At 43.8% G+C, this 144,179-nt stretch overlaps 2 protein-coding genes across 6 annotated transcripts; both read left to right on the top strand.

The window, feature by feature from the left end:
- Positions 1 to 54,249: 54,249 nt before the first annotated feature.
- SEPTIN6 (septin 6) lies at positions 54,250 to 120,848 on the top strand. 5 transcript variants are annotated; one of them, XM_057495262.1, is made up of 11 exons: positions 54,251 to 54,688; positions 68,215 to 68,329; positions 79,293 to 79,488; positions 90,279 to 90,465; positions 92,955 to 93,116; positions 99,386 to 99,482; positions 102,368 to 102,536; positions 108,540 to 108,672; positions 110,846 to 111,036; positions 113,151 to 113,195; positions 116,574 to 117,793. In XM_057495262.1, exons 1-10 carry the CDS (start codon positions 54,659 to 54,661, stop codon positions 113,152 to 113,154), a joined length of 1,284 nt encoding a protein of 427 aa, XP_057351245.1. In that variant the 5' UTR covers positions 54,251 to 54,658; the 3' UTR covers positions 113,155 to 113,195; positions 116,574 to 117,793. The 5 variants fall into 5 exon arrangements, with proteins under 5 accessions (XP_036773167.1, XP_057351242.1, XP_057351246.1 ...); XM_036917272.2 differs by lacking the exons at positions 113,151 to 113,195; positions 116,574 to 117,793 and adding an exon at positions 117,800 to 119,669 and having other exon boundaries at positions 54,250 to 54,688; XM_057495259.1 differs by lacking the exon at positions 113,151 to 113,195 and having other exon boundaries at positions 54,250 to 54,688.
- Positions 120,849 to 127,604: 6,756 nt separating this feature from the next.
- On the top strand, positions 127,605 to 141,170 carry NKRF (NFKB repressing factor). Its single transcript, XM_036917267.2, has 3 exons — positions 127,605 to 127,874; positions 136,624 to 136,754; positions 137,714 to 141,170. The coding sequence occupies exons 1-3, from the start codon at positions 127,609 to 127,611 to the stop codon at positions 139,669 to 139,671; spliced, it is 2,355 nt and encodes a 784-aa protein (XP_036773162.2). The 5' UTR covers positions 127,605 to 127,608; the 3' UTR covers positions 139,672 to 141,170.
- Positions 141,171 to 144,179: the final 3,009 nt, after the last annotated feature.

Genomic DNA, 144,179 nt, shown 5'->3' with positions numbered 1-144,179 from the left:
TTTCCACAAGAGTTCAAGAACTCACCCACTCTCTTTGGAGTGGCATTGGCTGCAGACCTTGCCAGCTTTCTGAGAGATGCCACATGCTGCGCCCTCCTGCGGTACGTAGATCACCTCCTTTTTGTCAGTGACACCCAGGAAAATTGTGCAAAAGGCACAAAGGCCCTCCTGCAACTCCTGTCAGACTCAGGATACCGAGCCTCATAAAAAAACGCACAAATCTGCCAACAGCAAGTCCGGTACTCAGGCTTCCTCCTCACCCAAGGAGAAAGGGCACTAAGGCCAGAGAAGAAAAAGGTCGTTAACTCCTTGCCCCAGTCCAGGATGAGGGGGGGCATGTGAGAATTCCTAGGGGCCGCCGGGTTCTGCAAAATTCTGGATTCCCGGATTCTCAGCAATGGCAAGGCCCCTCTGCCACCTCCTGGGGGGGCCAGACTGAAAGCCCCTGTCTGGACAAAAGAGGCAAGAGCCACCTTTCTGGAAATAAAAACTGCTTCAGAACAGGCACCAGCCCTAGGCCTGCCAGATATGAAAAGGCCCTTCAATCTCTTCGCTACCTAATAAAGGTAGCAATTCTGCATTGCAAAGAACATGAAAAGGAAAACAACCCTATAGCACAGGGGAATCGGATGGCAGATGAAGCTGCCAAAGCAGCAGCCAGTAAGGAGGCAGGGAGAGCTCCTTCCCTCACTATGGCCCTAACACCCCCGGTAGAGGCCCCTCCACCCAGGTACACTGAAAAGGAGAAAGATTGGGCCATAACTGAAGGAGCCACTTTAACTGAAAACTGATGGTGGATGTTGCCAGACAGACATATCTTTGTCCCAACTGCAATGGGGAGGCAACTAGTCAGCCGGTACCACGAGCTCACCCACCTGGGAAAAACTGCACTGGAGGCGCTCCTCAAAAAGCAATACTACATCAGCCAGTTCCCAGCACTATGCCGAGCAGTGAGTAGACAGTGTGTAACTTGTGCCAGAAATAATGCTTGATCTGCATCCTGACTCCCACTTGGTGTCCAAAGAACGGGAGTTGCACCATTTGAAGACCTTGAGATAGACTTCACAGATGTCCAACCAAGCAGGGGACTCAGATACCTCCGAATAACAGTGTGTACGTACTCTGGCTGGGTCGAAGACTTCCCAACCAGAACAGAACGGAGCCGGGAGGTAGCCAAAGTTCTCCTGAGAGAAATTGTGCCCTGGTTTGGCCTACTGTCTACAATCCACAGTGACAATGGGCTTGCCTTTGTAACAGATGTAGTGCAAGTGTTAACTAAATCCCTCAATATTACCTGGAAACTTCACACTGCGTACAGCCCACAGAGTTCAGGGAAAGCAGAGTGAATGAATCCACCATCAAAAGAACCCTAGCTAAGTTTTGCCAAGAAACTGGCCTCCCGTGGCCAGATTTATTGCCCCTGGCTCTCCTGCATGCGCTGCACACCTGGAACTCAAGGATTTTTTTCCTTTTTGAATTAGTATATATACACCCTTCCCCATGTCTAGGAAGCCTCTCAGGGAACCTACACCAAATAGGAGATAAGGGAGCAAGAGACAGCTCCAAGCCCTGGGAGCCACCCTAAATAAACTACAACAATACACCATAGAGCTCCAATCTCTCTAGGAACCCCAGTACATTCCTTCCAGGCTGGGGACTCAGTCTGAGTTAAAGATTGGAAAAAAGACCCCCTCAAACCCCAGTAGACTGGCCCCCACATTGTTGTTCTAACCACTCCTACTGCCCTCAAGGTTGCAGGTGTCACTCCAGGGGTCATTCCAGAGTGAAAAGGGCCTGTCATCCTGACAAGGAAGCACATCAGTGGGAGGCCCAACCAGACCTCCAGATCCTGTCCGCCTCCGCATCCGACGATTGCCCTCTGACTAATAGACACCTGCGTGCTGTGGATCCTGGCTCTCATCGGAGTGGTGTCTTCTATTCTGGGCATTGGACTCTGTGCTGTTGCACCCCTGGACTGGACTATTCCTCAAAAAAAAGTTGCCCTTTCTATTGTCTATTGGGTAATCGGTAAGCTGTTTTACTGTGCTTACCTGTCTCTCCTAGCTGTATTCAGGTCTCAGCCTGCACTTCCAAAGTACCTCTGTAATGTTTAATTGCACAAAAGTTATTAAGTGCACAGTGGGCCTAAAGGGAGCTACCTCCTTTCCCCCGGTGAGATTTCCTAGGCGGAACAGGCTGCCCCTTTACTGATCCCCGCTCTAGTCGGGCTCAGTGGAGCCGGATCAGCTGCAGTAGGCACAGCGGCTCTAATAAAAGTAGACTTAGGGCTCGTTGCCCCAACAGAGGAAGCTGATCAAGATTTAGAGCAGCTTGAAACCACCATGATTCAGCTGCAAGATCAGATTGATTCCCTAGCTGAAGTGGTGTTGCAAAATTGTAGAGGACTGGACCTCCTGTTCATGTCACAGGGAGGCTTATGTATAACCCTTAAAGAAGATTGTTTTTATGCAAATAAGTCTGGCATAGTTAGCAGCTATCTAGCCAAAGTAAAAGAAACATCCAGCATAGGAATAAAATGTTAGAAAATAAAAAGTCTTAGTTCCAGGGATGGTTTGAATAGAATCCATGGCGAACAACTCTTCTAACTGGCCTTGCTGGGCCAGCAATTCTGCTGTTCCTTAAACTATTAGTGGAACCCTGTATATTTAACCGGCTCATTAACTTTATCAAAGAACGCATTTCCTCCATACAGCTCATGGACCCTGTCATAAGCCAGGGAGATGATGCTCCCTAAAACAAAGTGTTTGAAGGGGCATCAGAGGGGGGAATAATAGAGAAGATTTACAAGGCTAGCGGGTGACTCCACTCTGTCTCGCCCCCTGCCCCTCAACACAAACACTACAAGGACAGTAATTTACCAGGTGGCTCCCCTCCACCTTGCCCCCCTCCTCAATACAAACAACAAAAACACTCCCTTGATTTCCTGCTCTGCTGAGCACTGGTTCCCTAGGTTCACTCCCGAAACTCCCTCCCCCTTGCCTGCTCTCTTGCTGTGCATGTAGGAATGTTACAGATAAGGAAGCAGAAAGGTATAAATTGTTCCCTTTTCCTTTGTTTGGGGCTCAGACTTTTTGGGAGATTACTCCCCTCTGAGCCCGCCGGTGTGAAATAAAGCCTCAACACTCCAAGACCTCTGAGTGCCGCTTGGTTTTTCCGTCGGTGATCCAGTCCAGGCTTTTTTCAGTATTTTCCGTAACACTCAGGGTGCCTGGGAGTCCCCCACTGGGGAAGTTCTCCTGTTTTCTGGACTGACTTCAACACCTCTCCCCTTAACCAAACTTTCTAGTAACAGATGCTAACCTCTCAGCCACAATGACCTTAATTTCCAAACTCCAGAGTTAGGACCCTCTATCTGACAAGTATAACCATGTCTTTTTTAGAGAAAGTAAGACTGGATTTCTAGAATCTATTTGCTAAAAAAAGAAACAACAGGCCCCAAATGGAGTCACTTGTGCTAAGCCCCACATCAGCAAATCAAGACTTAATAGCTAACCTAATTGCAGTTGTAGCTTCTCCCAGGAATGTAACCTTTAACTGATCAACTGGGAATGATTTGGTCAGAGCTAGTGAAGTAATCTGCCTGATATACTCTTTCTGTTCCCCTAAGGAAAGTGAAGTTGCCTGAAACAATCCACTCTGCTAGAAATTTCCTTCTCCCACCCTCTTCTGCTATAAAAGCCTTTCATTTTGTGCAGCTCTGGAGCTTTTTTCTCTTTGCTCAATGGGATGCTACTCTGATTCATTAACTATTGAATAAGCCAATTAGATCTTTAAATTTACTCAGTTGAACTTTCTTTTTAAACATTCATATGCACAACGTATGACTGCGTAGGTTTCTGTTAGAGAGAAAGAGACCAACAATCAGGGTTTATGGATCTATTATCTATTTACTACAGAACATTTACAAAATATTGGTAAGTGCAAAGGAAACTCCACCCACAGCCCTACATCCTAGATGCTAAACATTGTTAATATTTTGCCATAATTTCCTCTTGTATGTATGTAGGTATCAATACATGTACATTTGTATACATGAAAGATAATATATACCTGTGAGTGCATATGTAAAATACATGAATGAAATCATGCTGGTCTTCCATTTCATACCAATGGCATCTTCACATTGTAGCAGGTGCCTGCCCACTGTCTTAATTCTATGAGAAGCAGACCAGCTGCCTCAGCCAAGTCCCCTGGAAGACAGTTGGGTGTCTACAGCAGACACCCTGTGATTCCTGGCTCTGTCTTGGCCCCCCATGCCTCCCCCATCTGTAAACAGGAGTTCTAGAAGTGCTAAGGTGGCTGTTGGCCCAGGCCAGCCATGGGTGAGTAGAAGCACCGGTGGGCAGAGCCAGGAGCTGGGGCAGCCCTCCACCTATGCCCCAGCTCCTTCCTGTGAGGTCCAGGAGCAGATGGAGGACCAGTACCAGCTTTCCTGGGAGCTGAGGGCAGGGATGGAGGGAGAAGACACTTCCTCAGGGATGGAAACTGGGAGCCCTGCATGGAGAAATCCAGCAGTGGGGGCTCTGCAGCCTGAACTGACGATTAGAATGCTCCCTTCCTGCTGAGTTGGCTGTTGTATTGCTTTTATCCCGGGGGAAGAGGCCTGGTGCACCACCCTTGTTGGTGTAAAAGACACTCGTTTCGTCTTCTCTGTATTTAAAAAAAAGGCAAAAAAAAAAACCAGTAACAAAAGTCAAGTCACTAATCAGTTTTCCTTGCCTCTCTCAAGGCAACACCATTCCTAGAGCGAAATTATTGTAACAGAAAAGACAGTTAACTTTTTTTAATAAAACAGAACCTGGAGGTAAGAACTTGATGAGTCACAAGGGGGCAGCAACGTGTTCCTATCTTTAAGGAAGCGAGGAAGCCTTTCATCACTAGCAGTAAGAAGAATAGCTGTAAGCCATACAGCAATAAAGGATCAGCTAGCTAGTGAATTTACAAATGACTGGCTAGTCCCCACTCCAGCATCAATATTTTAAAAAGAAATAGGAGCTTAAATCTCATCACAGCCACTTAGTCTATGCCGCTCTTGAGCCAGTGGCAATCTATTTGACCCTCAGTTTCCTCATCCATACCCTAGGGATAACTACTTCATAATATTACACCTTCCTTACATGATTGTCTTGATAATTAAATGGGATAATTAAGGTAATAGGCAAAATGCTCAGCATAGAGTAAGTGTTCATAAGTTAAATATTATTATTCTTACATAAAGAACCAAGGGAACTGTTAATGAATATCTATTATGTGCCTAGTACTGTGAATCCTTAAAGCAATCAAGTGAGGAATGATGAGAAGTGAAATGAGAGTTTGAATGACAGATGGGAGATGAAAGACATGGCCAAGGCCAAACAGCTACCAACAAGAATAAAACTAACGCATAGCAAAGAGTAACTGTGCACCAGGCACTCTGTTCTTAGTACTTTTCAGGAATTATCTCACTTGTTGCAGCAATCCTATGCAGTGAGTACTCTTATTTGACAGAAAGGGAAACTGAAGTGCAGCCAGTAACTGTCCCACAGTCATACCTGGGAGTCTAAGTGTGAGACTGAGGTTAGAGCTGAGGCAGTCTAGCTCCTGAGCCGGAGCTCCAACCTTCATGTCAGCTGGCAGAGACAGGATTTAAACTGAGGTCAAGGCCAAGCTCTTCCCACTGTCTTATGATGCTTCCAAGCTAGCTGGCACCAAAGGCTGCCCAAGATTATCATGAAAAAAAAAAAACAATCCCTGCCTTGACCACACACACACATCTCCAGCTGCTGCCATGTCTCCTTTGTTTCTGTCATAACCACACTTCTTAGGTTGGCCATACTCACTTCTTCCATTTCTTCCCCTCTCACTTCTGCCTCCACCCATGCCAGTCTGGCTCCTGCCACCACCACTCCTCAAAAACAGCAATCATCGAGGTCACTAATGGCCTCCATGCCACTGAGCCCACAGACAATTTCTCAGCCCTATTCTGAAAATTCTGAATTTTCAGATGTTGACATTGCCAACATCCTGGGCTTGTGCAATACTGCCCTCCCTTGAGTTTCCTCTCACTCTCTGGTTGCTTCTTCTCTGTCTCCTTTGCCAGCTCAGTATTCTCTCCCTGGTCATGGAATGTCCCTGCACCTCAAGCCTTGGTCCTGAGTGCCTTTTCTTGCCTCTGTACTCTTTCCTTCTGACTCTTCTTTCTATATTGTTCCCAGCTTCAATACCATCTATGTACCAATGACTCCCAATTTATATGGCGACCCCAAGCACACCTCTGAACTCCAGACCATGTATCTCGCTGTCTCCTGGACATCTCACCCTGAATGTTTCACAGACCTCTCCAACTCAACATGATCACTCCCCTGCAGACCTCTGGCCCTCTCCTCTTCCAGTGTTCCATATCTTCACCCCCTCTGCTTAACCTGCCACCAAGTTCTGTTGCTATGGATCTTCTTTGGGTCTCCAAACTTCGTCTACTTCCCTCCATAAGGTTGTCTGACTGTTTCCCTTACTTCCACAAAGGTTTCCCTGCTTCCACTTACCCTGTCTAAAATGCTTCAGTGGTTTCCTCCAAAGATAAAGGTCACAATTCCTAACATGGCCTCTGAAGCCCAGTGTGGTCTAGCTCTGCTTCCTTTCCAGCCTTGTCACCTCTCAGGTCCCCCTTGCTCTCAGGACTCTAGTTTCAATGGCATGCTTTCAGTTCCTCCTGGATGCCCGGCTGCCTCTCACCACAGGGTCTTTACACCTATTGCTCCCTCTTCTTGAAACAAGTCTCCCTTCTACTCTACCTAGTTAATACGTCTTCATCCCTTTGATCTCATCTCAATGATCATTGCCTCAGAAAAGACCTGAGCATTCCTCCTGTTATGTCTTCTCAGCTAATTCTCCTTCCTAGACCTGATTATGGTTGTAATTGTACATGTCTGTATGTGATTCTGAATTGTTGACCTCTCCTAGACTGTGTCCTAAATCATGAAGTGTATAAATATGTAAAAACTAATTCACCTAAACACTTAAGATGTGTGTACTTTATTATAATGCCACAGGGATGTGTCTTGGAATTCAATCCTTCCCTCAACTGTGTCCCCGTTTCCTAGCACAGTGCTGAGTACAGAGCAGCTTCTCGGCAAATATTTGTGGAATGAAAGAATGAAAATGAATCTTTTTCTCTCTTCAGAACCTCTACCATTGCATCTACCACCTAGGATCCAGTGACGTATCCTGGCTACTTTGAGCTGTACCTATCAGGAAGAGAACCAAGTTGATAAATGGAGTCATGTAGAGGTCAGGGACTAAATACCAGTTAAATATGTTACCTCTCCCAGGGGTTTTCGCACAAGAGAAATGGAGGTAGTCACACTTTCCCCACACTGGGAGTTGGGAGGTATGTTGGAGATGGGGGACTCTTTTAGCTATCGCTCAAATCATACCCCAACTCCCAGTGTACCTTAATTAGAGGGAAGGCCAGAAGAGCGAGACTCATATGGACAGTGAGTGGCTGGAGGTCAGAGTAAATCCCCATGTCCTCTCAGAGATTTGACTTGCTTCATGTTCATAGTTCAGTTTGTTTGCTGAATGTTTATTGAGCACACACTGTGTACCAGACACTGTGCTGGCTCTGGGGATACAGTGATGACTGGACTGACATGGGCCCTGCCCTCTAGCAGAAGGGACAGACAAGCAGGAAGTCACAGGGCAACATGATAGCACCCTGAGAGGCATAAGTATTGGGTGCCCTGGGAGCCAAGGGGAGGGACCCCTGACAAAGCCTGGGGTGGAGGGGAGGTACACTTGGGCCCAATCTTCGAGAATGCATAGGGCTTGACCAGGTAATTGGCAGTAGGGGAATGTGAAGGAAGGCCTTGCAAAACAGCAAGAACCATGTGAGCAAAGGCACAGACGTGTGAAACTGCATGGTGTGTGGGGGAGCTGAGGGGAGCTCTGCTTTGCCTGGCAAGGTTGGCATTGCTGGGAGGAGGCACCAGAGGGCTGGGGCACAGACCTGTCACACGGGAGCTGGGACATAATGGCAAGGCATTGAGGAGGTAAGGTTAGTGCAGGCTTTTCACATAGCAGTGGCACATTGTGGTTTGATTTGCTTCCTCGGCCACTGTGTTGAAGACAGACTGGAGCTGGCTGTGCAATGTAATGCACCTCAATCAGCCACTGGGGGTCGGTTAAATGAGAGGGTAGCCCTTCTGGGGGAGCAGTCACATATCTGGGAGGTTTTTGCCTTGACTATAAACCACTGTCCCATACCCTGGCAATAAGGCCTATATTGATTAGTGTCAGATTTACCTAGAAACTTACAGTGTGTGGTGGAGATGAGCTCAAAGCAGCAAGGAAGACTCAGGCCTCGCTCGCCCACCAGGAGCACCCCTATGCATCCGGCACAGGGCTGCCCCTCCCCTTCCTGGCCTGAAGTGCCCACAAGGAGGCAAGGGCAATTATCTGTTTTAAATTTAAAATTTTAATTTTGGAAATGATTTGAAGCTGACAGAAAAGCTGCAAGGTTTGTACATAGAACCCCCATGTAACTCCAGTTTAAAAAGTCACTGGTTCTCAGGGGGCACCTCCAGTCCTTTCTGAGCATGTCAGGCTGCCTTCCTCTCAGCCACCATGGATCTTGAGCAGTCAAGGTAACACGCTAGAAGAGGCGGACAGGAGCCAGTCTCATCGTGCATCTGAAAGGCACCATAAAGATGGCAGGACTCAAGTGCGGTCCGAGGTCAGGAAGTACTGCCTGGGGCCGAAGTTGCCAAATATCCAATCACACAACTTAGAGCCAGCCCAGTTCTGTCTCTCCTGATGCCCCGAGACTCATCCTTGGGATTTCATGGCTACACTCAGCCCTGTGGGGAATGAGACAGAGTCACGTCACAGAGAGACCCAGGGGTCAGAGAGGTGTCCTAGGCTCTTTAGAGGCCTCCTAGCCTGTCTGCTGAAGTGGATGCCCCCCAGCCCCAGGACAGAGAAGGGAAGCAGTCCTCCTTGGCGGCCGCCTGGGGGAGTTAATGTAGTGTTTCAGAAACACTTTTGAATATGATCCACACTGAGAAATGCATTTTTCATCATGATCCAGTACACACATACTCACATGCCCAGATGCATGATGTTATTGCAAAAGTTTCAAAATAATACTTTTATTACCTATGATGCACTCAATATTTCCTATTCTATTCTCTTTTATTTTATTAAGAAGAAAATGCTTGATTTCAAAAGGCTCCAGTGGTTTTCAACTTACAGTCGGAAACATGCTGAATTAGGACTCTTAAGGTGCCATAAGAGAAACTCACCAGTACTGGTAAAAGAATACACATTCATCTATGGTGCCAGGGAGATCAGCAACGTGGTCACCTTTGTGAGAGATTGACTGGGAGGGTCGGGAGGTAGGCTTCTGCCCTAAATCATGAAGTGTATAAATATGTAAAAACTCATTCACCTATACACTTAAGATGTGTGTACTTTATTATAATGCCACAGGGATGTGTCTTGGAATTCAAGGACAAGAATGTATCTGGGCCTCAGGATGGGACTACGGCCAGGGCAGCATCTAGTATGAGCACTAGGGGTGTAGGACTGTGAATCCAGGCAGATGTGAAACTTTGCTCTCCTACTTAATAGCTGGGGGACTTTAGACAAGCAATGTAACCTTTCACTTTTCTCATCTTTACAATGGGGTTAATGTATGTTAAGATGATGTAATGAGCTAATGGATATAAAGCAGTGGCCCAGCACCTTGCACATCATCTGTATTTAGTAAATGGGAATTGCATAGACTGTATTTTCCTCTTCTATTTCTCTCTGTGCATCTGCTTCAATATTCCCTCTGCAGACTGACTTTCTCTGCTTTTTTGGGCCACAGAGTGAAAATAGCACTCCTCAGCTCACTGACGTCACATGGTACAGTTCCAACCACACCTGGAGACTATATGTTTCTCAATTCCAAATCCAAATTTCTGAGAGAAAAAGCCAGATTGTTTCACCTTGGGTGACCCTACCCCAATCAGCTATGGTGAGAAGGGTGGGCAGGAGGGCAAGGTAGAGCTCTGCAATCTAAATATAGTTGCCTGGGGACTGGTATGGGCTGAATTATGTCCCTTCCAAAAAAAATATATCGAAGTCCTAACCCCCCAGTACCTCAGAACGTGACTTTCTTTACAGATAAGGCCTTTGCAGAGGTAGTCAAGTTGAAATGAAATCAAGAGAGTGGGCCCTAATCCAAAATGACTGGTGTTCTCATAAAAAGGGGAACTTGTCCCTTAGATAGACACGTACAGAAGGAAGATGATGTGAAAACACACAGGGAGAAGAGCATGTGGAGACGGAGGATTGGAGTGGTGCATCTACAAGGTAAGAATCACCACAGATAGCCGGCAAGCCACCAGAAGCTAGGAAGTGGCAAGGAAGGAGTCCCCTACAGGTGGCAGAGGGAGCATAGCCCTGACGCCACTTTGATTTTGGACTTTTCATCTCCAGAACTGTAAGACAATCAATTTCTGTTGTTTGAAGTCACTAGTTTGTGGTACTTTGTTACAGGAGCCCTAGGGAACCAAGGCAGGGCCCACCCATCCTGTGGACAGACAGGAGTGGTTCCCAGAGAAAGGAAGGGATGGCTCCAGCAGAGGCAGACACCAAAAAGTGCCATTTTATATCTCCTGCAGTCACTCTTCTTGCAGAACTTGCCCCTAGGGCTTGGTGACAAAGCATCCCCAGCAAGTAGTCCTCAAGCAGACTCAGTAGAATGCTGCTGCTCCCAGAATTCCATGGCCACTTGAAATCTACTGCCAAGTGTTTATTCAGCACATACAGTTTCTCACTTCTGCCTTAGGCTTGCGGGTTGCAGACAAAGGAGTGCGGGTGCACGTCGCACACCGAGTTGAGAGCCAGGAATTAGAAGTGAAACACCAAAATTTTAAATACAAACTTGCTTCAAATAGGGCCTATTTTTACATAAGGTTGGCCCTGTCTTCTTGGTCTCTAGTACCCAAGTATACCCTTATCAAATGATCATCAATAAACATTTAATGTGTGACAGTTATTTACAAGACACTGTGTTAAGCACAGTGGAGACTTGGTCTGTTACTGAGGGACATAAAAGAAGACCTGAATATTTGGAGAATCACTCCATGTTCAGGAATGGGAAGGCTCCATATCATGAAGTTGTCAGTTGAGGCATATAGAATTCATACTTGCTAGATAATAGAAAAAAATACATATGTTGGTCTTTGTACCCTGGTTCCTGGCGCAGAGCTACTGAGACCTTCTAATTTCTTTAGTGATAAGAGCATTAGATGCACCTTTTGTTCTAATATTTGGTCTCTAACCCTAGTTCCTGACACAGGGCTCCTGAAACCTTTGTAATTACCTGGGTGATAGGAAGGTCTTTTGTTCTATCTTGGCAACTCTGGGTGGGCTCCTGGGTGAGGGCTGGTCACCAGAAAGACAAAGCTATAATTAGAAGCTAGGAATTTTTAGCTCCCCCTTCCTCTACCCAATTCTCTTGAGAAGGGAGAGGGGCTGAAAATGGAATTAATGATCAATTGTGCCTGCATGATGAAGCATCCACAAAACAAAACTATGGGGTTCAGGGAGTTTCTGGGTTGGTGAGCATGTGCTGACTGGGGAAAGTGGTGTGCCTGGAGAGGACATGGAAGCTCCCTGCCCTTTTCTCATACCTTGTCTTATGTATCTCTCCCATCTGGCTGTTCCTCAGTTATATCCTTTTATAATAAACTTGTCATCTAGTAAGTAAAATGTTTCTCTGAGTTCTGAGAGCCACTCTAGCAAATGAATGGAACCAGAGGAGAGAGTCATGGGTACCTCCAATCTGTAGGCAAATCAGACAGAAGCTGTGGATACCCTGGAGATCTGCTTGTAATTGTCATTGAAAGTGGGGAGGGAGCAGTCTTGTGGGTCTGAGCCCTTAATCTCTGGAATCCAACACTCTCTCCAGATAGATAGTATTAGAATTGAGTTAAATTGTAAGACACCTAGCTGGTGTTGAAAAGAATTGTTTGGTGTGAGGAAAAACTTCTACCCATTTGGTGACCAGAAGCAAAGTGTTTTGTGTGAATAGTAACAGTCAACTTGTTGCCAGGGAGCTGTGTCTGGGGACATCTCTCCCTGCACATTAGGTGAAATCCAACCTGGACACAGGATGGTTCTTGGCTCTGATGGAGAAAAAATTCTAGACCAGGAGTGTAGGTAAGGGAGGAATTCATTAACATGAGAGTAGTAGTGAAAGGCAGCAGCCATGCAAGCAGCAGAGAGCCAGGAAGAACATAGGGAGGAAAGAAAAGCTCACTGAACTCCTGCTCAGCATAGGGAAGATCCCTTGCCAGCTCCTGAAGCCAGGGTCACCTGGTATCCAGTGCCCGGTTGAATCTGCATGGTGTGGGAAATAAGCCCCTAGCACCCCAGGATTTGAGGGAGCCACAGAGCACTGGATGGAATGAGATTATGTTCTGAGAACTTCCCAAAGCAAAGAAAGGAGATTTTCAGGCAGGCTACTACAGAGCATGATTGTACAGCTGCAGTCCTCTCCAGGTCACCCAGGTGACAGGAACTTGCAATACCAAATCAGAGATCCTAGTAGTCCTTCCCGACTTGTCTGAAGTAGGACAGAGAGAGTGAAGACTTGTGCTTAAGTCTAGAAAATTGAATGCAACAGTGAAATCTTACCACTTGGAAAGGGGTCTCTTATTAACATTCCAAGAGGCTTGTTAAATGCAGAGTCAAAACTCAGTAAGTTGAGCATTGAGAAGGCTTTATTTAAGACAAAGTACACACTTGAAGAAAGGGGAGTGTGGGCAACCTCAGACAGGAGGCGTCCTTACAGGCTTAGGATTCTCTCTCTTTTTTTAATTTTTATTTTGGTATCATTAATCTACAATTACATGAGGAACATTATGTTTACCAGACTCTGCCCATCACTAAGTCCCCCCACAAACCCCATTACGGTCTCTGTCCATCAGTGTAGTAAGATGCTGTAGAATCACCACTTGTCTTCTCTGTGTTGCACAGCCATCCCCGTGCCCCCTCCTCATTATACATGCTAATCATACTGCCCCCTTTCTTTTTATTTTATTTTATTTTATTTTGGTATCATTAATCTACAATTACATGAGGAACATTATGTTTACTAGGCTTCCCCCTTCACCAAGTCCCCCGACAAACGCCATTACAGTCACTGTCCATCAGCATAGTAAGATGCTGTAGAATCACCACTTGTCTTCTCTGTATTGCACAGCCCTCTCCGTGCCTTCCCCCAAATTATACATGCTAATTGTAATGCCCCCTTCCCCTCCACCTTATCTGTCCCTTCCCACCCATCCCTTTGGTAACTGTTAGTCCATTCTTGGGTTCTATGATTCTGCTGCTGTTTTGTTCCTTCAGTTTTTGCTTTGTTCTTATACTCCACATATGAGTGAAATCATTTGGTACTTGTCTTTTTCCGCCTGGCTTATTTCATTGAGCATAATACCCTCTAGCTCCATCCATGTTGTTGCAAATGGTAGGATTTGTTTCCTTCTTATGGCTGAATAATATTCCATTGTGTATATGTACCACCTCTTCTTTATCCATTCATCTACTGATGGACATTTAGGTTGCTTCCATTTCTTGACTATTGTAAATAGTGCAGCGATAAACATAGGGGTGCATATGTCTTTTTCAAACTGGGCTGCTGCATTCTTAGGGTAAATTCCTAGAAGTGGAATTCCTGGGTCAAATGGTATTTCCATTTTGAGCTTTTTGAGGAACTTCCATACTGCTTTCCACAATGGTGGAACGAATTTACATTCCCACCAGCAGTGTAGGAGGGTTCTCCTTTCTCCACAACCTCGCCAACATTTGTTGTTGTTTGTCTTTTGGATAGTGGCGATCCTTACTGGTGTGAGATGATATCTCATTGTGGTTTTAATTTGCATTTCTCTGATGATTAGAGATGTGGAGCATCTTTTCATGTGTCTGTTGGCCATCTGAATTTCTTCTTTAGAGAACTGTCTGTTCAGCTCCTCTGCCCATTTTTTAATTGGATTATTTGCTTTTTGTTTGTTGAGGTGCGTGAGCTCTTTATATATTTTGGATGTTAACCCTTTATTGGATCTGTCATTTATGAATATATTCTCCCATACTGTAGGATGCCTTTTTGTTCTATTGATGGTGTCCTTTGCTGTACAGAAGCTTTTCGGCTTGATATAGTCCCACTTGTTCATTTTTGCTTTTGTTTCCCTTGCCCAGGGAGATATGTTCATGTAGAAGTCACTCATGTTTATGTCCAAGAGATTTTTGCCTATGTTTTTTTCTAAGAGTTTTATGGTTTCATGGCTTACATTCAGGTCTTTGATCCATTTCAAATTTACTTTTGTGTTTGGGGTTAGACAATGATCCAGTTTCATTCTCTTACACGTAGCTGTGCAGTTTTGCCAACACCAGCTATTGAAGAGGATGTCATTTCCCCTTTGTATGTCCATGGCTCCTTTATCGTATATTAATTGACCATATATGTTTGGGTTAATATCTGGAGTCTCTATTCTGTTCCACTGGTCTGTGGGTCTGTTCTGGTGCCAGTACCAAATTGTTTTGATTACTGCGGCTTTGTAGTAGAGCTTGAAGTTGGGAAGCGAGATCCCCCCACTTTATTTTTCCTTCTCAGGATTGCTTTGCCAATTTGGAGTCTTTTGTGGTTCCATATGAATTTTAGAACTATTTGTTCCAGTTTGTTGAAGAATGCTGTTGGTATTTTGATAGGGATTGCATTGAATCTGTAGTTTGCTTTAGGCAGGATGGCCATTTTGACAATATTGATTCTTCCTAGCCAAGAGCATGGGATGAGTTTCCATTTGTTAGTGTCCTCTTCAATTTCTCTTAAGAGTGTCTTGTAGTTTTCAGGGTACAGGTCTTTCACTTCCTTGGTTAGGTTTATTCCTAGGTATTTTATTCTTTTTGATGCAATTGTGAATGGAATTGTTTTCCTGATTTCTCTTTCTGCTAGTTCATTGTTAGTGTATAGGAAAGCAACAGATTTCTGTGTATTAATTTTATATCCTGCAACTTTGCTGAATTCAGATATTTGTTCTAGTAGTTTTGGAGTGGAGTCTTTAGGGTTTTTATGTACAATATCATGTCATTTGCAAATAGTGACAGTTTGACTTCTTGTTTACCAATCTGGATTCCTTGTATTTCGTTGTTTTGTCTGATTGCCATGGCTAGGACCTCCAGAACTATGTTGAATAACAGTGGGGAGAGTGGGCATCCCTGTCTTGTTCCCGATCTTAGTTGAAAAGCTTTCAGCTTCTCGCTGTTAAGTATGATGTTGGCTGTGGGTTTGTCATATATGGCCTTTATTATGTTGAGGTACTTGCCCTCTATACCCATTTTGTTGAAAGTTTGTATCATGAAGGGATGTTGAATTTTGTTGAAAGCTTTTTCAGTGTCTATGGAGATGATCATGGGATTTTGTCCTTCTTTTTGTTGATGTGGTGGATGATGTTGATGGATTTTCCAATGTTGTACCATCCTTGCATCCCTGAGATGAATCCCACTTGGTCATGGTGTATGATCCTCTTGATGTATTTTTGAATTTGGTTTGCTAATATTTTGTTGAGTATTTTTCCGTCTATGTTCATCAGGGATATTGGTCTGTAATTTTCTTTTTTGGTGGGGTCTTTGCCTGGTTTTGGTATTAGAGTGATGCTAGCTTCACAGAATGAGTTTGGAAGTATTCCCTCCTCTTCTGTTTTTTGGAAAACTTTAAGGAGAATGTGTATCATGTCTTCTCTGTATGTCTGATAAAATTCAGCGGTAAATCCATCTAGCCTAAGGGTTTTGTTCTTGGGTAGTTTTTTGATTACCAATTCAATTTCGTTGCTGGTAATTGGTCTGTTTAGATTTTTCTGTTTCTTCCTTAGTCAGTCTTGGAAGATTGTATTTTTCTAGGAAGTTTCCATTTCCTCTAGGTTTTCCAGCTCGTTAGCATATAGATTCTCATAGTATTCTCTAATGATTCTTTGTATTTCTGTGGGGTCCGTCGTGATTTTTCCTTTCTCATTTCTGATTCTGTTGATGTGTGTAGATTCTCTTTTTCTCTTAATAAGTCTGACTAGGGGCTTATATATTTTGTATATTTTCTCAAAGAACCAGCTCTTGGTTTCATTTATTTTTTCTATTGTTTTATTCTTCTCAATTTTATGTATTTCTTGTCTGATCTTTATTATGTCCCTCCTTCTGCTGACTTTGGGCCTCATTTGTTCTTCTTTTTCCAATTTAAATAATTGTGATTTTAGACTATTCATTTGGTATTGCTCCTCCTTCTTTAAATAGGCCTGGATTGCTATAGACTTTCTTCTTAGAACTGCCTTCACTGCGGCCCACAGTAGTTGGGGCTTCGTGTTGTTGTTGTCATTTGTTTCTATATATTGCTTGACCTCTATTTTAATTTGGTCATTGATCCATTGATTATTTAGGAGCATGTTGTTAAGCCTCCATGTGTTCGTGAGTCTTTTTGTTTTCTTTGTACAATTTATTTCTAGTTTTATACCTTTGTGGTCTAAGAAGTTGATTGGTAGAATTTCAATCTGTTTGAATTTACTGAGGCTCTTTTTGTGGCCTAGTATGTGGTCTATTCTGGAAAATGTTCCATGTGCACTTGAGAAGAATGTGTATCCTGCTGCTTTTGGGTGTAGAGTTCTGTAGATGTCTATTAGGTCCATCTGTTCTAGTGTGTTGTTCAGTGCCTCTGTGTCCTTGCTTATTTTCTGTCTGGTAGATCTGTCCTTTGGAGTGAGTGGTGTGTTGAAGTCTCCTAAAATGAATGCATTGCATTCTATTTCCTCCTTTCATTCTGTTAGTATTTCTTTCACATACGTTGGTGCTCCTGTATTGGGTGCATATATATTTATAATGGTTATATCCTCTTGTTGGACTGACCCCTTTATTATTATGTAATGTCCTTCTTTGTCTCTTGTGACTTTCTTTGTTTTGAAGTCTATTTTGTCTGATAGTAGTACTGCAAGTCCTGCTTTTTTCTCCCTATTGTTTGCATGAAATATCTTTTTCCATCTCTTCCCTTTTAGTCTGTGTATGTCTTTGGGTTTGAGGTGAGTCTCTTGTAAGCAGCATATAGATGGGTCTTGCTTTTTTATCCATTCTATTACTCTGTGTCTTTTGATTTGTGCGTTAAGTCCATTTACATTTAGGGTGATTATTGAAAGATATGTACTTATTGCCATTGCAGGCTTTAGATTCGTGGTTACCAAAGGTTCAAGGGTAGCTTTTTTTACTATCTGTCTAACTTAGCTCACTTATTAAGCTATTATAAATGCAGTCTGATGATTTTTTATTTCTCTCCCTTCTTATTCCTCCTCCTCTCTTCTTTATATGTTTGGTGTTTTAATCTGTACTCTTTTGTGTTTCCTTGGACTGCTTTTGTGAGTAGTTGATTTTATTTTTTGCCTTTTAGTTAGTATTTGGTCTGCTTTCTTTGCTGTGATTCTATTTTCTCTGGTGACATCTATTTAGCCTTAGGAGTGCCTCCATCCTGAGCAGTCCCTCTAAAATACCCTATAGAAGTGGTTTGTGGGGGGCAAATTCTCTCCAAATTTGCTTGTCTGGGAATTGTTTAATCCCTCCTTCATATTTAGATGGTAATCGTGCTGGATACAGTATTCTTGGTTCAAGGCCCTTCTGTTTCACTGCATTAAATATATCATGCCATTCTCTTCTGGCCTGTAGGGTTTCTGTTGAGAAGTCTGATGATAGCCTGATGGGTTTTCCTTTGTAGGTGACCTTTTTTCTTTCTCTGGCTGCCTTTAATACACTGTCTTTGTCCGTGATCTCTGCTATTTTAATTATGTGTCTTGGTGTTGTCTTCCTGGTGTGTTGGGAGTTCTGTGGGCTTCCATGGTCTGAGAGACTGTTGCCTCCCCCAGTTTGGGGAAGTTTTCAGCAATTATTTCTTCAAAGACACTTTCTATCCCTTTTTCTCTCTCTTCTTCTGGTGCCCCTTTAATGTGAATACTGTTCCGTTTAAATTGGTCATACAGTTCTCTTAATATTCTTTCATTCCTGGAAATCCTTTTATCTCTCTCTGTGTCAGCTTCTCTGTGTTCCTGTTCTCTGATTTCTATTCCATTAACGTCCTCTTGCACCTCACCCAGTCTACTCTTAAGTCTTTCCAGAAATTGTTTTATTTCTGTTTTCTCCCTCCTAACTTGATCCTTTAGCTCTTGCATATTTCTCTGAAGGTCCATCGGCATGGTTATGACCTTTATTTTGAATTCTTTTTCAGGAAGATTAGTTCTATCTATCTCCCCAGGCTCCCTGTCAGGAGTTGTCTGGGTAATTCTGGACTGTACCAAATTATTCTGCCTTTTCATAGTGATAGAGGTAGTCGTAGGCAGTTGGCACGTGTGTCAGCTGGGAGAACAACATCCCTTCTTGCGCCTTGCCCTTCTCCGTTGCCTGTGCTGTTTACCCGCACACAGGCAGCAGCTTCCATTTTTATTTCCTGAGCCGCTGTGGGTGGAGCAGACTTCGGGCAGAGCAGAGCCCTGTGGGGAGAGGCAGGCATGCCGTGTGTACTGTCCTGCGAGTACGGCGACCCTTGGCGCCCTGTCCCGGCTTCCTCTGTTTATGCTGGGCTGTTGTATGCCAGCGGGGACTCTGAATCTGGTCCTGGTGACTGCGGAGGAGGCTCTGCGAGGTTGCTGTGGGCTTGGCCGCTCTTTGGCTGCTCCCTTGCTGGGGCAGTGCCGCTCTGGAGGGGGAATGGATGGGAGCCTGTTTATCGCCATGAGGGGCTTCAGAGCTGCACTGTCGCACAGGGGATTAGGGCGCCTGGAATTCCCTGGGATTCCCAGTTGCTGGGCTGAGTGTGCTGGGACACTTCCGTCCAGTTGTGAAACCCCTGTCCCTTTAGGACTTTCAAAGAGCACTCGCTTTTCTTTTGTCCCAGGGGTGCTGGCTGCTGCGGCGACCCGCTCACAGATTTTACTGTTCCGTTTCCCTGATATCCAGCACACCGTGTACTGTGTGCGCTCCTGGTGCAGGTGACTAAGGCTCAGTATTTAGCAGTCCTGGGCTCCCACTCCCTCCCTGCTCCAACTCCTCTCCTTCCATTGGTGGGATGGGGTGCAGAAAGTGCTCAGGTCCTGCTGGGCCGCAGCTTGTATCTTACCCCCTTCGTGAAGTGCTGAGTTCTCACAGATGTAGATGTAACCTGGCTGTTGTACTGTATATTCTGGTCTCTCTTTTAGGATTAGTTATATTTGTTGTATTTTCAAAAATATAGATGGTTTTGGGAGGAGATTTCCAATGCCCTACTCACACCATCATCTTGGCTCCTCCCCCTGAACTCTCCCTTTTTAAGGCTTTCAAGAATGGATCAAAGGGCAGGGGTGGGGAGTGGTCAGAAGCTTGACATGTGGTCTCCTGATGTCTATCTCTGGTGAGAGATGTTATGTCACCATCCATAGTCTGTCCTCTAGATATTCTGTAACATAAACTTAACACAAGAATTTCTTGATCCTGTTCTTCTCCAAGATAGTGGTTACCCTCAAGCAGTGGGGACATATCATTTAGGACTACTTGCCTTATCTTAAGATAGGGTAGGTTATTTGCTGATTACCATACAATATGTTAGGAATCTTACCTACTAACTCCATTTGTTAAAATGTAATCTTAACCCCAAATTGGAGTACTTCCTCTTCTTATTATACTGTTTATATCTTGGCATTTTTCAGCATAGGCAGGAAAAGTTAATCATGATGCTTGTCCCATGTTCCTACCCTATCACAGGAAAAAGACAGGAGGGAAGTAGGCTTTTCCCTACATAGGTGGAAGATAGAGTATTTCCCATACAGTTAATGTGTGACAATTGCTTGTTGGTGTGAGAACACCCACCCCTGCCAACACTGGAATTTGGGTGCAAAACCAATTTGAGTTGCTGTCAGAGAGGAGGAATTTTCTAGAATAGCCCTGGCTCACACAAACATGTGATTTGGGAAGAGAAAGAATGAAAGGGCAGGGCATGAGGAACCTTGATTCCTGGGTTGGCCACATGTTCAGCCATGGGAATGAGCAGCACTGTGCTCTGATTAGTTACTAAAGGTGAACAATACCAATGGAGTTTAGAGATGGATTCAACTCCCAGGCAGCCATTCACTGGATGAGTAAGGAAATGCAAACTGTAAGAAAAATACTGAGGACATAATCCCTTTGTTATTTTTTTTGTTTGGGGGACCCATTATGCTCAGAGACTGAGTTTGTCTTTGCCAGCAATTTACTGAACCCAGGTTCACTGTGGGAAGTTCACAAGCCAATAGCACTCAGGATAATGTATCTTAATAAGCCAATAAAGAAACAATACACTCCCAATCAGTGATAGATTAATCACATTATTGTTCCAGGCAATGGCAGATGAAAGGAATAAAGTCCAAATTTAGTTGAAATGTACCTTTTAAGAGTTGTTATTTGGGGGTTTAGCCAATGGAGAGCTGACATCCTGCTGCCAGCGCAAAAGTAAAAGTTCTCTGTTGCTAGAGACCATTGCTAGGGAATGGCGGCACCACTGCTGACAGGCAAGAGGGTCTTCTTTGTAGGGTGAAAACAGGACTTTTACCACCGCTTTCACTGCAGTGGGACTTCACTGCCCCAAGCTCTTCAGAGAGCTGGTTTAGATCAGCAAAGTGTGGCCTTTCCCAGACCAAACACGGCATAGACCTCACAAACTCTCAATATTTAGAGTCAAAATGCTCCCTTGCTATAGTTGCTTCTTTATGTGTTTTTATTGATAAGCCCCCAGCGGGGCCCTTCAGCAGCTGAGCTACTGAGGTCCTGTGGGTGAGAGCAGAGGAGAGGATGACATCCTGACACAACTTACTTCATTCTTAAAGACTCAGAGACAAAAAAAACAACTTCTTTTGTCTTTGTCATGCACAAGTGGATTCAAACTTCACTTAACTAAGAAACAAGTGAATTTGAAACCATATGAAACCAATGCACAACATTACTGTATCTGTAATAGCTAAAATGAAAGTAAAAGGAAGTGCTGGATCAGTTCTTGATGCTAAACCAAGCCTGGATTGAGGTCAGTCTGAGCTTTGGCCACCAGCCTCAAAAGGGGCTAATAAGGGGAAAATTATGCAGGGCAACAGAAAGTACCTCTAAGGCTTCAGGTGATTGAGAACACAGTCAGTGTGGGAGAAGGGCAAAACCAAGAAACTGTTGAAACCAGGGAGTATGGTATTGTAAGTCTGGGGAGAGGAAATCCCTGGGCAAAATACCTCTAAAAACTGAAATCAGTCAAAGGGAAAAATAAAATTTAAAACCCATTTATTGCTTACAAACTGCAGCCCAGTGCCATCTCTCCCCTGCTCCTGAAGAAGCAAGCAAAGCAAGCCAGCCCCTCCCTTTAAACTCTCAGGTTCAGACTCGCCCTAGGTTGCCCAGGTAATTACCCATTGACATGGAGATGAACTTCTCTCCACCCATGAGGATATGCAAATGCACTAAAGCCAGGCGAGATACTCTGGAAATGTTACAGTTTTACCCACAGGTATGAAGGAATCATTTCATTGGGTGGTGAAGGGGAGCAGAATTCACCACCCCAAAACATGTCACTTTGGAATGAGGATTATTTTGAGCTAAAGGCAGTAAAACCCAGCAGATTCCTAAAAGTTCTTTACCTCCCCCTCAACTGCCTAAATTTGCATATTGGAAAGGGGCCTGCGCTAGGAAGAGAGCTATTACCAGATACCTTTTTACTTAAGAATCTTATCTGCCTAACAGGGCAACCTTTGCTTTCTAAATGTCTCCTCTGTGCCCCTGTGAATAGCCTTCTTCCCCTTTGTACTTCCAGACCCCAACCCCTTTTCTTAGCTTAAGATGTTATACAAGCCTCAGTTACCTGGCTACCCTTTGAGCCTTCCTGTCTTTGAGGAGCTCCATTGTGATTTTGTTTGCTTGTCTTCTGTTGATCTCTTACATCAATTTAATTATGACACCAGTCAAAGAATCATAGAAGGGGAAACATTTCTGTTCCTACAGTGGATTGGTATCATCAGCTTCTTGAAGAACGTTTACTAAAATGGATTATGACAGTGACTAATTTAGGAGGAGTGTCTTTGTGAATGCTGCAGAGTAGAAGAGCATGTCTTGATTGATGCAGGACCCACAGCTCACTGTGGAACAATCACAGACAGCTATATGTGATCCAGGTACACAGGAGGTTTTCCTGAGGGAACAGCCAGCCTGGTGCACTGAATAAAGCCACTGTAAGGTCTGTTTAACCTGAGAAGGGGGACTGTCTGTTCCCCCCTATAAATGTCAAGTGGAACACCCCAGATGAAGCAGCTGATATGCTTTGATTTCAAGTCATGTGGGACTGGCTTTATGACGACTGGGACATTCACCGGCTGAACATGCCCATCACTCAAGTCATGGTAAATGCTGTGATTAACTGGTCCCCTTGGACATGGGCATGCCATAGAATCTTATTGCTGTAAAGCTGAAAAACAGTTCTGGAAGCCTTATCAAATTTGCTGTCTTAGTTTCCCTCATGGGTCTTACAGATGCTAACAAAAACATTAGATTAGTTATCAAGAGATTACAATGAGAAACCAAACCTGCAATCGCTTAGGGGAGTGTTAGGCAAATTAATTAAATGCAAGATTGACAAAAGGGCTCAACTCCTGGCTGGGGACCCAAACTTTTGCACTAGAGTGTGTGAAAGGGTCAGGGTTGGAAAAGCAAAGTTCATAGACTGCTATGAACTGGATACTGGAGCTTCATGAACTGTGGGCCCAAAACCCTTTGGTGAAGCCCTGACTCCGGCTGCAATTAGACTGAGGGAATTTTAAAATGTTATAGTTGATAGGATTGTGAAAGTCAGAATGGTTAAGCAGGTATTATGTAAAGAAGTTGTGTCTTCTTTTCCTGATTGTTTATGGTGAAGGGGAACAGAATTCACCACCCCCAAATATGTCTCTTTGGCATAAAGATTATCTTGAGTTGTTAAACTGCAGACACTGGAGAAGCTCTCAAAACCCAATAGAAGTAACCTTTTGTAATGGACACTTACATTTATAAGGGAAATCTCAATTTGTAAGGATGTCTCCCTGTCTCCAAAGAAGAGAAGGCTAACTCTAAATCTATAAGACTCTTATCAATGGAGAAAGCAGAGAGTTAAATCAGTTAAACAACCATACCCTTGTTGACTGCACCCTTGTTTACTGTGCTTTTCCTGATAACCTCCCATAACTGGCTCCCTTCCCACCCCAGCATCTTTTGTCTTTAGCTGGAGATGGTATCTGAGGTGGTGGCTAGGGCCATTTCTGGGAGTTACCCAATTTTCCTAGGTATCTCCCATCTTCCATGGTATACATGATTAAACTTCTGTTTGTTTTTCTGTTAATCTGTCTTTTATTACAGGGGGTGTCTCAGCCAAGAACCTAGAAGGGTAGAGGGAAAATTATTTTTTCTCTTTGACATGTGAATGGGTATTATGTCTGGCTAGGGAACATTTCCCCTATCTAGTTTTGGAAAACCAGAACCTGTTGATGTCCTAATGGAGTCTACAGTTACACAGAATGTAAGGGTTGATGGAGTTAAGGTGAAAGTTTGTAGGAGAAATGGTGTGTTTGAGTAGGCTATATGTGAAGTGGTTGGGTCTTTATCTGATTGAATTTGGGGGATGGACATTATATCTGACTGGGGAATGTTTCCCCTACCTAGTACTGTAAAACAGATGCCATGTAAATTAGCCCTTCAATCAATATTAATTGGACATGCTAAATGGGAATCAATACAACTGCCTGAACCCATGCAGTGTGGAATAGAAGCTGGAGTATTGGTAAGGTCAGATTCTCTGTGCAATAGCCCTTAGTGGAGCAGAGACTGGGGCTTATGGCAAGAGTCTGTGAGCACTGCCGAGCAACAACTCCTGGGCCTTTGGACTAGAGAATTTCTATTTGAGAGGCATCCACTATCTTGCATTTAGACATTAATTAAAGCTACCTGATAACTGAAGGATAGCCTGAAAACTGAAATACCCACAATGTCTTGGATGATGTTGGAGAAAAGCTCTGATGGGGATGGCAGTGCCCAGGAGAGTTCTGTAATAAAATGGAAATGGTTTATACAGGATTATGCTTTGTGGGGAAGGCATGGAGGAGACAGTCATTAGCAAGGAGCTTTATTTCCCCTAGGACTGACTTTGGAACTGCTGGATTCTATTGTTACTTAGACAGGGCCCTATAAACAGCTCACAACTAACCAACAAAGAGCAGATTGATTTGTTGATAGCAGTTCCAAGGTGAATGGATAACATCTTGTTTGGATGGTCACCACTCTGATTGAAGAGGGTAAAAATAAATCAGCTCAGTGTGCTGAATTGCATGCTGTTTTCCTAGCAGCAATGGAAGAATTGAATAGTGGAAAAAGCCCCTGTGTTTGGGTTTTTACTGGCTCTTGGGCAGCAGTCAATGGCCTCGTCATATGGTCTGGTAGGAGGACAGTGAAGACCTGGCACAGCCCTATGGAAATTTGAGGGGTGAATTAAAGTAGGACATGTCAATGTCCATCAGAAGAACCTCCTTTCAGTTTCAGAATGTGACTGGGTCCCTGTGTGCTCACTTGAAGTGGCCATGTAGGCCCATGAGCTGAGTAGACATGGGGGAGCTGCAGCAATGCAGAGATGGGCTGAATCTACACATATTCCGCTTGCACCCTCTGAGGCACAAAATGCCAATAAAAACTGTTCTGTCTGCCAACAAAAGAGACAGAGATTGCAGATGGCCATGTGGCAGATTTCCTGACAGGAAGTCCCTGAACATAGCTGGCAAGTCAGACTAATACTGGTAGCCTTGGGGGGCTACAAATGGGTCTTGGCAGGTATAGACAGGCTCTCTAGACTGGGCTTTGCATAGCCACTGGTAGATGCAAATGCTCGGAGTGCTATCAAAGAACTGGAATAGCAGATATTGTACCAATTTGGATGACTTACCACCATTTCTTCAGACTAAAGAACTCATTTTGCAGCCCATAATATTCAACAATGGTCAGAGAGAGATCCTCCTCAATAATAGTTTGATAGAGAATTAGAATGGGCAATTAAAACAGTGGTTGTCTAAAATGGGGAGATAAAAGCATGGAGGGCTGGTTTACACACCTTCACGTGTGTGCTCACACACAACATGAACATGAGAGGCCTAAAGAGTGGCCTCACTGGATAGATTTCTCTGTTCTCTGGTGGACCTGCGGACGAAGGATTGGGGAAGGAGCTGGCAGGTATGCTGATATGCTGGACTGTAATTCTTGCCAAGGGAGAACACTGGTATGATGATTACACAATGTGTGGGTGAGGGGTGCTGACCACCCCCTACACAGTCAAAAATCCATGTGTAACTTTTGACTCCCCAAAAACTTTCAGAGTAGCCTAGTGTTGACCAGAAGCCTTACTGATAACACAAACCATTGAATAACACATATTTTGTATATGTATTATAAACTGTATTCTCACAATAAATCAAGCTAGAGAAAAGAAAATGTTGTTTCAAATTGTCACAAATCTTCAAAACTTTTCCCAATATATTTGTTGGGAAAAAATCCACAGATAAGTAGACTGGTGCAGTTCAAACCCATGTTGTTCAAGGGTCAACTGTACTTGTTTTTCTTCCTCCCCACATCACCTCAACTTTTTCTTTTCTTACTTGATGCAGTGGTCATAGGACTAGGGCTGAAACTACAAGTGCTGGAAGCAGGGGTGATTTCTAAACAAGAAACTAGGAATGGGTTAGGTTAAGTTTTTAACCCTCATATCAGACAGAATTCCCAAGGGCCTGATGGGCAGGATGTGTGTTTATCCCATTTGGCAAAACTGGGATTATCAGCAAATGCTGCTATATTGCCTGGTGCTAAGGATAGCCCACTAGTTCTGCCTCTCTGTAACCTTACTCTGCGTGAACAGGGGTGAACTGAGGCGGAGGGACTTGCTAGACTAGTACTGCTGCCTGCAATCCTAATGTCCCTTCCAAAGGTGGAAAAGTTTGGGTATGAACTAGAGAGAAGGAAAAATAGTAGCTGAGGGCAAAAGAGTGAAAAGTGGGTTATACAAAAAGGGAAATCCACTATTATATTAACACCTCAAAAGAAGCTAAGAGCAAGAGATGACATTGTCTCTTAGCACAAACTATACCAGATATGCCTGAAATGGTGAAGCCATATGTTTGCCAAGACCACTCCTGCTTTTGGCATCTGACAAGACCAAATGGAAGCCTGCAAACCTGAGTGGCCATGCCCTGGGAGACATTTTCATTACAATATGATGACGGATTGAGTAGTGATGAATGACTGCATGAGCTTCTAGTAATATGCCAGTATTTTTTGACCTATGAATCATTCTGCTGTAAGGGGTCTGTGGCCAGAGACCAGGGGTGGGCTGTGAGATAATAGAAAATATATATATTACTCTCTGCACCCTGGTTCTTGGTACAGAGCTCCTGAAACCCTTATAATTTCTTAAGTGCTAAGAGCTCTAAATTCATCTTCTGTTTTAATATTTGGTCTTTCACTGTGGTTCCTGACACAGGGCTCCTGAAACCTTTGCAATTACCTGGGTGATTGGAAGGTCTTTTGTTCTAAGACGGCAACTCTGGGTGGGCTCCTGGATGGCTCCTGGATGAGGGCTGGTCACCAGAAAGACCAAGCCATCATTAGAAGATAGGAATTTTCAGCTCCCCCCCTCCTCCCTTCACCCAATTCTCTTGAGCAGGGAGAGGGGCTGAAAATGGAATTAATGATCAATTGTGCCTATGTGATGAAGTGTCCATAAAAGCACAAAAGTATGAGGTTTGGAGAGCTTCCAGCTTGGTGAACAGGTGGAGACTGGGGAGAGTGGTGTGCCTGGAAAGGGCATAGAAGCTCTGTATAACTTTCCACATAACTTGCCCCAGGCATCTCTTCCATCTGGATGCTCATCTATATCCTTAACATATCCTTTAATAAACTGGCAAACATAAGTATTTCTCTTAGTTCTGTGAGTTGCTCCAGCAAATGAATGGAACCTGAGGAGGGGGAACCTGTGATTTATAGCCAATGGGTCAGAAGCACAGGTAAGAACCTGGGCTTGCCACTGGTCTCTGAAGTAGAGGACAGTCTTGTGGAACTGAACCCTTAACCTGTGAGATACCACATTTCCAGATAGTGTCAGCATTGAGTCGAATTCTCAGTCATTCTGCTGGTGTCCGAGAATGGCCTGCTGGTGTGGGGAAGCCCCCTCCCACACACATTGGAATTGTGCCCGTAACCAACATAATGGTTAGTGAGGGTTATTAAAAAAACCCTCTGGTATGTGGTACCAGACTATAAATACTGTGTTGCAGAGTTTTTTTTCATTTAACAATATATCTTCAAGTTCACTCCATGTCAGTGCACATGCAGATATACACATAGAGAAAGTACTTCAGAAAGATGTGGGTCAAATAGTGATTACCTCTAGGGGAGAGAGAGATTTAAGAGATGGCTGATGAAAGGGAACTTTCATTTTGTTTTGTCTTTTACAAGAATGGATTCATGTATTATTTGTGCAATTAATAATACATTTATATTTGAAGATGAACTCTAAAAGACTGATTTATTCAGCATTCCCCTTCTGACATCCAGACATCTTTTGCTTCTGCTTTCCTTGAATTCATTTTTTTACTCGGTTATTACTGAGCGCCTATTACACTACATGGCATGGCGTTAGACACTGAGGGTATTATGAGAAATTAAAATATGATTTTTTTTGTTGTTTGCAGCTTTAAATCTGTGTAGGAGAATTACAGGGCAATCCCTCCCTCAAAGTAAGAAAATTAACATACAATAGATAAGATCAGACATTTAAAAAAAGACTTCAGGGGCGAAATATTTCTCAGGCCCAAAGGAGGAAGAATAAGAAATTGACTGCAACTTAACGGAGAGTTATAAGCCAAAGAAAGGATGTGTCTGTCAGGACAGCAGTTAACATTAGACACAGAGAAATAGGAATTAGAAAGAAAGAGTTGGCAGGGCCCACCCAGTAGTGCTATCAAGTCTGAAGTCCTCATTCAGCTTATTGAAATGTCTGGGCCACTTGTCATGTGGAATTCTGAATCCCATGCCCTTCCCCTACTCCAGGAGTGGGTCAGGGAGAGGCAGGGCCTCTACTGAAGAAAAGCTTAGCAGGACCAGTCAAGGAGTAAGCCTCAGCTGAAATCCACTAGGGACAGGCTGCAAATCAAGTCTCAGTTTGCAGGGGCAAATGCTAAAACAGGGTCGGACACCAGACCTCAAATGGATGCAAGGCTGGTTTGGAGCTGAGAGTTTACTGTCAGCTGGAGACAGGATCAGGCGAGGCCAAGGTTAAGTCATATACAAGCAGGGAGGGTCCAGCGGCAATGGATCAAAAAATCTTGGGGTGGGTTCTTGGGGCACTAGGTGTATCAGGCTATTTTAAAGGCAGTTTATTCAGGCCAGGTAGTTTATCACTGCAGGGGAGATGAATGTATCAGGCTATCATTGCTTGCTGTCTTTGGACATTAAAGCCATCCAACTAAGCCCTTTGCACTGGCTCTATGGTCCTTAAGCAACCTTCTAATTCAAATGTGGCTCCCTCATAGATCTGCCTGTGGGGAGATAATTGGCTGGCTAGCCAGCATGAATAGTCTTTCTCTCCTGGCCTCTATTTCTCACTGTAATGGTTTTTCAAAATGAAATATATTTTGTGATGTTCTCTTATTACAAAAGTAATAGATACTAATTATAGAAAATATAGACAAGCACAAAGAGAGCATAAAGGTCACCCATAACCCCACAGCCCAGAACAACTACCATTAATACCTCCATGATTATTAGTTTGGATCCTTTTATATTTACCTACAATACACATGCATATGGTCATATATGTATATTTGCCTTTGGTATTCCATTTTTCTTCTTTTTTTGATTTGGAACTTCAGTTATGCAAGTGATACATGGGTACATTTCCATAAAAGATTTTATCACAATTTAGAACTCTATAGGGTAAATTGTGAAAGACCCTAGAAGCAACTCAGCAAATAGCTTTTCATTTTTCCTTGTAGTTCTTTTACTACAAATTTAGATGTCTATATATACACTATTAAATAGAAAACCTAGGATCCTGCCATTACACTTTTTAGTAACTGCTTATTTTTATTATAAATTCTATCATGAACATCTTACCATGTCAATAAATACAATTTACATGATCATTTTTAAAGACTGCCCAGTAATCGACTGTATGAATATACTGATTTATTTCACTAATATCCTGTTTTTGCACATTTAGGTTGTTTTCAATCTTCTCCAATAAATACAGTGCTCCAATAAACATCTTCCTGTGTATACCATTGTGCACATGAGTGATCATTTTCTCGGAATAAATTTTCATGGGCAGAATTGAGTGGTCCCACGGTGTGAACATTTGAAGGTCCAATTACTCTCCACAAAGGACATAGCAATCTACACACCCAGCATGGGGTATGAGAATGCCCATTTTCCTCAACCCTTGCCCACACTGGGTATTTTCAATCTTTTTAAACTTTCCCAGTCTGTGGGTACAATAGGGTAGATCATTGTTTCTTTAATTAGTATTTAGAATTATTCCTGAGGTTTATTCATTTATTTAACAAATACAATTCAGGACCAACTGTATGCGAAATACTTATTAGATGCCAGAGATACAATGGTGAACAAAAATGGTCACAGATGTTAATCTTATGGAGCTAACAACCTAATGAAAGAGACAGATATTAATCAAATAATTTCATAAATGAAAATAAAACTGCAACTGTGATAAGAATCATGAAGGAGAAGTATAAAGAGCTCTGAAAGCATAAAATAGGGGACTTGGGTCATTAGGGAAGGCTTTCCTAAGGAGGTGATGATTAAGCTGGCAACTGAAGGTAGAGTTGGAGTCACCAGGTGAGGTAGGGAAGGAAGCATACCATAGATGGAACAGCATATGAAAAGTCCCTGTGATAAGAGGAAGCATGGTGAGGCACCTGAAAGCAGTCCAGTGGACTTGGAGCACAAAGAATAAGGGACAGGTCAGAGAGATAGGCAGCGACCAGGACATTCATGCTGGTTAAGTGGGCTAAGGATTTTGGTCTTTATCTTAAGTGCAAAAGTAAATCATTGAAGAGTTTAAAGCAGGAGGATGATGTGATCAGATTTGCAGTATTAAAACATCGCTGTGGCTACAATGTAGAGAACAGGTTGGCAGAGAACATGAGTGGATGCAGGTAGACCATCCAAGAGGGCAGTAGCTGAGAAGAGTGATGATGCTGGTGATTTAGAGCAGTGTAGTAGCTTTCTAGATGGAGAGCAGTGCATGGATGCAAAAACTGGTAATACCAGAACAGACACCATGGAACCAAGAATCAAGCCAAAAACAAACCATCAGCAAATCCCAGCCCATCTCCATCCAGAATCTCTCTTGAATCTATTCCTTAAGCCCTGTTTCAGCTCAGGCCTCATTCTATCCCCCCTGGACCATGCACCAGTCACTTCTGTGGCCTACAGTGTCTCACTGCCTCCAGTTTCTTCTCTGTACCTGTTGCCACAGAGATTTTTCTTAGTAACTTTATTGAGATATAATTCACGTACTATGCAATTCACCTTCTTTAAGAGGTACAATTCAATAGCTTTTAGTATTTCATAGATAATGTGCAACCATCACCACTATCCAGTTTTAGAACATTTGCATTACCTCAAAAAGAAACCACATAGCTATTAGCAGTCACTCCCCATTCCCTTCCACCCTTCCCAGCTCTAGGCAGATATTAATCTACTCTCTGTATCCATACATTTGCCTATCTGGACACCTCATAAAGTTAGAATCACACACTTAGCATTATATTTTCAAGGTTCATCCATGTTGTAGCATGAATCAAAATTTCATTCATTTTTATTGCAGAATAATATTCCATTGTAAGGATATGGCACATTTTATTTCTCTGTTCATCCACTGATGGACATTTGGGTGGTTTCCACTTTTGGCTATTATGGTTAATGCTGCTATGAGCATTCATGTACAAGTTTTTGAGCAGACATACGTTTTCTTTTCTGTTGGGTATCTATCCAGGAAAGGAATTGCTTGGTCATATGGTAACTCTATGCTTAACATTTGAGGAACTGACTGCTTTTCAAAACAGGTGTACATTTATACATTATCACCAGCTATGGATGAGAATTTCAATTGTCTACTTTCCTGCCAACCTTTGTTATTACATGTCTTTTTGATTATAGCAGTCCTAGTAGGTGTGAAGAAGGGGTATCCTGTGGTTTGATTTGCATTTCTCTGAAGGTTAATGATGTTGAGTACCTTTTCATAAACTTAATTCAACTTGTCAATCTTCTTTGGAGAAATGTCTGTTCAAATACTTTGCCCATTTTTTCACTTATTAATTTTTTATTGAGCTCTACTGACATATAACATTATATTAGTTTCAGGTGTACAACATAATGATTTGATATTTGTATATATTGTGAAACAATCTCCACAATGAGTCTAGTTAATATCTATCACCATACATAGTTACAAATTTTTTCCCATTTTTAAATTGAGTTTTTTTCTTTTTGAGTTGTAAGAGTTTTTTATGTATTTTAGTCACAAGTCTCTTATCAGGTATATGATTTACAATATTTTCTCCCACCCTTTGGAATGTCTTTTCACTTCTTGTTGGTGTCCTTTAAGGTGGAAAAGTTTTTAATTTTGATGAATTCAATTTATCTATTTTTTCTTTTCTTGCTTGTGCTTTTGATATCACACCTAAGACTCCATAGCCTAACACATGGTCACAAAGATTTATGTTTTCTTCCAAGAGTTTCATAGTTTTAGCTCTTTTGTTTAGGTCTTTGACTCATTTTCAGTTACCTTTTATATATAGTATATAATAAGAGTCCAACTTTACTCTCTTGCATGTAACACACAGTTTTCCCAGCATCATTTATTATTTTCCCCCCTGTTTTATTTGCTTGTTTTTAGCTTGATTCTTGGGTTCATAGTATCTGTCCTGATATTACCAGAGTTTGTATCCATGGATTACTCTCCATCTACAAAACTACCACACTGCTCCAAATCACCGTTATCACAGGTGGAATGTTTCGTTGAGATGTAATTGAGATACAGCACTGTATTAGTTTAAGGTGTATAGCATAATGGTTTGATTTACATATATTGTGAAATGATTACTGCAATAAGTTTAGTTAGCATCCATCATCTCATGTAGATACAATACAAAGAAAAAGCAAAAAAAGAAAAAATGTTTTTCCTTATAGTGAAAACTCTTAAGATTTACTCTCTTAATAACTTCCATATATTACACAGCAGTGTTTAGTATAGTTATCATGTTGTACATTTTATCTATAGCCCTTAATTATTTTATAACTGGAAGTTTGTATACCTTTTGACCACCTTCCTCCGATTCTTCCTCCCTTACCTTCCACCTCTAGTAAGCACAAATCTGATCTCTTTTTCTATGAGTTTGGCTTTTTTTTAGATTCCACTATAAGTGAGATCATACAGTATTTGTCTTCTCTATCTGACTCATTTCACTCAGAATAATGCCCTTAAGTTTCATCCTTGTTGTCAGAAACGATAGGCTTTCCTTGTTTGTTTACCGTCATCATTTGTTGAAAAACCTACTTTTTCTTCATTGAATTGTCTTGACACACTTGCTGAAAATAAGTTGACTGTAAATGAAAGGGTTTATTTCTGGACTCTCAGATCTATTCCATTGATCTATATATCTATCCTTATAACAGGATCACATTTATTCATTACTGTAGATTTGTAGTAAGTTTTGAAATGAGGAAGTATGAGTCCACCAACTTTGTTTTTCTTTATCAAGACTATTCTGGTTATTCTGAGTCCTTTGAATTGCCATATGAATTTTAGGGTCAGCTTTTCAATTTCTGCCAAAAAAAAAAAAGTCAGCTAAAATTTTGGTAGGGATTTTGTTGCATCTGTAGATTCGTTTGGGGAGTATTGCCATCTTAATGCTATTGTCTTCCAGTCCATGAACATGGGTTGTCTTTACATTTGTTTAGATCTTCTTTAATTCCTTTCAGCAATATTTTATAGTTTTCAGTGGATAAATCTTGAATATCTTTTGTTAACTTTATTTCTAATTATTGTATTCTTTTTGATGCTATTGTAAATGGAACTGTCTTTTTAGTTTCATTTTTGAATGTTCAGTGCAAGTGTATAGGAACACAACTGATTTTTGTGTGTTCTTTTTATATCTTGCAACCTTGCTGAACTATTTATTAGTTCTAATAGTTTCTAGTGGATTCCTTAGGATATTCTATATGAGATCATGTCATCTGAAAATAGATGTAGTTTTACTTTTTCCTTCTAATCTATGTGTCTTTCATTTCATTTTCTTGCTTAATTATCCTGCTAGAATTTTCAGTACAATGTTGAATAGAAGAGGTGAAAGTGCACGTCCTTCTCTTGTTATTGATCTTATGGGTAAAGCATGCAATCTTTCACTATTAAGAATAATGTTAGCTGTGCATTTTTTTTTATATCTTTTATCAAGTTGAGGAAGTTCCCTTCTATTCCTAGTTCATCAAGTGCTTTTACCAAAAAGGAGCACTGAATTTTGCCCATGCTTTTTCTGTATCTACTGAAATGATCTTTTTAAAAAGTTCTATTGATACAGTATATTACATTATTAATTTTCAGATGTTAAACCAACCTTGTATCCCTAGGATAAATTCCACTTTGTCATGGAGTATAATTCTTCTTAAATATTGCTACATTCATTTTGCTAGCATTTTGTTGAGGATTTTTACATCTATATTCATAAGAGATATCAATTTTCTTTTCTTGTAATATCTTTGTCTGGTTTTGGTACCAAATACTACTTTATTAATATGGTGTATTACATTAATGGATTTTCATATGTTGAACCATCTTTGCAGTCTAGAAATAAATCTCACTTGATCATGGTACATAATCCTTTTAATATTCTGCTGAATTCAATTTGCTAAAATACAATGAAGATTTTTGCATTAGTATTCATAAGGAATATTTCACTGTAGTTTTCTTTTCTTGTAGTGCCTTTGGCTTTGGTATCAGGGTAATGCTGGCCTCATGGAATGTGTTTGGAAGTGTTTCCTCGTCTTCTGTTTGAAAAGCAATGGTGTAAATGCCTCTTTACATTTTTGGTAGAATCCACCAGTGATGCCATCTGGTTCTGGACATTTCTTTGAAGAAAACTGATAAAACTCTTTGTTACATTCAGATTCTCTATTTCTTCTTGAGTCAATTCCTATAGTTTGTGCCTTTCTAGGAATTTTTTACATTTCATCTAAGTTATCTAATTTGTTGACATTCACTTGTTCATAGTATTTCTCACAATCCTTTTTAATTTCTGTAAAGCTGGTAGTAATGTCCCCTCTTTGGCTCCTGGTTTAGTAATTTGCATGCTTTCTCTTTTTTTCTTAGTCAGTCTAGCTAAATCTTTGTTGATCTTTTTGAAGAACCAACTTTTGGTTTCATTGATTTTCTCTACGGTTCTTCCACTGTTTATTTCATTCATTTACACTGTAATCTTTATTAGTCTTTCCTTTGATGGCTTTGGGTTTAATCTGCTCTTTTCATAGTTTCTTAAGGTGAAAGCTTAGGTTATTGATTTGAAATCTTTCTTCTCTTTTAATGTAGCTGTTAACAGCTAGGTTTTTCCATTTAAGCATTGCTTTGGCATATCCCATAAATTTTATATGCTGTGCCGTCATTTTCATTCATCTCAAAGCATTGTCTAATTTCTCTTGTGATTTCTTCTTTGACTCATGGTTATATATGACAGTGCTGTTTAATTTCTATGTATTTGTGAGTTTCCCAATTTTTTTCTGTTATTTATTTATTTATTCCTCTGTTATTTATTATTTTTATTTTGGTATCATTAATCTACAATTACATGAGGAACATTATGTTTACTAGACACCCCCATCACCAAGAGCCCCCCACAAACCCCATTATAGTCACTGTCCAAAAGCATAGTAAGATGCTGTAGAATCCCTACTTGTCATCTCTGTGTTGCACAGCCCTCCCAGTGCCCCCCCCACATTATACATGCTAATCATAAGGCCCCCTTTCTTTTTTCCCCCAACTTATCCCTCCTTTCCCACCCATCCTCCCCAGTCCCTTTCTCTTTGGTAACTGTTAGTCTATTCTTGGGTTCTGTGAGTCTGCTGCTGTTTTGCTCCTGCAGTGTTTTCTTTGTTCTTACACTCCAAAGACAAGTGAAATCATTTGATACTTGTCTTTCTCCACCTGCCTTATTTCACTGCCTTATTATTCATCCAGGTGGTTGCAAATGGTAGGATTTGTTTCCTTCTTATGGCTGAATAATATTCCATTGTGTATATGTACCACCTCTTCTTTATCCATTCATCTACTGATGGACACTTAGGTTGCTTCCATTTCTTGGCTATTGTAAATAGTGCTGTGATAAACATAGGGGTGCATCTGTCTTTTTCAAACTGGGCTGCTGCATTCTTAAGGTAAATTCCTAGAAGTGGAATTCCTGGTTCAAATGGTATTTCTATTTTGAGCTTTTGGAGGAACCTCCATATTGCTTTCCACAATGGTTGAACTAATTTGCATTCCCACCAGCAGTGTAGGAGGGTTCCCCTGTCTCCGCATCCTCGCCAACATTTGTTGTTGTTTGTCTTTTGGATGATGGCAATCCTAACTGGTGTGAGGTGATATCTCATTGTGGTTTTAATTTGCATTTCTCTGATGACTAGCGATGTGGAGCATCTTTTCGTGTGTCTGTTGGCCATCTGAATTTCTTCTTTAGAGAACTGTCTGTTCAGCTCCTCTGCCCATTTTTTAATTGAATTATTTGCTTTCTGTTTGTTGAGGTATGTGAGCTCTTTATATATTTTGGATGTCAACCCTTTATCGGATCTGTCATTTATGAATATATTCTCCCATACTGTAGGATGCCTTTTTGTTCTATTGATGGTGTCCTTTGCTGTACAGAAGCTTTTCAGCTTGGTATAGTTCCACTTGTTCATTTTTGCTTTTGTTTCCCTTGCCCAGGGAGATATGTTCATGTAGAAGTCACTCATGTTTATGTCCAAGAGATTTTTGTCTATGTTTTTTTCTAAGAGTTTTATGGTTTCATGGCTTACATTCAGGTCTTTGATCCACTTCAAATTTACTTTTGTGTTTGGGGTTAGACAATGATCCAGTTTCATTCTCTTACATGTAGCTGTGCAGTTTTGCCAACACCAGCTATTGAAGAGGATGTCATTTCCCCTTTGTATGTCCATGGCTCCTTTATCGTATATTAATTGACCATATATGTTTGGGTTAATATCTGGAGTCTCTATTCTGTTCCACTGGTCTGTGGGTCTGTTCTGGTGCCAGTACCAAATTGTTTTGATTACTGCGGCTTTGTAGTAGAGCTTGAAGTTGGGAAGCGAGATCCCCCCACTTTATTTTTCCTTCTCAGGATTGCTTTGCCAATTTGGAGTCTTTTGTGGTTCCATATGAATTTTAGAACTATTTGTTCCAGTTTGTTGAAGAATGCTGTTGGTATTTTGATAGGGATTGCATTGAATCTGTAGTTTGCTTTAGGCAGGATGGCCATTTTGACAATATTGATTCTTCCTAGCCAAGAGCATGGGATGAGTTTCCATTTGTTAGTGTCCTCTTCAATTTCTCTTAAGAGTGTCTTGTAGTTTTCAGGGTACAGGTCTTTCACTTCCTTGGTTAGGTTTATTCCTAGGTATTTTATTCTTTTTGATGCAATTGTGAATGGAATTGTTTTCCTGATTTCTCTTTCTGCTAGTTCATTGTTAGTGTATAGGAAAGCAACAGATTTCTGTGTATTAATTTTATATCCTGCAACTTTGCTGAATTCAGATATTTGTTCTAGTAGTTTTGGAGTGGAGTCTTTAGGGTTTTTATGTACAATATCATGTCATTTGCAAATAGTGACAGTTTGACTTCTTGTTTACCAATCTGGATTCCTTGTATTTCGTTGTTTTGTCTGATTGCCATGGCTTGGACCTCCAGAACTATGTTGAATAACAGTGGGGAGAGTGGGCATCCCTGTCTTGTTCCCGATCTTAGGTGAAAAGCTTTCAGCTTCTCGCTGTTAAGTATGATGTTGGCTGTGGGTTTATCATATATGGCCTTTATTATGTTGAGGTACTTGCCCTCCATACCCATTTTGTTGAGAGTTTTTATCATGAATGGATGTTGAATTTTGTCGAATGCTTTTTCAGCATCTATGGAGATGATCATGTGGTTTTTGTCTTTCTTTTTGTTGATGTGGTGGATGATGTTGATGGATTTTTGAATGTTGTACCATCCTTGCATCCCTGAGTTGAATTCCACTTGGTCATGGTGTATGATCCTCTTGATGTATTTTTGAATTCAGTTTGCTAATACTTTGTTGAGTATTTTTGCATCTGTGTTCATCAAGGATATTGGTCTGTAATTTTCTTTTTTGGTGGGGTCTTTCCCTAGTTTTGATATTAGAGTGATGCTGACTTCATGGAATGAATTTGGAAATATTCTCTCCTCTTCTATTTTTTTTGAAAACTTTAAGGAGAATGGGTATTATGTCTTCTCTGTATGTCTGAGAAAATTCAGCTGTAAATCCTTCTGGCCCCAGGGTTTTGTTCTTGGGTAGTTTTTTGATTACTGATTCAATTTTGTGGCTGGTAATTGGTCTGTTGTCTGTTTAGATTTTCTGTTTCTTCCTTGGTTAGTCTTGGAAGGTAGTATTTTTCTAGGAAGTTGTCCATTTCTTCTAGGTTTTCCAGCTTATTAGCATATAGATTCTCATAGTACTCTCTAATAAATTCTTTGTATTTCTGTGGGGTCCATCTTGATTTTTCCTTTCTCATTTCTGATTCTGTTGATGTGTGTAGATTCTCTTTTTCTCTTAATAAGTCTGACTAGGGGCTTATATATTTTGTTTATTTTCTCAAAGAACCAGCTCTTGGTTTCATTGATTTTTTAAAATTGTTTTATTCTTCTCAATTTTGTTTATTTCTTCTCTGATTTTTATTATGTCCCTCCTTCTGATGACTTTGGGCCTCATTTGTTTTTCTTTTTCCAATTTCAATAATTGTGACTTTAGCCTATTCAGTTGGGATTGTTCTTTCTTCTTTAAATAGGTCTGGATTGCTATATACTTTCCTCTTAGAACTGCCTTCGCTGCTTCCCACAGTAGTTGGGGCTTTGTACTGTTGTTGTCATTTGTTTCCATATATTGCTTGATCTCTATTTTAATTTGGTCATTGATCTATTGGTTATTTAGGAGCATGTTGTTAAGCCTCCATGTGTTTGTGAGCTTTTTTGTTTTCTTTGTACAATTTCTTTTGAGAAGTTGGTTGGTAGAATTTCAATCTTTTCGAATTTACTGAGGCTCTTTTTGTGGCCTAGTATGTGGTCTATTCTGGAAAATGTTCCATGTGCACTTGAGAAGAATGTGTATCCTGCTGCTTTTGGGTGTAGAGTTCTGTAGATGTCTATTAGGTCCATCTGTTCTAGTGTGTTGTTCAGTGCCTCTGTGTCCTTGCTTATTTTCTGTCTGGTAGATCTGTCCTTTGGAGTGAGTGGTGTGTTGAAGTCTCCTAAAATGAATGCATTGCATTCTATTTCCTCCTTTCATTCTGTTAGTATTTCTTTCACATACGTTGGTGCTCCTGTATTGGGTGCATATATATTTATAATGGTTATATCCTCTTGTTGGACTGACCCCTTTATTATTATGTAATGTCCTTCTTTGTCTCTTGTGACTTTCTTTGTTTTGAAGTCTATTTTGTCTGATAGTAGTACTGCAAGTCCTGCTTTTTTCTCCCTATTGTTTGCATGAAATATCTTTTTCCATCTCTTCCCTTTTAGTCTGTGTATGTCTTTGGGTTTGAGGTGAGTCTCTTGTAAGCAGCATATAGATGGGTCTTGCTTTTTTATCCATTCTATTACTCTGTGTCTTTTGATTTGTGCGTTAAGTCCATTTACATTTAGGGTGATTATTGAAAGATATGTACTTATTGCCATTGCAGGCTTTAGATTCGTGGTTACCAAAGGTTCAAGGGTAGCTTCTTTACTATCTGTCTAACTTAGCTCACTTATTAAGCTATTATAAATGCAGTCTGATGATTTTTTATTTCTCTCCCTTCTTATTCTTCCTCCTCTATTCTTTATATGTTTGGTGTTTTAATCTGTACTCTTTTGTGTTTCCTTGGACTGCTTTTGTGAGTAGTTAATTTTATGTTTTGCCTTTTGTTAGTATATGGTTGGTCTGCTTTCTTTGCTGTGATTCTATTTTCTCTGGTGACATCTATTTAGCCTTAGGAGTGCTTCCATCCAGAGCAGTCCCTCTAAAATACCCTGTAGAGGTGGTTTGTGGGGGGCAAATTCCCTCAACTTTTGCTTGTCTGGGAATTGTTTAATCCCTCCTTCATATTTAAATGATAATCGTGCTGGATACAGTATTCTTGGTTGAAGGCCCCTCTGTTTCACTGCATTAAATATATCATGTTATTCTCTTCTGGCCTCTAAGGTTTCTGTTGAGAAGTCTGATGATAGCCTGATGGGTTTTCCTTTGTAGGTGATCTTTTTTCTCTCTGTGGCTGCATTTAATACTCTGTCCTTGTCCTTGATCTTTGCCATTTTAATTATTATGTGTCTTGGTGTTGTCCTCCTTGGGTCGCTTTTTTTGGGAGATCTGTGGGCTTCCATGGACTGAGAGACTATTTCCTCCCCCAGTTTGGGGAAGTTTTCAGCAATTATTTCTTCAAAGACACTTTCTATCCCTTTTACTCTCTCTTCTTCCTCTGGTACTCCTATAATGCAAATATTGTTCTGTTTGGATTGGTCACACAGTTCTCTAAATATTCTTTCATTCCTAGAGATCCTTTTATCTATCTCTGTGTCAGCTTCTCTGTGTTCCTGTTCCCTGATTTCTGTTCCATTAATGGCCTCTTGCACCTCATCCAGTCTGCTCTTAAGTCCTTCCAGAGATTGTTTTATTTCTGTATTCTCCCTCCCAACTTGATCCTTTAGCTCTTGCATATTTCTCTGCAGGTCCATCAGCATGGTTATGCCCTTTATTTTGAACTCTTTTTCAGGAAGATTGGTTAAATCTATCTCCCCCAGACCTCTCTCAGGGTTTGTCTGGGTGATTCGGGACTGGACCAAATTCTTCTGCCTTTTTATGGTGGTAGAGGTAGTCATAGGCAGGTAGCGCCTGTGTTAGCTGGGAGAACAAAGTCTCTTCCTGCTTGCTGGTTGCCTTGCCTTCTCCACTGCCTGTGCCCAGTCTCCGCACACTGGGAGGAGGCTCTGGGTTAATTTCCTGAGCCGCGGCGGGTGGGGCCGCCTACAGTACTGAGGGGAGAGGCAGGCACGTTGGGTGTGCTCTCCTGTGAGAACAGCGCCCCTTCGCACCTCTGCCTGCTCCGCGCAGCTGCTCGCCGGCGGTGGCCACAGGTTTGGCCCAGGCAGCTGCGTGCTGAGAAGAGGCGCTGGGCAGCTGCTTTGGGCGCAGCTGCTCCAGGCTGCTCTGCTGGGCCTATGCAGTAGGAGGAATAAACTGCAGGCTGTTTATCACCGTGAGGGGCTTCAGAGCTGTGTTGCCACCCAAGGGGTTAGGGTGCCTGAGTTCCCCGGGATTCCCAGCTGCTGGGCTATGTGTGCCGGGATGATTCCATCCAGCTGTGAGGCCCCTGTCCCTTTAAGACTTTCAAAAAGCACTCGCTTGTCTTTTCTCCTGGGGGAGCTGGCTGCGGGGACCCTCTCATATGTTTTATTTTTCCGTTTCCCTAATATCCAGCACACCATGCAATGTGTGTCTGCGCTCCTGCTGCGGATGACTAGGGCTGGGTATTTAGCAGTCCTGGGCTCCCACTCTCTCCCAGCTCTGACTCCTTTCCTCCTGCTGGTGGGCTGGGGTGGGGGGTGCTCTCAGGTCCCCCCAGGCCACGGCTTGTATCTTACCCCCTTCATGACGTGCTGAGTTCTTGCAGGTGTAGATGTAGCCTGGCTATTGTTCTGTATCCTCTGGTCTCTCTGTTAGGCGTAGTTTTATTTGTTGTATTTTCAAATATATATATGGTTTTGGGAGGAGATTTCCACTGCCCTACTCACCCCGCAATCTTCCCCTCATCCCCTGCCTGAGGTTTTTAGCAAAACTAACTAATCTGGTTTACTTAATAACTAATACAGCCCTTACTATATGCCCATACAAACGTAAGCATATTTAATCCTCACAACATTTTCATAACATAGGTATTCTTATTATCATTATCTGAATTTTATAGGGGCAGAAGGAAGTGAGTCACAAAGAGGTTCAGCATTTTGCCTAAGATCACAGCTAGGAAGAGGCGTGCTGAAATTTAAACCTAAGGTGTATGGCTCCAAAGTCCATGCTTTTTTATGCCAACCCACATGAATTAGGAGTTTCCAACCAGCTCAATGTAAGGACTTTAGAAAGTTCTAAGCATGGAAAAGTTCACTTACTATACATGGGGCATCTGCTTTGAAAGGCAAACAAGAATAAAACAATGTATTCAAGTCAAGAAAAATTTGGTGGGCCCAGCTGTCATTGCCTCATGCCTCATGCCATGAATTTTGCAGGTCCAGTTCATCACATATGTGATAGAGAAAGCAATGAATATCATAAAATTTCTCTGTGCTCATGCCTTTAATCATGACCTGTTTATGAGCTATTTAGAAGAGATTGATTCCAAGTATGGGGATTTACTGAACTGATATCTCCAATCAAGGACTTTTCACAATAAGAGTCCCCTAATCCAGTTTGTTAGACCTGCAATGATTCACAAGATTATATTTCCTTATGGATATGATAAGACATTTGAATACATTGAACTTGAAATTGTAGGGGATGAACAAAAGCTCTGCTGGTTTGTTCAAAGATATGCAGGCTCCAACTGGACATGTGGATTGGGCAGATGGCAACTGGAAACCACTAATTTTTCATTGCCAAGCTGTCTTGAGTTCCATGCATTCATAGATTTTGAAGAATGCTGCACTATATTTGGTGGAAAATAAGCCACAATTATGTGAGGAACCCCTTCCATGGATGCAAGGGAGTGGGTGCAGAGGAGAGTTTAGACTACAGGATCCTGACTAGAGAAGGGAGTCTCTTACCTTAGGCTAGATATGCAGAGCCAGGAATTTGTAGGCCAAAAGACCAGAGCAATAACAGCAGGGGCAGAACCAACTTCCAGGCCTCTGGCACCATGCAGGTGCCAGGCATGGGTGATTGTTTTGCATTTCATGTAGCAGCCTTGCAGAGTGCAGAGGGCCCAGCTGTGTTGAAAGCATGGTAATGGGATGGTCAGAAGAGGTTGACAGGTTTTGTTCTCTTCTAATGTAACAGTTTTTTTGAGCTATAATTCACAAACCACAATTCATCTGGTTCATAGGTTTTGATGAATACAGACAGTCCTTTATTTTCATAAACAAACAAAATATAATTTAAAAGACATTCTTATGACTGCCTTGAGAGTACAGATATTAGGCTGTCATTTGTTTGTTTATACTCTGCCTACAACTAAATTATCAAACCCACTACTTGTGTGTCAATATTCAGCTCAGTGAACTGCATCCACCAAGAGTTTTGCAGGTAAACATTATCCCAACCTCTCAGCTTGGATAGCCAAGTTCTAGACAAAGTTAAGGTCTTCCTAATGCAGCTGAAAGTGTTATTTTTCTTAAAACTGTGCAAACTGAAGCCCCCATCAGGAGTCTGTCTCTTGAGTCAGCATGAGACAGGCCCAGACTGAACAGTTCCTGCTGTTCCTGTTCATTTTGTCAAATATCAGTGTTCTACTCCTATTACTGAATCAATCAAAATTGACCAATGACCAACAATAGGCCTATACAGGTACACTTTTGAATTAATACAGTTGATTAATCTTTTTATGGATGCTTTTATATTACTGTCCCTACAATCCATATTGTTGAATAGCCAACAAGACATATTCCACTATTACTATCAATTTATTACATATCTGCATCTTTTGTTATGTGACCTACTTACAATGGAAACAATGTGGATGCCCCACTTTAAACTTTCTTAAAATTTCAGTTCTTTTGTCTAGGTTTGTGATCAGAACCACATGGCAGGTCATTTAAACCATATTCTCTGATAAGGGTTTAGAGAGCTTATATTTTATCTCTTGTTTATTGAGGGCTAATCCATTTATTTTGGAAACCAATTGAGGAGGTGGTTGGTAGATATTCTGTTATGAAAGTTGAGAAGCTTGATCTCTGGTCTCAACTAAGTGGAAGGTCATGGCATTAATCACTAACTTGTCATTGTCATAGAAAAGCCTCAGTATGACTCCAGCTCCACAAAGCTGATGTAGGCCCCCTTCCAGGAGTAAGGGTGGGTCATACCATGTGAAAGCAAGATTTGGTAAAGGGCATTTGTCTTTTCTGACAAGATCCCACCTGCACTTGAGATATTGTTATTTTGGTCTTGCTTGCTTCAGCAGTCTCCGCAAAGTCCCTGTACCCCATGTCTCTTCAGGGAGAACTGAAGGTTCTTAATTCTGGAACCTACCTTCCCACCTCCCATGTACTCATCCATGCTCACTTTGTTTTTAACTCCAGCCCTAGCTAATGGACTCACACCACTGGAATCTACCCCCAGCTTTTGTTGATCATCTGGCATTTCTCAACCCATTTCTGGTTACTAGTGTTTTATTCTTAGATCTCACCATGATAAGAAGATAATTTATTTTGTCTTGTTCACCCAACCAACTCCTACTGCCATGGAGGCCTCAATTTAGTTATCACCACCTGTGGAAAGCCTTACTTAAGTACTTGAGTCTGAATTAGGTATCCATTGCCCAAGGTCTCAGAGCATCCCATTGTTCTCTTTAGCACTCTGTATTGTAATAGCTTGTATGTCTTTCTTTCCTTCCACTCCCACCTAGAATAAGTTCCATAATAGCATTTGTTCACTGCTGTATCCCCAGTGGTATGTACCATGCACAGCAGTCCTTCGTAAACCTTTACTGAACAAATGAATAAGTGAATTCATTCTACTGGCTTACCCATCCCTTTAAGCCCTGGCTGTATCCTTGACTTGAACTCCAGTGGGATACTGACACTATGAAATATCTACCCTTAAGTAACATGATTTACCCATGAGATGGCTTGCTTGAATTAGCTGTAGGTCAGTATACCACTAGATGGCTGAACCTACCTTATAAAGTTATTTAATATTGACCAATTGAGTATGGAAAATGTGTGCTAAAGTCAATGTTTGCAATTTTATCTTAATTTCTTCTAATAGGAGTGAAATACCATGACCAATTATCTTTTCAGGTCCCTTTTGGCAGGTGATGATAAAATCATGTCACCATCTTGCAAAAGGTCCCTGAATGTCTGTTTGCCATGGTAGGGAGAATGTCCAGATGATTGATATGCAGATTCAAATTATTGGAGTAGAAATTTGAAAAGAGGAGGGCAGGCTCTTGGCAAATGCGTTCTGTTCTACAATGATATTTGAAATAATTATCAAAAAGATGAGGTTAGAGATGTTACCTGACCACTAAGAAAACTCACAAAATGGTACTACTTTGGTGAATTTACTAAGATGAAAATCTGTTCTTCACTTTTGCAATTGAAAACACCTCAGCCTCAGGAAAGCTATGTCATGATAGTCCAATTCACATTAATCAAGGAAGAGTGCCAATTTACTGATTTACAAAAAAATGCAGAACACCAAGGAAAAAATCAGAAAGGGAAACATTGATAGATTTTGACTGTGTAAATATTTAAAACTTCTTTATACACACATACACCCTAAATAAAATTAATGACAAAGGATTAATATCCATACTATATAAAGAGCTTATATGAATTAACAAGAAAAAGAAAAGCATTTCAATATAAAAATGAGCAAAGGACAAACACAGGAAATTCATAAAAGAAAAAATACAGTTGGTTGATTACTGAATATTTCAATCCTTCTTTCTTCTGTCAGTGGGATGCTGGAGCCTACTTGCAGGGCTGGAGGCCTCATTTTGATAGCTTGAGATCAGACATGATGGGAGTATTTACACCACGGAAATCAGCAAATCTACATATCAGGGTTTTTGTCTTGGAAAGCTGGTTGTTAAATGTTTAACCAGCACACTATTGTGTATATTCAGTCACTCTCTGTCTCACCTGGATCCTTTCCATCTATATTTAAACATTCTCAACTCTTCTTTGGCATCTTCAAAGAAAACCCAGCCCTTACATTCTTCTCCAACTACCACACCATCTGTTTTCCTGCAGAACCAAACTCCTTCAAATAATTGACTATACTTCCGAATCCATTTAACCATTTCCTGATCATTCTTCAACACATGTAAGCCATTTGTTTGCTATCATCACTCCCCTGAAACAGCTCTTGCTGAGTTAAATGAACTCTGTGAACCCTAAATTTTATGGACAGTTTTCCCTTACATTCCTTAACCATTGGGAAGTATTCAATTTTTTTGACCATTACCTTCTTGAAATCCTCTTGTCCTTGGGCTCCAGTGACACATGATCCTTGTTTTCCTCCAGCCTCTCTAGGTTCTCCTTTCAATTCCCTTCTCAGATTCTTCTTCCCATTTCCCACGTCTAAATATTGGTGTTTTCCAAGGATTGTTCTCAAGTCTTCTCTTCTCTCTCCCTAGGTAATTTCATCCACTCCCATGGTTTTAAACACTACCTATATGCCCATGGCTTCCAGATTTTTATCTTCAGCTCTGGTCTCTTCTCTGAGCTCCAACTGCCTACTTGACATGTTCCCCTTCAATGTCTCAAAAACATCTCAAACTCAACATATGCCACAGGGGAGCCAAAGACTTTGTTTCCCTTCTTTAAACCAGAGGTTCACCAGTGTTCTCCGTCTCAATACAATGCACCATCACATAAACCAGAAACTTTGGAGTCAACTTTGGCATCTGTCTTCCTCTTCCCCGCATCACCAAGTGTGGGTTGCCCTTTACCTTCTAAACATCTCCCAAATAAGTTTTCTTCTCTCTATCTCCACTTCCACCTCCCTAACACCAGCGTCCACCATCTTCCAGCTGGACTACTGCAGTAGCCTCCTGATTGGTCTTCCTGCATCCATTTTCTTCCCTTCAGTATGCTCTCCACAAAGCAAAGGGAACTTTTAAAAATGCAAGTCTGATCATGTCACACTTCTGTGTTAAACCCTTCAGTGGCTTCCTGTTGCTTAGGATAAGAAATCTCCTCACAATGGTCTACAGCTCTGAATAATCTGGCTCTATACCCACATTCCACCCTCATTTCATACCACTCCATTCCCTCTGTACTGCAGACACCAGCTTTCTTTCTGTTTCTGAAACAGAGCCTTCATACATGCTCTTCCCTTTGCCTGGAATGTTCTTCCCATTCTTGTACTCTTGTGACCTTGCTGACTTCTAACTAACCTTCAGATCTCAGTTCAAACATCACTTCCTCCATGAAGCCACCTATACACCATGCTAGACTGAGTAAAATCTGCATTTTCTTCCACAACCCTGCCCCACTATTGCAGATTCTCAGGGCTGATAAATATCTTCTTAATTGCTCTTAGTACAGTTTTATTTTTATATTTATGTATGTGATTATTTAACTACTGTCTGTCTTCCCTGCTAGACCATAAACTCTCCATGAAGGCAAGAACCAAGTCTGTGTTTTTGCTCACCATTGCTTTCCAGCACCTAGTCTAAGACTTGGCACACAGTGGGTACTCAATATTTGTGGGATAAGTGACTCACTTAGTGATCCTTGTGTATAAGAAATGCATAAAACTGGGCCAGCTAGTATTTGTCTTTTTTGTTCTGGCTTTTAGAAAGCTAAGAATCACACTTAAAGCTTAATCACAGCAATTATATCAACCCACTAAAAATAGCATATTTGAATTCTTTTGATCCTGATGTTCTATTCCTAGTTTATTGGCCCATAAAAATCTGTTTTGGAATAAGATTCTGTGTGTGTGTGTGTGAGCACTCATATATATATATGTGTGCATACGAGCATGGATACAAAGAAATCAGTATCTAAATGCAAAGTGTTGAGAGACTGACACAAATGAAGACTTCATCTATCTCATCTTAGTCAATGACTCATGGTGGTGATGGTGAAGCCAGTATCTCATCAAGGCATTGTTACCAGCTGTTTTCCATCTCTGTGTCTTTTTTCTATCTTCTCACAGTGCTCATGGTGCACTGTGGACTGCGAGGCCATTGGGTAGAAACTTTGTTCTTTAGTTTCGTACCATGTCTATAGGCTGTTGATTACCATCCTTTAAGTCACAGAACTTATTGTGCTTTTAAACCTTTTTTTAATCTTGTGAAATGTAACACACATCCAGAAGAGTTCCTGAAGTATAAAGATGCAGCAAATATCAATATTTATAAAGCAAAAACCCATGGGACCACCACCAGGGTAAGACTAGAGCATTGGTATTTATTATCTGTACTACATGTTGGATACTGCCTTGTGATATGTTTGGTATTTACTGCTTGACTTTCAGCACATTTATAGCTACTCTCCCCAGTAAGATACTATGTTTCTGGAGAACAGGAGCCATACCTTCTATTTCTTGATACCTCCCCCAGTGTTCAGTGCCATGCCCTAGGTTTAGTAGGTGCATAATGCATTTTCCCTGATTATGCATCTTAGATGAACTCTGTGACTCTGGGAAGACCACTGAGGGCTAATTTTGGCAAACAAGAATTGTTTGAGGAAATACAAAATTATATCATTTGTTTAAATCCATGTATACAGCCAGGCACACAGTGATGTGCACCTCTAGTCCCAGCTACTGGGGAAGCTGAGGCCGGAGGATCGCTTGAGCGCAGGAGTTCTGGGCTGTGGTGCTGTCTTGCCAATGGGTTTCAGCCCTGGGCAAGTTTGCTATAGATTCAGTGTGATCAAAGAAATGACAGTAAAATATTCTCGGGGTGAAAGGGTTACACCCAACTTTATTTCCACAGTGGCAGGTCAATCACCAAAATCCCATTCACTAAGAGCAAGTCTGCATGCAGCAAGCCGGTCTCTGCCTCTGGGCCTCTCTGCCCATACAGCCGTTCTCTGGGCCTCTGTCCTAGATGCTGTCACCACTCCAGCCTCTGCTCTGCTCTCCTGCAGCCTTGGAGCTGTGCCACCGTGTCTCCCAGAGCACTGGGCGGGGCTCTTTATATAGAGTCAACAGCCATGTATTGCCCACATGTGTGTGGTGAGCTAGCCAACCAGGGCCAGGTGAGAATCCTGGCCACAGGAACTCTCATTTTATCCACAAGCGCACTATGCCGATAGGGTGTCTGCACTAAGTTTGGCATCAGTAGGTGACCTCCCAGGAGCGGGGGACCACCATGTTGCCCAAGGAGGGATGAACTGGCCCAGGTCAGAAACACAGCAGATCAAAACTCCCTTGCCCATGTAGTGGGATCACACCTGTGAATAGCCACTGTACTCCAGCCTGGGCAACAGCGAGATCCCGCCTCTTTTGCCTCTCCCTTATTTAAAGAGAATCCTGTGTCTCCTGAATAAATATAGCAAAAAAAATCAGCATATACAAATTAGGGTATAGGGATAACTTCTCTATCATGATGTGGATGGTAAGCTCAGCATTCTCTTGAGTTCTGGCTCTTGTTGGATGTATATAGCCAGCCTGGAGCCAGTGCAGTAGCCTCCTAACTGGTCTCCCCCATCTCTGTCTTGTCCTCATTCAATCAGTTCTTCATGTGGTGGTGACTCAAGTGATCTGTGTAAACGTAGATCTCACAGTGATGCCACTGCTTAAAAACCATTCACACAGTGGTTCTCCAGCTGTGATGTACCCCAGAACCACCTGGCAAGTTTGTTACAGACCCATGCTTCTCCCATAGAAAGATTCTGATTCAGCAGGTCCAAGGCAGGGAGTAGGCTTCTGCATCTGCAAGAAGCACTACAGATGATTCTCATGCCGTGGTTTCAGCTACCAGCCATTAAGAAACACGCTTTAAAGCCTCTTTATTCCCTACAGGTTGAAAGTTCAGTATCCTTAGCATGGCACACAAGGCCTTTAATGGGTAACCCCTTTTAATGCTGACTCTTTTCCCTCCGTGCTACTCCACTCCCATGCCAGTGTCACCATCATTTCTTGCCTGAACTGTTACAATAGTGTTCTCTCAAGTCTTAATCATTCTAATTATTCTCTGCTGTAATCTTTTCCCCATGCTGGAGTCCAGAGTGACCTTCCAAAACTGCATATATGTTTAAATTTTTGCCCTGCTCAGAACCCTTCACTGGCTCCTTAATCTAAGGAAGTTTCTCTAACTAACTTAGGTGACACAGCAGCTGGATGTCATGGTGTTCTTTCCGGAAGGCCATGAAATAACTGATGTGTTAAATCACATGATGTGAAATAAAACACTTTTCAAAAGAATACTTCTGTTAGCAGCAAATATGTCTACATTATGTGTCTGCAAAATAAAATCATAGCCACAGCACAGATGTCAATGAAAAAAAGAAACTTTGAATCAAGCAAGATCGACACTAGGATTGTCTGTTTAATATTCATTTTCTACTTGTTCATTCGTTTTGTTACTTGCTAGGAGATAGGCAAGAGCATCTGTCAAAGATTTAGGAAAAATTTATGGTTAAAAAAAGTTAAAATAGAGAAATTTCTATACATTTAGTGATTTTTTAAATTCACTGTGAGCATCCAGTGCATCTGTACTGGGCATGGTTTCAGATTGAGCAGACATTGTCTCTGGAGAGCATGGCTTGAGAACCCCTATTCTGGAGTGGGAAGTCTAAGCTCTTTGGCATGACCCTGCCCTCCAGATCTGACCTCACCTTATCTGCCAGCCTCATTTACAGCCACTGCCCCCTCCTCCACAACTCCCTCCAGCCAAGACGTGGAATGCCTGAAATGTTCACTGTCCTTTCTGATTTTACACCTGCTGTTCTTCTACCATCCCTCACCCCCTTGATGGCCAGAAAAACTACTACTCATTCTTCAAGACTCAATCCAGTGAGTCGACTTTGTGGTGCCTTCTCTCACCTCTCTGGGTCTCTACTTCCCGAAGGTCTTGCTCCTGACTGATAATATCACTTAGCCTATTACCAGTTGTTTGTGGAGAGGTTTCTGGCAACTGGCTCAGGAGTTAGGGGTACTTGTCCCCCAGTTTTTCTTGAGTCCTCTTGCACTTAGAGTGGCTGTTCAGGGGAGGCTCAGTGAGTATTTGTGAAATGAATGAGTAAAATTGCAAGGAAGGCAGTTTATTTTTAGAACCTTCCAGTTCCCTACAGGGGTACCCTCTCCACCTTTTTTGGCACCCCCTCCATAACCCTAGGCACTCCGTATCCCTGTGCTGTCCATTGTAGAAATCCACCAAGATCTGCCACTATTGCTTACTGTCAGACTTCAGACTTCTCCTTTGCTATTCTACCAAACTTTACCAGTCCTGTTTCCTATCCCTCCATGCTAGATTTCAGATAAACCAGTGGTTCTGAAACTTAGGCATGAATTAGAGTTCAAACACAGATGGCTGGGTCCCAGTCCTCCTCCAGGTTCTGATTTATAGGTCTGGGTGAGACATGAGAATCTGCATTTCTAGTAATTTCGCAGGTGATGCTGATGCTGCTAAACAAAGACCACACTTTGAGAACCATTGGAACAGATTAATGTAAAATCAGAGGCAGCAGGTAATAATGTACAAAGGAATCCTTAGTTCATTGGACTCAGCCCCTTAACTGAGTTTCTGGTTCTATCAGCACTGTCTGGATTTGGTTAATAATCATTTTCCCTCTGCTTTGCCTTAGTCTCCTTCAACTTTTTGATCATACTTTTCAGATTGTTCTTAGAGCTTCTCCACTTTAGACCAACTCTACTATCTACCTCTTTCTCCTTTCGTAAAGCCACCATTTCAGGACAAAGCCCTTTGCTGAGCTCTCAGCTCCATTTTACTCTCCGCTTCCCCCTCCAGTCTTAGCACCGCCTATCCCAGCAGTCAGAGTGACCTTTCTAAAACTTGGCTTGATTAGGGCGCTATCTAGCAGGCATAGCCATTCCCCCTCCCCAGGGAGTTTGGTTCCACAAACAACTTTAGCATGCTAATGTCAGTCACCTGCTGGCCCTGGAAAGTTGCTGCGTGCCCCAGTTTCCTCAAGGACAGTGGAAACATGAAAACTGCATTTATGTGCTTCCCTTCATTCATTCACCCAACAAACATTGATTAAACACCTGCCAGACACTGTGCCCAGCCCAAGGAACACCATCAGGACACATTGAACATGAACACATGTTCATGGCAGTGCCCCAGAGTCCACAACTCCTCTTCATGAAGCGGATCTTTTGGCCCTACACATCAATGGGGACAGACATTCAAGGCGGAAACTGACCAAGAGGATCATGAACCTTCTTGCCTTGGCACCCCCATCTTCCCTATGTCTGGGCATGTTACCTATGGCTAGAGACTGGGTTAGGGGAACCCAGTGAGTTTCCAAATTTTTTTGTTGAAATAAACATAATCCACACTTCTCAGTCATTGGCCCACTGCATTGAGAGAGGTAAGGTATGTAAAGCCCAGAACTTAGTGAGCTAAAACCTCTCTACACATAAACACACCCACACTGACACACACAATGATACATATACCAACACACACTGACATGCCCATACTGACACACAATACTGGCATGCACACCTTTACATACATACCAACACACACCAAAAATACACACTGACACACTGGCACAGAGACACTGAAATACACAGGCAGACACTCACCAACAAATCCAAATAGGAGTGAACACATGCCAAAGCACACCCACACTGATACATACTGAAACACACAAACAGCTGACACACACAACTGCACACCTACCCACACATCAACACCAACCCACATGTCCCGGAAAACCAGGAGGTCCAGGCCCCAGGAGGGGCATGCAATGGCAGGCAGCAAGTCTTGAAGAGACCAAAGTGTTGCAGGAGACTTGTATGACACGCTTGGTTCCAGTCTGCAAGGTCCGGCATTGTGGAGAAGGCCTCCTCCAGGTTCTGAGGGTTGCTGGGGGCAGGTAGGCAGAGTGGGGTACCCGGTTGGGGCACCAAGGATTGCAAGCTAAGTTAGCCCTGGGCCTGGGCCACAGTGGACAGCTCTTTCGTCAGCGCACAGAGCTAAGGTGGGAAGGCAGTGGGACGGAAGGTAGGCAGGCTTTCCGGGGAGCCCCACAGTCTGCCAGCCCAGCTCTGCTAGAGTCCTCCCTCTGGCTCACTGGGTGCTCCAGGTATTAGCTCTCAGTTCTGGCTTCCAAATGTGCATCTCTCCTCTGGGCACTGCCCAGGCCCCTGTCCAGATCAGAGCCAGTGACCTTGGGCCCTTCCCTGTCTGCCAGGCATGACCCTTTGCCAGGGAATACTTGCCTCACTCAGAGACACCCAGCCTGGAAGCGGCCAGTCACCTCTGACTCCCCGCCCCCATCCAGTCCGGGCCAAGTCTTACAGCAGTTCTTCATATACAGCCCTGGCAAGTTGCTGCTACCTCAGTCCAGTCCCTGGTGCCTGTCCCAGTGCCCTGGCAGGCCTCTGTCTGTCCCTGCCACCACCACCTATCCTGTAGGCCTGCGCTGTCTACAGAATGCCCCTGGTCTCCAATTGTTCCACACTCTTTCTGCCCCTCCTGGGTCTCCAGCACAATGATGGATGCACAGTGGGCACCCCCAATACTTTTCATGACTGTCCCTGCCATTACACCCTCCGTGTGTCCCTTCTTTCATCCGTTACCTGGCCTCCCAAACCCAATTCCACTGCCCTCCTGTTCAGGAAACAATTAATTGGGCGCTACCTAAATACCAGGCCCCGTGCCAGGCACTGGGAATGCATTTTGCAGACTCCTTGTTCTCAGGATGCTCACCACATATACAGAGCTCCTTGAGACAATGAGAAGCACTGTCCTGGCTGGTGGAATCAAGTGCAAGGGAAGCCCTTCATGCAGCCACCCCATTTCTGTGTCTTTCCCCCCTAGCTAGGCCCGGGTCTCTGAGTCGGGTCCCTTTTCCCTCTTTCTCCAGTTCCTGTTTTTCTTCTTTCCTCTCTCCTCCCTTCCCCTCAGCTGCTCAGCCTAGGGGCTAATGCGGGTCCATCTCCCACGCCCCACCCCGCCCCTTACAGGCCAGCTTCCGCCCATAGGTCTGTCCCATCCCCCTCATCGCCCGCTGCGATCCGGGGTTTCACTGGAGGCTCTGGGTCCTTCTGTGACACCAAGGCCCCTTCCTTTTGAGGAGTGAAGTAGAGTGTCCCTTCTGCTCAGGCCTCCAGCACTCCAAATCTGCCAAGGTTCGTCAGTCACAGGAAGCTAGCCAGGGGCCAACCTCGGGGAGAGGGGCTGGGAGCGCTAGGGCCGGATAGGGGGAGAGGTGCGGACGGCAAGGGAGAGGACCCGCGGCGGCAGGTGGCCAGGAGGAAAAGGATAGCAGGGGGGCAGGGCCTCTTCGTTTGGAGGTTCTCCCCTCGGCACACCGCCGGCCGCCTAGGCCCGGGCTGACCCGAAGTTAAGGGGAAATCGGAGGGGGAGGCGGGGACCGACCCACCCGAGGCCTCTCCGAGTCACTCCCCACTATCCCGCTCGACCGAGCTGGGGGCCTTCAACCCCAAGATCCTCTTCTGAGACTCCCAGGCGGTCCAGGCACTGAGGCGGGTGGGTTGTCTGAGCCTCCGCTCAAACGCTGAGCGTCCTGGGTTTGGGGGGAGAGGGGGCGTGGGGCCTGTCTGTATTAAGTACCCAGTGGTGGTGAGCTCGGCTCCATGAAATTACAGCCCACAACGCCCGCGGCTTGGAAACCCCAGGACAGAAGGGGTGTCTCAGGACAGCGGGCCTTGGACTCCGCAAGTCACAAGCTCGGTTGGGAGGCCGCAGTGCGGCTCCCCCTAACCGCCCCCTTTTCCAAGCTCCACTGCGAGCGGCAGGTGCCGCACCCGGCCTCAGCAGCCCTCCGGGGCCACGTGGGATGGGAGGAGGTGTGGTGGGGCAGCGAGGCTCCAGCGCCGGGCGCTCCCATCCAAGCACCATTAGATCTCGGTGGAGAGAAAGAGGGGTACAGGGGGTTGGGAGGAGTGAGAGGAGGACTGCAGAGCTCAAGCGTCGGGCTGTGAGCGGGAGGAGGAGGGGCGGGGACTCCCTTCCAACCACCGGGTCTAGGGACTCTGGGATATAAGGCGAGAGCTGGGTGGTGTTACAATTCAGCAGAGGTCGGGACGTACCACGGAGCCCAGTGGCGTGGGGGTGGGGGGCAGAGGACGTGGTCACCGAGGGGTGCCCCCGCCCCCCTTCGCAAAGGCCTCTGGCAGAGGTGGCAGGAAGGACAGGAACTCGACTTGTAGGAGGGGGAAGCGGCACGTTAAATCGACCTCTACCCCTACCCCACTTCCGAGGGGGTGGGCGATAGAGAAGAGGTCGGGGTTGGAGCTGCAGCGCAGGGGCCCCTCCCTTGCACCTCCCCCCACCGGACTTGGTCGCGCCCGAAGTGTAACACTCTCTTTGTCGGAGGAGCTCTTCTGTTTCTTGTGCAGTACCTCCGGTTGTGGAGGCGCTGGTGTCAGCCCTGGCGGACGCAGGAACGATGTCAGCGACCGACATAGCTCGCCAGGTGGTGAGTGCGGGACTTGGGTGCCAGCGCCCGGGCTGGGGGACTGGGAAGGGCCGAGGAGCCCTGGCTGCCGCCACAACCACCCGGAGGAGGACAGTGGGTAGCATCTAGTAACCAAGCCGCAGCGGGACTTCTGCTCCCGGGGTCAGCGGCTCAGTCCCCCAGGCTGTTCCTGAGATCCGTGGTGGCGGACGGGTCGGGGGACCGGGCCAAGGCTGCGGGCCCACGGCTGAACTTGGATTGCCCAAGAACTGCCGTCAGCGTCGCCACCCCCCTGGCAGCAGCTGCGGCCGCGCTGCTGGGGCGTTGCCGAATGAATGGCCGCAGGAGCCGCCGAGCCCTCCGGGTCCTTAGCACCCCTGCCTGGCCTCCTCGGGCCGCCGGGCTGTGCACAGCTGACCCGGACCTCGTCAGGAAGAGGGGCGTGGGGCTGGGGTTGGCCCGGGGCAGGAGGCGCTGAGTGGTGAGGGGGGCGGGGAGGTGACTGGCTGGGGTAGGGCTTCTCCATATGCAGTATATATGTGACTGCGTCTGTACGAGTGTGTGTGTATTACTGTGTGCGTATGACTGCACACGCTCGCTCTCGTGCCTCCCCGAGCAGGCGGCGGCGCCCGGGTTGTCTGTGACCCTAGATGTGTCCGCCTGTTACTCTGAGTGTGTTCACCTCCACGGTGTGTGTTCGTGTGTCCGGACGCCTGTCTGTCTGCTTGCGCTGTCTCTGGGTCCCGTTTGTGCGCCTGTGTGGGGTGCAGTTCGCTGGCCTCTAGAGGGCTGGCCGCTTATTTTGGTGTGTTTCTGACCACCTGACCCGGGGTTTGCGGGCCTCTGGGGTCTGTCTCCGGTGCGTGTTCAGTGTAACTGGGCTTGTGTGCCAAAACCTGTGGAGCTGGCTTCTTTCTATGGGACTCAGGAAAATAAGTGTGAGGCTTGCAAAAGCGGTGCGGTCTCTCTTTTTGTTGGCAACCGACTGTGGAAAAAAAAAAAGTCTTCATTTAAAGAACTGAAGTTTTCCAGCCTGGGATGTGCAGAGAAATCATACTGAAGTGACCTGCAGCTTATATTTGTTGTTTTTAGACCAGAAGTTTGGTTGCAAAGGAGCAAAGGGAGGGGATGATTTTATTTGGGGGAACAACCTAGCCGTTCTATTCATCCATGGATATCTGGGATTTTAAGGAGCCTATGGTTACCAGCACCCTGAGGTGAGGAAAGAGAGTGAAGTAGAGGTAGGTCAAATCCTGTAACACTAAGTAACTACTTGGTGAAAATATCTGAATCACACACATACAGAATGTTTTTAAACCTTGTTGCTAATTTATTTAGGGAAACAGTCCATGCAAAGCAATTCCAGTGCAAAAATAAATTGCCTCTAGATTTTGGTGTAGTTGAAATTGATTTGTTTTAAAAATCTGAATCCAGAATCTGGTAGTATTTTCTCTACAGTATGTGTATGAATTAATGCACCCTCTTTACCCCTGTTTAGATGGATAGAGTGATTTCTTTTGACCCCTACCCCCTACAAACACCAGCCTGAAGCTCATTATGCAGTCATAGTGTGGAAGGACCAGGAGTAGGTAGGAGATATTGCTCTTTGATAATGGAATTTGAGAGAATGCTCTTCTCCCCAAGACTGGCACAGTAATATTTATTGCTTTAGTGTTATAAAGGTTCCCAGAGTGCTTTTCTGCTCCTCTTTATCTGCATTTTAGAGATGGCACGGCAGAAGTAGAGGAATTAGTCTCCTGGCTTACATTTGTTCCATCCTTAGTGTACCAAAAAGTCTGCTAATGATTATTCTTGTAAGCTAATTAATTTGCATAGACCTGTCCATATTCTCCCACCAGTCTCCCTTGCCTGGATTAGGATTGCAGAGCAGATGTTACAAAGGGAAACATTCCAGAAGGTTATGTTTCACCTCAGGCACAACTCTGGGCAACCCAGAGATCCCTTTTGCTCTGCAGAGGGGGATTGTGTGGGGTATGGGGGTGGGGGAGGTTTAGGACCACTTGGTTTGCTTTGCACCATTCCAGTTTGCTCTGGTTGGCCTTGACCTACTGTACAATGAAGAGCATATACTCCATAACAATGAAGCAAAACTGAAGGAACAAAATAGCAGCAGACTAAGAGACTCCAAGAAGGGACTAGTGGTTACCAAAGAGGAGGGGTGTCGGAGGGTGAGTGGGGATTGAGGAGTATTATGTTTAGTACACATGGTGTAGGGGACCACGGGGAGAACAGTGTAGCACAGAGAAGGCACATAGTGGATCTGTGGCATCTTGCTGCACTGATGGACAGTGACTGCATTGGGGTATGGGTGGGGACTTGATAATATGCGTAAATGTAGTAACCACATTGTTTTTCATGTGAAACCTTCGTAAGAGTGTATATCAATCACACCTTAATAAAAAATTTTTTTAAAAAAGAACATATTGTACTCCAGATTCTGAAGCTGAAAGAGCAGCCCAGGCACTTGAGACCTTGTTATCATGATAAATGGATTTCTGGGAAAACTGACGTCACTCTCCAGGGCCCCCTCCCCCAGCCAGTGAAGCTCTTGTTTATGTGTCATTTGTTTCTCTGCTCTCCTTTGTGAGTGTGAGAAGTTATAATTCACCAGGGGAAGATGAAATTGACTCAGGAGACCTTGGATGTCTGGTTTCTGCTTGTTTCTGCCAAGGAACATGTATCTAGGGTTTGGGAAGAGAAGACTGGAGAATAAACCTAAGTAGCCTAGTTTAAGAGCTCTTTTTAATGAGCTCTGAGACATGGTGTCATGCAAGTACTGCCCTGGTATGTGTATGTGAGAGAGGTGTCCTTTCCAGAGTCAGTTGAGGGTCACTCTGGCTAGTAAGGTAACATCATTAGTTGCTGCATAGGACCTTAATTGGGCATGCATGCAACTTGGAAGTTCAGCTCTTGTGTATATAATACAATCCCATCTCATTTGGATGAACACCACAAAGATTCTGTAAGACAAAACTCTCCATTGTGTCGACAAATGCTTATTTGATAGACTTATAAGTATCCAGCACTATGACCTGCCCTGGTCAAAAAAAAATGTAGTAGACATAGTTCCTGGCTTTTAAGCTTACTGTCTAGTTGGAGAGACAAAGTGTGGGCCATGTGTAATAATTAGAGAATTACAGAAGATTCTTGGGATGTTCTCACGCCAACCTCTGCCTGTGAGGCCTTGGCTGCTATTAATATGTACTCTGAGAGGTTATGTAACTTTCCCAAGGTAACCTAGCAAGGCATGGTTCAGGCCCCAGAGGCCGCATCTCCTGGCTCTTACACTGAGCCGTTTCTTTCAGTGAGGCATTTTGGGGTCCAAACTCCAAGTGCCGCCTGGTAGAAAGAATGGCTCATTGATTCTGGCTTGAACCAGTCCCACAATGTGGACAATGATGCTTTCCTCTAGTGGCAACCATGGAATGGTCTTTCTCCCTACTGAAAGAGCTTGCAGGGGCTAACTCTGCCCTACTGAAAGAGCTGCCCCAGGGCAACTGCCAGCATGTGGGGACAGGCTTGCCTCTGCACTCTGGTCTTGCTGTTATCAAATGGCAGTTACCCTTGATTCCCCTCAAAGCTCCCTGCCTCATCCATCTCCACCACCTCACACTAAAAGTCATATTGTACCCCAAACAAGGAGAGCAAAGGCCCAGTATGCACCCTACCTCCACTAGGGATAAAGCACAGAAGAAAATTTGCATCGCTCCAAATAGTAAAAGTTCTTGAATCTAAGTTGAGGGTGTATGGTTGATTAATACTGTTTTCCAACTGTGTGTTTTAAGACTTTTCAAAATACAAAGTTGGGGGAAAAATATAATGCTCTCCCTCAAATGCATATGGCCCCATCCCTCAGGGAGTTTACAATCTCGTATGTAAGCAGACACAATAACAATGTAATTATTGTTGTGATAAATGCTGCCCAGTATAGCTCATTACAGGGGGACCTAATCCAGCAGTGGATGGGGGTGGTGGGTGACAAAGGCTTCCTGAGAGCTTTGACTAGGAAAGGGGTAGGTGTGAGGTTGGGTGAGATCTCACTTCTGCTACTGGGCTGGGAACATTTCATTTGTTAATTCATGGACATTTATTTTCTTTCACGTCTTCAACGTGTTTACTGGGCAGCGACTCTGCAAGGCTCTGTGCCAGGTGCGGGATTACAGTGGTGGACCCGGCACACAGGACTCTGTCCTAACAGAGCATCCAGAGGAGAGGCAGGAATAAGCCCTGTTGCCTTTTCATATCCTAAGACCTGGAAATTTGAGCGTTAGTGGTGTTCTTATTACAAAGCTGCATTACCGCTGAGTGATTTGTCTCTATAGTATAATGAGATTTTGATCTCCAGATGCATAGCATTTACTTTGTGGTGTCTCTGCTGTAAATTTTCTATTCATTGCTGGCTTTGTTACCCAGCACAGCCCCTCCCTTTGTGTGCTGTCAGAAAGCAAACCCATTGCATTAGCCCAAGCAAAATTAATTAGAAAGATAAGTCCCGTAGAAAAAGGTATTCCAAAACTAAATAGGACTGATTTCTGGATTTGCCTGGGTCTCTGGATTATCAGATCCGTGGTTTTGGATTGGTGTGAACAATTGAGAAGGGCTTTTAGTTGCAGGTACCTTAAAACCACATTCAAGAAAGAAAGAAAAGAAAAGAAAAAACAAGAATGCCATGGAAAGTAACATGTCTTACCATCTCAAAATGTTTCCATCTGTGTGATTTCATTTTTTCCAACAGCTTCCTGGAAAAGTGTTATTGTCCTCTTCATTTTATGGGTACACGGAGGCCAGGTGATTTAGTCCAAAACCTTACCGCACAGTTCATCAGATGAAACAATGAAACAACTACCAGATGACAGAAATTCATGAAAACAAAACAAACCTCTGGCCTTTTCATGATGTTTCTAAGAAAGAAAAATCCTGCCAAGTTCCCTCTTCCCCCTCTTTGCTGTGCTGCGCACCCCTGCAACCCCTCCTGCCCCCAGTACACTCATGAGGGTCAGAGAAGCATCAGCTTGGGTGCCTTGAAGATGCTGATGTTAAATATTCTCAACTTAGATCCCAGATAGCACAGTCATGGTTTATGTGTGGGTTTTCTTTTTTTTTTTCTTCCCATATTGCTTCAAGTAAAAATCTTCGAGCCACCAGCCATGTAATGATGGATTATTTAGAGTAACAACTGGTGGGGGGGTGGGCACAGAATAAATTAGAAACACAGACCCTTCCTCCTTGGTTTGGCAGGAGGCTTCTCCTGCCGGGATTTGAAACCCTGGGTTTCTCTGCTGCCTGCACAGAGGAAGGAGGCCGCATGCTCAGGAGGGTGAGAAATAACATTACCCTCTTCTCCAGTGTCTTCTCATTAGAGGCAGCCATCTGCTGAATTATGCAGCGTGCTCTCAGCTGGCCCTGGAGTTGGGTCATCCGTTCCACTCAAAAGTGACTGGGGAAAGATTTACAGGCCTTCTCAGGGACACTCAGGGCTCAGGTTTTTCCTGCCAGGGCCCTCTGTGACCCCACATGAAGGCCCTGGGGTAACAGGAGCAGTACTTGCTGATGAGGTGTGAGGTGGTATTTAGTTTCCTTTCATAGCAGAGCCCCCAACTCTGAACACTGGTGCTGAGGCAGGAACCAGGTTTTTTTCAGATCCACTTTAAATGAGACCAGATGGAGGCAGAGGCAAATTCAGGCTCCCTAGAGGACAGTTGGGCATTCATCCAAAGGCCTGCGAGTAAACCTTTTTTCTTTCACTTAAAAAAAAAAAAGAACACAGATTAGCAATAACAATGGCCAGAACACCTAGAAAGCTGTTTAAATAGTCTAGCTTGAAGGGAATGTGTCTGGCATTTGTGGGAAAGTTGACCCACCCTGAGCAGGAATTGCCTTGGCCAAGGGTGGAGATATTTTACCTAGAATCTGGCTTGTAGGGTTAGGTAGCCCGGGCCTCTTAAGCAGAGCTAGGCAGCTGGTCAGTCTGAGGCGTACGCTGCTGTCAGAAGCAAGGAGGAGATGGGGAGAGAAGGCAGACGAGGAGCCCATCCCTCCTTGGCATCCACTGTCTCAGTTGCCTTCCATGGGCCAGAGCCATCTTGTGAGCCAGCACACGGGCTTATGGGTTGAGATCTGTGAACCCTTCTACTTCTGGCTAGCCTCAAGCCACAAGCCTAATGACCCAGAATTTTCATGGCATAAGGAAATATATCTGCTACCTGAGCCAGCTTTTCTGTTTGAGAGTGGTAGGAGCTTGACAGGGCACTGCATGCTAGCACCACTCCCTACACCACTAAAGCACTCTAACTCGGGAAGTCACTTCCTCTCTCTCAAGTCTCTGTTTCCCCTTTTGGAAAGCTAGCAGGTTGGATTAAGTGATCCTTTAAGGGCATTTCCAGCTCTAACATTGTCTGGTTCTTGTTTCCTTGTTCTCCAGCTTATTATTCTGTTAGGTTCTTGCCTGCTTCTGCTTCCGAGTGAGGTGGCAGAATTTAGCTCCACCTCTTCCCTGCTTTGACTCTTTGAGCTGGGTGGGGAGAGAATTGTTGAGAAGGCAAGTCTCTGCTTTTAGCTCAGCAGGGTCTCTGTAAGTGGAATAGAAACACTATTTTCTACCTTTGGATATTGTCTGTCTTTGTAGGTGTATATAGCTATTGTCTTCATTTAAAAGTACATGGCAGCTGAATTTCTGTCTATGGAATCCCATTCAGAATGCACCAGGAAAGCTGGCTATTTGGTGGAAGCCTGCTGTGAATCCTTTTATAGAATGAGAAGTCTCTCTCGAATTGATCTGGTATATTAAGATCCAGAGTTTCATTTATTGGATTTGCCAGAAATGGGCCTATTCCCTATACGGTGAAGATGGCCTCCCTTGTGATACCCCAGGATCCCCTAAGCTGCTCCCCTACTGAAGCGCATTCCTGGGGCCCCTAAGGGGTGCTTTTGCAAGCTTTGTTTCTCCTTGACCAGGTCCCCCCGTTTCTCTTTTCCAGTTCTGGGTATTGCTACTACTCTTAGGCTGGCTTGAACCACTCAAGAGAAATCCTGACATTTGGTCTGGAGGCACATTGGGAGGGACTTTTTTAACCTCTGGGAACTTATCAGGGTTTTTGTGGTTCTTATGTCTGATAATACAGTGGTGTCGCCTCTCTTGACAACACTGGAGGCAGCTGATAGGGCCATCATCCACTGATCGTTTTGTCAAGACTTTTTGCTACATGTTTCAGGATGTGTGATTTGACTTCTGGTTCATATGGATCTTCATAATAATAAGTTATACTATATAATAATAAGTCATGTATATATAATAATAATGCTATAATGAGAATAATGGGGCTTCATTGTATTATTGGTAAAATAAATGTTTTATATACAATAAAACTGCCTGAGAGCTAAGTACCTAACTGAATTTTCTGATTATTTCTATGTACAGCACCTTTTTGGTTGTAGTTGAAGATTTTGCTGAAATATCTGAGGCTACTTTCCTGCCTAGGAAAGTATAATTATAAAATCATGTTAAAAATTTTTTTTATTCTGATAATAAAAGTAAAATATGCCTATTGTAGAAAGTTCAGAAAACACAGAGAAGCAACAACCATTTTGATGTATAGTCTTCCAAGCTTTAAAAAAATGCATATATAATTTTTCCTCATGATTGGGATGATCCTGTGTATTTTGGTTTTGCTTTTTGCCTAGCAATATTTGGTGATCATTTCCCCATGTCATTATTCTTAGAGAAAATTTTTATTATCTGCTTAATATATACCATTATGCATCATTGAACTCTTAATTGAGTTTGATCATCGTAAAGATTTGCAGGTTCAATCAGAGATGGGTATTCAGGGCTGGGGGTGGAGATAGACAAAGGGAAGGTGTGAGAGATGGAGTCCATCAGTAAGTGACATGTGGGACTGCTGGAGAGAATCCTATTTCAGTGTCTCTGCCCTTTTCTAGCATCTATGGGTGAAGTCCAGAGGAGAAAGTTTAGGGAAAGCCCAGTCATCGGCAAGGAGTTTTGACTCTGGTCTCATCCTTCAGAATGACAGCTACTAAGCCACCCCAGCTTTGAATGGAGGCAAGAAATTCTTCATTGACACAGGTGCACCCTCGGTTGCACCCACAGTTCCCAGAGGCCTCAAATACTGCTTGCTTACCATACCACAAAGGTTGAAAGCAGGGTGGGGAGCCAGGGGGGATGCTCACTTGAGTGCTTATGGGACTCTTTATTTTCAGGATAACAGCACTAGGGAAAAGATGCTTAGCTGGACCCACCATAACTCGCTCTGCATAGCATGAAGCTTTGAATATTCAATTAAAAAAAGAAATTGGTGTGTCCTCAGGGGAGGAGGCAGAAGAGAAAGAGAGCGTTGTTTCTGCCTGTTATATGAAATGTGGTTATAACGTATTTCAAACCGCAGGTGGCTGCAGATGAGGAGAAAACAGGAAATGTAATGGGGGGAACAGAGTGGGGGCTCTCCCAATTCTCAGGAGCACTCTTTCATTTTGCTTTCCTTTTAGTTCCTCTCAGACTCTCTGCATCCTAATTACCTCTGCGGCAAAGCTGAGTGAGAACTCTTTTCTTGTGTTAAAAATGTTTTTAAATTACACAAGTAATGTATGAATACATTCATGCTGTAAAGGAAATGACACAAAAGCATACTGACTACCCTCTAAAAAAGCCCCTATTTCTATCCCCCTTCCCTGAGGTGGCCACGGTTCTGGGTTCTCGGTTTGGTGCGTGTCTTTTCAGTGCCCTTTCTATGCATGTATGTGCACATACACATATATTAGACTGTTTTGCATACATGGGCTCATACTTTGCTTATTGTTCTACAACTTCTTTCTACATTATAATATATCTTGGAGATATTCACATCAGTACATGTAGACCTACTTCATTCTTAATGGCTGCAGAATATTCCAGAATATGCATGTACCATAATTCAGTTAAATATTTCTTATGGTTGGACATTTACTTTTTTTTTCTAGTTTTTCAGCACTATAAACAATACTGTAATGAATTAATTCGTACACGGATCTTTGGACAGACATGTGAGTTTCTGCAGCACAGATTCTGAGGGGAGGTTGCAGGGTTATGGGAGATGGGCCATATAACATTTTGGTGATTGTGGCCTTTCTAGCATCTCAGTTCAAGCCTTGAACATGGCACCACCTGCTACTCAAGATGATAACTTGAGCTTTCAGTGTCAGACGTGCTGGGCCAAGTTGCCAGTTCTATCACACCTTGTATGCATTGTAATCCCAGGGAACGTTCAATTCAGTGCAATCAAAGTAATTGGGACATCAGTCAGGCCACCTGAAGGGAAAAAAAAGGGAAGAGATAAGGCTTTAGTGAGAGAGGGGGGAAGAAACTTCCAGAAGCTGTCCTGGGGTCCCTGTACATTCAGTCCAAATTTTTACCTCTGTGTATTTAGCTCTGAATGTTGAGGACTGATACTCATAATGATGACCTTGACATCTTATAAGAGTCATCAAAGCAAGAGTGAATGGTGCTCACTAGACAGGATTTCCTAAACAGGAACTATATATACAAATACATTTTTGAAGCTTTCTCAACTACAAGCATTCAGACAAAAAGTTTGCTGCTTAAATCTTGGTTAGCAAGAGAAATACATTAGCCAGCTCCCATGTCCCCTAGTCCCCAAACTTTCCAGTTAATCTAGGTGTGTTGGACACTGGGTAAAAAGATACAGAAGAAATAAGGATTCTAAAAGTCACCAGGGACCTTCACCAGATCCAGATCAATGGTTATTTCTCTGTAATTCTTCCTGACTTCAATCTTGGCCTCCGGTGATAGAAAACTGTTGGGTTATGTCTTACATTTCTGATCACTCTCTTCAAAGAATCCTCTTTATCTTTTCATTGCTTGCTTGCAGGCATTTCCTAAATTCAATCTTTAGCTCTTTACTCCCTGTACTGTTTCTTGGAGAACACAGCCAGTTTCATATCCCTCACTCCTAAATTTTATCCCAGTCATGAATTCTCCTTGAACCTGCAGTCCCATATGGCTGAGTACTTTTTAGATTTCTTCTCCTGGATATCTTACAATAAAATCAAAATCTTTTATTTTCCTTAATATATACAATGCTTTTACAAAGACAGAAGAGAAAGACAAACACCAACTTTAAAAAAAAGTGAACAAAGACATGAGCAGGCAACTCATATATACACAATGTACATAACATATATAGTTGAATAAAAGCAGTTCACTTTCATAATAAAATGCAAATTAAATGACATGATGCCATTTTTCGATGATTCAATTCATAATGATTAAAAAGTCTCAGAAACTCAGTGTTGGTCTCAGTGTAGGTAAACAGACACGCTTACACATTGGTGGCGGAAGTAGACATTTGTACTGTTCTCTGTGGAATGATTTCTCGGTGTGTATTAGTCTTTCCAATGTGAGTGTCCTTGGACCCAACAGGCTTCAGTTCTAGAAATACAACTTAAGGAAATAGAGATGTATGCAAGCCTATAAGAGCAATAATTATTGTTTATGTTGTCAAAAACTTGGAAACAGGTTAAATGGCTAGCAGTGGATGATTGGTTAAGAACATACAATAAACTGCTAAAATGGAATGCTAGGTGGACAATAAGAATGTTTTAGAAATATGCTTAATTACTCAAGAAAACATCTATATTCTATTAAGTGTCAGGTTATGAAAAGGAATATACAGGATTTTCTCTTTTGCAAGAAAAAATGGTACATGGACTGGAGGGAAATACATATAAATATTAACAGTGATATTATGGGTGATTGTTATTTTCACCTTTATAATTTTCCATATGTTTTAAAAGGCCTCCTACAGTGAGCATTGATTACTTCTATAAAGTAAAAGACCTGATAAATGTAATTTTTTAGTAACAGCTTATTTAAAACCAGAATCCTCAACTTCCCTGCTAAGCAAGCATGCTTTCCTGGCTTCCTTCTTTCTGTCTGTGGTGCCATCAGTCCAAGCTCCCAGACCTAGGACCTTGCAGCCTTAAGAGCTTTGTTTGCTCCCTTGTCCCCTCTGCCCAGTCACTCATTGAGTCTTATCCCCTCTTTAGGATGACTCTCCAATTTGTTCCTCCCTCTGAAGTCCCAAGTCAGATGAGTTCATTTCAACCAGCATTTATTGTCACGGTGCCTGGATGTCACTCTTTGAGTTCAGCCTTACTGAAGTAAGAGTTCAGTCTTACTGGACTCATCTCCTAATATGTGTTCCCGGCTCTACCCACTCTTTCTCCCAGTCAATCAAGCACCCTGCAGCCAGAATGATCTTTCAAATATGCTACTTTTATCATGGCTCTCCCCTGCTGAAAATACTCAAGATACCCCCAAACCTCATTGCCTAGGGTATAAAAAGCCCATACTCTTTCTTCTGCTATCAGGGTTCTTTACCACACTGCCAAAATGGGTGGTAATGTGGGCACATGGGAGGTGTTAAGTCATTGACAATGAAGGAAATCTTTAGGAATAAGGTGTGGATTACTCCCCACTGCCCTCCACTGTCTTTGGTTTGAAAATTCCCTTTCCTCTCCTTTTGGCACTTGGACCAGAGACCTTGCACCACTTGAAGTTACATAGTGTTGAATTTGGAGACAGGAAGCAGCAGCCAGGGATGATAAAACATGGCTCAGGAAACCTCAACTCTGAGTCTGTCCCCATTTTCCAATGCCTGCTGTGTAGGAGGATCCATCAAGAAAGCATATTTAAGTCTCTGCCTTCTCTGCGGTGTCGAGGACCAGGTATGAACAGAAGGCAACTCATATCTTTCTTTCTTTTCTTTAATAAAAAGGAGAAAGGGGTGAGGGAAGCAGAAAAGGATGAATGTAGAACAAGTCCTGAGCTATGCGAGCCACTCATGAAACCCAGCTGTTATGGGTGCCCCTCTGCGACCCAGACGACTCCACCCTAGATTGAATGATGGCATATGGTTGTATGTCAAGAATACTTCACTAGGAGTGTGTGGGGTGAGAGGTGTGAGGGTGATGAGCTTACCAGATGGTACTCACCAGCACTAGCTGTCTCTCACTCTCAGAGGGTCTGATGACACCAAATGGAGTGGGATTCCAAGCTCGGTAAAGGGGTGGCCGTGGCAGCTGCCAAGAGGCTCCTCACCAGCACAGCCCATCCCTGTCTGGGTGAAAGTGTGTCCTTAGGGACCTGGCCTAAAAGCACATCCAGTCCAGCATAAGAGCTGCCTGCTGGCCCGCTCTGGGGTACTGGTGCAGGCCCCCTGGCATGAACCATACCCTTCTTGAATTGCCCTTGACAACCTGTCTGGTTATGGAAATCTTGGTGTAGCCCCACCCAACAGAAGCTCTGACTCCTTACGCAACCCACACCCCCTTGCCTAGTTCTGCTGTCTCAAGCTTCCCTTCTCCTCCCATCTTCCCTCCCCTGTGGCTGTTGGCAGTTAGTGCCTTTCTTGAGTACATGCAGGCCCCTTTAGTCCTTCCTCCTGGCCCTTTGAAAGCCTGCCCCAGTTTGAGATTCTTTCTGTTTTGTAAAACCATTTACAGTAAGAATCTTTGGGACTTGCAAGCAAAGCAAAGGCCCTCTGCTTTCCAGGGCTGCAAATGGCTTGGCTGAGTCCTGTGGAGACAACGGAATCAGAGGAAACACAGAGGCAGCTCTTTCCAGCTGGAGGGAGCCAGCAGTGTTCCACGGCATCATGTGCTATTTTGGGAGTCTGGGTGGAAGGGTAGCGTCACAGGGCAATAAGAGCAGCAGCTCCTGTTGATGTGATGCTGCCCACATGCTAGGCACCTGGCTCCATGCTTAAGCATTATCTGATCTCCCACCAGTCCTATGATGTAGTAACTACTAGTTCCTGGTTTTACAGATGGGGAGACTTTGACATGTTAAGTAACTTGTCTGAGGTCAGAAGGTGGAGAAGGTGGGACTCTAACTCAGACCTGCCTGATTTCAAAGCCCGTTTCCTTCATCTCTGTGCTGTGCCACCTATGTAGATCCCAAAAATGCCCTAGAGAGAGGAGGAATTGCTTTTTGAAGTCTCTTTGTAGTATTTACTGAACACTTCTGCAGGTACCAGGTATTCTGCTAAGCTCGTCACATGTATTAGCACATTTGAGGCTCCCAGTCACCTGGAAGATAGGTCATACTAGCTCATATGACAGACGTGGAAGAAAACTGAATCCCCGAGGTGTTAACCTAGCTTGTAACTGATTGAGTTGAGAGTTAACCCAAGTCTGTGACCCTCCAACACCAGCATTCTCATCTCCAGACTCTGTCCTCTTGCCCCTCACAGGCCCCCTCTGTGCTTTTCTCTGTCTGGAACATGGTAACATTCCTTTGGAGCCTTGGGCATGCTTGTACCGAAGAATCCATGATTTCTAAGCTGATGGGCCATTTTGCTTTGGGGCAGGGAGTAGCAGCTAAGGAAGAGATGACACACTGGGTCTGGGCAGGTTCTACTTCCTAGTATGGAGAGCATTTGGATGGAGAAGTGAGACCCATATTGCTTTTAAGCATGTTTTCATTTTCTCCCCTCCCGTCCCTTCCAAATTAGGGTGAAGATTGCCGAACCGTCCCCCTGGCTGGACATGTGGGGTTTGACAGCTTGCCCGACCAGCTGGTGAATAAGTCAATCAGCCAGGGCTTCTGCTTCAACATCCTGTGCGTGGGTGAGTATTTCCATAGCAGGAAATTCTATTACAGAATATGGATCCTTAATGGTTGGATGTGGCTTTGCAGGTAATTAGGTTAAATAGTGTGTCATTCTGATCTATTTGCAAGAGTGTTTCCCCCTGTCGTCTTCTTTTATCTTTCTGCTTGTTTTTGTAAGCAGCTGGCTGTAATTGCATTTTTTCCCAAGCCAGACGAGAATATGGGGCTGTACCTTAGGGGAAACTGAGCTTTGTGACACCCGGTGGAAATTTTGTAAGGGAGCTGGCTGGCTCAGCTGTTGTTGTCAAGTTCATTTTGACTGCAGAAAACAAGAGCCAGAGAAGATTTGGAAGGGAGGCAATGGCTGCAGAAAGGTGCTGCCGACCAGCCATGGGCAGTGGGTTGGGTCTGTCCATTTCCTCTGAAACTCTGCTATGGTTGGTCCAGTTTGAGCTCAAGTCCAGGAACCACACAGCTGTATGCAAAGTTCTTTTATTCCTATTAAGCATATATCTGCCTGGACCTTTAGTCTCAAGTGTGGGAACCACATCTTAGTCACCTCTGATATGCTAATCACAGCACAAAGGGACTTAACTAATGTTTGTGAAATGAATCAATGAGTTGACCCCACAGGAACCACTCATTATGTTTCTCAAACACTTTCCCATATTAGCAATTAGGGTCCTTACTTGGACTCTGTGACATGAGCAGAGTGAGTAGCATTCATATCCTCATGGAAAAGATGGAGGCCCAGAAACTTGGGGAGGATAAGGGACTTACCTGAGGCAACACAGAGTAAGTGGCAGAGACATGACAAGGTGTGGATAAAATAAGAGTTCCTGTGGTCAGGATTCTCACCTGGCCCTGGTTGACTAGCTCACTGCACACCTGTGGGCAGTACATGGCTGTTGACTCTATATAAAGAGCTCCACCCTGGGCTCTGGGCATGACACAGTAGCAGGGCTGCAAGGCTGCAGGAAAGCAGAGCAGAGGCTGGAGTGGTGGCAGCGCCGAGGACAGAGGCCCAGAGGATGGCTGTGCAGGATGACTGTGCAGAGAGGCCCAGAGGACAGCTATGTGGGATGACTGTGCAGAGAGACCCAGAGGATGGCTGTGTGGACAGAGGGGCCCAAAGGCAGAGGCCGGCTTGCTGTGTGCAGACTCGCTCTGAGTGAATGCGATTCTAGTGACTGACCTGCCACCTGGAAATAAAGTTGGGTATAACCCCTTCACCACAAGAACATTTTACTGTCACTTCTTTGCTCACATTGAATCCATAGTGAACTTGCCTGGGGCTGAAACCCATTGGCAAGACAATTGGCAAAAGTTGGCAGGGTTCATTGTTGACCAAGGAAAAAGGCTGCCCTTGTGGGAGGGGTGCTTCAGCGGGCTGCCCCTGTGAATGGGGAGATAGTGGATCGTCCCCCAATGGGTATGTGGTCTGAGGTGGCTTGCCTCCTAGAGGACTGGGCCCCACCCCAGGACTGGAGGCAAGTGGAGGTGACACCTGAAGCAGTAGGGGTGGCTCTTGGTATAATAAGTAGATCCTTTGAGAAGCAAAGTGCCCGGGAGGCAGCAGGGACTGTGGGTTGGCTGCTTCTCACAGTCTTAAAAAGGTCTACAGAAGAGACCCAAGAAATGGCAGCGTGAGAATGTGAGCTGCAAACCTCTGTGGATTCCCTGAGGAAGGAGATGGCCTTGATGTGGGAGGAGGCAGCACGAGAGCGCCGGCAGCAAGGTGCCATTGGAGACGAGACGGCAGGGCTGCCAGGTGTTCTGAAGGAGGAAGAGGCCATCAAGGAAAAAGACGAACTCCTGAGGGAAGCACAGGCGGAGGTGGCACGAGAACAACAGCTGTGAAGCATTGAGGTGAAGGTAAGAGACCTTCTGAAGACTGAGGTACCATTGCTGCGAGGCACAGTAGAAAAGGTAAAGGTTGTAGCAGAGGAGGCATTTGGGGGAGTGGACAGAAAGGTGCCATCAGCCCCAGAAATGGAGGAGCTGGGGAAGGATGAAGGGGTGGTGCCGGAGGCACTGGCGCCTCCTGTATTGAAAGCACGCCCAGTGGTTGTAAAAAAAATAAAGACCCAGCAGCTGCAAGTTCCCCAAGGAGAGGAGCAGCCCTCTCCCCAGGTTGTGGAGCACTCTATGCTCTGCCCCTATACTCAGGCTGAGCTGGTGGCTGTGGGACTTAGGGGTGGATGGAATTGTTCTGTCGGGATCAGCGATGGGAAAGCTGTCTTCCCTGACAGTGCAGCCCACCTTGAGGCAGCGACTACAAAATGTGAGGTGATACGTACAGTAGCTGAAGCAACAAGAACACGGAAAGAAATAAGACCTGTTATTCACTAGAAGAATTTGAAGGGCCCCATGAGGGTTATGAGGACCCAGATGTGGGTTGATTTAATACGGGCAGGAGCAGATGAAAGGAAATTAGACGAGAAGCCAAATAGGATCTTACTGGAGCTATGGCAACAACTGAAACCAGAGCAGCAGTTCCAGCCATTAAGACCAAAGAGGCAGAGGTCAGAGACAGAGCCACGAGTCTGGCCTGTGTGTCTGCAAGACTTTTTGCTGGAGGGGCTGGAGAACAATATTCAAGCTTCCTTGCACAGGGACCATTACAGAGGACTTGAGGGCACATAGATTGAGAGAAGAGAATCCTGGAGGGGTGGAGTGTGGATAAAATGAGAGTTCCTGTGGCCAGGATTCTCACTTGGCCCTGGTTGACTATCTCACTGCACATCTGTGGGCAATACATGACTGTTGACTCTATAAAAAGAGCTCTGCCCAGTGCTCTGGGCGCGACATGGTGGCAGGGCTGCAAGGCTGCAGGAGAGCAGAGCAGAGGCTGGAATGGTGGCAGTGCCGAGGATAGAGGCCCAGAGGACAGCTGTGTGGGATGACTGCGCAGAGAGGCCCAGAAGACAGCTGTGTGGGACGGCTGTGCAGGCAGAGAGGCCCAGAGGACGGCTATGCAGACAGACAGAGGGGCCCAGAGGCAGAGACAGGCTTGCTGCATGCAGACTTTCTCTGAGTGAATGGGATTCTAGTGACTGACCTGCCACCTGGAAATAAATTTGGGTATAACCCTTTCACCCCAAGAACATTTTACTGTCATTTCTTTGGTCACATGGAATCCATAGTGAAATTGTCCAGGGCTGAAACCCATTGGCAAGACACAAGGACCCAGGTCTGGCTGACCCTTTGTCCCTCCCACTGCTTCTCTAACTACCAGCAACATCTTTTGAGAACCCAAAAGCACTTTAGAAACTGTGGAGCACCAACTAAACAAATATGAGGAACAACAGTTACTTGACATTCTGTTTAGAATCTCTCCTTAGACCTAAAAAAGCCCAGATTTGCAAACATGACATAGCATATAATTTTCACTGCACAGTATAGTAAAACATACCTGCATATTTTCAGTGACCTACTTCCAAACTTTAATAATTATATAAATACCATAATAAAGCCAATTTCCATGCTGGTTGGAACACTCAAAACACTTTTGCTAATGGTTCTTTCTTATTTCTGTATGCAGCATATGGGGAACTTACTCATGTCGAAGATCTGAACCACTACTGAATTGGATATTTTACTCTTTAATGTAGTCTAAAGTTCTGTTTTATAACTAAGGTCATCAACTTTCTTGATGACCAGATATTTTTCGGATCATTTTCTGTAGGAGAATGACTTCATACTCAAAAGACAAGTAGAGAACAACAAAGCCATTTCTAAATATGGATTCCAGGCAGTTAGCTAGGCTCACTCACTAGCTAAATGACTCACTGCTGCACCCCAGCTTTGGAGTCTATGAGATGGAAATACATGCTTCATAGAATTACATATCATGGGACTTTGAGTCCAGATCTAGGCTGTTAATTCTTCAAATGCCAGAAGTCTACTTATGGTTTTGATGAGGTGCTATCAGGAGAGGGACACAAAATAAATGTGCTGATTGACATTAATATCAAATACTATCACATCCAATTTTATTAGCACTGCCAAATCTCTCCAATCTTTGGCTGACGACCAACTTAAATTTCACATAATATTTGATGACTGAAAATTTTCTGTACAGATATATCGGATTCCCTTGGCATTCCTCCTAGAGCTCTGTATTTCCCATACTGAAGTTAAGGAGATAAGAAATGAAATAAGAGACCCCTTGCCCCAATCAACTTTTCAACCAAGTGCAATTGGGTGGGCTAGTAAAGCTTTAGGAAGGAGGCCATGTAAAGCAGACTGGCTCTCTGAGGGCAGGAAGTGTCAGGTAGTTGAACATGTAGACCACAGGCTGCCCTAGGGCACTGAGGAAAAGGCAGCCGAGCTTAAAGTGGAGTGAGTGGGAGAAATAGTAAACTCCATCCCTGAGTTCCCAGCCAGGCATTGTACAGCTACAATGCTTCAGCATGCACCTGCTGGGCTGGAATTGCTCAACTGCCTGGGACAGAACCCTCTAAAAGGGAAGAGGTTGGAGGAGACTCTCACCCCCATGAAGTCACCCCCTCGCTTTCTTTTCCCATTTGTCAAGTTTCAGGAAATGGCTGCCCTGTTAATTCCTCTCTTAGCCCCACAGGTGCACCCATTGGATGCACCTACCTGGCCTGGGTTAATTTTATTCCCCTTCCCTGATCCGAAAGAGGCTACAACTTATGCATCCTGCTGTCTGGTCATGCTCACAACCCTGTCATTGCTTGGAGAACCCACAGTTTGGGCCAAGGTCATGAGTGGCTTCCAGTGGCTTTAAGGCTGTAATCTCAGGCCAGCTGTGGGCTGGGTGCTGTCACTGACTTGGCGAAGGGTCTTTAGCTTGACTGCTGAAGGTGATCTCTTCTCTGACAAGACTTTCGGTGACCATAGCTACCGCTTGTGCATAAGTGTCAGGTTTACCTCCTTAATGACCGTTATAAAACTATTCTGTTCAGGCACAGAATATGTTCCCCCAAAGCATTTTCTTTTCTTTTCTAATAGGGCATTTTAAGTATAAATGTATGGTAGCAAGAGCTTCGACTATTAACAGAGACCTAAGATATTTTTATCACAGTATTGTTCATCTAGATGCTGGGCTGCTAATCAGAGAGGCCCAGCAGAGTGAGTACCCTACACACATATGTGTGTGTTTGTGTGCACATGTGCATGTTGGGATTGAGAGAAATTTTATGAATCTGGAGCCTACTGTATATGTAAGGGTACCAATAAATGGCACCTATAATTACTGTTTCTAGAGAGTTAGGCACATGAGTGTGAGCATATTATGACTCCTTGCCAACAGATTCTCTATGGTTGACAGTAATTACTGAGTGGACTGAGGTCCATCTCACCTCCAATAAAAAACATATACTAGTTAGTCCCTTAGCTTTGAAATTTCAAAGATCCCATGATCCTAGATACAATCCAGGAGGCCTCAGAGGAACCAACAGAGCCAGCAATGCAAATGTTCTGGGGCCAGTTGCTTTGCACTGCTGGGAAAGAGCTCTGAAGAGACTCAGCCCTCTGCGTGTGCCAGCAACAGTAACTCCTGTGAGGAGCACAAAGGGTATAATGAAAATATTTATTTTGAAGCTGCTCAGGATTCCAGGCTCAACTGAGCTCTGTTGAACTTGGAAAAAGACACACAAGAGAAGGAGGATTGAGGCTCACTCCACTCCTGGAGGAGGGGCAGGGCAGCTAGCATTCTATCAAGGTCAAGGGTAGATTTGTTGCCTCCCTCCATCTTTGTGGAAGGCAGCTGCTCACTTGTCTGAGTGGTGTGCTGGTCAGTATCTAAGAACTTGCTCTCAGAAGAAAAATTGCTGTGATCTGCAGCATTTGCCAATTTCTGTGGTGTCATTACCACCACCATAGCTTGTTTTAAGCTGCTAACATGACGTCAGTACATGTGGGATGAGGAAGAGCTGCAGGAAACTGGGTGAGCTGGCTCCGGCATACCACTGTTTGCCAGGCCTCTGCAAGAGCAGGAAGGAGAAAGCGGCAGGGTCACAGAGCCAGGCTTGACCGTGGCCCTGTCTATAGGCTCCTTTGGCCAACTGGAGTTCCTAGAGAGTTTGCTTTTGGACACCTCCCTATTGAACTCAGAGATTTTTTTCTTGGTTTATGCCAACATTCAGAGCTAGAAGAGTCTAGCCACACATGACCATGAGCTCCATGTGAACAGGGATTGTGGCTGTCCTGTTCATTGCTGTATCCCCTGCCCCTAAAATTGTGCTTGGCTCCTATGAGAGGCTCTGTAAATATTTGTTGAATGACTGAATGAACCACCATATCATGCCTAGGGGACACACTGGAGCATATTGATTATAAACATGAGCTCCAGTGTCAGACTGCCTGAATTCAAATGCTGACTCTGCCACTTACTACTTTGTGACCCTAGACCAGTTACTTCCTCCACATTTAATAGATGAGGAAGGTAAAATGCAAAGACTGAAGAGCCGGGAAAAATTCACATAGCTAGTAAGTAGTTTGGTTAATCCACCTGTAAATTAGGGGACAAATAGTGGTATCTGCCTCATAGGTTTATTGTGGGGAATAAATAAGGAGATATATGTATTTATAGCAGTGCCTGGCCCATAGTAAGTGCACTAGAATTGATAGCTATTGTGGATAAAATGAGAGCTCCTGTGGCCAGGATTCTCACCTGGCCCTGGTTGACTGGCTCACTGCACACCTGTGGGCAGTACTCGGCTTTTAACTCTGTATAAAGAGCTCGGCCCAGTGCTCTGGGCGCGATACGGTGGCAGGGCTATAAGGCTCCAGGAGAGCAGAGGCTGGAGTGGTGGTAGTGCCGAGGACAGAGGCCCACAGGACGGCTGTGCGGGACGACGGTGCAGAGAGGCCCAGAGGACGCTGTGCAGGCAGAGAGGCTCAGAAGATGGCTGTGTGGACAGAGGGACCCGGAGGCAAAGGGAGAGACCAGCTTGCTGCATACAGACTCGCTCTGAGTGAACGGGATTTTAGTGACTGACCTGCCGCCTGGAAATAAAGTTGGGTATAACCCTTTCACCCCAAGAACGTTTTACTGTTAATTTCTTTGATCACATTGAATCCATAGTGAACTTGCCCGGGGCTGAAACCCGTTGGTAAGACACTATTATTACTACTCCAGCCGCCTCATTTTATGGGGTGCCCAAAGAGGAGAAAGGGTTCGGCTAAGGTCACACAGTCATTTAGCGATAACCTGGCTGGGACTGCATTTCATGACTTGCAAGGACTTAACTGCACACGGTGCCAGAGGATGAGGAAAAGGGCTAAGCTTTTCTTGATTACAGTGGTTTTTAACTTAGAGTAGAGAGGTCAACACTGGACTATCCCAGGGAGGTTAGTTTGTAAAAAACATTTCTTACTACATATTTTAAATTGCAATTCTTTTTTTAAAAACGTAGTGCTTCCAGAATGCTGTCTACATTAAGCAAAGTGAGATAGAATCCTCTTGAGTGGTGGTGATGACTTAAAAGGGGTTAAGAAACCCTGCTGTCCACTATGAGGAGGGAGGAAGACAGAGAAATTGACCTCTTGGGACTCAGGTTTCCTGCTGAAATCTAATTGCCAAGTCCCCACCTTCCTGCAGGCTTGTGGAATCTGCTGACCTGATTTGAGTTAGGCCACATGTGTGCCACCCTCCCCACCCCACCCCGAATACTGGGCCCAGGGCAGCATGGGAGAGGACAGACAGCATCCTAGGCTCAGGCTGGGCCTTTGCCAGCCATTGAGAGAGACCTTCCACACCCCCGGGCTCCACATTGATGGAAAATTGGAACTAGAGCACTCGATAGCCATGGGACAAGCTTGCTTGATTTTCTGCCTTCTTCCCATGTTGCATTTATGACGATTCCCTAGACCCCCTGAGGGTTCTTTTCTTCCAGACATTCATCATTGGGCATCTAATTTCCACAGCCTTTTGTGCTGGCAGGCATTTGGGTGGTCATTTCCCCTGCTGCTCCTCCCTGCTGCCCTGCCCTGCCCGGCCTGGCCATATCTCCAGCTGTGCAAACAGGGCAGCCCTCACTCTGTGTGAGCCTCATGCTAGGCACTGCGGAGGACAGGAAGATGCCCTGTCCTCTGCTCCCTGAGAACCCTTAGGATCAGGGAGCCAGAGAGCCTGTTCTAGGTGCTGGGGAGCAGGGACCCCTGCTGTGAAGGAACTGTGGGGCATTCAGCATAGAGCTCACGGAACAGAAGAGGGTTGGAGGGCAGGTGTACCCGGAAAATTCACTAGGCACATACAGAGGGGGGCTCAGATGTAGCTTGAACCTCAGCGCCCAGAGGGCAGGCTAGTTGGAGTGTGCCCCCGCCTCAGAGGCGCTGGCTACATTTGCAGTTGAGCTGCACCCCCACCTTGGGCGGGGAGGGTGTGATACATTCCGATGCTTGGCCAAGTCTGCCACCTCCCACTGCAAAGGCCTCACCTCACCAGATTTTTCTTGGGACCTGAACACTTCCTGTTCCTTTAGGGAGGGAAAAAAGCGGCCTCTTTGGGAGAATCTTTGCTGCTAATAGGTATAGCAGACCCTGGCTGGAAACATGATCAGTGGGAGGAACCATTTTCCTGCACCCTGGCAATCAACTGCATTAGTCAGACCTGGCTATGAAATTGGGCTGGTGTCCGGGGGGGGGCCAGGCTGAATTGAATGTTCTCCTTGTTCTCTCCCTCACCAGTCTCTCCATACACAGAAAACTCTCATCATAGACAAGATATTTTAAAAAGCACCTCCTGCACTGGTAGCTCATTATTCAAGATGAAAGAGGCATGCAAGATGCAAAACTAGACACACCCAGAGAGTGGCGGGGAGGCAGACCATTTGCAGTTCAGCATTGTGTGGCTCTAGCCCTGGCCTTGGACTGTCTTGCGGATATGTGGTGTCAGTCACAAGCAGGGATTTACTGAACCAGGATTTGCCCAGTGCAAACGCACTCCCAACTGTGAAGACAAGTTAACACTGACATCTCTGGGGCTTGGGAGGGGAGGAGGATAGCAGGGTAGTCTAGGTATTCAAAGGGTAATCCAGGGTCATTAGCTACTAACCCTTTTATTCCTGGTATTCCTGGATAGCTTGGTGGTATGGTTGGGGGCCCAAATACAGTCTGAATGCATGGAGATAATAAGCAGCTGTAGTGCCCAGTATGTGGCCTCATATCAGATTCCTGCCGAACTCCTGTGCCACTAGTTTCTCTCCAGTGTCCTCATTCCCTGAAGTCTCCTTGGTGTCTGGCAGTGATCCCACATAGCCCTTCCCCTACTCATCTCCCTAGTGTGAAAGTCAGGACTTTTTGAAATTCCAAAGGTTTAATTTATTAGTATCCTGTAACCTGTTAGGTAAACAAACGAATGACTAGTTTGTTTGAAATGTAAGGAGAAGAATAATTTGTGGCCTGCTAACTTCCCTCCCCTTTAACTAAAATGATTGTCACCACTAGGATACATATGCAGGCCTCTGCAGAGTGCTGTCTGGGCCTAGCAGGGAGAAGGGGTGGTGATGGAGAGGCGGGATATATATATATATATACATACATACATAGATATATATATATATATTCTTTTTTATTAAAGTATCATTGATATATAATCGTATGAAGGTTTCACATGAACAACGTTGTGATTTCAACATTCTCTCATATTATCAAGTCCCCCTCCACACCCCATTGTGGTCACTGTCCATCAGCGCAGTAAGATGCTATAGAGTCATTACTTGTCTTCTCCATGCTATACTGCCTTTCCTGTGAGCCACCCACATTATGTGTGCTAATCATAATGCCCCTTAATTCCCCTCTTCCTCCCTCCCCACCCACCCTTCCCAACCTGTTCCCTTTGGTAACCACTAGTCCCTCTTGGAGTCTGTGAGTCTGCTGCTGTTTTGTTCCTTCAGTTTTTGCTTTGTTGTTATACTCCACAAATGAGGGAAATCATTTGATATTTGTCTTTCTCTGCCTGGCTTATTTCACTGAGCATAATATCCTCTAGCTCCATCCATGTTGTTGCAAATGGTAGGATTTGTTGCCTTCTTATGGCTGAATAATATTCCATTGTGTATATGTACCACATCTTTATCCATTCATTTACTAATGGACACTTGGGTTTCTTCCATATCTTGGCTATTGGAAATAGTGCTGCAATAAACATAGGGGTGCATATGTCTTTTTGAATCAGGGATCTTGTTTTCTTAGGGTAAATTCCTAGGAGTGGAATTCCAGGGTCAAATGGTTATTTCTATTTTTAGTTTTTTGAGGAACCTCCATATTGCTTTCCACAGTGGTTGAACTACATTCCCACCAACAGTGTAGGAGGGGATATTTATTTGACAAGAGACTGCTGTCTCTTTTAAAATTTAAAATAGCCCTTTAGTTTTTTTTAAATTAGGGTATCATTGATATACAATTTTATGAAGGTTTCACATGAGCAACATTGTAGTTTCAACATTCACCCATATTATCAAGTCCCCCCCCGACCCCATTGCAGTCACTGTCTATCAGCATAGTAAGAGGAATAGCCCTTTAATTTTTATTACAAAATCTATACATGTTCCTAATGGAAAACTTGGAAAATAGAGAAAAGTATAAAAAAAGAAATGAAACCCACACATAACCCCACCATCCAGAGATAACCATATTGTATTTCTTTCCAATGTTTTTCTAGGCATAACTCTACCTCTCCATCCCTGCCCAAAATATAGCTTCTTATTTTGACTATAAAAGCAATGTGTACTCAAAAGTTTTCAAGTATCACAAAAAAATATGAAGAATAAAAGGAAAATGACCCCAATTCCACTCTCCTGAAAGGACTATACTAACATGTTGGTGCAGTTCCTTTCAGTGTTTTCTACTTAACTGAAATCAAATAGTCCAGAAAGTTCTTTGTGGTCTTCACTTGGTGTCCTATCATATACATTTAACCATGTCAATAGATACACATCCAAAATGCACTGTGTAATGGCTTCATGATCATTGTGTGAATGGACCATAATTTATCCTTTTGCTTTTCAGGAGAGACAGGTTTGGGCAAGTCCACCCTCATGGACACCCTGTTCAACACCAAGTTTGAGGGGGAGCCAGCCACCCACACACAGCCGGGTGTCCAACTCCAGTCTAATACCTATGACCTCCAAGAGAGCAACGTGGGGCTAAAGCTCACAGTTGTTAGCACAGTGGGCTTTGGAGACCAAATCAACAAGGAGGACAGGTAAGGAAGGTGGTGGGATGGAGAGGCTGGTGGGAGACCACAAGGAGGAGCTCCCCCTGGGGTGCTGCCTGGACCTCCTCCCAGAATGGCGTGGGCAGGAAGCAGACACCTGACAAGTGCCACCTCCACCCACGGTGCCTGTCTGCATCCACTGTTCTATTCCACACACTTAGCCCAAAGAAGGGTGTCTTTCCAATACACATGGGTGAGACATTTCCAGTACACATTCAGCAGACATTTATTGAGCTCCTACCTTGTGCCAGGTACTGCCCTGCTCTGATAATTGAAAAAGAAATGACTTTGACTCTGCCCTTGAGGCACTCATGGGGAAGACTGGCTTTGAACAAATAAGATGCATTGAGTGTGATATGCTCTGTAAAGGACGGTACAAAGTGGTAAAAGGCAGGTTACAATGAGAACATGGAAAGAATAGTCAGGTCCATGTGTGGAGGTCAGGGAGGCCTTCACAGAGGAGGCACCTCTGAGCTGACCCTTGAAGGATAAACTATTTTGCCAGACAAGGGAATGGAGGGAACAGCACTCCAGGAAGGGGTAACTGCTCGTACAAAGGCAGAGGTGTGGAAGATTGTGGTAGGTTCTAGGGAACCGCAGCTTGCTCTGTTTGGCTAGACCAGAGGCAGAGTTATTGGGAAACTAATGAAACTTTTAAGCTTCAGGGCCCTTACTTGCACATGCCCCTTCCAGGGCCTTGTAACTAATTTTTAGTCATAATGTTTTATCTTTCTTGGCAGGCCTTCAAATTGAATAAGCTTAAGGCCCACAATACTGGTTCTGTCCCTGGGCTAGTGTGTGGTGTGAGCTAGGGGAAAAGTAGGGGGAGATGAGCCTGGAGAGGTAAGCAGGAGCCAGATCATGGAGGGATTTATAGTGTATGCATATATGGAGCCATTGAAAGGTTTTATGAAGTAAAATGGCATATAGTCTGGTTGGCCTTTAAAGAAGGTCCTTTGGGAGACTATGGAGATAGACTGGAAGACCAATTAATTAGGAGACTATTGGACCAATTAGATTGAGGCCTGAGGTAAAACAGGTGCTGAGGGAAGAGGAGATAGATTTGGTAAATATTGAATAGGTAAAATCCACAGGACTTAGTAGAGACTTGGTGTGGGGTTGTGAAGGCAAAAGAAGAATCTAGAATAAAGCTTGGATTTCTTTGGAGAGAGAACAAATGGTGGTGGCATTCAGTAAGAGAGGTAAAATAACAGGACCAGGTTTTAAAAGAACCAGCTCTGTTTTAGACTTACTGAGTTTGAGCTGTCTGTGGACTATCCAGAGACATGATGACCTTCAGTGGTAGGCAGCTGAATATACAGGGTTAGTGAGTAAAAATACACAATATATCAGAGTTGAGCAAGATGAACCCTGGGCTATAGACAGAACCCTTGGGATGTTAAGTCAGCAGGTGGAGTAAGACATCCTGAAAAGGGACTAAGCAGGAATAAGCCGAGAGGTGGGGAGGAGAGACTGGTAGGGGTGGGGGTGGAGTTGAGTGGTGCCTGAGTGAGGCCTGGGTGAGGCTCAGAGATGATGTGATGAGGGCTGGGGGCAGGGAGGGGGCAGGGGTCAGGCACCATCTGAATTTAACTAGAAGTCACCTGGTTATCACACCTGTTCATCTCAGAAAAGGCCATTCATCATTTTGAGCAAAGAGTCTGCTCATCCTTTGCGGATTGTCTTGCCTCTTTAAATGAACTGTATTGCAAATTCTCCTATTTCTCCCTTGAAGTTACAACAGCCTTACTCATTTCCTTATAATTCCTTATAATGAATATTTAGCTTTGTAATAACTGAACTGAATTTTGTTTTCTATTTGAAATTCTAGATAAAGGACACCTGCTTTTTGGTTTGCTTATTGTGGTGATCTTGTTTGGTTGAGGATAAATTAGACCCTGGGGAAAGGGATTATTTGTGTCATAGTATGAAAGCTTAATCTCAGTTACAGATTGCTCAGGATCTCTACTGAATTTTTTACAGTTCTCAGTAACATACATTCAACATATCTAACATTGGAAAACGCCTCAATAATGATGCCTTGGAAGGACTGAACTGATATGGCCCCTTAGAGGCTAATCTACTTCTATTATATTTTTAATATCCTTATTGTTTTCTCTGATTATAAATACAATACATACTCATACAAAATCAAATAACACAAACTTGAGTAAGTAGAAATGAAAAGCCTTCCTGAAATTGCTTTATATTACAAATAAAACACTGCTTTTTATTACAAATCCCTGGAACTTACTCCATCCCTGCGGGGGAGCAGGGGTGGAGTAAGTTCCAGGGATTTGTAATAAAAAACAGTGTTTTCTCCAATACTGACAGAGCCATTTGGGCATAGACATGTCAGTGCAGCCGCATTGAAGGAGAGCATCAGAATGCCCTGCTGTACACAGGCTGCATGGGGAAACTCAGAAGAGCAGTGACTAAGGCGGTATCGTGGGGAAAGCCACCGTTTAAAACATGCTAGAGCAGAAGGAACTCACAAGGGAGACTGAGAAGGACAGGCCAGAAAGTGGCGTGCTTGGGAAGCTGGACTCCGGGCTCAGACAGACCTGGATTCAAATCCCATCTTGCCACTTATTGGCTGAGGGATCTTGGGGCTGGTCTGGCCATTGTGGTTATTATGATTGTGCGTTGCCCTCAGCAGGAACCATCAGGAAACTGGGGAAGAAAAACGTTTATTATTCACTGGTCCTGAAATGCACGTGGCACACCTGGGACCATGCAGTGAGGTCCTGAGTGGAGAGGTGGTGGTAGAGAAAGAGAGTACTGGCACCTGGGGGTCAGCTTTTATCAGGGTCAAGGGTGTGGCCTTGGGTTTCACAGGCTTACTCTTTACTGGTGAATTTAAAACCTAAGAGTGGGAATTTAAAGTGTGGGAAGAGAAAAAACAAGTGGCCCAAATGGTCAGTTATGGAAATCAACCAAGACTTCTAAAACAAAAGGAGGGAGGCAGCTGTTTATCTTTTTGTGGCTGGGAATGTGTTTATTGAGAGAGCCCTTTTGAAGTGGATGCCTTCCCAATCAAAACTTAAGTCAGGCACTTGCATCACAAAAAAGAAAAACCAACTTCCAGAGCTTACACTAGGAGACAGCTTCATTCTCTGTGCCTCCGTTTTCTCATCTGTAAAGTGGGGATGATGATAATACTAATATTTAATCCTAGAGGGTTGTGGTGAGGCATACCTGATGGTATGGCATATGAAATGCTTAACCGGGCGCAGAGTCACTAATGAACAGAAGATACTGTTATGATCATGACTTTTCTTGGTAGAAGAATCAAGGGAGAGTTGTACCATGTAGCATATGCAAGGGAATAATAAATGGTGTCCAGGAATATAACTGAAAAATATCCAGTGGATTTGGCAATATGAAGGTCATTAATATATTTAGGAATAATAATTCTAGGGAACCTGAATTTTGCTAGATTACTATGGATGGGTGATAAGGAAGTAAAGGCATCAGAATAGCAAAAAGAACAATAGAACAGAAAAGTGAGTTCAAGATCAAATCCATGTTTACATTAGAATTTAGCATATATAAGTCAGCAGGGAAAGAATGGACTGTTCAAGAAAATGTGGTGGGAAAATAGGCCATCCATCAGGAAAAAATAAAATGAGACCCTCCCACACAAACACCATTCACAAAAATAGATTCTGGTTGGATTAAAAACAAATTCTAAAAATATAAGGAGAAAGCATAGGAGAATGTTTTTATAACTTTGTGAGTAGAGAAGGCTTTTCTAATTGTGACGCAAAATCCAAAAGCCATAGAGGAAAAGACCGACAGATTTAAATTCATTAAAAAAATTAAAAACCCTTTGTATATCAAAAGATACCACAAACAAAAGTAAAAACAAAGTGCAGATGGGGAGGAAATATTTGCAACCTATACAACAAAGGAATTTTCTAAAATGTAAAAAGAGCTGCTACAATTCCATGAGAAATGAACAGGCAATTGACAGAACGGGAAATATAAATGGCTGATTAACATATGAAACGATGCTCATTTCAACTTAACCAGTGATTAGGGAAATGCAAAATCAAACAATGAAGTATTTTTTGAATCTTATCAGATTTGCAAAATAAAAGATAAAAATATAGTATCTACCACCACCAGGTAATTTCATTCATGTTACTGTGAATAAAAATTAATAGTGATGTTTTTAGAGGGCAAATTTGGTGGCATCCAAATTAAAAATGTGAATACCTTATGATCCAGCCGTTCCACTTGTAGGTGTACAGCTTAGAGAAAAGAGTTGTGCATGCTCATGCAAAGCATACAAAAAGGATGGTCACTGCAGCATGGTTATGGAATAAAAACTTCATAAACTGTAAATTTCCGCCAGTAGAGCCATTAAATGAGCCATGGTACAACCATACCATGGAATTGTATTTGGCAGTTTAAAAGAATGAGGTAGATCTATACTCACATGGACATGTTGCTAAGTGAAAAAACAAAGTGGCAGAATGATACGTAGATTGTGATGCCATGTGTGTAAATCCGACTCTTCCTAAGAAAACACTGAACATTCCTGCCCCTCCTCCCTCATGTATATAAAATGCACAGAAAAGGGTCTGTCAAGGATAATCAAGAAACTGAAGATAGTATAGTACTTACCTCAGAGGAGGGGAGAATAAGTACATGTATTCACATAATTTAATAAGAATGAAGTTTTTAAAAAGGAAGCTGATAAAGTGGGTGTAGTGCTCATTTAAAAAACTTTTCTGAGTTGGGGAAAAGAAATGAAGCAGTGTTTGTCTAGAGGGAGGCAAGGAGGTCAGAGGGTACTTTTTTGAGGATGGGAAAGATGAGGGCTTGAATAGGAGCAGAAGTTTGAGGACAGGAGGGGGCAGATGTGAAAGAATTCATAAGACTTAGTAACCAAATTGATATAGGGGACCTAGTACAGTTTGTCAAATACTAAATGGCAACTGTGTGCCAGATACAGTGTGAGGTACCAGGGATACTAAGAAATAAGACACAGTCTTTTAGTTAAGGAGCTCACAGTTGAATGGAGGGGACAGATACAGATTTGTCCTACATAGTGTGGTAAGGACAATAACAAAGGCATGTGGAGTAGCACTTGGTCAGACCTGGTGGTGAGAGTGGAAGGTGGAGCTGAAAGGAGAGGAGGTGATCGGGAATGGCTGAGCTAAGTCTTGGTCTTGTAGAATGAGTACAAGTTAGCTAACTGGCATAGAGTGGCTATTCACATATTTGTTGAATGGATGAAATATACATTGATGGGAAAAATTAAATAAAATGCCTCTAAGTTTTCATCATTCAAAACGAAAATTATTTGTTGACTGTGTTAACTAGGATGCTGGTGAGGGTAGAATAAAGTCTACAATGTGTTGAGGAGTGAATCAGATGTAAAAAAGATTAAAAGAGTAGATTATTCTTTAAAAAAAAACCTCTATCCACCCATAAGGTATTTATTAAGTACCTGTTATAGACTAGGACCTGTGGTAGCCAGTAGGAGGCGAGCAACTGATAGTTGAAGAAGATTCTCAGAGCCTAACAGGAATGAGATTCAGTGCACAAAAGGTGATGGGCCTTGGACAAGATGAGGGAAACTTCATCCTCAAGAGATGAGAGGCGACAGGAAGGGTTGCTTCATTTTTAGCATGTGAGGCCTGAAGTTGGGGCAGTGTCAGCCCAGTGGCCTCAAGTTTGCTGGTAAAGTGGAAGGTAAGGCTTGTGAGAATGAAGGGGTGATGAATATGTTTTGGAGCTTGAGGAAGGGGTGAAAGTTGAGAATGGTCAATAGAGGCAATGGGAAGGGAGACAATCTTGTAGTCTTACAGGATTAGTACAAGTTAGCCAACTGGCATAGAGTAGGTATTCAGATGGCTTGCGTAAAGGGAGCATCACGGTGCTCTAAAGGCCCATCTTGGTTTGGAGACCATGAATTTAGGGGTCAAAGCTGAGAGTTTTGTGCTTGCCTGTAGCCAACGTCAGCAGCAGTGGTGTAGGAGCAGAGAGAGCAGATCCTGAAATGTATTCAACACAGCCATTTTGCTAGGTGAGTAGGGTGGAAAGCAGGGGTGCAGTGGAAAGGGTGTTGATAAAAGAGTGTCTCAGGTAATGAACTGTGGAGTCCACTCTTGGCCTAGAAGGAGATGAGGCCAGGAAGGGGTTGATACCATGTGAGATAATGGAGAGGTCAAAGCGCCAGAGGACTCTAAGAGGGGAAAGATGAGGTATAGGAGGATCGGACGCTTAAGAGAGCTGGAAAGATGTGAGGTTGTGATCAGAGAGTGGAGTGTTAGAGGAAGATGTCTTGGGTGAAGCTGGTCTGGCTAATGGTAACTGCATAGGTGGCCGAAGCAGAGGGAGTAAAGGTTGTGAATTTGAGGCAGTCAAGGGAGAAGGTTGGTGAAAGTTGCTGGGTTATGCACAAGCACATTGCAGTCGCCTGGACTGGGGAGAGACTGAATAAGGCGCCACCAGAAGCTAAAATAGGTCTCACCTGAAGAAAGGATTTTACACAGAAGCAGAGGATTATTAGTCTAGAAGTGGCACTAAGGATCCGCGTGAATGCCCATCCCACTGGCCTCAAGGTGCACAGGCTGTGGGAGAATGAGCAGCCTACACTGGAGAGGGCTGTCCGTGATGGTGTCCTCAGGGGAGAATTAGGGGAGAATGGAGCATGAGGGCGAAGAGGTCGGCAAGTTCTATGGAGAGGAAGAAGGTAGGCCGCACTTCCCAAACTTCAGTACTGCATACAAGCCATGGATACAATGCAGCTTCTGATCCTGTAGGTGTGGCTTGTGTTGAGGACTAGAGAGTCTGCATTTCTAGCAAGCTCTCAGGTGGTGGCAGTGCTGCTGGTCCTAGGACCACACTCTGAGGGGCAAAGATGTAGGCAGTTTTGTTTATCATGGTTCAGGGGTTTCAAAGGGCACAGTGGAAGTGGATTTGCAGGAGAGCTACAGGAGGATGAGGCCATGCACGATAGAGCAGAATAGGGATGAGTGTAGAGGGAAGGCAAGCTGACTGGAAGGATGGTGATAGAGTAAATTCGCTTTGGGCATTGTTGCAGTAGACCTGACTTCATCGCGTCTTGGCTTTGGTGCCTGGGATGGTTGTGTTCGAGTACAGCATCAGTGACCAGGCCTTGTGGGTTTCCAGTGGGAGAGCCTCTGGTGGCTGTGTTGGCACAAAGGAGTGGCATTTGGGTGAGAAAGGAGACCAGAATGACTTCTGAGTGTCTAGGAAGTGTGATAGGAAGATGGTGGTGACTGAGGCCATGGGAATGAGGGCAACTACCAGGGATAATGTGCATGTAATGTGCAGAAAGTCAACAAAAGATGGGCTGGGATGGAACCTCAGAGACAGGCCAAGAATTTAAGATAAAGAGAGTGAGAAAGAAGTTACAGAGGTAGGAGATAATGGTGGCAGTGAAGTCAGAGGATAGTGTTTCAAGAAGAGACTTGTCAATGTTAAGAAGAAAGATGACAATTAAAGAGTACTCACTGAGGTGGCTGGGGTTCCATCCCGGCTGGGCTTCCACAGTGGAACGCAGTGCCGAGTACCCATGGGACAAGCTGCAGTGGGACCTGGAGGCAGAGCATGTGGAAGTGCAGGACACAACTCCCAATGTTTTGAGTCCAGCTTCCAAGTCCTGCTGGTGTCGTACAAGTTCGAGGGGAAGCTGCTGCTTCAGAGACACCAGCTGGTGAATGCGTGCCTAGTGGAAGAGCTCCTGTACTTCCGTGCTTTCGAGCAGAAAACCCTGACCCCAGAGCAGTGGGCCCCTGAGTGGCAGCCATTGCATGGCTATTCCGTTTTGTTAACTAGACTTCTGTTGACAGATTGTTTCTACCTTTGGACCATTGTGAGTAGTTTATTGTTCTTCCTTCATTCCGTAACTCCCAGCTCTCTTGCCTTCTTCCTATTGCTCAAACTTGTCAAGCTCATTTCTGCCTCAGGACCATTACCTTTGTTGTTATTCTGCCTGCATTGTTCTCCCAGATTCTCCGTGGTTCTCTCATTCTCATGCTTGCAGCTCAAATGACACATCCTCAGAGAAGCCCTCTCTGATCAGTGTATTTAAAGTAGCTAAACCCTCAGTCACTTTTTATTCCATTATCCTATTTATTGTCTTCACTATTGGAAATGAATAAAAAGTAGTGTCTAGTCCAGGGGTTGTTTTGTGCCTTTGGCCCTCGAGCAATCTAGTGAGGCCCCTGGGCTCATTCTCAGAATAACGTTTTAAAATGCCTGAAATACACCAGTTACACTAAAAATATAGTTACCAAAATATTTTACAATTGTGATTTAGTAATCCATTAATTCCTGAAATAATAGTGCCTATATGCAGGTCTAATAACTATCATAATCTAGAAGTTGCAGTAAATATAAATGGTGTTTTGAGATATTAATAAAAACTGTAGCAGGAAACAAAAATATTGGTGATTTCTATTGATTATGAAATAACAGGTACTAAAAATTACTGTAAATTGGTATCTATGTTTGGACCTAAAGAAACTGCTACAGTGCAGTTGGAGCTTCATGAGAAAGATGTGCTTTTTCCCTATCCAAGTTTATGGAATCAATAAATTCTATCCATAGACTCCTTGGAGGTCTGTAGATCCTGGGTGAAGAACTCCTGTCCTGAAAAGTAAAAGATAAACAGTAGTGATGAGGAGGGAAGGGATAAAGAGTGTTGGAGCTGGGGTCTGTAGGAGATAGAGATGAAGTAAGCCAGGAGATAATTAGCTAGAAGAAAACTGCTCTCTCCGCCCCTTGGGTGTGAAAGAGGGAGAAATTTCCAGTTGAGAAGGATGCAAGGGAGCAGTGGCTTTGAAGGGGAGTCAGGTATCACTTAGAGGAAGGAAGCATTTTGATGGGAGGTTGCCTATGGGAGTACGGGATTTTGTTTACCGTGACCTGGAGTCCAGTGAGCACAGCAGAGTAGAGTGGGGGAGATGGCCACTGTGGGAAGTAGGGTTGGAACCCTTGCTCTGTATTCAGATACCACTCACATACCACTGAGAATACAAAGCTTAATGAGACCAAGATGACCCATCCATCTAGGACTAGTCTAGACTAAATCCTGTTGGTGGATTGGTTGGTTTGGCTTGTCTGATCCATGTACCTCTTCAGAGACCCTAAGCAGCAGACAGCTAAGCCCAGGGTAGCACTAGAGATTTGAGGGGGAGCTAAAAATGCACTCTTCTCTTTCATCTTTTGATTCCTTTTGCAAAACAACAACAACAAAAAGTGAAAAAAGTTTTGTAATGAAAAAAAATGAGGCAGCGCCATACTTAGACAACTCAAATAAGCCAGTTATCCAAAACTTAATTAGATAAGCCTAAGGGATGCGTGCCCACCCTCACTCCTAATTCTTGAGGAACCTTCTAAGTACCTCTGTAACCAAGAGATTCTTGGATGCTATTACCCTGCAGAGCAATGTTTGCCTCAAAGGAATTAAAGGAAGAAAGAAAGCACTGTAATTTTAGACTTTTCCCTGGGGCTCCAAAGATAACCCTGCACCTGGATCTCTCCTCTGTATGTAGCGCCTTGACTCTAGAATTCTGTGATTCTTTTTTTAAAAGCTCTTTTTCCTTCTCTGCTAGGGGGAGCTTTCCAAAAGGCTCAGGTTGGGGCTGCTGCAGGTGGGAGGCATTGGCTGAGCCCTGCTTCTCCTCTAATCGTGTTCCCTTCTGGCAGTGGTACCTGCAAACTCTAGCTTGAAGGGAGGAAGCCCACTGGAGAGACAGGGGTCAAACTGGGAGATGAGGACAGAGGCAGGGCTGAAGCTAAGTTGACCTAGTTAGAGCAGAAAGAGGTTGCAGGGGTAGCTGGAGTGGTCCTGGAGAGAAGGGAGAGGCTTCCCAGGACAGGGAGGAGCAGAGGACTGACTTTTGTTTATGATCCCTGTCAGGACTTGGGGCCACAAAGGGAAGCTGGGCATGGAGACTCAGTGAGCTGGGTTGTGTGGGTACACGTGTGGAGGATGGGAGGAGGGATTATTTTTACCTGATTTTGTCCGAATACTTAGATTTTCAAGTCACAGCCTTGGAGGAAATGGGATCCAGAAAACTGCCGGGACCTTAAGCGAGCCAAGTGGGGGGCACCAGTAGACCCAACAAGATTGGGCAGAACCCAGAGAATTCTGACAGAATTCCCCAGCAGTGGGTCAAGGAGAGGTCCCGGCTACTGCTGGGCACCCAGCTTCCATACTAGGCACTGAAGGGAAGACACAGGAAGCAAAGACGTGGGCCCAGCCTGGAGCACAATAGGCTCGTCCACAGATACGGCCTGTGGGCTCCACAGTACATCAGAGCCCCACACGGGACAGAGAAGGACACTTTGAGATCCCTCCCCCTCAGAAGGAGGCAGTCTACTTGAGGGAACACTAATCCTTGTGAAGCAACAGTAAGTGATCCAGTAGCATTATTACTTTTTTTGCACCTGGGTCACAGGAGCAATTGCCAGCATAAGTGAGGAAGACTCTATGGGAGGAGGTGGGCACTCAACCAAGCCCTGAGGTCTGGGAGGTCAGAATGGGGATGAGAAGAGAGAAATGGGCCTTCCAGAGTGAAGGGGCCCCAATGGGCATAAGTTTGGCTCATGGGGGGGAGACCACGGAGGTGGCCAGCCTGATGGGATTGGAGGACCAGTGCAGGGAGGTGGAGAAACCCAGCCAGATGGGGGGGGAGTCAGATTACCAAGGGATTTTAAAGTCCTAAAAGGACTGTATCAAAATCCAGTTTTTGAAGTGGTCCGACCACTTTCCTGTTCTCCCCTTTTAGCTACAAGCCCGTTGTGGAATTCATCGATGCCCAGTTTGAGGCCTACCTGCAGGAGGAGCTGAAGATCCGCAGGGTCCTGCACACCTACCATGACTCCCGCATCCACGCCTGCCTGTACTTCATCGCCCCCACGGGTCACTCCCTAAAGTCACTGGACCTAGTGACAATGAAGAAGCTGGACAGTAAGGTACAGAGGCAGGGGCGAGGGCAGGTGGGAGGCTGGGCAAGCTGGACTCACTCTCTCTGGTCTCTTGTGCAACACAGATGCCAGATCCAAGAAGAGGTTCTGTGGCCTCATCATCATCTTCTCAATTCATTGGCCCCCCCAAAAAGATAGTGGTACTGATCCAGCACCTGCATCATAAGCTTTGGGATTTGTTTTCCCAGCACTGGGCATGGGGGTGCCCAGAGCTGTCTTTCTGCTCCGATCCTTTCTGGAAATAAGGGTGGATGTGAGCAAGATTGCTGTCTGGGTCTGGGGGCTCAGGCTTCAGCAACGGAAAGGTGGTTTTTTTGTCCCAATGTGAACTGGCCTCAGTCAAACATGCAAACTTGACTTTGAAAGTTATTATTATCAATAATAATTTTTATATAGCAGCTAACATTTGTTAAACCCTCATTATATGCCACCATTGTGCAATACCTCATGAAGTATCACACTCAATCCTCCCAACAGGTAAGGCCAACACTGGCATTGTCTCCCATTTTATAGCGTAGAAAACTGAGGCTCTGGGTTAAGTGACTTGACCATTGTCATATAGCTAGCCCCTGGCAGAGCCTAGATTTGAACCCAGATCTGTGGCTCCATGTTTTATGGCCTCTGGTCCAAGCAAGATGGCTGTGGGAATCAGGTATATCCTGTTTTAAGAGAAACTGAAAAATGCAAGCCCCACACCAGATATAAATTAGATAATTCTTCATGTAAAGGATTACTTGCTGTACAAAGAAACCGACCACAGGCATCTTGAAAAAGCCTAATTGCTAAGTACCTTTTCCCTAACATTCCCTATGTGTCTGGCACTCTGATGAGTACTTTATATGTATTATTTTATTTCATCCTCACAATAGTCCAGTGTGGTGGATACTATTTTTATTCCCATTTTACATATGAGGAAACTGAGGCACAGAGAGTCAAGTAGCTTGCTCAAGGTCAGACAACCATGAGGTTGGGTCTGGGATTCAGACCGAGCTTTCTCTGATTCCAGGGTATTTTATTTTACCAAAAAAATATCTAATTTATATATAGTTATTTAGTAGCACATTGACTGTAAGAGCTGAATTTCAGCTACAGTCAAGATAGGAGCAGTTTTTCATTTTTCGCAGCAATGAGCTCACTGCCCATGAGTAATGGGCTGCTCTGGAAATGTCATCATGCCATGCATGCCCTGTATAGAGTAGCAGAGAGCATGTGGCTGGAGGCCTGGTGGGTGGGCCAAGTTAAGTAAGCACCTTTGGCATATATTTATAGTGCGCCTGGGACAGGGTGAAAAACTACAAGGAGAATTGGCTCTGCCTGCTTTTTGACTCCCCACACGCAAAAACTTCAAGGGAGGTGCACCTAAGGTTCAACCTTTCTTTAAGCTAGCACCTGAAGCTGCCGTCAGCCTTAAAGGTACTCCTAGGCAAAGTGCAAAGGGGGCAGAGTTTGTCTTCCAAATCTAGAGCTCCATTCAGGGCCAGACCACCATCCATGCCACCTGATTGGAGTGTGCTGGCAGGAACAGCTGTGGTCTCCATGTGAACCTTAGGTGTGCTCTGTCCCCCTAAGGCCTGTGCATTTCAAGTTTCTTTACCTTCTGATGGTAAAAGCCTTGTCCCTTCTTGGAAGAATTTCAAGTATCAGGGTTCAGGTGGATTGAACTTTGGAAGGGCATTAGGCCTTTTCTCCTGCTATCTGAAATCGGGCATTATACCTGCTTTCTTTATGCAGAATTAATTGTGAGACTCAGGCACTATGACTCTTTTTGCATGAGTCTCCAATCAGGTTGATAACTGGGAGGGTCTTCTTCATCTAGCCAGGTTGGTTCATCAGTATTTTCTGACAGAGGGTCTGGGGTGCCTCTCCACTGAGCTCTGCCCTGCCTTCCCTCCCTGTCATTGCCCATGTGGGTCCCTGTCACACCGGCTGGGGCTAGCCTGTATTGATCGGATGGGTTGGACAGTTGGCTGTTGGCAAAGAGTGGCCACTTCTCCCCTTGTCAATCACAGATTCCCAACTGTCAATTTTCTGCTTCTAATGACTCAAAAGCAGTAACCTTGATATTAAGGTATCACACAGCTCATCAATTTGGATCTGAGCTGGTAGACAGCTCATGGTTAAGACTGGATTTAGGAATAAGACTAAACTTGGATCTGGATCCCAGCTCTGCTACTTACCTGCTCTGTGGCATTGGGCAAGTTACTTAGACTTTTTGTGCTTCAATTTCTTATTGGTAAAATAGTGGTAATAATACCTCCCACCGTGGTTATTGTCAGGATTAGTTGTGTTGAGCCATGTAAAACACTTAGTTCAGTGCCCAGCACGTAGTGAGCTGTTGTTTATTATATTATTACTTGGCTACAGAGGTGGCCAGTGCTGGACCATGGTTGAGCTGCTCTGTCTGGCAGCTAATGGAAGTCCAAGTTCACACTGCTATCGATTGCAAACTACCAAGAATTTGCTCTTCCTTTCCCTAGGTGAACATCATCCCCATCATTGCCAAATCAGATGCCATTTCTAAGAGTGAACTAACAAAGTTTAAAATCAAAATCACCAGCGAGCTTGTCAGCAATGGGGTCCAGATCTACCAGTTCCCTACAGATGACGAGTCAGTGGCAGAGATCAACGGAACCATGAACGTAAGTGGAAACACACAGGTCAACTTTCTGATCATTTGCTCTTTATTTTTACTACTATTAGTTTACAAAATAGCAGTCAGACATCACCATCCATCTTACTTTGGTCAACTTTTGATTAACTGAGCCTCAGGTACTTGTGAGAAAGAATCCAGAACCAAAACGGCTCTTCTCCCACAGAGGTGGCTGCTTCAAAGCCTCAGAACTGCAGAGATTAATAGCCAGAGACTGAGAGAGGAAAATGCTAGCTCCAGGAAGAGTCGGCAGCAGGGGATTCAGACCTCTCCTTGCACCCTGCTCTTTGATGCTGCTCTGGTCTAGGCCACTTAGCTCCCATGGGACTGTTGGGAAGGCAAATAGTCTTTGTCTCTGACCAAAACAATGTTGTGACAATTGCAGCAAAAAAGTCTGCTGGCTTTGGAGACTCGGAGATAATCTGTCTGTACTCAGATAATGAAGCCCTCTGCCCCTGAGAGGAAAAATGACATATAGCCTCCAATTTTTCTGGTGACTAAAGAAATGTTATTTTTAAGTTTCAGGATTATGCTTTGCTTTATTAAGTGTGAATGAATGAAAAAAAAAACTTGACTGCGTCTTTCCTCTCCTCCCCCACTTCCCCCCTACTAGAGGAATGAGTAATGAAAAAGGCAGAGAGTCAAACAGCGCCTCATGCTTCTTTCTAATGTGTTGATGCTGTTGCTGTGAAATCTTCAATGTTGTGATTTCAAGGAGACTGCTTAATAACTTTCTGAGAGCCTCTGCTTTGGGAACAGATTTCTTTTTCTCTATTGAGAGGCATCAGTTTTTCCTAATGACATAATGCCTGGATATAGCCAAATTCAGGAAAGCCTTGTAATAAAAGCCAGTTTTAGAAAATTTCCCTGTTGCTGCTGCCCTAAGTTATCATTACAGCATCGGCTGCCACCTCCTGTGAATTGGCCAACAAATTAGCATAGTGGAGCAACAAGTCATTGTCTCGCCTGACTTCCTGCCCATCCATATGGCCGAGATATGTTTGTTCTTAGATGTCTCTCATCTTTAACAAATCTGGCCCAAGAGTAAGCCTGTGTGGATTGTGGTAGGTGGAGTTATATCCTGACTGACCAGTCATGAGCTTTAAGAAAGGGGGAAGAAGAAGGTTGTGCTCTTCCTCTCAAGCAGTCAGGGCATTTTGATGGAAACCAGGCTCTGTTGTGATGGAAAACCTGAAAGCATACCTAGCCTGCAGAAAAATGGGATGCTAGGGAGAAGCGTCATCCTGAGTCACTGGCACTGATAAGTAGAAGTGCCTAGTCACCTGAGAACATTGGTCCCCTTAGATACCTTCAAGCCTGGATTGTGTAAGTCACCAGGCAGCTTTCAGGCTTGTGGTTTGCTTTGCTAACAATAGATAAGAGCTAAGAATTCTCAGCAATCTGAAGGTGTCACACAAAACTGTATCTTACTACATTGTGGATCAGGAGGAACAGTCATTATGGGCTCTGCTCTCAGCTTAGCTGTGTCTTCCTGCTTGCACCTAGTCCACGTTCTGCCTCAAGGTTGGAAACTTCCCATGCCATGAACTACCAGTTCTCAACCATTCTCTTTTGGTTGTGAAGGGGTTTTGGGTCCTTTCTTAAATAGTCCAGTGTTTGCTAGTGTTTCACTTGGAAAAACTAAACTTGAGTGGAGGAGGTAGGGTCATTCCCAATAATACCACTCAGCACACATTCCCTGACATTCCACCATGCTTTTTTGAGTGGGAAAGAGGGGTGGCTCACAGCCAGTGTGCCTGAGACTGGGCGTGCCAGCAGGAGTAGGGCATGCATGTGAATGCTGTGTGTTATAGCCAAGGGGAAAGGGAGGGGAGTTGCTCTATAAAATATACCTACAGGATTGCTCAGCCTTTTGGCCACCAGGACACCTGTAGGAAAAGTCCCCAGGTACCCTGGACAAGCTGTGGTGTATGAACCTGTATGATCAGAGACTGCATTTGGGTGCCAGGAGGAATGGATGCTGGCCTTTCAAATCTGGATTTGACTCCAGCCCACAGCCTCAGCCACCCCAGCCAATTGTCATGGGAACTGGACTGGAAGAAGTGGAAGAAGCTTCTTGCCTAAGTGAAGACCATACAGTCATCCTTTTGAGGCAGAAATGAGAGGCATGAGGTTTCAGCCTCCCCCCTGGCTTCTGGTGGCTCTGAAAAACCTTATTTCTGTCTGAGGGGGCAGGAGAAGGGAGTGAGAGGTCTTGTTGCATGCTACTTTCAAACCATGTGCTGATAGCTCTCCGAGTTGTAGTTAATATGAAAAATTGCTGTGTTGTTCAAACTGAATGTGTTTTGAATGGTCCAAACCATGGCCAGGGACTGGAGAATAAGCCCAGTTACTCAACTCGGCTCAGTTGGTTGATCATCTGTGAAGTCTTGGGTTTGGCTTCCACAAAGGTATTTGAACCAGTGAGAGCACATGGGTGACAGGCAGAGTCACAGGGACTCCCACAGGCATAAGCCCATCCCTTTTCCCGAGGCAGCAGTGCCATTTCTGTTGTTAGCACATCCTTTTGAGGGAATCACCAAGGGCTAACACGGGAAAGGATCAGGCAGTGCTATTGCTCAGTCTCCACTAGGAGCCTGAAATGAGGGTGAACATAACCCACAGCATGACTGGGAAGCACTGTCCACCCTGGGAGGAAGCCGTGCCCAGTCTGGTTACTATCAGAAGAGGAATAAAACGTCCTGAGAGTCTCTATTTCATCAGGCTGAAGGGAACAGTCATCTACCTTCCCAAGTGTAATGGATGTAGTGGAACTGGAATAAAATAATTCATGCCAGTTGGGTGATCAAGTGCTATAAAATGGACCGAGGAATTTAAGGTAGACACAAGACAGGATAGGAAGTGAATCTGGGAATAGACTCCCAAGAGGAGGCTTGAGACTATCTCTTGGAGTTTTCTGAGACTGGGACATCTGACATCCGTGGGCACCTATCAGAGGTCTCCTGGGTGAGAATCTGAGGTACTCCCCTTAGGGGACTGTCTGCATTTCGGCAGCAGAACTGTCTGCACCTGCGGGGTCTCCTTGGGCAATCACATACAAAGTATCACCCCTGGAAGTGTGACTGGTGGGAGGGTTTACCTCTTCCCTGCTCTGCTTGACTCTGTTCTGGTTGTCATAGCCATCAGTCTCTCCAGAGAAAGGGCCAGAGCCCCATAATTTCCTGCCCTTCATGTTTGGCTGACTTCCAGCAGATGCCATTTAGCCAGGAGGCAGAACACAGGCCACCCTGGGTGGCTGGGAGAGGCTGGTGGCTAAAGCATGAGGTTCCTCACTGCTCCCTAGGAAGATTTAGGTGTGGGATTTAGGGGTCCAGGAATTTGACCTTTCTGTATGTCAGTTCCCCCAAATAATAACCGCCGCGTAAGGAGGCTGTTGTGAGAAGCAAATGAAGTCTGCCTGGGAGCACTCAGAAATGGTATCCTTGCCTGTGCTTATCACAACAGACTTTGCTGCCAGCTGCAAAGGAGTGTGCTGTTGGAGGTCTCAGGAGCCCTCTGAAGCTGCTTTGGTGCAGGGGCTGTGTGTTTCAGAGCAGGGAGGAATAAAATGACAGCACTTTAAGGAAGAGGGGAAAGAAGTGACTCTGACATTCTAACAATGTCTTTTAGAGGTAAAAAATAACAAACCCAAAAGGAATACTGACATTTTTTATGCCTTTATTCTCTTGGGTTTTTTTCTCATTTCCTTCTGAGTCTAGGGAAGCCCCTCCCACTTCACATGCTCTCCTCCTCCATCACTTTCAGCTGAGAGCCCATGATGCGGAGAAGGCTTACAACATGGTTGCTTTCTCACCTCCTCCCTTAGTCTAGCCCTCTGCCATCGAGGCCCCTTAGGTCTTTTGTGTGATCTGGCCAAAGCATTGGGGTCTCTGCAGGAGGGGCAACGGTTGCCCAGAAAGTGTTTGGGGGTGGATTTGAGGCTCCCAACATATCTTGGGTCCCTGAGTGGGAATGAATTGGGCCCAGATGGTCCACGTAGAAAGCCGACCAGCAGAGATCAAAGACACTCTAGTCTTAGGGCAGAGTTTTCAGAACTTCAGTGCCCACCAAATACCCCATGTTGCATGCCCAGTGATCCTCATGATCTTTCACCTACTAGGACTGATGAAAAATTTCCCACCTCCACCCCTCGCCCACCTTCCATGTCTGGATCCTCCTCTTTCCCCCTTTCCTGTGTCCCTATTTCAGGGACAGTCAGCAGAGTGGGAAGAGATCTGGATAGCTGAGATGATACTCTGAGAGCAGCTGAGAGAGGATGAAGGGAGGGCCACTTCACCTGGATGGCCAAGCACCTCGGGGGACAGTGGGTGTCTTGGAGCTGAGCTCCTGATTAAGTCCTGTGTTTTACCACTGAAGAACATTCTTGGCATGCAGTCCCAGAAGAGAATGGAGAAGAAGGATTGGTTGTGAGATCAGCATTCAGATTAAACAAACCAAAAACTTTTGCTGGAGGTTGCCCAGAATTGAAGTGCCTCTTATAATCTGGCCTGGCATGACCAGTCCACCCCAAGTTTTAGAGTGTTCACCTCATCTGTTGCTGGAACCCCCTAAATAGGAGTGGCAGACCAGCAGGGCCAGGCTTTGAACTCAGAGAGACCTGGTTCCACCCCTAGTTCTGCCCCTTACTACCGTGTGCCTGCAGGAAAGTCGCTTAGTTCTTCTGGACCTCAGTTTCCTCTTCTATAAAATGGGGATAATAATACCCACCTCATAGCGTTGTTGTAAAGATTCAATGAGATAATGCAATGTAGAACATCTAGTACCTAGTACTAGTACCTAGTACCTAGATGAGTAAATTGCTGCTACTGCTAATACCACTTCTGTAGCTACCAAAACTGCTAGTACAATTGCTGTTAGCTACTCTGTGAAGCCTGCTTTGACTTCCCACAAAGTTAGCTACTCCCTCCTCTGTGTCTCCAGCACATGAGCTTCTGCTTATAATCCTGACCTTACTGTATTTTTGTTGCCATGTATTTCTCCCCTGCCAGACTGTGCACTCTCTGGGGCAGGCTCTGAGCTTTTTCAATATGGTATTCTTCTTAATGCCTAGCACATAGTAGGAGCTCTGTACGTATTCATAGAATGGATGAGGGAGCAAATGGATATGGTTCACAGTATCTGTAGTTGAGGCCTGTTTCTCCAAGCTGACTAAGAAACCTTGTTCCAGTGGACTTTTTACTTATCTGTGTATAGCCCTTTTAGGTAAAACCCCATCCAGGATCACCTGGTTTATAAACAGTATTTGTTCAGTGGTTCCATTTGGTCAGGGGTCACCCAGCACCTAAAACCTGGCTAGCTCCCCATGAGCATTTCCCCAACCCCACATTACCCCCTGGGGGCAGCTGCCTCATTTCTGAGCCACAAAGCTTTCACCAGCCAGGCCTAGCTCCTCTTTACCCCTGCAAGCACCAAGCTCATACCCGCATGTACGTTGCCTTTCTTTCCTCTCTGCTGTTCCCATGACCACTGCCATTCAAGGAGGAATCATTAAGCACCTACTGTGTGCAAGGCACCAGACCATACATTTGAGCCCTTAGTCATAGTCCGGGTATGTAATTCAGGCTTCTCCAACAAGACTGTAAGCTCCTAGAGGGCAGGGGAGTGTGTCTTCTACTTCTTTTGTGTCCCTTATAGCACCTAAAACAGAACCCAGCACAGTAATAGGCATGTGGGAAAATACTTGGGGACTTGACTTCTAGGCTAAAGTTCTGCATGAGCCCTTACTCCAGAGAAGGATGAGAACAGGGAGCAAATGGCTCAGTCAGCAGAGTGGTTTCAGTACAGTCTATACCGGTTCTTGAGGCTCTCACTCGGGGCATGGGGGTTAGGGATCCCAGCCCCCTTGGTTCTCCCTTAGCCCCTCTAGCCACACAGAGCCCCCTCATTTCACTCACCCACCTTCAGAAGGCTCTTTCCCTCAGCACAGTGAATACTGAATAGCTAGCTCATCTGTGCATCTGCTTATTATAATTGTGCTTATTTTCCGTCTTTGTTCCCTATGCATTCTGCCATGTCACTGTTACCTTCTGTTGTGAATTTCTGACCAGCAGAAGCTTGGACTAGGCCTCTTCTCCCCCACACAGCTCAAGAAGTTAAGAAATGCCTATCAATGATGATGACAGTGAGGGACACTGCAGTGTGGGGGCCCGAGGCTCCAGAAAGGAGCAGCGGTTGTATTGTGGGACACTCTGTGCTTTGCCCTTGGAGTTCTGAGCTTTTGTTTGCCTTGTGTTTCAGGCCCACCTGCCATTTGCTGTCATTGGCAGCACAGAAGAACTGAAGATAGGCAACAAGATGATGAAGGCACGGCAGTATCCTTGGGGCACGGTGCAGGGTGAGTGAGTCTCCAGGAGACAGAGAGCAGAGAGCCCCTGTATCTGTCTCTTTGTCTCCATCTACTATGTGACCAATCCCTAACTTGTCCCACTGTCTACTCATTTAACTTGGGCTTCTAACAGCCATGGGGGTCACTGGTGGGAAAACTCTGGCTCCACACCTGGATTCTCTGGCATGAGCAAGCTCTCTTTGTTTCTAATGGAAGAAGCATTCCTAAAACAAAAACATTTGTACCTGGATCAAGGCAAGGAGTGGGCAAGAAAGCATGTGTACTTGCCCAATGCACCAGGAGATGTACAAGAACATTCATAGCAGTGTTGTTCATAATAGCAAGTAATTAGAAACAACCCAGATATCCTTTAAAAATAGACTGGATGAACTGCAAAAATGGTCACACAGTGGAATATTATACAGCAGCGAAAGTGGATTATAGTTACAGCTACATGAATGCATCTCAGAAACATAATGTTGAGCTAAACAGATCATAGAAGAATACATGCTGTATGATTCCATTATATCAATTCCCAAAGTGGACAAAGCTAAACAAGATAGTTATTTTTAGGAGTTTGTACCCAAGTGGTAAAAGTATAAAGAAAAGCAAATGACTGATAAAGCCAAAAATCAGGATAGTAGTAGAGTCTCGTGACAGGGAAGGTGGGGGCATGAGATCAGAAAAGGACACAAAGGTACTCTAAAGTACTGGTTCTTTTTCACCTGGGTCATGGATACATTGGTATTCATTTTTTTAAATTCTTCAAATTGCACATTTCATCCACTGTGTTGTACATATGATTATTTCTCAACTTAGAAACAGACATTGTATGTACACTCAGGAGAGTTCCTTTTGTGATCTGCCTCAAACATGCTAAGTTACCCTTGGAACTAGTCAGTTCAGTGGATGAAGCAAGGCCTAGGATATTGTCCTGAGTGGAAGCGGTGTCTGGTCCTCTAAGTCTCCAGCTACAAGCTGGGTCTCGGATTGCAGGGGCACTGTGTGTGAGAAGGTGACTGGTTCACTGTAAATGTCTCCCTGCCACTGAGCAACCAAAAGTGGGTGGGATATTGTCCTCATCACATACAGAGTCTGGCGTGCTTTGGGGCACACTGGAGACCCTCCAACGATGGCTGGATTTTCCATAGGTAAGACAAACCTGGTTATCAGAGCTGTGTGAGGTTTTGGTCTTCTCTGCAGCCTGAGACTGAGATGCTCTGCTAGGAACATTTGCAAATGGTTTCTGAACCAATAGCCCACCCCGGGAATGAATTTGTGGTCTGAGAGACAGGAAGCTGAGGTAAAATGAGGAGCCAGCTGATGTGGTTGCAGTGACTTCCTCCAATTTAGACCACCCCACACCTATCCAGCAAAGGGGGTTTTGAAGATTTTTCTTAGAAGTTGGTCACCGTTCTGTTTGAGTGAGGAAGAAGCTGTGTACTTGCTGGGTGCTTGGCAGGGATTTTGGTGTCACTACTCCTGACTGGCCACCAGGGATCACTATCCAGAGATGGAGGAGGAGAGGGTCCTGAGAAGTTGCCTGACTGGTGTGATTTTTAATGTTAGCTTGTGTTCTGCGACGGCAGGAGGCTTTATCCCAAAGGCAGTGGGACTCAGGCAGAGCAGTTGTGAATCCATTTGGGCTTTGGAAGGGTTACTCTGATGGCCGCAGGCAGCCTGCTGCAACTGTGCCCTCACCCTGCCCTCCCAGACCCCTTCCCTGCCCCCACTACCTTCTCCCAGACTCTGCAAGACAGAATCTGGGGTGACTGTGCCTGTTCATCACCTCAGACACCACTGAATGCACACGGTCAGGCTAGACACAGTGGAGCCCTGCCTGGAGACACGTACGGGGGCGCTGCTCACAACCTGGAAGTTCCGACCACAAGTCCCCTTTCTATGATTTGATCTACATCTCTGACCTTCTTAGCCACTGCCCCAAATGCACACCTAGCTGCATCTTTTGAGGAGGGGGCTTGTTCACTCAGGCTGGAAAGTGGGGTCCACTTTATCCTGGTCATCACTGCTGCTTGACTAGCCATTGTCTACCCTCTAAAAAACACCACCTTTGAAGCTTCTACCATCCCCATGCGCACCTGTGGTCTATACCCCTCCTTGTCACTGTCACCTAATGATGTCCTAGGTCCTCCACCTTATTCTTTGGAGACTTTGGCCTTTGCCTCCCCTTTAGATTGCCTGGATTTGAATCCTAACTGTGCAACTTGTTACCTGTATATAACCTTGCCTAACCTCACTGACACCTTGCAAGGACTATTCCCTTATCTGTCTGATAAATTCCTATTCTTCATTTGAGACATCCCCAGAGTTGCCTCTTTGGTGTAGCCTCCACTCTCCCAGGAGTTCTTGGGCTGCCCTCTCCTGGGCTTTTATTGCACCCTGGCTACATGCCTCCATTTTGGTCATTTTTGTAGTGCATTTTATTTGTCTGTTTGCATTTATTCTTCCACTAAACTGTAAGCTTCTTAGGGCAACACTCCATGACTTCGTTTCTGAATTCCCAGCTACATACAATGCTGGGAAGAGAGATTCTGCAAATATTTATCAGACAGATGGCTGACTGCACATTGCCATTGTCATACAAGTGGTGCAGAGCAAATTCCTCAGTGTTTGATTGGGGAATTTGGGTTGAGGTGCTGCTGAATGTCTTAGCTATTTTTTATGGTATTGCAGCTTTCCATTACTGTCAATTTTGTAACTTTTAATTTGCATTTTCAGTAGAAAAATAAATTAGGAAGCAAATCCACAGGCTCTATAGACGCAGATTGAAAGGCAGTGTCACTATTCGACAATTCACTTCTCATTCAGTCCTTTTCCTATGCTTCTGACCTTCCTTTCAATGTACTTTCAATACCCCACCCACTGCTATGCAGTTGAAAATGAGGCCCACTGCGACTTTGTGAAGCTGCGGGAGATGCTGATCCGGGTCAACATGGAGGATCTACGCGAGCAGACTCACAGCCGGCACTATGAACTCTACCGCCGCTGTAAGCTGGAGGAGATGGGCTTCAAGGACACCGACCCCGACAGCAAACCCTTCAGGTACCTCTCCCGCCAGCCAAGCCCAGATCAGCTCAGCCCACCCAGGGGTTCTGGAAGCTGGGCCAGTTCCATTTGCCAGTACCCCCTCTGCCTCTACACACTTGCCAGGGGAGCTGTGGAGCTGTGACAGGGTGCGCTTGGTGTACACACTGGGACAGGGAGGAGGTCCAGAGGCCCAGCAAGGCGATGGGGTCCCTGCCATAAGCACACATAAGGCAGCAGCAGTTGACTGTGCCAGATGCCAGCCTGAGCTGAGGCCTTGATCCACAACATGGCCGTTTGTGCCTGCCCTCTGCCCCCACTTTGTTCATCCAGCTCCTGTTCTGCCAGGTTTCACTCTGTCCTTTACCCTCCTCCCCTTTATCAAAACCAGAGGTGACCAGGTAGCAGTCGTTGTATGCGTATTGATCTGCATTCACTGTCCCTTAGTGTTTGCATTCAAATGCAAGGTTTGTTTTGACCACAGGATGTTAATCATCAAATACTTCCCAAATCAGAATCTAAGATTTTTTCAGAGAAGAGGAATGTTTTTGAAAGCAGTTTATGATGCTGATAGGAGCGATATGCCAAGCGTACGTGTTTGATCTGTATGCATGATGTGTGACATAAGCCCCACATGTTAAATTACCATGTGGTGCCCTTTGCTGTGGCTCGGTCTCCTTTCAGAAAATGTCAGGCCTGCATAGGAAAGTGAGGGGGATGTTTGTAGGCTAAGAAGGCTTTGGAATGGCTTCCGAGATCCCACAGTACCCATTCACAGCAGAAAGCCAGCCTGGGGGCAGAGCATCCCAGTCCTTCTGGACACTTGTTTTCAGAAGGGTGGGCTCACTTCCCTTCAGGGACTCGGATGGCAGAACTCCAGGGGGTGGAGAAGCTGCGCTTGTCTCTCTGGTGGTATTCCTTCAGCTTTCTCTCACCTTCCTCTCAGACAGCTTTCATCTGCATTGTGGAGGAAGAGGTGTGCTCCAACCCAAGTGCCTGGTACCCGCAGCTTCATCCTCTGCACTGCTTCCCTTGCATGCCAGCATTCTCATCCTAAAGAAACTCCCTTCACTGCTCCTCCTAGCCAGTCTCTGCTGTCAGGACATTTGACTGCGATGGGAAGGAGCGAGAGTTGTCCCTTATTTACTGACTTCTGACCCCGCCGTGTCACTGAAATAAATGCCTTTCTCTACTGTCAGCAATCACATACTCATGGCCAATCTCAGTGTGACCTCAGTCACATCTTTTTTTATCTCAGTGTGACATTTGGTACTCTTTCCTGCTGCCTCCTTCCTCAAATTCCGTGTACCTTTGGCTTTTCCGATAATGGTCTGGCTGGTTTGAGTGCTGTCTCTCTCACTACTCCTCAGCCTCCATTTCCTCAGCTTACTCCTTTAGGTGTTGGTTTGCCCCAGGATTCTTTCTGAGGGCTTCTGCTCTATACTCTCTATTCTCTTTGCAGCTGGTTCTTTCTGCTCTCAAAACCTTAATTACCACCTAGAAACAGATGACTCCCATGCTAAAAATCTTACTTTTGAGCTCTAGATAAATAAACTGGTCCAACTGTAACTGGATATTTTTCACTCAGACATCCCATGGAGGATGTACCTGGAACTTGAGCCGTCTAAAATTTAGTCTTCTTCCCTCTTAAACCCACTCCTTCTCCAGGGTTCTTGGTCACAGTTCATGGTACTACTGTCCATCTGGCTGCCCAAGCCAAAAAGCTGGAATCACCTTTGAGTCCCCGCAAGGCCTGGGCGTTGTGCTGCCATCCTGTTCCTTAATTTCCCCTGGATCTTTCATTCCCTACCAGCCCTTAACATTAAGATACCATCATTTCTTACTTGGATTGTTGGAAAGTCTGCCCTTCACACAACAGGCAGAGTTGTCTCTCTCATTTTCAAATTGGATCAAGTAAGTCCTCTTGCTTAAAATCCTGTAGTAGATAAATGTCCATATCTGTTATATGGCATCTAGCACCTGCTCTCTGCTGCCACACTCAGGGACTTCATCTCCCACTACTCCACAGCTTACATGGTACTCTCCAGCTGTGCGGGACTGTGCCTGGCTCCCCAGGTGGCCATTTGTTCTGTACCTGTGCCTTTTCACATGCTGCCCTCTGCAGAGCAGGATTCCTCCTCTTCTTTGCCAGGCTAACTCTTATTTCTTTGAAAGCAAGTCCTGGCCCGGGGCAGTCCTGGTTTAGGCATCTCCCACTAGACTGTGAGTTCCTTGATGGCAGGCATAGTGGCCGTTGGCTCCAGATGTTAAGTGACTAGCATAATGTCACTTAGTATCATGTGTCTCACCCACGGTGGAGTAGCAAGTGTTTGTTGAAGTAGTTCATTAATGTGCTCAGTTTCAGAGCCAAGACCTGGCAGCATAGTGCAGTGGGAGGACCCAGACTAAGAGACAGGAGACTCAGCTTCTGGTCCTAGCTCTGTCTCTACCTAGCTGTGTGGTCTTAAGCAAGTCATCTCACCTCTCTGGGCCTGTTTGTTCATCTGTAAAACCAGAGTATATAATGCATTTGAGGGGATTCAAGATGGCAGCATGAGAGGTGAGATGGAGAACTCCTCCCCAAACCACAAATAGTATGAAAATATAGTTAATTCATACAACTAACCCTAAAACAGCAACAAGAAAGAAGGCTGAACCAGACTGCGTACAGACCTCACAAACAGAGCAGACCTCACGAAACAGGATAATGTACCAAAGCCTTGATCCAGCACGACACAAGCCCTTTCCCCACCCCAGTTCACTGGCGGGAGGAAGAGAAATGGAATGGGGAAGTGGTGGAAGCCTGGGACTGCTGAACACCTAGCCCTGGAGATCTGCTTTGTAAGCAGAAACCTGTACTGTGTGGTGCTTTGGATGTTGGGGAGCTGGAACAGGCAGAGGGCTTGAGAGACTGAGATTCCTGCCATTTGTGGAGGAGGAGATCCACGTCTGACTGCTCTGTGTCAGAGGAAAGACAGGCGGTCGGAGAGGCTTCCTAGCAGCAAGAGGGCTGCTGAAGGGGTGGGGTTTGCATGGAGCTTGCTGCATGGGAGAAGGGAGAGCTGGACAAGGTTGTCTGAGTGCGCTCTGCCCAGCTGGTTGGGCACTTTGAGGAGCTTCAGGTGCTCCATCCCCCTGGCTGCCTACTCAGCTCTGAGGCCCCCCACTGTGACACGCAGCCTGCTGCACCTTCCTACTGGCCTGCCCACACCTGCTTGCAAACCAGCAGTCACTGCGTGGGCGTCAAGCCAGTCAGAGGTAGGCCCCACCTACAACAGCTAGAGACGCAAAGCACAGAGGCTTACACCTCTGTGCTTAGCCTACTGGCTCTGACACTGGAGACAGGCACCGCAGACGGGAATCAGGAAACATCTTTCCTCCCCACAGGCACGAGGTCCACTCCCCTATAACACCCAGTCTCACTCCAGGGGCTGAGTAGCTCCAGAGACTGGAGCTTCTGGGCACTAGTGGGCACCACACAGAAATATGAAATGTCAGAAGAACATGGTTCAGACCAAAATCTCACAAACCCCAGAAAAAGGGCCAAATGAAACTGAACTCACCAATCTTCCTGAAAGAGAGTTCAAAATAAAAATCATAAACATGCTTATGGAGGTACAGAAAAATATTCAAGAACTCAGGAATGAATCTAAGACAGAGTCAATCATTAAGACATTCCATATCTGAAATGAAACATACAGTGGAGGGATTTAAAAGCAGATTAGATGTAGTAGAAAAGACGGTAAATGGAATAGAAATTAGGGAAGAGAAATACAAAGAAGCTAAGGCCCAGAGAGAAAAAAGAATCTTTAAGAATGAAAAAATATTGAGAGAACCATGTGACCAATCCAAATGGAACAATATTCGCATTATAGGGGAACCAGAAGAAGAAGAAGAGAGAAAAAGGGATAGAAAGTGTCATTGAGGAGGTAATTGCTGAAAACTTCCCCAGACTGGGGAAGGAAATAGTCTCTCAAGCCATGGAGGTGCACAGATCTCCCAACACAAGAGACCCAAGGAAGACAACATCAAGACATATAATAATTAAAATGGCAAAGATCAAGGATAAAGACACACTTTTAAAAGCAGCTAGAGAGAGAAAAAAGATCACATACGAAGGAAAACCCATCGGGCTATCACAAGACTTTTCAACAGAAACCTTACAGGCCAGAAGGGAGTGGCATGATATATTTAATGCAATGAAGCAGAAGGGCCTCAAACCAAGAATACTCTACCCAGCAAGGTTATCATTTAAATTTGAAGGAGGGATTAAACAATTTTCAGTTAAGCAAAAGCTGAGAATTTACCTCCCACAAACCACCTCTACAGTGCATTTTGTGCAAAGGAGCCATGGATATACAATGGGGAAATGACAGCCTCTTCAACAGCTCGTGTTGGCAAAACTGGACAGCTACATGTAAGAGAATGAAACTGGATCACTGTCTAACCCCATACATAAAAGTAAACTCAAAATGGATCAAAGACCTGAATGCAAGTCATGAAACCATAAAACTCTTAGAAAAAAACATAGGCAAAAATCTCTTGGACATAAACATGAGCAACTTCTTCATGAACATATCTCCCTGGGCAAGGGAAACAAAATAAAAAATGAACAAGTGGGACTACATCAAACTAAAAAGCTTCTGTACAGCAAAGGACACCATTAGTAAAACAAAAAGACATCCTACAGTATGGGAGAATATATTCATAAATGACATATCCGATAAGGGGTTGACGTCCAAATTATATAAAGAGCTCACACACCTCAACAAACAAAAAGCAAATAAGCCAATTAAAAAATGGGTAGAGGAGCTGAACAGACACTTCTCCAAAGAAGAAATTCAGATGGCCAACAGGCACATGAAAAGATGCTCCACGTCACTAATCATCAGAGAAATGCAAAGTAAAACCACAATGAGATGCCACCTCACACCAGTTAGGATGGCCAACACCCGTAAGACAAACAACAACAAATGTTGGCAAGGATGTGGAGAAAGGGGAACCCTCCGACACTGCTGGTGGGAATGTAAACTAGTTCAACCATTGTGGAAAGCTGTATGGAGGTTCCTCAAAAAACTCAAAGTAGAAATACCATTTGACTCTGGAATTCCACTCCTAGGAATTTACCCAAAGAAAACAACTTCTCAGATTCAAAAAGACATATGCACCACTATGTTTACTGCGGCACTATTCACAATAGCCAAGAAATGGAAGCAACCTAAGTGTCCAGTAGATGAATGGATAAAGAAGATGTGATGCATATACACAATGAAATATTGTTCAGCCATAAGAAGACAACAAATCCTACCATTTGCAACAACATGGATGGAGCTAGAGGTTATTATGCTCAGTGAAATAAGCCATGTGGAGAAAGAAAAGTATCAAATGATTTCACTCATCTGTGGAGTATAAGAACAAAGCAAAAACTGAAGGAACAAAACAGCAACAGACTCAACAGAAACCAAGAATGGACTAAGAGTTACCAAAGGGAAAGGGACTGGGGAGGATGGGTGGGAAGGGAGGCATAAGGGGGAAAAAGGGGCATTATGATTAGCACACATAATTTAGCAGTGGGGTGGGACATGGGAAAGGCAGTATATACTGAGAAGACAAGCCATGATTCAATAGCATCTTACTACGCTGATGGACAGTGACTGTAATGGGTATGTGGGGGTGACTTGATAATAGGGGGAGTCTAGTAACCATAATGTTGTTGAAGCAATTGTACATTAATGATATCAAAAAAAACAAACAAACAGGGTATAGAAGCAGATGTTCTAAGCCACTCCCAATTCCAAATACCTTTGCAGTTTCCCAGAGGCCCCCTATACCCTTCAAGAAACCCTGTGACCCTATGTCACATGCCAAGCCAGCTGCCCACAGCTTTGTGGTTCTGTTTTTGCACCTCTCCCCAAATGGTGGAAGGGAGGATGGGGGAACCCACGGAAAACCACTGGGGCCAGTTTTCATTGAACAGAAGCCATTCCAAAGGCAGGCGAATTAACGTCACCATGTTTGCAGTTTGCAGGAGACGTACGAGGCCAAAAGGAATGAGTTCCTAGGGGAGCTCCAGAAAAAAGAAGAGGAGATGAGACAGATGTTCGTCCAGAGAGTCAAAGAGAAAGAAGCTGAACTTAAAGAAGCAGAGAAAGAGGTAAATGTGAGTTTGAGCGCTGGGAGGGAAGGAAGAGGGGACTGAGCTTGGGTATGGCAGGGGCTTCTGCCCTTAGAGCGCAGCCAGTGGGAGCCTTGCAGTCTCCAGGCAGGAATGGAGAACAGCGTCTGTAGCCCTGCCTTGCCTGGCCCAGGGGGCGCTGTGAGATCTGTATCTTGATCTGTCATTCCCCAAGGCTGGAACTTTTTCTCAATTCTTAATTCTCTAGAGCCATGCTCTCCCATATGGTAGCCACTAGCCACATGTGGCTATTTAAATTCAAATGAGTTAAAATTAAATAAAATTTAAAACCCAGTTCCTCAGTTACCTTAAGCACATTTCAACAGCTCAACCCTCATGTGACTAGTGGCTATTGTATTGGATAGCACAGATATAGAACATTTCCATTGCCGCAGAAAATTCTCTTGAGTGCTGCTTGATCAAGGGTCAAGATATGACATACCCCCTCAAGGTCCCTGATTCTTTCCCCTCTTTTTGGGAGTTTGGAGCTCAGTAGGGGAAGCTGATCTCTTTCTTGGCTGCCCTGCCCTATCCTACCTCCTCTGATGGCCCTGGGGAAAGAGGCTCCCAGGCAGTGCTGGGTACCTTGCTGAAACCGAAACCATGACAGCTGGACTTTTCCCCCATTCACTTGGATATTCTGTTCCATTTCATGTTAACGTTAAAAAAAATCTGTGCGGCTCTAGTGAGTTTTTAAACTAAAGCTTGCTGGTCTGTCTGGGGTTTTCATTACTTAAGCTGTGCCTAATAGAGTGTAACTAGTCCTTACCCGCCCCCCCCGTCACCTTGTCTCCAGGGTCTCCCTACCAATTCACTCACTGCTGCTGATTAAGTGGCCTCAACTACATGCTTGATCATGTCAGCAACTGCTTCCCTTCTCTGGGCCTTGAAAACCATAAATAAGGAAAGCACTTAATCATTCCCCAAGTCTCTTCCTCTGTAATCTGTTGGGACTCTCTGGGGTTATCACCAAAGCCCATGGCAAGGGTATTGATTTTACTTCAGTTTCACTTTTCAGAAGAAAAATGTCACCCAATGCATTTGGGAGGAGAGGTGAGGGGATCTCAAAGATAAATGAATGAAAGGCCTATAGCCAAAAGCCAGGTTACAGCAATTGATCAGAAGTTTCTACCACCCTATCCTGAGTGCCTAGTAAAAGCTGGTGTACACAGCAAGTCTGTCAGCTATACCCCTTACTAAGTGACTGTCCCAAATACCTATAGGACCCAGAGACCTGATCTTTTTCATGGTGTGCTCTAAGTGCTACGGAATCCTAAATTCTCTCCTGAATCCTCAAAACAAATTGAAAATTTGTTTGGGCTGCTGTTCCTATTCAGGGTACCACCCTGAATTGCATTCTAGTTTGTTACCACCAATACCTCTTGCTCCATGATCTCCTTATCACTGTGGTGTGCCAGAATATTCTTGCTAGTCTCCTGTGGGTCTCTGGCTCTATTCATGGCTAGCTCAGCTTTCCCTTGGTCAAGGCTGAGGTCTCTGTACTCACTCCATTTTGTAAAATTCCTTTATCTACTTGCAAGTCTGAGGACAAGTATTTCCCTTGCCCACTTTGGCATTGCTGAAGCATTCTCTGTAACCCATGGTGGTCCTTCATAACTGGAGGAAATAAGATAAGGCAGGGCCCCTTTCTTACTGGTGAATCTCATGATATAACCCTCTAAAGCATGCATCAACTTTGGGTAAATTCCTTAACTCTCCGACCTTCTGTTTCCTCATAAAGTGCAGAAAATAACAGAACCTACATTATAGGATTGATGTGGTGATTGAGTTAATACATATGAAGTGCTTATAGGAGTCAGTGCTTGGCCTTTAATAAGCACTCAATAAGTGTTATACTATTACAGTTGATATTATTATTAACCATGTGTGGTAACTCTTCTAAATAAAACGTTTGATAAAGCAGAATGCAGGGTTCTCTGACCATATTCAGGAGCAGAAACTTGGAGGTAAAGTGGTAGGAGAAGGGAACTATCCAGAGCTTGATGCCATCATAGCAGTCCCTGGCAGAGACATCTCCTAAGGTCCCAGGGTCCTGCAGGTTGAACTTGTCAGTCCCCACCCACCCTGGGTTTGGCTCACCCGGGAGCCGCTCACAGGGAACTCTCCAAAACTCCCTCTGCTTCTCTGCCAGCTACATGAGAAGTTTGACCGACTGAAGAAACTACACCAGGACGAGAAAAAGAAGCTGGAGGATAAAAAGAAATCCCTAGAGGATGAAATGAATGCTTTCAAACAGAGAAAGACTGCGGCTGAGCTGCTCCAGTCCCAGGGCTCCCAGGCTGGAAGCTCACAGACTCTGAAAAGAGACAAAGAGAAGAAAAAGTAAGTGGTAGGCTTCTCTGGGGTCATGGCTTCTTTCTCCCTGTAGGGCCTGGAGACTGAGGCGGCTGAGGGCCAGTGACCAGAGGTGAGATGGGGGCTAATAGACTCATTTGTGTACCACTGACTGTTCTCAGTGTCCGCATGGAACCCTCAGATTCTGAGTTTGGGGAACTGAGAGTAGAGGAAGAGTGTGGTCACAGAGGCCCAGCCCCTCTGTTCAGATCTCTTAGGAAAGCCCTGAAACTCTAGGAAGGAGGAGAGGGAAGGAAAGGAAAGGAGAAGCACAAGGGATGTGAGAGGGTAGGAAGAGGGAGGAAACAAGGGCTGCAGAGGACTGAGGGAGAGAGGAATGGACAGAAGGGCAGGTGGAGAGTTGGGGAGAAAGAGCCTTACCAGAAGCCTCTGGGCACCCTCTCTCCTGCCCCGCCAGAGCTGGCTGGCAGGCGTAGGTGCTCATGCGGTATCTGAGGCTTTCGCCTCTCCATGCCTGTAGGCCATTCCTCACCCTGCCTCAGTTCTCAGTAGCCGTAGCCAACAGTAGTTAAGCAGCGTAGTCTGGGTGTACCACCCTTTGCCATCCCTCTGTCTGGGCTGCCTGGTTGTTGCTGGCCTGAGGTACAGAGATCTTGGTGGCGAGCCCTCAGGTGCTAGTATTCTCCGTGTGCCCCATCCTCAACCCAGGGGATGATTTTATAATTCATCTGTTTTCCCTGGAATTTGGTAAGGCAGGATAGCTGGGCTACTGGTGACCATGTAGGTCAGTAACCACAGGCAGGCTTTGCTTGCTGAAGTTACCCATGCCTCATCTCAGAGCCAGAGAAGAGAAAAGCTTTTCCAGTGGGACCCAAACAACATCAAGGAAACATCCAGTGGGTGCTTGAGGTCTAGTCATTGTGCGGTGTGCCTGAAGGAGTCCTCAGATGGAATGTTAGGTGATGTCCTTACAAAAGGGGCCTGAGGATCTGAAAGATGTCCACAGTCCTTGCCTTGTGATCTTAGCCAGTTGTTCCTGACTTAACTATTGGATATTTTCCAGAAGAAGGAAACGTTTCCCCTGTGCCTGCCTTATCACAGGCACTATTTTATATGTGACTATTTTATATGTGAAGGCACTCAGTCTTGCTATCCGATTATTCTTTGTTCAAAAGTATAATTTGAACATTTTCATCAATTAGTCCACTGTAGATCAAATTCACTGACTAATTAACTTTTCGGGGTATTACCCAGTAGATAAAATTCAAGTAGCCAGAAAAAAGCGTCTTTGGACACACTATATATTAACTGATCTGTCATGGCATGTTTAGTTGCACCAGCAGGAATGGATCTTTAAGATCAGAAAAGTCTAAATTTGTCTTCAAGCTCTAACTGCTGCCTTCATAGTCCTACGGTGTTTCTTAACTTAATCCCTGGGGTAGTTTCACAGTCTGCTTGACAGAATTAGGAGATGCATTTTTGTTTGAACCTCAGTGACACAAACCTATAAATATTCCTTATTCAGGTGTTCAATGAGGGTTTCTCCCAGACCAGGCTTTCTCCTAGTTGCTTTCAGTTAACTGTCCCCCATCCCTAACCCAGGCAGAAGACCCTATACAAGGAGACATGTTTCTCCAGTCTCCAGGCATATTTGGGGTTGGTGACAGCATCATTTTCGAATTCTGAGATGGGTGAAAACCTTGCTGGTGTGTGGCACCCCTTATTAGCAGTAAGGGCCTGACAAAATAGACTGTCCTTTTCCATACTCCCACATATAAGTGGCTCTAGGCCTGGGCTTCTTATGTAATTCCACCAACAGTTGGCTAACTTCTGGAAAACCTGTCATAAGATCTGTGCCACTCTGTTCCCATAGTGTGATGATGGTGGTACAAGTGGAGGCATCAGCCTTTCTTCTTGAGAAGTAGTGGTTGGATCTAATAGAGTCACTGATTCAGAATTTCCACTGGCTTCCCTTAAAGAGATTAAGTGTTTCAGGGGTCCCTACCAGCCTACCCACCTCTTCCCCTCCCCACTCCACCTAATCTCTTTTGACCTCTAACTCTTCATTGTTTGTGTCAAGTCATAATATTTTATTTCTTCTCAAGTGCCCTCCATCTTCATCAGCTCTTAATATTTTACAGTTAACTCTGCTGTTTGCTGCATGCTGCATGAGACCCAGGGTCCTGGTAAGCTTTATTAACTCTAAATAAAACTGACAGTGGCTAGAACATCTTTCCCCAAATCCCACCCCACCTGAACACATATATCTAAACATAAAAGAAGCTGCTTCATTGTTCTAGCTGGCTTCCTTTTGTGACTTACAATATTAAGAAGTAGTCTGCTCTGGTTTCAAGTATGCATGTGGAATGTGTGCCTGTGTGATTAAAAGTAAGTGTTTTCTGACTTGCTGCTAGAACAGCTGGGTAGCATAGGTGGATCCTGTGATAGATATGTGAGGTTTCAATTTTGGCCATTTTTTTCTTAAAAAGCCTTAATCAGTATGTAAAATTACTAAAGTGTAGTGATGAGGGAAACCATTGGGTTCACAAGTCTGTTTTGCAATGTCACAGTCAGCCCTGACCCCCAAGTTTGGAAATGTTCCAAGTCAGTAGAAACTTGCTTCTCTGTTTCCCTCTGGTGGCTGTTTCTTAGCTGAGGGTCTCAAGTTCTCAAATTTCCTTTGGCTGTGTTCCCCCCACAAACCCAAAATGAAAGTGGAAGAAAATGAAGAGATTTCAGATCTTCCAGAGAACTCCTTACCTTTAATTCTACAAGTACCATCTTTATGAATACCTTTGATAAGGAGGTAAGCAGGTAACCTTTGGTTAGATGGATTCCTGAGCACTCAGTGTTATGTCTACAGTTCCTGGCATCACATAATTTACAGGAATGATTAAGCACCTTCTGCCCTACTAGATGCAGGTAGTAGGTGGGGAGGAACATAATATGTTTAGCATAATTAGGCCTATTACTATTTTTTTTAACTTTACCATAGAAACTTCCAACAAGAAACAAAGAAGCAAGAGGTAGTACCCTGCAGCCCCATGTACCCACAACCCAGCCCCCAAACAACTGTGAACATGGCCAATGCTGTTTCATCTGTTATGTTACCCCAAACCTGCTGGATTATTGTAAAGCAAAACCCATATCATTTCATCTTTAAATACTTTAGCATGTATCTCTAAGAGATGACTTTTTTTAAAAAAGCCATAACTACAGTGCCACCATTATCACACCTACAAAATTAATGATTTGTTAACCCAAAATTTCTAGTCTGTGTTCAGACTACCCCAGTTGTCTCATAAATGCATTCTACATTTGGTGTATTTGGATCATAAAATATAAAATATTGAGAGGACTTCTCCCCGCTTACCAGTGTAGTTTATGATTTAAACGGAGAGCCTGCTGTTAGTCACCAAACCGATTGCTGCAGCTATTGCACTGGGGACTTTGGGCAGCTGGCAAAACATCCTACTTTCAAGCAAATCTGAAGAGGAAGTCCATAGAGCCTTCTGAAACATAAAACCCATGAAACTGGGCCAAAGGAAACAACAGTAAAAGAACAATGAAATGATTTATTGTCTGGCTTCAAGGCAAGTCTTGGAGCCCCTGGTAAATAACTGGAATTAAACAGCTGCTTTCCATTTAGGAAAACTATGAATTCCTAGCATGTCCATACTGTCATTGTCCCAGTGCTTACTTAGCAAAATGTCTGACACCTGTAGGACCTCAGTTCATGTGTATTTTCTCTGTCCCCCCATTTTCAATGAGGAGAGCAGGATAGGTGTATCTGGTAAGTTAGATTTCTGTTGATTCGGGGTTTTGGTGCACGTGGTTTGACACAATTTGGTTCAGGTTTCCTTGAGTAAATCATTGTTAGTGGCCATTACTAAAATGAATTCTGGCAAAACTATAATTAAGGCATACTTTACAAGTGAGACGTAATTGGCAAACAGCAGGAACAGCCAACATCAACCCCAAGTAGGTTGGCTTTTGCTGGCAGGCTTCTCACCAGCAGACCACAAAAGCAGTTCCCGTCCAAACACTTGGCTCTCAGGGATCTGAGAGCAACAGAGGCAGCCTGTCCCCTCCCCAAAGCCCTCATTCCAAGGGTGGATCACAAAGGCCACCCCTCATTAACTGGAGTGCAGACAGAATGACACCTACTGTTCCTCACTGGGTTTGAAATTGCTTGAGACACTACTGACAGCTGTCTGCGCTCAGAAGAGAAATTCCTCTGTGGCCCATGCACAGTTGCCCATACTGTATCTCAGTGGTTACTGGCCCCTTGGCCTTTGCAGGGGGTGTGCAGCATGTGGACAGTAGACACATAGCAAAACATATCCGTCTTCCCATGAAGCCCAGAGCATAGACCATTGCAGCGCCATTTGGTCCTTTCTTCCCCTAGGAAGTAGACGAAGAATAAAATAGGTGAGCATTCGTATAACATTTTAATACTTTTCAAAATGTTTTCCCATAGGATATTTCATTTCACCTTAAACCAGTCCTTTGAGGTAGAGGAGGAAGGAATAATCTTCTGTTTACAGGATGAGTAAATGGGGGAACAGGGAGTTTAAGAGACCAAGAATCACAGTGAGTGGCAGAACAGAAACAAGGGCGCAGAAGTCCTAATTCCTGGTATAAATGGCTGTTTGTATGATTGATTGTGTGTGTTGGTGCATGGATGTTACTCACTCTGAGAAGGTGACTGTACAAACATACTCCCATATGCATATGCTTTTAACTATCTTTCCCAAATATCTAGTGGGCTTATTTAATGAGATAAGTGTGTTCTTCAGTAATAAATGGGGACTTTGATCCACAGGCAGGGAGCTTTCAGGGACACTGCTATGATGGAAAAAGTTCTGATCCAATAGTCAAGGGACTCAGGCTCTGATGCTGGCCCTGATATTTGTGACCATGAGGACTGATACTGCGTGCCCTGTTAATGTCACAGGGATGAAGTTTAAGTGGGAGAAGGGTCAAAGTGCTGTGTGAACACAAGCCTAGTGACAGATTTCCATAGTTCAAGTTTTTAGGTAACTGGTCTGGACCCTAGCACAGAGCCTAGCACCAATTGCAGACACTTCTCAAACAGATCCCAGGATACCAGTTAGCTGAGTGGGACTGTTCCAAAGGCTGCGTGAGGAGAAACCGCAATCTCCTCTGCTTTCCCTATGGGACCGAGGCGATCAGTGGCTGAGAGCCTGGCTCTCTATCCACCAGCCTGAGGCCACCGGGAGATTTACTGGAGTTATTCCTGTACAGTGTGTCTGGGTGGGGGTGTTAGTCAGTATCTAATAATTAAAGAGAGAAAAAGTACTGTGTTGATAATCATCTTACTAGCTAAATGCCACTGCACTACTGCTGCCACTCAGAGGTGTGTGTGGTTGCATGAGAGAAAGCATGTTCCCAGGAGCCAGTGCCATTAGACCTCAAGACCACCTAACAAGGCTATATTCTAATTTATCTGTTAGACATCATGACAAACAATTTTCTTCTAACCTTTTGTTTTGTGCATTAATCCATCCATTCATTAACCCAACTTCTCTTTTCATTTTCAGTTTAGGCTTCCTGTAGACGCCCTTTTCCTGCGCAACGGAGCTGGGCCTCCCTTTCTCTAATTCACCCTTAACACATCTGGGGGCACACAACCTGTGCCCTCCCCTCTCTCCCTGACAAGGTTTATAGAAGCCTGAGAGTCCAAGGACGGTGCCTGGCCTCTGGTCAAGAAGCCAGCAGTCATGTGGCTTGGAGATGCACCATGCATCCCAGGGCCCCCAGCCTGCCACCCATCTTTGCCAGACTGTAACATGCTCAGGAGTCCCATCTTCTACACTCCACCAGCAGCTTCCCTGTTTGAACCCTGATTGCTGCTTGGTTCCCTGACATATTCACGTCTACAGTGGCTGGGTAAGCGCCAGTCAGCATGGCTTTCCCCATTAGTCCCCAGTCACTGGGCTTCCCTGACTAGCCCTCACCCTCCAACAGGAGCCGAAGCCCCTTCTCAGCAGGCTCCAAAGTAATCCCTTTGGAGCCTTTTCCCTCTTGCCTCTCAGTCCAGCCCTTAACAGTTTTGATTTGCTCCAAGTAACTGCACTCAAGCTGTGTTAAAAATGCGGAATGAGTTTATTTACAACAAACCCTTCCCAGAAAACACGACTGCTGAAGAGAAGAGCATAAATTTCCCCTCTCTGTAATATGGGTACCCCATGGATGCGGAAGGGAGAATAAACCTGAATGTTATTATCAGCCTAGTGTCTTGAGTGATAGACTTAAGGAGTTCTTCTGAGAAGTCTCAGTACCTCTGTAATTCCCTTCAGGACTCCACACCATCCCAGTAAGGGGGCATGTGTGACCATCCGGTAGCACACATGATCATCCAGGGCCATGAACAGCCACACTGGGCAGTCACAGCAGCAGTGTTTTAAGTTTTGCTCTAATGAGTCTTCCAGTTTGCTTATTTGGTGAATGTGATGATGAGTTTTAATCTATATTTTTCACGTGTTCCCCCAGTAAGAAGAAGTGAGACAATCAGCTGGAGAGGAGAAAGAGGTGTTGGATCTTGGAAAGCCCCTTTCTCTCCAGTCTAAGAATTAGATTTTTTAAAAACATTCCAGGACTAATTTTTATACCAAGGCCTATCCAATAGTGGCTTTGGGAACCCCTTTGAAGGAGAGAGTCCTGCATCGTCCATCAGGGCCACCAGGCACAGTGAGACAGGGAGAGCTGGAGGTGAGCTGGCAATGATCTGTGGCTAACACGCCGTTTCTCTACCCTTCCTTTGCAGTAATTCATGGCTGTGTACTGAATAGTATTCCCTGCTACAGCTGGACTGGACTCCACTTAGCTTTTTCAGCCAAGGTTCCTATTTTAACTGACAGCTTTCCTTTGGGGTGCCAGGCAGCCAGGACCCTTACCCTTGCTGTGTACTTGCACTTCACACCCCACCTCTTCTTTTGAGTTCCGCCTCCCAGCCCCAGTGGCACTGATCCTGACCTTCTTTCTTTAAATTATTTTGACGTTGGTTTTTTTTTTAACCACTTTTTTTCCCCAAAACACACAGTCAAACAAGGCTCTGCCAAATTTTCAGGCCTTTTTGCAATGTTGAGAATGGGGAGGGGTTTCTCTCTTCAACAGTAGATATAAGGGAAAAGTAGAAAAAAGGAAAAGCAAACATTTACACACTATCTTTTCTTGTTGGCAGAGCAAGGGGTGCAGTTCTGAGGTGTGTTTGGTGAGTCACTGACTGGTTAGTGACCAGAGGCAACTATGAAGATGATGCTGTCAAAGCATAAGCTAGTTTTCTTGAGAAAATCCAAGTGTCATTGTAGAGCATGTTGGGAGCCTCTGTGCTTGGAGGTTCAAAACAAAACAGAACAGACAGGAATGTGAATATTTGGCCAAGTAGCTCAGATGCTAAGTTGGGCTGTCAGGTCTCCTTGGGAAAGGCATCTTGCTTGCAGCTTTGATGTTACCAAGTCTAGTTTCACAGCTGCTTCCCAAGAACCCCAAATTTAAACAGCCAACCGGTCTCCATCCCCTGGGTAATTATTTGCATTACAAATAGGCCCCCCTCATTTGCATTTGTTTACAGATTAACTGCTTGAGGCGGGAGAAGCCCTGAAAACCTCAAAATTTTAGAGCCACCCAGCCTTTGAGAGATCTCAGAGACTAGACAGAATTTTTTTACCAAGGGAGAACTTTGGGTCCATAAGACAGATGTGACCCACATTTTTCATAAGAGGAAATTGAGGCCCAGAGAAGTGAAGGGACTTACTGGAGGTCCCAGTGCTATTTCGTGGCAGAAGCCAGGCTAAATTCAGTGGCTCCTGACTACCGATCCATTTCACAAATGGATTCAATCTGTTCCTGTATGTTCTTGGAGACAAGGTCTGTTGATGTTCAGAGAAAACAAATAGTATTACAAGGCCCTTGAGTCTTTTTCCCCATAGAAGAATAGCCAAGGGGAGTTGGGTAGGGGGCTGGCAAAGCAGAAGACTTCAGGCCAGCTCTGAACTTAGTGCTTCTGCTGACAGTAGGATCCCCAGGCATCTGTTAGCCGGCCAGTTTTCCTGGAAGTCTGGAATGGGGCCCAGGCATCCGAATGTTTAACAGGTGTCCTAGATGATTCTTGTAATCAAGGAAGTTTGGTAAACAGAAATCTACCCTGTGAGTGAACATGAGGCCTTTAGAAAGTCTATCAGGGCTATTAAAATAATTAAAATAGTTATTTTATTGGGTAGCTCTTTTCACTGTAGACAGAAAGGCATTTTTCCTTCTTCAGTGAAAAGGCTTTTTAATTAGTACTGTACAATTGTTACTAGTTTTTTTTAAAAGATACCCTAAGTACTCTGTTTACTTCTGGGGAAACAAAACCAGTCATTGGAAATGATCTGCACTTTTATTTTTCCCAACTGGAATGGAATGGCTTTCCTGAAAAATCCCCATGTCTGTACACGCAACCCCCACCCCCAAACACACACACACACACACACACACACACACAGCCCTCATTTCTCAAGCCAAGAAGTTTGCTTTTCCTGCCTGCAGTGCAGAGCACTTTGGTTCTTTATTTTGTTTTTTGTCTTAATCATTTGGTATTCACGTGTGGCTGTTAATAATGTGCTTTTGAATTAAAACAAGAAGCTTTAAACCGGTGTGTGGTGTTCTTAAAACCTTCTCAGCAGATTTGCTGGTGGTGATGGTCCATCAGTGGCCCCATTACTATCCTGTATTCTTCATCTATAATCTGTGCTATCTCACATTGCCCACTCCCCTTGCCGTATCTTACTTTGTGCTTTCTCTTTGGCTAATTTCGTGTTTTCTTTCTCTCTCTCTCCCTCTCCAGCTTTTTTTAATCTTGTCTTCAGAAGCTGCATTAAATCTAAAGGACAAGACTGCCATTCTAGAAGAGTTAGGGTTCCACACTGTCTCAAACTAGAAACCAACCAATTCCCTCTTCCCTCAAACTGTGCACACACACCACACACTCAACAGTGTTCATGTGTCCCTGTGTCCTGGCAAGAAGCTCTCTCCTGACTTACATGGTCTTTTAAATGGAAGTGTCTTGTTCTAACCTAACAAGGCAGGAAAAGAACCATCAGAGCTGGAGAATGAACCAAATGCAACCTCAGAGAGACAACTGCAGGACGACTCACCCAAGTGTAAGTGACCAGGGCAAGAGACCTCAGTTGTGGGTGTGGAAGTGCTGTTCACAAGTTCTCTGTTTTCTGTTTTTTTCTTTTTAAACACCGATTCTCCAGTTCAGTGGATTGACTGTCTACGGCCACTATTAAACATTTCTGAATATGGGAGAGAAAGGCAAGCAACACTCGGTATCTTCTTCAGCATTCATAGACACTGCAGACTTTCCCCTGGCAAGGGGGAAATGGAGCCACTAGCCTCAGGTGGAGAAGGGAGAGGCAGGATGGGGTTTAAACTTTGTGAGAGCAAAATTACTCTGTTCAACCTTCCAAGGCCAGCTGGGGTCTTGAGAGAGGTTTCTGCTCAACCTGGGATCTGATGGGAGAGCTTTGATGTTGGTAAATCAGCCTTGAATTCATTGGTTTAACTTGGATCAGAATGCCATGTGGCATCTCTATGACCATTAGCTTCCACTGTCCCGTGTCTCTTGAGAGAGCCTCTTTGCATGTTTTCCAGAATCTGTTTGTTTTTCCTTTCTTTTCCTTTGTTCTTTTTGCTCAAAGGTGTGACCAGTCACTGCCCCTCAAGGGTTTTCATTCTCCAGGAAAATCATCCCAAAACCAGCACTGTTTAGCTTGATACCTTTCTAATGTCCATGTCAATTTTCAATAAAACTCAAAAGAAATGCTCAATGGCTGTGTGATCTGATCTGAAATCAGTACATGATGCGGGTCCACCAAAGTTTGCCTCAGGAGGAGTGGATGGCTGCCTTCCAAGTGGGTGACTGGCATATGCAGCCTTCCTAGGTGGCCTGCTGTGTCACCCCTACCCTCCTCCATCTGGGCCTAACATTCCCATTGGCTGGGGGTGGGCAGGAAATCTCTACTTTTCCTTTATTAGCATGGATTTAACTGATTCCTTGAGCTCATTATCACCTAGGATAAAAGATGAAGAAAGTGGAGTGTCAGATCCTATAGAACAAGGTTTGGGTGAATTACAATTCTGGAGGGAAAAAAACTGTACCATTTGTCTTTCATTTAATCCTGTGATGTGCCCTCCCGAAAATTCATGAATATGACTGTTCTCTATGACTCAAAAAGCATTCTATAGATAGCAGGTACAGGTGACACTAGAACAACATGAGGTTGAACTGTGTAGGTACACTAATACATGAATTTTTTTCAATAAATATATCGGAAAAAAATTTGGTGATTCGCAGCAATTAGAAAAAACAGTTTCTCTAGCTTACTTTATTGTAAGAATACAATATATAATACAACCTACAGAATATGTTAATCAAATGCTTATGTTATCGGTAAGGCTTCCAGTCAACGGTAGGTTATTAATAGTTTTGGAGAAGTCAAAAAGCTATTTATATGACCCTTTATGTGGAGGGTCAGCCCGCCTAACCCGAGGTGTTCAAGGATCAACTACAGTACTTTGTGTCTGGGTCTATGAGCATTAAAGTGAGCAAGAGGGGGCGTGGTCAATTTTCATAATTTTGGTTGCAGTTAACGTGACGTTTTCTTTCATTGGCTTCATTCCCGAATGGCCCGATGCTGGAGACTAGAGAGTGATCTGTATCCTCTCCATACCCAAGCCTGGAGGCCTCTGGAGGACCAGAGAATCTACCCTGGCTTGTATAGCTCTCACATTAGGGGGCAGCGGGGTGAAACACTCACCTGTGACCTCCCAACATCCCCGAGCAGCGGCAGGCACTGAGTGTGGAAAAGCGCAGGCTCTGGAGACAGACAGACTTGCTGGCCATGTGTGCTCTGGGACAAACTGTGTGAAAAACTTATCTGTAAGAGGAGAATATCAGGGACTCCTTTGCAGGGTGATTGTGAAGGCTGTATGAGCTAATGTATATTAAAGACCTGGTCAGTCATAAACTATTCATTATTAAGGATGGAGTTTTCCTTCTACTCAAAGTACCTTAGGTTCTTTTAACACAGGGTTTCTCAACCTCAACACTTAACATCTGAGGCCAAGTAATTGTTGTGGAGGGCTGTCCTGTGCATTGTATAGCAGGTTTAGCAGTGTCCCTACCCAATACATGTCATAGCACCCCCTTGTGCAGCACCCCCACCCCAGTGGTAACAATGAAAAAGGTCTCCTGGAGAGTAAAATTGTCCCCTGTTGAGAACCATTGCTCCAGGCCAGGGGTCAGCAAACTTTTTTTAAAGACCAGCTGATAATCTTACTATGTTGATGGACAGTGACTGTGAATGGGGATGTGGGGGGGACTTGGTGGAGGGGGGAGCCTAGTAAACATAATGTCCTTCATGTAATTGTAGATTAATGATACCAAAATAAAATTAAAATTAAAAAAAAGACCAGCTGATAAATATTTTAGGCTTTGCAGGCCCTGTGGACTCTACAACTATTTAGCTGTTACTATAACACAAAAGCAGCAATAGATCTATGTAAAAGGATGAGTGTGGCTGGCTGCCAATAAAACCTTACTTATGGATACTGAAATTTAAAATTCACACATGAGTTTCATTTTCACAAATGTCCTGAATTTTGATCTTTTTCAACCAAAAAATGTAAAAACCATTCTTAGCACAAGGATCATATAAGTGCAGGTGGTGGTACCAGACTTGGACTGTGGGCCCTAGTTTACCAATCTGACATCTACCGCGTTTTAGTGCTTGTTGATGCATAATTTAGCCTAAAGGTGTTAGAAGTGATTGGTCAGTCCAAGGAAATAAGAAATGAAGACAAATGGCTGAGGTTCTAGTGCAAGTTAGTGGGGAAAATCGGTTTGGATAACGAAAAATTGGTGTACAGTTTTGCTACACCAGGGGCAGGGGCCTGCTGTGGCCATGAGAGTCTGTTCTGGGGCATTGCTGAGCAAGCGGGAACTTCATCTGCTTCTAAGGAGAGAACCAGACCCCTAATACTCTCCAAAAGGCCAAGCAACCCAGGCTCCAGTTGTAAGGCCTGAGGTTAAGCCATGCCCTCTTCTGTCTGCAGTGCCCCTACTTTGGGAGATTTATGCCTTGGCTATAAACACAGCTTTCTTGCTAAGCCATTCTTTTAAAATACAGGCACCCATTCAAGGAGTTATGCATTTGAACAATAGTATCTCCCAGTGGTTTTGCCACCTGGTCCTACCTTCCACTGGTGTATGTTCAGGTCCTGCACTACCTCTTAGCTTCTTTGGCTTGGGTTTTATAAAGTCCCTGTCCTGGGCTCAACACCTGTAAAAAATTCTATCTATATCTGCTATGTATAGGATTGGGGACAAACTCCTTATCTTGGTTTTGGGGTTAAATAGCTTTTTCTTCATCAAATGATAAGGATATATTGAACACCTCCAATGGGCTTGGCCCCATGCCTTATACTATGGGGGATACTTTTGCATGAGATCTAGTTAGACACTGCTCTTGAGGAACTTAGACTGGCCCCAATTTACTTATTCAACCATATTTTCTGATACTTCCTAATAATCTCTATTCCAGTCCACTGGTCTCTGCACCGGCCTCTCCCTGAGTTACACAATCTTATTTGTTGACTTTGTCTGAAATATCCTCTACTGATTTAGATCCTGCCTTTGAGGCTCAGGCCCTACCTTCTCCTTCAAGCCTTTCTTGACCCCCACCCACCTAGCCTATCTCTTCTCCATTTTTTAACTTCCTAGTTGAACTTTTTGTAATTTTTTCTGCTTCCCCTTTGAGGGACCTCCCTCCTCAAGTGATGTTAAGCTTCCCAAAGATAGGAACATCATCTAACACCCTCCAGAGGGCGCAGTAAAATGCTGGACACACAACAAAAAGGTAACTAGATTGAGATTCTTCACCAATGTAGGGAGTTACTGCACTTTTCAAACATTTAATTTCGAAATTAAGTTGTAAGAATAGTACAAAGGATACCCACACACTCATGACCTGGATTCACCAATTGGTAATGTTTTGCCCCATTTGCTTTATCATTCATGCTCTCCATATATGTATATAGATAGATAGATAGATATACATATTTTTTCTAAATCATCTGAAGGTACTTTACATGTATCATGGCCCTTTACCCTTAGATATTCCAGTGCAGATTTTCTAATAGTAAGGATTTTGTCTTACAGAACTATAGACGGTTATCGGTTTAGTAAATTTAACATCATTACACTACTTTAATCTGTTGAATGATATGCTTTATAGCATTTTTTTTCTTTCCATATAGGGTTCAGTCTAGGATCACCCATTGTGCCCTCTTTAGACTCCTTTAATCTGCAACAGCCTTTGTCTTTTATGATATTTTTGAAATCTAATTTAAAAAAAGATTGTTCTCATTTTGTGTCAAAGTATTGTCCAATTTCTCCACTGTGTAATTACTGGGGTCTTTATCTTCTTTGCTACTAATAAACAATCTGGGGAGAAGTCCATAAGTCCATGCAAACATCCTACTCCTCATAAGAAATTTCCCCCTAGATTTAGCATCTACTGATAATTCTTGCCCGAACCCCTACAAAATGATGATTTTTCCAACTCCAACACTCCCTTCAAATATACCTGTCAGCAAAGGCCCTCCCTTCACCCTTATTGTTTCTTTATCTACTTAGCATCACTGTGGACTTACTGCTTTCTATTCTTTTGATGGTTTGTTACTGTCCTTAACAACTTTTGTACTCAAATTGCTAAGATTTGGCCAGTGAGAACTCCTAGCTATTGCTTTTAATCCATTAGTAAACATTCCTCAAGAAGATATTGTAGGGCAGACCACTCCGGTCAAGACTTGGTGATCCAATTTCTGGGATAGTTTATGGGAACATTCCTTAGCCAGGCTCCAGGTTTCCCTCCTTCAGTCACTCACTGACTCCCTCTTAGGAAAGGTCAGGGAACTATTAGTGCGTGTGTGTGTATATATATATATGTAATGTACAGACAGTGGCAGGAGCCTGTGTTAGAACAGATAAAGATGGTGGAGGGGAGGAGGGTGGATGATTACTGGTTTCTGGATTGTTTTAGGATTGCAATGGCTGCTTTTATCATTGCTCCCTCCAACACCTCTCTTCAACAATAATCCAGATGTTCTACTTGTGTTTAGGGGTTTCAACCCAGAATGGGCTGAGATAGGTTGGCTGAAGGATTTTTTGATCAGAAGGATTGCCAGGGAAAGAAGGTCATGCAAATTTTGTTTCGTTTTTTAGAGATGCAACCGTTTATTCCATAGTGAGACTTACAAACGGAATCCAGTTATGGCTGTTTCAGAGCAAATAGCCTCTAACATCAGTTTCAGTGCCTTTCGTTTTATAATCCAAGTCAGAATGTGGTTATTTGTTTCTACACGATAGAAAATTTTTAACCTGTGAGGAAGTTTTTATTTTCGCAAAACTTTCAGAAAACGTGTATTGAATACAATGTTGATTTTGATAAAGTTTGGCAGCTTAGGCTGAAATTAATCCAACCATACAATGACCAAACAAGTTAAAATGTAGGCTCCAAGAAAATGAATTTCACAAACTTGGGACAATGGAAAGGGCCTTCATTCAGTCATTCATTCATTTAATTCCACAAATATCTGTGGAGTGCCCACAAAAGCCAGGTCTAGGTGCTAAGAGCAACATAGATGAGTTCCTTGTTCTCATGGAACTGACATTTGGTGGGGAGGGGGAGGAAGGACAAACTTTTAAAAAGCTAATAAGTGATACATGCTGTGAAGAACATAAACAAGGCAATGCAATGGCCAATGAGTGGGGAAGCACTGGATGAGGAGTCAGGTCACCTAGAGTCTGATCTCAGCCTGGCCACGACAGTCTCTACAGCCTTCAAGTCACTTCACCTCTCTGGCCTTATTTTTCACACTCATACAACGATGAGAATTTATGATAATCTCTAATCTTCCTTCCTAGTATCATGTCCTTTGATTTGATGGTTCGAGACTGCCATGACTTCCATAAACATGAATACCTACCACAGAGTCAAAGACAAAGCACTCCCTGTGTAATGGGAGAGACAGGCACAGAAACACATCAGGATGAAATAGTGTGAAAAGCAGTTATCTTTTGCTCTTCTCAGTCCAATACGCCCTACACATCAGATGTATCATACAATGAGAAATAAGTCAGTAAAGAGTTAAAGAGGGCAATGGGTCAAAGCCACATCATCCAATGGTCCTGCTGCCAGTGGGACATTTAGCTTTTTGCAGGACTACTACTTCCCACCAGGACTGTTACCAGTTATAGGACAACAGAGAAAACCCAGTTTCCTTTTCCTTTGTATTTCTACTATAACGAGCATATAATAGGTGCTATGTAAATTCCCTCTGACAGACACTCATTCACTACTTTAATAGCACAGATTGGCAGACTGGGATTGAGGGAACTGAATGGAGAAGATCCACGGCTGGAGTGTGATGTTTGGCTACGGAGTGATTTAGCCATTTGCTGCTATGCAGCTTTCACACCTCTTCTTTGCACCGTTTGTATTTCGTAGTATTTTGCACGTTCTAGATTGGCACATGAGATACAGACTTATTTGCAGTCATGACCAGAACTGTGTAAACATGGTGTATTTGTCAGCAATTGGAAGGGAGCATGGACGATAAAAGTGGTTTACTTGACAAGTGGCGCTGTGGATGATTTTGTTTGCAGGTATTTCATTTTTATTATGCTTTCACAATAAAAGACAAAGCTAATGATGCACGACGCACACAGCTGTTCACGCTATCCTTTGAAGAAAAGGCGCCTCGGAGAACTGACATTTTTAAAAATGTAAAATCCATTCCAAACCTAAGCCCCTCCCAAAAGGCACGGTCCCACGTTGCTCCACTCAGAAACCCGGGGGGGGGAAACGTCAGGAGAGCCACTGCTGCCAGCAACGATCTGAGGGCGCCTTCCAGGGATTTAACAGTACCATGTTCCCCAACCTCAGAGAACCTTCCAAAGATTCCCTTCCTGGAGTTCCCGCCCTCCACTGGTCACCGTAGCGCGTCAAAGGCCCTATTCGTCATCGGAGGGAAAAATGTACGTCGCGCGAGATTCCGCGACGGGATTTTGAAGTTAGGGAACAGCCGCGGCGCAGGCGCACTGGCCTCACAACCTCGGGGCGGCACGCGGGTAGGTAGGCTAGCGCCCAGAGGAGTGGGTGCAGAGCGTGCTGGAGCCTTTTTTCCCCTCCCGCGCAGTGCGTGGGTCTGCGGGTCGCTGGAGGTGCAGAGCGCGGGCTCTGGCTCGGCCACCCAGTGCGCTGTGACTGTGGCGGGCGCCTTCTACCTCCTCCACGAGTTGGAGGAGTGCAGCGGGCGTGTGCCTCGGCGTTGGGACGAGAACTGGTGCTCGCCTTTTCCTTTTTGAAAGGTCGCCCCCAACGCACACACTCCAGTCCCCTGAGAGTTGCTCTTCGCGCCTTGGCGCGCCCCTCCTCGCCCGGCCCCTCCCACCGACCCCCGTTCCGCTAGCTCCTGGTCGGTAGCCGGCTTCATCCCCGGGGTCCCAACTTGGGGGCGGAGAAGATGGCTGGCGGACGTCTGCTGTTGGGGGGCGACTTCCTGTCGCCGCCGCCGCTGCCCCCCCTGCCGCCGCCGCCGCTGCCCCCCCTCCCGCCGCCCCCGCCCGAGCCAGTGCTGGAGCAGTGGCGCTATAGCCACGAAAGTGACTGGCAGTGGGCTCTGCGGCGCAGCTTCATCTGTCGGCACCTGCACAGCTATCCCGGGGCTGCTCTCGACCAGCTTCTCGCGCTCTCCGCTGCCTGGACCAACCACGTTTTCCTGGGCTGCAGGTGAGGAAGGTGTGAGGGACGGGTTTGGGATCAGGATAGGGGTCGGTGATGGGGGGGCTCTGGATAGGGACGGAGGCAGGATAGGGATGAGGTCTTAGAGACTGGAGATCTGGAGGTGCTGGAGGACACCAGAGGGCTCACTATTGGTCTGGGGCGAGGAGGGTGGTTGGCGGAGTGAGGTGGCCCGAGATGACATAACAGCTAGCAGGGTGCGGGGATCGCGGGAGCGGACCCTCTGGGACCAGGGATGAAGATAAAAGAGCGCATAAAAGAGAATTGTTGAGAGGTGGTCTTTGTGGCGGTGGTTTTGGAGGGTCTGGGAAATGATGAATAGCAGAACCTCGTAGTGGACCTGCATAGGACCTTCCAAGGATGCGGTATCCGCAGAGATTTTCGACTGTCGGGATTTTGGGGGTCCGCGGTGGGAGGGGAGGGAACTCTGCGGTTCTAAACCTAGACTCCTCCTGACCACTCTGCCTTTCCATCCCCATTAAATAAAACAACATCAGCCCCTAAGCTGAGTGTTGCCGTGTCCTGGGGAAGCGGTTTGTATGAGGTCTCTCAGCTGCTGGGTCCTCCTTGCTGGTAGATTTGCGCATAATGTGGACGCAAACAAAGAAGTGGATACAGCTACAGCAAAAATAGATCGCCCTCCTTTCGCCTTAAATGTGATCAGTGGATTAACATTTGGCGTCTGGGTGAGGTTTTAAGTGTGCGTGTGCGTGTGTGTGTACCCCCCTTTCCCAGACCCTGGTGCGCGCGTTCTGAGCAGGTCTCCTTGAAAGCTCTTTACATACAGTGGAGACTGCAGTATAGTTCCAGCGCATTTTTTAAGAACAGACTGCTGGGACCTCTGTCCTTCAGAACCCCCAAACAGGTCCTATACAAGACTATTGATTCCTTTGAAAGACTGAGGGGCTTCTTTTTTTTGACACTCCTTCCTCATGGTGGATTTTTTATTAGGAAAGATGAGAAATTCTGGAAAATGATCAGATCACATTCAGCCTGTTCAGTTTCAGGAATGACTGTAACAGTTACAGAGAAATAGTATTGTCTGCTCCTACCCTTAATTGTTGAATAGTATCCAGTTCTTGATACTTCACTTTGCTCTCATCACAAAAATTAATTTTTTCCTATCGTCTCTATATTAGTGTAAGATCTGCCTCCAGAAATAATCATTTCATTGGAGGAACTGGTTACAACTGGGGAAGTCTCAGTTATTAATCAAGTCAGATAAATGTAGTTGACCTTCACTTAACATGTTCTTGCATTTGAAAAGGTACTTTTATCCTGTAGTCATAGATCTTCCTAATATCACAGAAGGCCATGGGGATTCTGAGTCCTAAAAAACAAATCTTACATGGGGGAGGAGAATAACCATCCTTTGTGTTAGTAATAATAAATCTGACCTTCCCACTAGAACGTAAGCTCCCTTAGCGAAAGGGTTTTGCTTTCTTACACCTTTATCCTCAGTGCCTAGAAGAGCACCTTCTACATAATAGCTGCTCAGTAAATATGTGTGGAGTGAACAAATGAATACAGCTTTATAATGTCCAAAATACTTAAAATATTTATGTACCTCAGTTAATACCACCTTGGGAATTAGGCAGTGTCTCATTTTTACAGCTAAATCAATGGAGGCCAAGAAGTTAAGAGGCTTTTCCCAGGTCCCACAGTTGGGGCTAGGGCCCTGGTCTTCTGATGCTCTTAACGCTGAGACACAGCTGCTGTTTTGGGGAAGAATGGACCAGGAGTGAAAGCAAGTAACTGACACAAGCCACATTATTACATGTCAGGATTTCATTCCAAGAACAGCTGCCTTGTATATAACTAGGGCATTTAAAAACAAAGCAGGCCAGTGGTAGTCGGTGTTAGTAGCTCGAGCATCCAGGGCATTTTGTGTATGTGTGTGCTCACCCAAGCTCATCTGTGTATAGTGTGTGTGTATGTGTGTATAGATATATATAAATACACGTATACATACATATGTGTATGTATGTATATAGTCATCATGTCACATGGTAATTAAGTCAGTTCAGTCAATACAAGAAGTGACATAACATCAAGTAGTGTAACTGAAAAATGTTTGCATTATATCTGATAACTTAGATGTAAGAGAGAGACGGGACAATAAAGAGTCTCAGAAGCTAGGGACCAGGTTGAGTCTTCCACTTTAGGCAGGCTTTTTAGCTGGCGTCTTCAGGTAGGTAGAATCTATGTTCGGGTACTTGTTAACGTTGATGTTGGCAGAGCTCTTGTTTTCTGGTCTATTCTTCTGTGATAGAAGAGGTTTTTTTTCCTCTCAAGGGAACTGCAGATCCATGGTGAAACAGCTCATTCTTAAATTGTTAATTTGTTGTTCAAAGTTCATGTCTTGCCAGTGGGTTTCAGCCCCGGGCAAGTTCATTCTTGATTCTGTGAGACCAAAAAATGACAGTGGAACGTTTTTGGGGTGAAAGGGCTTATACTCAACTTTATTCCCTTGGTGATAGGTCAATCACTAGAATTCCGTCCACTCAGAGAGAGTCTGCATGCAGCAAGCCGGTCTCCGCTTCTGGGCCTCTCTGCCCCCGCAGCCATCTCAGCCTCTGTCCTCGGTGCTGCCACCACTCCAGCTTCTGCTCTCCTGCAGCTGTGCAACCCAGAGCACTGAGTGGAGCTCTTTATTTCGAGTCAGTAATACCATATTGCCCACACGTGTGCAGTAAGCAAGCTGACCAGGGTCAGACGAGAATCCTGGCCGTAGGAAGTTTCATTTTCTCTATAGTTCATCCCTTGACTTTTAGAACATTAGCAAGAAAGAAGGTCTTTGTACTTTTTTTTTTCCACTAGAGGGCTTTCTGTATTTTCTTTTAGTTGAGGTTGAAATAACTCCCAGGTTTAGGATATCTTTGAAAACTCCTTGATCATAAGACCAAGCCAGGAGGAGCTCACATGTGCAGGGAGGCAAACCATGTTTCATTCTTCTGGGTGATAGAGGTGATCTTCCTGCAACAAGTCTTGATGCTCTAACAGTGTTTTGCAACCTTCAAGCATCAGAATCACCTGTCAGGCTTGTTAAAACACAAGATTGCTTCACAGTATAGGTAGGTCACAGGAAAGGCAGTACAGCATGGAAAAGACAAGTAGTGACTCTGTAGCATCTTACTACACTGATGGACAGTGACTGCAATGGGTGGAGTGAGGACTTGATAATATGGGTGAATGCTGAAACCAGAATGTTGTTCATGTAAAAACTTCTTAAGATTGTATATCAATGATACTATAATTTAAAACAAAAAACAAAAAAACACAAGATTGCTGTCAGCTGCCACCACTCCCACCCCCATTTCTGATCCAGTAGGTCTGAAGTGCGGCCCCAGAATTTGCATTGCTAACAAGTTCCCAGGTGATACTGATGAGCAAATGATCCTGGGATTACTGAGGATCCAGGGATTACACTATGAGAGCCACCACTTTATAGGATAAAATAATGTTTTCCCATCTGCTTTTTTATCATTTTTTCCCTCATAATCCAGGCAACCAGGAGCTCAAGTAGCTGAAATTATTTCTCTTCCCTTTTTTATTTGTCTGCTTCATAAAAGTAAACAACCTGTGAAGAATTTTTTCTGCAAGCAATTTCTAAGAAATGTCATGTGGCTAGTGAAAAGTTAGTACAGTCTTCTAAAACAACTATACAGCACTTATATAATTGTTCATATGAGTACCTAGGGAACTGTGTGATTTTTACTTAAAAACTGTAGATAATATATATGCATTTAATGATACTTTACATCATGGTCTCTCCATTAGATAGAGTACTGTATAACCATTAAAACTTGTGGTAATGACGTGGAGAAAAAGCTTATAGTAAATTAAGAACAAAAAAAAACCCCACCTGATTGAAAATCAACATAGATGATCTGATAGTGATTTTGGTGGGGAGTGGGGCGGCAGTATATGGAAAGCATAGAAAAAAAGAATTAAAAAACTCCAAAATGTCGATGAACTTACTGGTGGTTGGGTTTGTAGGTGCCCTTCTTGGTGGATTCTGTAAAATTTCTGGAGTAAAGGTGTTTCTTTCAAATTCACTACAAAAAAATACAAAATGAAGGACTGAGTAATGAAAGCTTTACTGCTTTATTTAAAATTCGTGGAACCACATTTTTATTTCTGAGTGGCTACTCTGGAGAATTTTAGAAATGGGAATGAAATCCTAGTGGTCTTCTTATTAAAGACTCTAGATTAATATTTGCATTGTTCTTTGAATAGTCAAGTGTTAGGTAGTGTATATGGTCTCTTCCATTATTTGAGCTGGTTGGACTGGCTCAGCATTAACAGCTTCCTAATAAAGGACTGAGAAGCTGACTGTGTTTGCAACCTACACAAAGGTTTATTTTTATAGCCTATGGGTGTTGTTGAATTTTGTGGTAGATGTAATGAATAAGGAACAGTAAGTAGGTATAATTATTACTAATGCTGGAAAAAACTTCAGAGAAAAGTGAGAGTGAATGGAACAAGGCCCAAGTGCATCATTCCTGCGCACTATATGCATGACATAAATGTCATTTACAGTTGTACACCATGTTTGGAATCAGGCTATAATTGCAGGTCTGGAGAATTTAGACTGGAATTCAAGGTGAGTGGCTTGGTTTAGTAGCAGTTTTGGTAGCAAAAGTGGCATTTCCAGTTTTAAGATTTGAAGGCTTCATCTCACTTGCGTAATCTTTTGTTTTTATCTTAAACCTTAGAACTTGGACTCCCTGATCCAAATGGAAGTGATATATAGAATATAGGAGGTTTTAGGCTATGCTTTCTGATGTTTAGATAAAAGTAAGTGAACATAAAATTACTTCTGGCATTTAAATACTGGTGTTAGCAGCAGCACTAGCAATTATCAGTGGGAAGTGCAGGATAAAACTGAGCTAGCTTCCAGTAATGTCAGTGAAGGCTACCATGTCTTGACTTCTGTATTTCACAAGAAAAGATATCTGATGGGTGTGGAACCTATTGTGCCAAAAATGGAGAATGTTCCCCTCCTTCAAATTCAGAACCTAATCATGTAAAGGTGTGATAGTTACTAATTTTCAGAACTTTCTTTCCAAACACCACCAAAATTCTCTTTTTTTGGTCATAAGCTGGGAAAGGCTCTGAAGGTAGAAAGGGTGAGCCACCATGATAACAGAAACATCTCTTGAGCCCACATTTTTGTTTCTGTGCAGTAAAGTGATATTCTGTCCAGCAGCCAATCTACTTCATAAGGAGCCCTTTTAAAAATTGATTTTTCCATAGTTAAAAAGCTTTAAAACATAAACACACACATAGAGGAGTTTAATGGATCCCCATGTACCTTATTACTCGACTTGAACAATTACCAACAGTCTGTCTTGCTACCCTTCTTGTTTTGTCTATTCTTCCCCCAGCTTTTTGTGGGGGATAGTCTGGAGTACATTAAAGAAGATCTTGGCATCATTTAATCTGTGAATACTTCAGTATATATCTGTATCAGATAAGAATTTTTAAAACTAGAGTCATAATACCATTATTCATAATCAAAATTAACAATAATTTCTTAAAATCATCCAAAGCCTAGTCCATGTCACTGTTCTCCATTTGTCTAAAAGTGGCTTTTTACATTTGGTTTGTTTTATTCATGATCCAGAAAAGATCCATGCATTGTTTCTGGTTGATCTCCTTTAACCTATAACCATTCCCCTTTCCTTTAATTTTCATGCTATAGGCATACCTCATTTTATTGCGCATCACTTTATTGCCTTTTGAGATGCTGCGTTTTCTACAAATTGAAGGTTTGTGGCAACCCTGCCTCAAGCAAGTCTATCTGCACCATTTTTCCATCATTTGCTAACTTTGTATTGCTGTGTCACATTTTGGTAATTCTTGTAATATTTCAAACTTTTTACTATTATTATCATCGCTATGGTGACCTGTGATCAGTGATTACAACTCACTGAAAGCTCAGATGATGGTTAGGATATTTTTAGCAATAAAGTATTTTGAAGTTAAGGTTTGTAGATTGTTTTTTAAAATGTAATGCTGTTGCACACTTAATAACTACAATATAGTGTAACCATAACTTTTACATGCACTGCAGTATGGGCTTTATTTCAGTGGTCTAGACCTAAACCTGCAGTGTCTCCAGGGTATGCCGGTATTTATTTGATGAAGAAATTGGGTTGTCACATAGTGTTTCCTTCATTCTGGATTTTGCTGGCTATATTCTTATGGTGGTGTTTAACATACTTTGGGGAGTTAAAGGCTTGATTAGGTGTAGGTTCAGTTATTTGGAGGGCAAGAACGCTTTGTAGATAGTGCTTTGTATGTCTTGTATCACATAAGGGGACACACATCTGGTTGTGTGTCTTTAATGATATTAAGATTATAAAGTTCCTCATCAGCTTTTTCAACTTGTAGTTTTTATTGAGATAATTGTAGATTCATGTGCAGTTGTGGGAAATAATACAAAGATATGCCCTGTATTATTTACCCAGTTCCCCCAGTGATAGCATTTTGCAAAATTATGGAGTAATATCACAGCCAGGATAGTGACATTGCTACAACCCACTAATTTTATTCAGTGTCCCCCAATTTTACTAGTATTTGTGTGTGTGTATTCAGTTCTATACAATATATCACTCACATAGGTCTGCGTGTCCACTACCACGGTCCAGATGTTGAACAGTTCCAGTACTCCAAGGATCCCATTTCCCCCCCAACATACTACCCAATATTGCAGGCATCAATAATTTATTCCTTTTTATGGCTGAGTAGTGTTCCATGGTGTGTACGGACCAAAGTTTAATCATTCACCTGTCAAAGGACATCTGGGCTGATAGCAGTTCTTGGCTGTTACCAGTAAAGCTGCCACAGGCATTCATGGACAGGCTTTTGTGTGGGCATAAGTTTTCATTTATCTGAAATAAATGGCCCAAAATGTGATTGTTAGGTTGTGTGGTAATTATGTGTTTAATTTTGTGAGGAACTTGCAAGTTGTTTTCCAGAGCAGCCACACTCTCTCACATTCCCACCAACCATGCCCGAGTGATCCAGTTTCTCTGCATCCTTGCCAGTATTGGGTGATCTGACCCCTTTTCACTTAAGCCATTCTGAGGTGTGTTGTGATAGCTTGTTAGTTTTAAATTGCATTTCTCTGGTGGCTAGTGATGCTGAAGATCTTTTCACATACTTCTTTGCAGTCTGTATATCCTCTTTGGTCAAATGTTCTGTTCATGTCTTCTGTTCATTTTTTAATATGATTTTTTCTTTTTACTGTTGTGTTTTGAGAGGTCTTTATACTAGATACTAGTTTCTGGTCAAGTGTGTGGTTTGCAAACATTTCTCCCAGTTTGTAGTTCATTTTTTCATCCTCTTCCTGGGGTCTTTTTTTCTTTATTAAAGTATCATCGATACACAATCTTATGATGGTTTCAAATACACAATACAGTGTGGTTCAGCTTTCACCTCATGGGGTCTTTTGAAGGGCAAAAGTTTTTAATTTTGATGAAGTCCAGTTTATCAGTTTTTCCTTTTATGGATCGTGCTGTCAGTGTCAAGCATAAGAATGGTTACCTAGGTCTAGATTCTGAAGATTTTCTCCTGTGTTTCTTACAAAAGTTTTATAGCTTTACATTTTATATTTAGGTCTGTAATACATTTGATTTGTGTGTGCGGGCTGAGGTTTAGGTTTAGGTTTTGTTTGCTTGGATGGTTTTTGCCCGTGGATGTCCACTTGCTGCAGCATCACTTGTTGAAAAGGCTGTGCTTCATTGGATTCCTTTTGCAGCTTTGTCAAAGCCCAGTTGTGCATGTGTGTGCACATCTATTTTTGGGTTCTTCCCCATCAGCCTCTCAGCTCATATGCTTAGCAGCCATTGATTATCATTTATTATTTCATTTGGGGTTGCAAAATGGTAGTCGTCTATCATTTCTTCATTCATTAGCTGGAATGCTTCTGTAAAAGAGATTTTTCCTTACCAGTCCAGTTGCTCTAAGGTGCAGTTTGTGCAAGAAAATTCTGGATCAATGCTTGCTTTTATTACCTGTTTTTGGAAAAATGACTTGATTCCCTGCCATTCTCCAAAAGTGACCAATAATGAGTTTGTAAGTGTCATTATGAATGGATTTTTAATGTATCTGATGTGTCTCAATCCACTGTGGTTACTGTTCTTACTGATGCTCGGGTTGGCTCACTTTGCCAGTAGGAGTCTGTTCAGATTGGCTTTTGAGTCTGTTTGGCACAACTGCTGAGGTCTTTGGCAGCTTCCTTATATCCAGGCACAAGAATATCTCCCAGGTTCATCTTGCACATTTCCCACCTACCCTTGGAATCAGCCCTTTCTCTAAGGACCTTGATTCCTTTTTCATGGGACATGATAGATACCACAATCAGGATGTTAACAATGCAGCAGCTCTTAACACTCTTCTCTAAATATATAAATGTAACTATTTACATATAATATACATACATGATAGAGAAAAAAAATCATGCATTTATATAAATACTTTTGATTCAAATTAAAGATAAGGTCTGCACTTAAATTTCTTGATTTTATGTTTATATACTTTCTAATGACAGTAACATACATCACTCATTTGATAAATAAATATTTTAGGTTATAGTCTTCAGTTTTATAGCCAAGATATTCTGTTGATAGTCTGTGGGAGCAATTATAAGATTGACTCATTTAGTTGCTTCTTTAAAAAAAACTGCATTCTTACCTGTTTTAACTGTAGATTATATTAACTTAAATAGGTACAGTCCACGCTTGATGGAAAAAATTCTCCAAATGGCCGAAGGTATTGATATTGGGGAGATGCCTTCATATGATCTGATGCTGTCCAAACCTTCCAAAGGTCAAAAACGTCACCTCTCAACATGTGATGGTGAGTATACTTGTGTCTGGAAGGTGGGATTTGAAGAAACAACATGCTTTTTTTTAATGATATGCGTGTGGTATAGAATTTTACATAACATTGGATCTTACACAAATGTAAAAAAAGTTTTGACTTTTAGTCATGTCAGTTTTCTTTTCCATTTGCGGATGCTAAAAAGAACTGAAAACTAAGAATACTGAAGTCATACTATAATGCTATCCTTGAAGTCCATGCCATGGGACCTCCCTCTAAATAGAACAACCTTATAATCTGATCATTTGAGCATCTATGTAACTAAATCCTCTCGGTTGGGTTCAAGATGGAACCAGCTTTGTACTGAACAGTGTTGTAGGGTAGAAGCTCTAGTGTCTGGTGTAGCCTCAACAGAGAGTACTTCCATAGCTTTAAACTGGAAGTTGAAAACCTCTGGGATTTTTTGATAATTACTTTTATTTGATTGTTAGTCACAACTGTGTAAAGTACCATCACAGAGTAAGTCACCTCTGATACAAGAGAGAGGCTTTGTAAATGCCTCTGGTCATCATCTCTGTTGCATTAGAGCCATCTGTTCTATTTGCAATCCTTCAGAGGGGAGCTTTTCAGCACAGGTGGTATGAGATTGTACTGGAACGACCTCTTACTTGGTACACTTCACCTTTGCTTTAACTTGTTAGATACAAAAGCATCTGCCAGTCATGCGTGGTGGTGACCTGCATACTTCAGTCAATGGCATATTTTCTATCAAGTCTCTTCCCTTATACATGGAAGGACAGGAAGCATCCCTCCTTATGCTGGAGTCTTCCACAGATATTTGAGTCCCTTCACCTAAAAGACCTGAAGTTTTTGTGATAGAAGTTATCTTGTACCAACAATACAGCTTGCAAATAATATGGTTGGTACTAATTTCCTGCTTGGTTCTTTTGAAATATTCCCTTTTTAATGAATTGTAAATTTCACTTATTCTATAGGTCAAAATCCTCCTAAAAAGCAAGCTGGTTCCAAATTCCATGCGAGACCTCGTTTTGAGCCTGTACATTTTGTAGCTAGTAGTTCAAAAGGTGAAAGACAGGAAGATCCTTATGGCCCTCAAACAAAAGAGGTAACTGAACAAACACATTTTGCCAGCATGCCAAGAGACATCTACCAGGATTATACTCAAGACTCTTTCAGTGTACAAGATGGGAATTCTCAGTATTGTGATTCATCAGGATTCATTTTCACAAAAGACGAGCCTGTAACAGCCAACATGTATTTTGACAATGGGAATCCTGCCCCAAGCAGCACATCACAGCAGGCAAACTCTCAGTCAGCTCCTGAGCCTTCACCATCACAGACATTTCCTGAGTCAGTGGTAGCCGAAAAGCAGTATTTTATTGAAAAATTAACTGCGACTATCTGGAAGAACATTTCTAATCCAGAGATGACTTCTGGATCTGATAAAATTAATTATACATATATGTTAACTCGCTGTATTCAGGCATGTAAGACAAATCCTGAGTATATATATGCTCCTTTGAAAGAAATCCCTCCTGCTGACATCCCCAAAAATAAAAAACTTCTAACAGATGGTTATGCTTGTGAAGTTAGATGCCAAAATATCTACTTAACTACAGGTTATGCTGGCAGCAAGAACGGGTCCAGGGATCGAGCTACTGAGCTAGCTGTGAAGCTCTTGCAGAAACGTATTGAAGTTAGGGTTGTCCGACGGAAATTCAAGCACACAATTGGAGAGGACCTTGTGGTGTGTCAGATTGGCCTGCCTTCATATGAATTTCCTCCAGCTCTGAAACCACCAGAAGAGCTGGTGGTGCTGGCTAAAGATGCTTCTGGACAGCCAATTTTTAATGCTTCCGCCAAACATTGGACCAATTTTGTCCTTACAGAAAATGCAAATGATGCGATTGGGATCCTTAACAATTCTGCCTCATACAACAAAATGTCAGTTGAGTACAAATATGAGATGATGCCAAACCGCACATGGCGTTGTCGAGTGTTTTTGCAAGATCACTGCTTAGCTGAAGGTTACGGAACCAAAAAAACAAGTAAGCATGCAGCTGCTGATGAGGCTTTGAAAATTCTTCAGAAAACACAGCCCACTTACCCATCTGTCAAAAGTTCACAGTGCCAAACAGGCTCTTCACCCAGGGGATCGGGAAAGAAGAAAGATATAAAGGATCTTGTAGTTTATGAGAATTCTTCTAATCCTGTGTGCACACTGAATGACACGGCTCAGTTTAACCGAATGACAGTTGAATATGTCTATGAAAGAATGACAGGCCTCCGATGGAAATGCAAGGTGATTCTCGAAAGTGAAGTAATTGCAGAAGCAGTCGGGGTGAAGAAAACTGTCAAGTATGAAGCTGCTGGGGAAGCTGTGAAAACCCTCAAAAAGACCCAGCCAACTGTCATTAACAACTTGAAGAAAGGAGCTATTGAAGATGTGATTTCAAGAAATGAAATTCAGGGCCGCTCAGCAGAGGAGGCTTACAAACAACAAATCAAAGAAGATAACATCGGAAATCAGCTGCTAAGAAAGATGGGCTGGACAGGTGGTGGTTTAGGGAAATCTGGTGAGGGCATTCGGGAGCCAATCTCTGTCAAAGAGCAGCATAAGCGGGAAGGCCTCGGTCTTGATGTAGAGAGGGTAAATAAAATTGCCAAGAGAGATATTGAACAGATCATCAGAAACTATGCCCGCTCTGAAAGCCACACAGACTTAACTTTCTCTACAGAGCTGACTAACGATGAGCGGAAACAAATACATCAGATTGCTCAGAAGTACGGTCTTAAGAGTAAGTCGCATGGGGTAGGTCATGACAGGTACCTGGTGGTAGGCAGAAAAAGACGGAAGGAAGACCTACTAGATCAACTCAAACAAGAAGGCCAAGTGGGGCATTATGAACTTGTTATGCCTCAAGCAAATTGAGATCTTCCCAAAGTATTTTGTAAATGCCTGTTGAGGCAGATTTGTGAATTACAGAAATGCTACATGTTCTGGTTGCAGAGTATATTCATTCTTAAGATGTTTCACCTTGTTCATTTCATATAGTGCTTTATGAGATATTGGAATCTGAAGATTTCTGTCCACTTGTATTAGCTTAATCCAGCAGATGATACTGTGCAGTTACTGTTTGTGTCTTTGATATTGCTGTGTCCCTCAGGTTTGAGTAGTTTGTACAAAGCAAGAACAAATATCCAAGTGGAATTTCACCCCAGGAAAGAAATTCCCACTGTAAAGGGCATAGCACAGCGGTCTGCAACAATATGTAAAGTTGATATTGACTACAATGAAACTACAGGCTTAATTCTAGACCTACTGAACATGTCAGATCATTTTGTATTATCTATCTTCATCTTTGTGTGAAGCCAGTTATAGAATGTTTAACAGTAAATTGTGCTGTATGTGTAAATGTCTTACCAACTAAATGATGTAAAACTTTCATAAAGTAATTTTAGTGTTCATTTATTTATAACTTCTACCATGTGGTTTCCAGAATATTGGAAGTGGTGTACTGTATCTTGTGACATATGAATTTTAACAAGTTCTAGTCTTCATGCCAAGAGAGCACTACTTGAGAGAGCAGTTGAAAAGTTTCAAAAACTTTGATGCAATCTAAAGAAAGGAAGGTGGAACTGTTTGTTCTTGGTGCCTTGCAGAGAGACTCACAGCAACTCTCCGTTATAGCTTTCACACGGTTTGGATGTACAGAACATCCAAGGTGGCCACAGCTGTGGTAAAACTTGGTAAAAGACTGAAGACCCATTGGTGCTTTGATGAGATGGTCAGTTGGCTGGTCCCTCTCTCAGAAAGCTATTAAGCCCCCAAAGCCAACTTTGTAACATATTTAAAACTGCTATTTTCACTTATTTCTGGAATGTAAAAAAATGTATAAAAAAATTTAGTGTATGCTTCCTGAATAAAAAGGAGCCGAGTTGATCAAAATGATGGTGTGCTTATTTCTGGGCAGCAGCCTAGCAGGGACACTTTGGGTCTTTGGAGAGGGGAAGTGGTATTTGCACAAAATATTTCAACACCAGAGCACATGTGGATGAACATAATGACTTAGCAAATCGGAACAGTTGATCAGTCACCCATCATGTTCTCCTCTGGACCAACATGCTGGCTTCAACCAAATCTCAGTCTGTTGACTTTTGCATGGTTTTTGTTTTTGTATCTCAGATAAATCTAGTATTAATATTCACAGTATTACTATACAAAGATGAATATTAATATTGATAAATATCTTCAATGAAATGACATTTAGGACAATTAGGTGGTTTATTTAGCAGCACACTGGACATGTAAGTGGCCCACAATAAACAGTAATGTCCCCTTTTATATTTTACTTTTTTCTTTCTGTAAATATTTTATGTGAAGAAACTGTCCATTATTAAATTTGTATCTTAAAAATATAAAGGGATTAACTTTTATTCGCCTATAATGATTAACACAGTGTGTGGTATTTGCCTTCTAGTAACTCTTTCTTCCTACAGTGTATGGCCTTCCCTAATGTTGGTAGTGAGGTAAATGAGGTGTGCATTTTATTTTGGCACTTAATGTTTTAACAATGACAAAGGTAACTAAGCTAAAACTTTTATAGATTTCACAGGATTAATTTTTTTTCCTACAAGGCTCATGGCAACCTTGAGAAGCTATGGTTCAATTAGTGAATGAGAAGAGCCAGCTTTTAATTCTCTGAAGTGACTTTGTGGATTAAGGGGTGTGAAAACTCATTTTTATCTCTATATTTTTTCCTTGTCCCAAAATGATTGGGTGGGGGGCGGGGGTAGGGAAATGTTGCATATTAATCTGGTTTCTTTAGATAAGTTCAGTAGAACAAAATACTAGTGTAATTACAGTTAAGGTTCCTAAATAATTGAGCCAGGTATATATTTGGTTCTGCATTGGAGGGTCCAGATTTCCTAACTTCTTAGATCAGCTTTGGTATTGATGTGGAATTAAGGTGAAGTCACTTAACTCTGTTCGAGAATAAAATATATTGAGAGTGGTTTTGGCAAGAATGAGCTGCTGAGACAACCTTGCTGTTCTATTTTGTCCCTTTTGTTGGTTCCTGTATTTTCCCTTTCTTTGAAATGGCAATCATTTTTAACCTAGTGCCCTTGATGTAAAACCTGCACAGGTACATGAGCAGTTTCAAGTTTTATTTGCATACTTTAAATAACCTTATACTGAGGAACTAACTCTGCTTTCAGTTATATATATAGCATTGAGTCTTACAGATGTACTTTTTAGATTTTTCCTCCCCTTTGATTGCAAAATGAATGAAAGTTTCATGCATTCTGTTGGTATTTTTTAGTAGTATACAATGCACTCACTTTGCAATGAGTAACCCCTGAAGCTGCAGATGGGTCCTAAATAAAGGACTCTTAATTACAACTTAGGTTCTTCAGATCCCCTTCCCGCATCAGCAGGTGCAGAATTAAAGACTCAAGTTCAAATCTGACTGCAATTTGAAAAGAGACCTTGCAAATCTGTTTTAGCTTTCTAATTACTGTTCTAATGATTATATGCAGGCAGTCTGTGGCATTTGTTAAAAAAAAATTAGAAAAAAGCAAATTAGCTTTAAATGTTTAGTTTGTGGTACCTTTGGGTATGCTTTGGGAAGCCAGTTTGTTGACTCTGTTGTAGTTTTAAAAGGATTATCCCATGAAAGAGATTGGGAATAACATTTCTCAGGTGTATAAAACATATTGAATCTGCACATTCCCAATCTCACCTTAATTTTTTCAAGTGTAATTAACAGTGTATTTAAGGTACCCAGCCACAGTAGGATGAAGAAGTTAATGTAAAACTAATCTACCAAAGACCAATTTAATGTGGTTCTACTTGAAAGCAGAAATGTACTTGAGGGAAAATATTAAGCCCATTTAAGGATGTTGCTCCTAGGTGAAACAAAGCAATTAATGTGTTCAGTATAGAATAAACTCCCCCCGACAGGCTCCTTTAAGTGCCATGTCTTAAAGGATGAGTTGGTACATGCACCATAAGGACTTAAGTTTAATCTCATTTAGCCCCCCTTTCCCATTAACAAGTAGAGGTGAGCACTTCCACACTCTCCTTGTCTCTAAAATGAGATAGATTGCTCCTCAGAAAAAAGCAGTTTTGTTTAACAAGATTGACTATACCTATACTCCCAGACTTTACACAGGCTTTACCATACTTTATCATAGTTTGGTACTGTTTGTTTTTAAGCTAAGGCTTTTTTAAGAGGTGGAATGTCAGGAACAAGTTAGATCTTGGTCTGACAGTGCTGATAAATATTCAAGTTTGTTTATTCACTATGCTCAGAACAATGTTTCCTTTACTGACCATATTATATGGCAAAGAAAGTTTATTTAACAGCCTTACATTGTTAAAATGCTTAAAAAACCTCAAAGCATGAACAGTTACTATTGAAAAGAAAAAAGGTCCTCTTAATTAACAGTACTCACTCTTTTCCCTCTCCCAAAATCTGTATTTTGGCCTTTATCATGTTTATTTCAAGGGGAGAAATGAGTAAAAGAAATTCCAGTAAGTTAATAAAAAGTTTACACTGAGCTAAAATATAATTATACCTTGACTGCAAAATTTTTAAGATTATTTTTATTTACAAGTTTTGAAAAATGTACATTTTTTTACATGGGTTACTTGTGCAAAGTTAGATTTAGAAGAGTGATGGATGCACAAAAGATAACAATGTAACACTAAACATTTACAAGCCTTGTCCCACACTGCTACTTAAAGATTGTCTATCTAAAAATATAAATATCCAAAGAAAGATTACAAACTTTAAGGTTCTTATAATACTGAAAGGGAAGAAACTAAAGCATGCAGCATTAACTCAGGATTTGAGTGGGGAAATAGTTTGCCACAGGTATGCTCCTTTCCTTGGGTTAATTAAAACTCTTAATGATGGGGGATTATGTTTATCTAGGGTGGCACTGCTCCTTTAAAAAGATTAAAGGATCTCCAACCTTCCCTAGCTTGCAAATTAAATTCTCCATTCCTGTTCCCACACCTCTTTAAAAAGCAAAGAACCAGAAGACTTCAGTGTTCTGAAACTTAGCATGGGTTTGCCCAGTATCTTGCAAGGAGAGAATCTGTCAGTTACCACATTGCTGCACCCCCTTGACCGAGTCATTTAACATTCTCCCTACCAGTAAAACCCATCTTGTAACTCAATACCAGTTAGATCTTAGTACCATAGCACTTTTAGCTTCCACTGCTCTTTCAAAATGGATGTTTGTGATTCGTTGCCCTGTTTTCTATAGGCCATATTCCAAACATTTACTAAATCCAACCCAAGTGAAGGTACAGCCAGGATGAAACAGTTCAATTATTTTGTTAAATATAACATCGTGGTCATCAAGCTATCAGAAGCACCACTTGTAGAACAATTCATTTAAAAAGTTTAGTGTGAAGTACAGAAACAA

Source organism: Manis pentadactyla, chromosome X, assembly GCF_030020395.1.
Source record: "Manis pentadactyla isolate mManPen7 chromosome X, mManPen7.hap1, whole genome shotgun sequence".
NCBI classification, from domain to species: domain Eukaryota; kingdom Metazoa; phylum Chordata; class Mammalia; order Pholidota; family Manidae; genus Manis; species Manis pentadactyla.
This window is presented reverse-complemented; position numbering and strand designations above follow the sequence as displayed.

Coding starts and splice junctions, on each gene's coding strand:
- SEPTIN6 (XM_036917272.2), top strand. CDS start 54,659: ATGTCAGCGACCGACATAGCTCGCCAGGTG. Junction 54,689..68,214: donor CCGACATAGCTCGCCAGGTG/GTGAGTGCGGGA, acceptor CTTCCAAATTAG/GGTGAAGATTGCCGAACCGT. Junction 102,537..108,539: donor CCCGACAGCAAACCCTTCAG/GTACCTCTCCCG, acceptor CCATGTTTGCAG/TTTGCAGGAGACGTACGAGG.
- NKRF (XM_036917267.2), top strand. CDS start 127,609: ATGGCTGGCGGACGTCTGCTGTTGGGGGGCGACTTCCTGTCGCCGCCG. Junction 127,875..136,623: donor CACGTTTTCCTGGGCTGCAG/GTGAGGAAGGTG, acceptor TAACTTAAATAG/GTACAGTCCACGCTTGATGG. Junction 136,755..137,713: donor TCACCTCTCAACATGTGATG/GTGAGTATACTT, acceptor CTTATTCTATAG/GTCAAAATCCTCCTAAAAAG.